This window comes from Pan troglodytes, chromosome 2 (genome assembly GCF_028858775.2).
Source record: "Pan troglodytes isolate AG18354 chromosome 2, NHGRI_mPanTro3-v2.0_pri, whole genome shotgun sequence".
Taxonomy (NCBI): Eukaryota; Metazoa; Chordata; class Mammalia; order Primates; family Hominidae; genus Pan; species Pan troglodytes.
Genome location: NC_086015.1, coordinates 182,524,929 through 182,669,107, shown reverse-complemented (window position 1 = coordinate 182,669,107; position 144,179 = coordinate 182,524,929). Strand labels below are relative to the sequence as shown.

General features: G+C 39.3%; 2 protein-coding genes and 2 pseudogenes across 9 annotated transcripts; 2 read left to right on the top strand and 2 right to left on the bottom strand.

The window, feature by feature from the left end:
* Positions 1-26,181: 26,181 nt before the first annotated feature.
* Positions 26,182-27,205, bottom strand: LOC471006 (bifunctional methylenetetrahydrofolate dehydrogenase/cyclohydrolase, mitochondrial-like; annotated as a pseudogene).
* A 3,156-nt stretch (positions 27,206-30,361) lies between these two features.
* Positions 30,362-30,578, top strand: LOC112208595 (translation machinery-associated protein 7-like; annotated as a pseudogene).
* Positions 30,579-39,759: 9,181 nt separating this feature from the next.
* GNB4 (G protein subunit beta 4) lies at positions 39,760-95,409 on the top strand. 2 transcript variants are annotated; one of them, XM_001168001.7, is made up of 10 exons: positions 39,760-40,194; positions 65,332-65,430; positions 70,582-70,620; positions 71,999-72,105; positions 74,945-75,008; positions 76,449-76,611; positions 77,716-77,782; positions 77,888-78,089; positions 86,099-86,315; positions 90,165-95,409. In XM_001168001.7, the coding sequence occupies exons 2-10, from the start codon at positions 65,374-65,376 to the stop codon at positions 90,269-90,271; spliced, it is 1,023 nt and encodes a 340-aa protein (XP_001168001.1). In that variant the 5' UTR covers positions 39,760-40,194; positions 65,332-65,373; the 3' UTR covers positions 90,272-95,409. The 2 variants fall into 2 exon arrangements, with proteins under 2 accessions (XP_001168001.1, XP_009445170.1); XM_009446895.5 differs by lacking the exon at positions 39,760-40,194 and adding an exon at positions 40,376-40,578 and having other exon boundaries at positions 90,165-91,504.
* Positions 72,988-143,175, bottom strand: MFN1 (mitofusin 1). Of its 7 annotated transcripts, none has more exons than XM_063807365.1 (19): positions 142,882-143,073; positions 141,729-141,847; positions 138,657-138,792; positions 131,640-131,802; positions 128,155-128,279; positions 126,713-126,821; positions 125,892-125,999; positions 123,500-123,653; positions 122,988-123,055; positions 115,814-115,935; positions 113,976-114,102; positions 113,696-113,800; positions 112,702-112,804; positions 112,332-112,561; positions 105,427-105,579; positions 104,520-104,716; positions 101,023-101,157; positions 99,057-99,180; positions 72,988-73,357 (listed from the first exon to the last, which is right to left on the bottom strand). In XM_063807365.1, exons 2-18 carry the CDS (start codon positions 141,838-141,840, stop codon positions 99,102-99,104), a joined length of 2,226 nt encoding a protein of 741 aa, XP_063663435.1. In that variant the 5' UTR covers positions 141,841-141,847; positions 142,882-143,073; the 3' UTR covers positions 72,988-73,357; positions 99,057-99,101. The 7 variants fall into 7 exon arrangements, with proteins under 7 accessions (XP_063663435.1, XP_063663434.1, XP_054537254.1 ...); XM_063807364.1 differs by lacking the exon at positions 72,988-73,357 and adding an exon at positions 96,545-97,280; XM_054681279.2 differs by lacking the exons at positions 72,988-73,357; positions 142,882-143,073 and adding exons at positions 96,545-97,280; positions 142,675-142,849 and having other exon boundaries at positions 141,729-141,844.
* Between the last annotated feature and the right edge of the window lie 1,004 nt (positions 143,176-144,179).

Here is a 144,179-nt window from a genome sequence, read left to right as displayed (position 1 = left end):
ATTAGATTGATACCTAGCTGTTTGAATAAACATGACATTTCACAATTTCTCTTAAAGTTAGGAATGGTGATGTAACCAATTTCTGCCCAATAATATGCCAGCAACTGCTTCAGAGAACCTTCCTTTACAAAAATAGCTTGGTAAAATCTTTGCCCCTTCCTGTCCCTTCCATCCTGCAGCTTGAAACATGTCTGGGATGGCTACAACTCCATTTTGGACCAGGAAGACAAGGGACCTAACTTAGAAATGGTGGAGGAGAAAGCTGCAGTCAGCTTGGGGTCCAGAGGATGGTATGGCCTCTATACCAGCTCCGGAATGCTTCCATATGGACTTTTACAAGAAAGAAAAATAACTGTCACTAATTTTTGTGTCTTTGTCATTCCTGGGACAACCTAATGCTAAATAATATATCTACCCTAAGCCTTCTCTACTCCCCTAGGTTTGACCATTTCCTCTTTGTGATCCTTCTGCTCTTTGTTCATGATTCTATCATAGCACCTTCCATAATGTATTGTCATAACTTATGCACCTCACATGTAGGCACATAATTTGACTGACTTTGTTGAAACCTGTGAATAGATTTCAGCCTGTTAATTTGAACCTCTATTCTCTTATGTATTATTGTAATTTAAAAATTTTTTATTCTTCTAATTAGATTGCAAGCTCTTTGAGCACAGGAACCTTTTCTTATTCATCTTTGTAAAATGTCCCTTTCGTTCTTCCTTATATTCTCTATTTCTATGCTGAGAATTTCCGTCTATTTGTTTCAAGAGTGTTTACCCTTGCTTCTTAGAGAATTTTTATAATAGCTGCTTTAAAAACTGTCAGATAATTCTAACGTATGTGTTATTCTGTTGTTGGCATCCATTGATCGTCTTTTTTCATACGAGTTGAGATTGTACTTATTCTTCCAATGCTGTTATTTTGGGTTGTGCCTGGACATTTTGAATATCATAAGGCTCTTAGCCTGTGATGGTTAATTTTAGGTGTCAGTTTAACTGGTTTAAGGAATACCTAGAGAAGTGATAAAGCATTATTTTTGAGTGTGTCTGTAAGGGTGTTTCCAAAGGAGATTGGCATGTGCATCTGAGTGGACTCAGTGGGGAAGATCCACCCTCAAAGTAGGTAGGCACCATGCAATTGGCCGGGGGCTTAGCTAGAACAAAAACAAAGGAAAGGCAGGTTGGTCTCTCTCTCCCTCTCCCTCGGAACTGGGATACACTCTTTTTCTCTTTGGACATCAGAAATTCAGTTTTTTTGGCCTTTGGACAACAGGACTTATACTAGTAGCCCTCCAGGTTCTCAAGATTTTAGATTTGTACTGAGTCATGCTACTGACATTCCAGGGTCTCCAGCTTGCAGACGGCCTGTCATGGAATTTCTTGGCCTCTATAATCACATAGGCCAACTCCCCTAATGAATCCCCTCTCATATATGTCTCTATCTATCGATCTACCTACTTACCTACCTATCTGTCTATTTTCTATCGCTTCTATCTCTCTGAAGAATCCTAACTACCACAGGGCCTTTTTGAAATCCTATGAAGGAAGCTGATATTTTTGTTTGAACAGACAATTGACCTGGCTGCATGTTTTGATTGTACTTCTGAGTTTGGCACTGTCTTGAGTTCAGGTTAGGGGATATTGGAGGGAAAAAATACGAAAGTCATTGCCAGTTTAAAGATACTTCAAATTCTAATCTTCTCCAGTACATCTGCTATCTTTATTTTTCAGAGTCTGAAAATAGCTGTTCCACGCATTCTGTCTAGGTTTTATACTTACATTCAGTGGGTGAAATATAATGAATTTTGCTTACTCCATCTTACCCAGAACTAAAACTTACTAAGTCATTTTTAAAAACATATGTCCTCAATTTCTGTAGAGGTTAAAAAGAAGAAATGGCCATACAAATAATGATTCTGAGTTTCTAGTACAGTCCTTAAGATGTATCTTGATACATTATAGGGTTTAAAGTGTTGTATGCAAAGCAGTTGGGAAATGTGGAAAGTGCATAAACCTTGGAATTAGACAGTCCTAGCTACATTTCATAGAAATAGAAAATAGATTAATATGATACACTCTGAGAGAATTAAATCATATCATGTATGACAATTCTCCAGCATACATAAGGTAGAAAATAAATGTTAATTTCACCTCCTTTTAGAATTTAGTATCAGGAAAAGATTGCCTGCAGAAATAGCATATTTCTTTTAATTTTTTTTAATTAAACATTTTTTTTAGAGATAGGGTCTCACTTTGTCACCCAGGCTAGAATAGAGTGGCAGAATCATACCTCACTGTAGCCTCAGACTCCTGCGCTCAAGTGATCCTTCCACTTCAGCCCCCTGAGCAGCTGAGACTATAGACATGTACAACCATGCCCAGCTAATTTTTTATTTTTATTTTTGTAGAGACGGGGTCTTGCTTTGTTGCCCAGGCTGGTCTTGAACTCCCCTGGCTTCAAACAATCCTCCTCCTCAGTCTCCCAAAATGCTGAGACCATTGCATTGATGTTATAGTAAGAATTATGCAACTTGTATTTCTTTGTGTGTGTTAGTTGACTGGAGGCTCAGAGATAAGCGTAATGAGAAACCAGTATGTGTTTCATTTGTGGAATTGATATATTTTATTCTATTCTACATAGCATTTTATTTTCCATTTTTTATTTTGATAAACAAATTGTATAACATGACATTTGTGGTAAAACTATGCCTTTTAATTGATATGGTATTTATAAAAGTTTTATGTTTCTGAACTGAAAATTCACAGTGATTTTCTGATAAAATAAATAATTTCAAATTAAAATAGAGGTAGTTATTTTATTACATATATATATATATATATATATATTTTTTTTTTTTTTTTGGATGCAGGATCTCACTGTGTCACCCAGGCTGGAGTGCAGTGATGCCATCTTGGCTTATTGCAGTCTCAACCTCCCAGATTCAAGCGATCCTCCTGCGTCAGTCGCCCAAGTAGCTGGGACTACAGACACGCACCACCATGCCTGGCAAATGTTTTGTATTTTTGGTTGAGATGGGGTTTCACCATATTGCCCAGGCTGGTCTCGAACTCCTGAGCTCAAGCGATCTGGCTCTCAGCCTCCCAAAGTGCTAAGATTACAGGCCTGAACCGCCATGCATGGCCAAGACAGGTATTTTAGAGTCACGAACACTTGGTCATAAAATAATCACCTCTTATAACTGAAACCTATACTTCATAGTTAGAGCATTTTCGATTTCAAATCTAGCATTGTTCCTATTGTCAACTTCAAAATCACACAGTGTATAAATTTTAAAAAGAGAGCTTTATATCTTAAGAAGGGGATCACAACCTATAGGCAGGAAGTGTAAGCCTCTGGTTGAAGCTGGAAGCAGGTACTTCCAAGGAGGAGGGATTGGAATAGGAACTTATGCTGAAAGAGTTGGCTAAGCAGACATATTCAACAGGTTACAGCAGGAGCTATGAATATTCATGAAGGGGGTCCTAAACATGCATACTGAAAAAACACACATGTTACTTGCATCCCATGTTCACTGTGGGGTGGAGGACTTAACATTTAAATGCATTACAGTTAGGTCCTGTATGTCAAAAGATGAAGCAGGGACTCAAAGGCTCACAAATGTGCAGCCTCTCTAAATTTATCAGAACCAGTCCATGGTCAGTAGTCTTATCAGGAGAAGGTTACGGAAATCACTCTTTTGTCCAATCAAAGCTGTAGTGATGGCTTTTGGAACAGGAGGATCAGTTCTTCAGTGTCTGTCAGTGGATGAGCTGCAAGTGAATTTTTTTTTTTTTTTTTTTTTGAGACAGAGTACTACTCTGTTGCCCAGGTTGGAGCACAGTGGTGTGATCTCTGCTCACTGCAACCTCTGCCTCCTGAGTTCAAGTGATTCTCCCACCTCAGCCTCCTGAGTAACTGGGACTACAGGCATGCACCACCACACCCAGCTAATTTTTGTATTTTTTGGTAGAGATGGGGTTTCACCATGTTGGGCAGGCTGGTCTCAAATCCTGACCTCAAGTGATCTGCCCGCCTTGGCCTCCCAAAGTGCTGGGATTACAGGTGTGAGCCAACGCACCTGGCCAAGCCGCAAGTGTTTTAATATTGCTGATCTTGAGGCCAGTGCTTGTTTAGCTGCTAGAGAAAAACAAACAAACAAACAAACAAAAAACCTTGTGGCAGTTAGAACATAGTTTATTTTTTAAGTATAGGAGTGCATGCTTAACCTTTGCTTGGCATGGTTTTAGGTCTTATTTATAATTTCATATCTTATTGCTACTGTTTTGTCAGTCTTATGATCTCTATTTTAACATTAATGTTGGTCAGTTGTTGGATCTAAACTGCAAAAGGGAGGGGGTCTGACCTGCCATGCTGCCATGGCTGGGAACTCAGTTTTTAAGGTTTCTCCGGGGTTCCCTTCGCCAAGAGGGAGTCTGTTTAGTCAGTTGAAGGACTTAGGATTTTATTTTTAGTTCTCACCATGTATGACCCACTTTAAAACATTCAATTTTGGGGGCTTATAACACTTGAAGAAGATTTCTCTAACAAAATAAGATGATATGATAAGACTATGATTGTATAATCTTTCTTCCTCCAAATTTTATTGGCATATTCATTGCAGTGAACAGTATGCCTTTCTTTGTTAAACACTGGTAGGAACTGGCTTATTAAATATTCTATATTTTGCTTTCCAAGTCTAAAGACATTCATAGTAAGCACATTTTGCACTAAATGACTCTTATTTAAAATGGACTTGGTTAGATTTTGAAATAATGAAATGTCCCATGCTTTGGATGAAAGCTTTCTCTGTCTGAAATTTTCCTTAGAAGAGGCATTTTTGAATAGAAGTGTTGTCTAATTACAGGCCCAATTTCTCCAGCTTGGTTTATGCCAATATGTTTTTGAGAGAAGTTTACGATTATTTTGTGAGGCCCGATGTTTAAACAGTTTTGGTTTTATTCTTCTAATTTGCAAGCACAGGCTCACCATTCACAGGGCAAGACAACTTTGTAATTATTGATTTAAAGCTGTTTCTTAAGCGTTAGGTTTTCCCTAGTAATGCAGCTCACAGCAGTGCAGCAATTTGTGTGTCTACTCAGCTTGCTGGAATTGGGGCAAAACTTTTGTTTTTAAAAATGGGCTGGCCAGTGTCAACCTCCTCAGATTCTCTCTTTGGGCTTCACTGTGCTTGCACTCTGTCACATCAGTGAAACAGGATCAAAACTTGTCCTATGTCACCAGGAGCTCCTCTTGAAATTCCTTTGGAATCATATGGTGGCTCATTGGTTTACTGTAAGAGTTGTCAGGGATATTCTTGTTTTCTTTTTGTATTTGCATATTCTTATTTAGCTGAAAGATAAATAAGACTGCAACTTTAGGCACAGGTGAATGAAAATAGCTAGAAATTGGAAAAGCTAGGTTAAGAGCTCCTGAAATAAATATCACAATAGTAAGCTGGAGAACAATGCAAAATTAGCAAAGAAATGTCCACATAATACGGGATTTATTAAGCAAATAAACTCATGATTATTTTTAAAATTTTAACAGAAGAATGACTTGAAGAATATTTACAATTACTGGAGGAAAGGCAAATTACAGAACATGCATCTTTTACTTTTTTTTTTTTTTTTTTTTGAGACAGAGTCTCACCCTCTCGCCCAAGCTGGAGTGCAGTGGCACTATCTCGGCTCACTGCAACCTCTGCCTCCCACGTCAAGCAATTCTCTGCCTCAGCCTCCCGAGTAGCTGGGGTTATAGGCACACGCCACCACAACTGTCTAATTTTTGTATTTTCAGTAGAGACAGGGTTTCACCATCTTGGCCAGGTTGGTCTTGAACTACTGACCTCGTGATCCACCTGCCTCGGCCTCCCAAAGTGCTGGGATACTGACTTTTTGTTGTTGTTTTGTTTTGTTTTGAGACAGAGTCTCACTGTCACTCAGGCTGGAGTGCAGTGGCACATTCTTGGCTCACTGCAACCTTCACCTCCTGGGTTCAAATGATTCTCCTGCCTCAGCCTCCTGAGTAGCTGCGACTACAGGGGCCTGCCACCATGCCTGGTTAATTTTGTATTTTTAGTAGAGATGGAGTTTCACCATGTTTGTCAGGCTGGTCTTGAACTCCTGAGCTCAAGTAAGCCACCCGCCTCGGCCTCCCAAAGTGCTGGGATTCCAGGCATGAGCTATCATGCCCAGCTGACACTGAGTTTTATGTATTGCAAGACAGTGCAATTCGGAGGTTAAGAGGAGAAAAATACACTCCACCTAGCACTGGTCAAAGTATTACCAGAGAAGTATATCCTGCTTTATGTTTCATAACTTAAGGCATTTACATGTCCAGGCATTTTACAAAGCTAATTAAATATTGCCAGATATATTACCCAAATGGAAATAAGCAAAATAAATACTGGGTTGACATACAGTACAGGGCTAGTCTTGACTTTCTATTTACAAGCTATTTCTTAATTCTGTAGGGGCAGAGACTAACTTATAGGTACAATTGAGTTCATTATTCATAGTAGTTATGTTCTATAAAGTTGCCATGGGCCGGGCGCAGTGGCTCACACCTATAATCCCAGCACTTTGGGAGGCCGAGGCGGGCGGATCACGAGGTCAGGAGATGGAGACCATCCTGGCTAACACGGTGAAACCTCGTCTCTACTAAAAATACAAAAAGAACTAGCCGGGTGTGGTGGCAGGTGCCTGTAGTCCCAGTGACTTGGGAGGCTGAGGCAGGAGAATGGCGTGATCCCGGGAGGCGGAGCTTGCAGTGAGCAGAGATTGTTCCACTGCACTCCAGCCTGGGCAACAGAGCGAGACTCCGTCTCAAAAAAAAACAACGAAAAAAAAGTTGCCATGAACACTGAATTAGCAAATACTGAATCATTTCTTCTATGGCAAATATAAGTCTCAAGATACAAAATTTTTGTCAACTGATCAACATATAACCTTGTTTCATGTGTGTTTCTGTTTGAAGACACACACACACACACACACACACACATATAGCTATATATATTAGATATAGTTGATATAGTTGATTGATTAACATTGAACTCATGACCAGCAGTACTATAACTAATGTCGGAAGAAAATTTATCTAACACACATGTTTTCTTTTGAATGCACATCACAGATTTCCTGCACTTAGGAACACTAAACAACCCTTCAGCACTATGCCTAAGGGCCATTTAAAAACAATGAAATCACCAACAAAAAGCACAAAAATGCAAAAAAAAAAAATGGCACTATACAGATGGGAAAGGGACATTTGGTTACAGTACGAGAGCTGAAACAGAAAGGTAGTGTCACCTCTTTGAAACTCAATTATGAATTGGCACATCAGGCAATTCAAATTTTTCGCTGCTGTGCGCATGGCTTCAAAGGAGCACGAAAGTGTCTTGAGTATTAATTTGGGGGTTACAAATAAACTGTAGTGAGTAAGCAAATTCACAGATATGGGATCTGTAAATAATAAGAATTGACTGCATTTGTCCAGTAGGGATACAAATAATTTTTATCTGGAGGAACAGAACCTGAAGGGTCATATATTTGGCCCTGCTAGAGGGTTAACCAATTCTAAATCTTAGGTCGAAATCAATTTGTTTGCCTATATAAGTCTAGTTTCTCAACTACTCTGAACTGGTTTTAACATCTCACAGATTCCCTCATTAATTGAGGAATACTATTGATATGTACTCATTTTATATTTTTCTGAGAGTCATGTTTTTCACAATTTGAAATGTGTACTTTATAAATTTTCAGAGATCAAGACGCTGAGACAACGTGCCCATAACTACTAAATGAGGAGGTTGAACTAAAAAAGTTCTAATGTCCTTTTTTGAGCTCTAGATTCTGCAATTGTAGGAGACTAAACAGCTTTGAGAGGGAATGGGTAGAGGATGATTCAAAATTATTTAAACTATATTGATTGTAATAAAATTTGTCAAATATTTTGACTTTAATTAATTAACATATTCTAGCCTCAATCTATCTAGCCTGATACTACTATTAGGAGAGTATCAGAAAAGAAAAAACTCTCTTAAAATCAAAATAGAAATAAGCCATCTAAATAATCTACAGAGAGTAAAACAAGATTATTTAAATCATTATCTGGTAAGAGATAAAAATTTTGTCCAGTCTTAACAGTGGTTATATTTAGAATCAAGAGAAACAACTGTCTTTTTGTCACAGATTTTTTTGCCTTTTGTGATTTCAATGATTGCTTCATCAAGTAAATCTACTATATAGTCCCCCACTGAATTGAAGGAGGGAAATGAAATTATGCTGATGGTTTCTTTCTTTTTTTCTTTTAAGCTTTTATTGCCAGGCAACTTAGAGTGAAATTTGAGGCTCAGCTATAATAACTATATTACACAGTTTTTCAAGACCTGTGCCTTTATGGGCCTTTCCCCTGTCCTGATCTTATTATTGATACTATTTATTTATAATATAAACTGAGTGATATAAATTTATTTATAAAATAGTATATATATAGCTTAATTATAAGTTCACTATGATTTTTAAATAATTTTCTCAGTCCTGGGTTTTAAATTCCTATTTCTATTTTACTCTTTTACTATACATGTCTTTTGTGGTCAGCTATGTAAGTCAAGCATTAGAAGGGAAAAAATATTCTACTCCTTTGTGGAAGGAGGCAGGGTATACACAGGAAAAACAGACAAATAAAGGAAATAAAGAAAAAAATAATTAAATTTTCCTTTAGATAGAAAGGAAATGAGCCATTGTTGTCCGGAAGGCAGAACAAAATGACTACGACTTCTTACATATGAGGCCATCATGGTTTTATTATCATAAATCAGAGTGACCTCAGACAACTGGCGCAATGGATTATTGCTAGAAGAAAGGCTTCAGGTCAACAATTTCTCATACCCATCATGATGAAGGAGAGAAATTGTAAAAGTTCCCACTACCTTTTATGGGGAGAAAAGTAAAACACCCTATTTCTCAGGGCTGACTTCATATTCTGAGACCAGAAAAGTCATACCAAAAAATTAAGACTTTTCCACCTGCCGTATGTGACCCATACCACCTCCCTCACCTCAAAAGAGAGAGTCATGAAAAGCCTTGGAATAATGCCAAAATTATTCAAAGCTATAAATTATTTTAATTTTGAACTGCAGTAGTGAAGATTAACTGCAGTGTGATGACAGGCAGTAGAGGTGGCTCTACCCTTCAAAACAGTGGGAATAATTAGCGTCTTAGTAGAGAGGAACTACAGCCTCAATGTCCCAAGGCATTAGTGGGGGCAGGGAATTATGAGATGGAAGGAAAGAGGGATTCTATCTTTTACAAAATAAATGTTTTATACAAAATGAAATCATGTTTTCATATTTCAAAAGCAGAATTGCTATTTTTTAGAAAATTTTGAAAAATTTAACAAAGTTCACAGATGAAAATAATAACCGCTTGCGTCATCACCACTCAAGAGAGAACCCACCCTAATATTTTACTCTAAGTACTTTATGAGCCTCTAGTCTTCTAATCTTCGCTGATGTATGCCTATCTTCCCTCTCTAAGGATCTATGGCATTGCAAAAAGGTCATTTAAATAGGGAACCATAATTTCACAGAAAACAATGAGTAAACATTTGATTGAAACTTGATTTTTAAAAGAAGCAGGCCAGGTGTGGTGGTTCACGCCTGCAATGCCAAGCACTTTGGCAAACTGAGGTGAAAGGATTGCTTGAGTTCAAGACCAGCCTGGACAACATGGCCAAACCCCGTCTCTACAAAAAACACAAAAATTAGCCAGGTGTGGTGGTGCACACCTGTTGTCCCAGCTACTGGGGAGGCTGAGCCGGGAGGATTGTTTGAGCCAGGGAGGTAGATGCTATATTGAGCTGTGATTGTGTCACTGCACTCCAGCCTAGGTGATAGAGCGAGACCCTGTCTCAGCAAAATGAAAAAAAATTAAATATAAATAAATAAAATAAGAAACTTACAAAAATAAATTTATTTCATGTTGTGTTGAGCAAAATTTAGGTTGTAGTTGAAACTATGCACTAAGTCTCAGAGTGAATCACGTCGACTTTGTTTTGGAGCAGTTGATTGAGCAAAATATATTTGACATTTAAACAGTGTGATAGAAAAGACAGTGCATCAATTTATTAATTAAATCATCCTTTTTAAAACTACCTATTATTTTATGATTTTCATCTAATTTCTTTTATTTAGTTTGGGGCTGAGCACAGTGGTTCACCCCTATAATCCTAGCACTTTGGGAGGCTGAGGCAGGAGGATCACTTGAGCTTAGGAATTCAAGACCCACCTGGGCAATATAGTGAGACCTTGTCTCTAAAACAATTAAAAAATTGAAACAAAAGTTTTTTAAAAAAGAAGCTTAGCTATGGGCATGGTGGCTCATGTCTGTAATCTCAACACTTTGGGAGGCTGAGGCAGAAGGATTGCTTGAGTCCAGGAGGTAGAGGCTGAAGTGAGCTCTGATCACAATGCTGCACTCTAGCCTGGGTGACAGTGACCCTGTCTCAAAAAGAAAAAAAGTTTAACTTTGCCAGGCGCTCATTAGCAATGACTTTGGCTGTCTTTGAAAAACTAGGAGGAAGATAAGATACTTTCTTTCTCAGGATTAATTTTATTTACATCCATGGAGCTCATGGAATTCTTGTGTCTTTCAGAAGATCTACAACTTTAGTTTGAAATCAGTTTGCATTGAGTCCTGATTATTTTAGCAAATGCTTACTGTGTCTGAAAATCAGGTAGAGACTGACTGACCAGGAGATAAATTCTATGGGCAAGAAAAGGCCAGTGTTAAATCTGTGGGAGTTTTGTAACAGTGAATTTTGCTTCTTTACACACTATCTTATCAATGTGGACATGGATAAGAAACAAAAACCCCTCTGTAGTTGATGACAGTATCAAGTAGTTGGTAGATGGGGTTGGGGGGGTGAAGTGCATCCTATGACATAAGAGCTGTGCAGGATCCTCCGAGAGGATCCTTATTTCCAGGATCCTCCTAGAAAAAGCCAGGACCTTGAGAATGATGGCAGCTAATTTATGATGGAGAGAAGGAGAAGTAAAGACTGAGCTAAAGAGAGACAGTATATGGAAAAGTGTTCAGAGCTATGCACTTGTAAGTTGTTATTGCCATTATTACAGGGGTCAGAATATCTGGACTAAGTCACCAGATGTATCTTATGCCTTTAAGAGTCATTTCCATTGGGAACACCATTGATTTGTAAAATAAAGAGTTGCTGTCTTTGTCTGTTTTCTGTTGCTATAGCAGAATACCACAGACTGGGTAATTTATAAAGAAAAGAAGCTTCACTCACAGTTCTGGATGCTGATAAGTCCAAGAGCATGGCACTGTCATCTGGCGAGGCCTTTCTTGCTGTGTTGTAACTGCAGAAAACATCACATAATGAGAGGGCAAGAGCAAAAGAGTCACAAATCTTGCTTTTTTAACAAAGCCACTCCTGCAGTAACAAACCTATTCTTGTGATAGTGACATCAATCCATTCATGAGAGTCGATCTCTCATTAATTCATTAATCCATTCACAAGGAAGAGCTGACATTAATCCATTCACGTGGGCAGAGGGATTCGTTTTCCAAAACATGAACTTTTGGGAAATACATTCAAACCATAGCAATTGGTATACACTTATGTTTTTAAAGTTCTGTAATTCTATGACCTGAGAATGTGCAATATTTCTAAGAGATGCTGGAGCACTTAAGAACATTTGAAAAATATAATTCTGATATTTGCTATTTAAGAAGAGTTTATAGCAATTTGAGTTTTTTTTAATAGATGCTCTTACACGTTTGCACTTACATGTTTCTTTTGCTTTTAGTTGAACTAACCAATTGGCTCACAGGACGACTTGAGTGAATTAGGAAAATGCTTCTCCATTCGCTTGGCAAAATGACTGTGTGTGTGTGTGTACATGTGTTTTCTCTTTGCAATTAAGGCATTGCTTCCATTGTATAGATAAAATCAAATTATTCTTGTTTGGGCTCTTGATCTGATAAGTGGAGGTGCTATAGTCAGTAATATTATTTGATTTTCTCCCAAATAGTTTTCAACTTCTACGTGAAGTGAACATAAAAATGTTAAATTGTTTAAATGGCTGTAAGAGATAAATACAAGTATGAAGAAAAGTAGATTTCAGGGGCAGACAGAAAGTTTGGTCAATTTCTGGGAAAACATGTTGGGAGAAGATTATTTCAACTATTTAAAATAAAATGGGCACCAAGGATTGTATAGAATCACTTGTTAGAGGTGTGTCTTGGTGTCTTATATATTCGACAATATCCTAGTACATACGCAACTTGATACTGATTTTAAAGATTTCTTGAATAAGATGACTAGTATAGGCAAGACAGTGACCCCATTTCTACAGAAAATAGAAAAGTTAGTTGGGTGTATTCGTCTATTCTCGCACTGCTATAAAGAAATACCTGAGACTGGGTAATTTATAAATAAAAGAGATTTAATTGGCTCATGGTTCTGCAGGCACTACAGGAAGCATAGTGGCTTTTGCTTCTAGGGAGGCCTCAGGAAACTTACAATCATGGCAGAAGGCAAAGGGGAAGCAGGCGTCTTCACATGGCTGGAGCTGGAAGAAGAGAGAGAGGTGGGAGGTGCTACACACTTCTAAACAACCAGATATCATGAGAACTCTATCATGAGAACATCACTAGGATGATGGTGCTAAACCATTCATGAGAACTCTGCCCCACGATCCAATCACCTCCCTCTAGGCCCCACCTACAACACTGGGGATTACAATTTGACATGAGACTTGGGTGGGGACACAGATCCAAACCATATCAGTGGGTGTGGTGGTGCACATCTGTAGTCCTAGCTACTCAGGAGGCTGAAGTTGGAGGACTGCTTGAGTTCAGGAGATTGAGGCTGTAAGTGAGCCATGATAATGCCACTGCACTCCAGCCTGGGTGACAGAGCGAGGCCCTAATTGCAACAACAACAACAAAAAAACCCAAAAAACAAAACAAAACAAACAAACAACAACAGCAAAACCTTAGTAAAATGGATAGGAATCTCAAAGGATGTGAGTTAACTATTTGTAATTGCCACAATAGGAATGTTTACTAATATTTCCTAACTGTTTCCTATGGATCAGGCAGATGAAATGTTTTGTAATAGGAAGTTTCTCAGGACTATACAGCTTATAAATGGCAGAATCACTGCTATGATTTGAATGTCTCCTCCAAAACTCATTTTGAAATTTAGTTGTCATTATGATGGTATTAAGAGGTGAGAGCATTAAGAGGTGATTAAGTCATGAGGGGTTATCCCTCATGAATAGTTTAATGTTGCCATCATGAGAGTTGGTTTGTTATCATGAAAGTGGATTGTTCTAGAAGTGAGTTTGGTCCTCTCTGTCTCTCACTCTCATCTTCGCTTGCCCTTCTGTCTTCTTCCAGAAAATATCACAGCATGAAGGCCCTCACAAGATGTGAGCCCCTTGATCTTGGACTCCCCAGCCCCCAGAACTATAAGAAATATATTTCTTTCCTTTATAAATTACCCTGTCTATGGTATTCTGTTACAGCAACACAAAACCGACTAAGAAGGAAAATTGGTACTGAGAGTGGGACTGTTGCTAAAACAAATACTTGAAACTATAGAAGAGACTTTGGAACTGGGTAATGGACAGAGCTTGGAAGAATTTAGAGGAGCAGGATAGAAAAAACCTAGAGTTTCATGAATGGAACAGTAAGAACAATTCTAGTGAGGGCTCAGAGGAAGACCCCAGAAATAGGGATAGCTTAAATCTTTTTTTTTTCATTTTTTACATTAAAAAAATAGAGATAGGGTCTCGCTTTATTGACCAGGCTGGTCTTGAACTCCTGGCCTTAAGTGACCCTCCCCTCTTGGCCTCCCAAAATGCTGGGATTACAGGCATGAGCCACAATGCCCAGTGTAATCTTCTTAAGTGGTTGTGATAAGAGAGTGGGTAGAAGTACAGATAGAAAGGTCATTCTGATAAGGTCTCACGTGAAAATGAGAAGCAAGATATTGGAAACTGGAGCAAAGGCCATTCTTATTAGACAGTTGCAAAGAAATTGGTGGAATTTCGTCCAACCTGAGGGCTTTATGGAAAACATAATTTAAGAACAATAACCTGTGATATCTGGTGGAAGAAATTCCTAAGCAAAATATTGAAGGAGCTGTGTGGCTACCCTTAACTGCATACAGTAAGATGCAAGAGGAAAGAAAAGACTAAAAGATGAGATTTATAATTAAAAGATAATCAGAACTAAAATATTTTTTTAAAACTTCAGGCTGACCTTGTAAAGAATTTAAAAAGTGTGTTCAGGAGAGTAAACCAAGGATTTGGCAAGTAACTGTTTGCTAAGGTGATTAGTACATACAGAAGGGATCATTAAGACAGTGAGAGAATGACTCCAAAGGCACTTCAGATATCTTTAAGGCTGCCCCTACCATCACAGGCTCAGAGCTCTAGGAGGGCAGACTGTCTTCAGGATATAGTTTCAGAGCACCTTCTATTGGCTTGCTGCCCAGAGCCACCTTGGGTCTCTACTCCCCACATTCTTCAAGAGGGAGTAGAAAAGACTTAAGGTGCAAGAGAAAAGAAAAGACTTAAAGACGAGATTTATAATTAAAAGAGAATCAGAACTAAAAGATTTTTTAGAAACTTCAGGTTGACCTTGTAAAGCTGCTCCACAGCTGCCCTGGCTGTAACTCAAGCAGGCCCAGGTGAGGTTCAATCCATGGCTACAAAAGGTACAAGCTGTAAACACTTTGGTGGTATTTACGTGGTGCTAATTCTGCAGGTGCACAGAATGCAACAGCTGTGGGGACATGGCTTTCTCCACCTATGTTTCAAAGCACATTGCAGACAACCTGGGAGGCCAGGCAGAGGCTTGTCACAAGGGTAGCACCATCTCAGAGAGCCCCTACTAGGGCAATACTGAATGAACAGAAATGTGGAGTTAGAGTTACAAGAGGGTTCCCCCTAGAGCAATTCCGAGTGGATCCATGGGAGCGGAGCCACTCCTGAGGCCCCAGAACTGTAGAGCTACCAGCTTGCGACACTAGCCTGGGAGAGCTGCAGGAACAAGACTCCAACGCTAGAGAGCTGTAGCACAGGCTGAGCCCAGCAAAGCCATGGGGTGGGGCTGCCCAAGACACTGGGAGGCCTAACCTCAACCCCGTTGTGCCCAGGTTGCAGGATATAGGGTCAAATAAAATTATTCTCCAGCTTTAAGACTTAATGTTGTTTTCACTGTTAAGTTTTAGATTTTCTGTGGACCAGTTACCCCTTTCTTGCCCATTTCCTCCTTTTGGAAAAGGAACGTCTATTCTATGCCTGTCCCAACATTGCATTTTGGAAGCATGTAACTTACTGATTTCATAGGCTCACAGATGGAGAGGAATTTGCATCAGGATGAATTGTGCTTTGATTGTCACCCATATCTGATTTTGATGAGACTCTGGATTTTGAACTTTTGAGCTGGTACTAGAACAAGTTAAAACCTTTTGGGGCTATTGGGATGGAGTGAAGGTATATTGTATGAGTTTTGGTGGACCAGAGGCAGTTTGGATGTCCTCTCCAAAATCATGTTGAAATGTAATTGCCACTGTGACAGTATTAAGAGGTGGGACAAGTAACAGTTGATTAGGCCATGAGGGCTCTGCCCTCATAAATGGGTTAATGTCATTATTGCAGGAGTGTGTTCATTATCACTTGTGCAGACTGTTAGAAAAGCGAGTTCAGGGCCAGGCATGGTGGCTCATGCCTGTAATCCCAGCAATTTGCGAGGCCGAGGCGGGCAGATCACGAGGTCAAGAGATTGAGACCATCCTGGCCAACATGGTGAAACCCTGTCTTTACTAAAAATACAAAAAATTAGCCGGGTGTGGTGGCATGCACCTGTAGTCCCAGCTACTCAGGAGGCTGAGGCAGGAGAATCGCTTGAACCCGAGAGGCAGAGATTGCAGTGAGCTGAGATCTCGCCATTGCATTCCAGCCTGGTGAGAGACTGAGACTCTGTCTCAAAAAAGTAAATAAACAAATAAAAAATAAATGAAATAAAATAAAATAAAATAAAAATAAAAATAAAAAAGCGAGTTTGGGCCAGGTGTGGTGGCTCATGCCTGTAATCCCAGCACTTTGGGAGGCCGAGGCGGGCAGATCACAAGGTCAGGAGATCAAGACTTTCCTGGCTAACATGGTGAAACCCGTCTGCAATTATAAAAATACAAAAAATTAGCCAGGCATGGTGGCACGCGCATGTAGTCCCAGCTACTTGGGAGGCTGAAGTGGGAGAACTGCTTGAACCCGGGAGGTGGAGGTTGCAGTGAGCCGAGATTGTGCCACTGCACTCAAGCCTGGGACAGAGCAAGACTCTGTCTCCAAAAAAATAAATAAATAATAAAAATAAAAATAAAATAAAGCGAGTTTGGCCCTCTCTGTCTCTGTCTCTTGCTCTCACCCTTGCTTGCCCTTCCACCTCCTGCCATTGGATGACACAGCTTGAAGGCCTTTGCCAAATTCAGGCCCCCTCGACCTTGAACTTCCCAGCATCCAGAATGATAAGGAATCGATTTTTTTTCTTTATACGGTACCCAGTCTTGAACCAAGTACAGTGGCTCATGCCTGTAATTCCAGCACTTTGGGAGGGCAAGGTGGAAGGATCACTTGAGCCTTGGAGTTTGCGGCTGCAGTGAGCTGTGATCACATCACTGCACTCCAGTGGGGATGACGTATTGAGAACCTGTCTAAAAAAAAAAAAAAAAAAAAAAAAAAAAGGACCCAGTCTGGGATTCTGTTACAGCAACACAAAACAGACTAAGACAGCTGTGGGCAACATGACTCCAGGTCACAGTACTCTAATGTGACACTTAACTGTAGACTCTTGCTACTTCAGTGCTGCAGTGCTTTCACTTTAGCAACTTAGCAAAAAATGTATTGTTTTCTCTATTTAAATCAGGTGTAAATCTCATCATCAAGAATTTGTGACTTGGCTGGGTGCAGTGGCTCTTGCCTGTAATCCCAGCACTTTGGGAGGCCAAGGCAGGCAGATCACTCAAGGGCAGGAGTTCAAGACCAGCCTGGCCAACATGGTAAAACCTCATCTCTACTAAAAATACAATAATTAGCCAGGCATGGTGGCGTGTGCCTGTAGTCGCAGCTACTGAGGAGGCTGAGGTAGGAGAATCGCTTGAACCCGGGAGGAGGAGGTTGCAGTGAGCTGAGACGTGCTACTGCACTCCAGCCTGGGAGACAGAGCAAGACTCCAACTAAAAAAAAAGAATATGTGACTTAATTGAATATTATTATTATTATTTATCTTTTAGAGACAAGGTCTCACTCTGTCGCCTAGGCTGGAGTACAGTAGCACAATCATAGCTCACTAAGCCTTGAATTCCTGGGCTTGAGTGATCCTCCCACCTTCACCTCCCAAAGTGTTGGGATTACAGGCATGAGCCAATGCAGACTGGCCAATTATTATTTTTTTAAGCCTCAGTGTTGCAAACTGACGAAGCCAAACAAATCAAAAAGGACAGGGAAGAAGTCTTAATTTATATCAACCAAAAATCATCTTTTCTACCCTCTTTCTTCTCATCCTTTATACCCTCCAAGCCAAAGACAGTAATTGCCAGTGCTGGGTAATTTCATATAATAGAGAAGTGTAGCACAATTGCACTCTTGAACCGAAACTACAACCAAGTGGTTACATTTACATATTGATATTGCAGGAGAACTTATATAACAGGCTGGAATTTCTTTTCAAACATCTGTGACTCAGGGTAAACTACGGGAAGTTAGAAAAAAGTTATTTCCGTGTTTTCAAAATAGAGAAACAGAACGGTCTGTTGGATTTGCCTTTAGAATTGACACCACTTCCCAGCACTAATCTCAACTATAAGAGAAAAAACAAATTGGCTAGACATGGTGGCTCATTCCTGTAATCCCAGCACTTTGGGAGGCTGAGGTGGGAAGTTTGCTTGAGCCCAGGAGGTCAAGCCTTCATTGAGCTATTATCATGAAACTGCACTCCAGCCTGGGTGACAAAGTGAGACCTTGTCTCTAAAAAAAATAAAAATAAAAATAAAATAAAATAAATGAAATAATTCATAATTAAAAGTTGCTTCAGGAGGAAATTGGGTGAAGGGTACAAAGGACCGCTCTGTATTATCTTTGCAACTTCCTGTGAATCTATAATTATTCCAAAATCAAAAGTTTTAAAAAAAATTCCTTCAGTAAGAGAAATGGGCTTTTGACCTTGGAAAGAATTACCATTGTATGCTAGAATTTACTAGAAGAATAAAGGAAGGGATGTCTGTAGTCAGACTTTTGTCATTTTCTTTTAGTTTTTTTTGAGACAGAGTCTCACTCTGTTGCCCAGGCTGGAGTGCAGTGGCAGGATCTCGGCTCACTGCAACCTCCACCTCCTGGGTTCAAGCGATTCTCCTGCCTCAGCCTCCCGAGTAGCTGGGACTACAGGCGCGTGCCACCATGGCTGGCTAACTTTTTGTATTTTTAGTAGAGAAGGGGTTTCACTGTGTTAGCCAGGATGGTCTCGATCTCCTAACCTCGTGATCTGCCCGCCTTGGCCTCCCAAAGTGCTGGGATTACAGGCGTGAGCCACCGCGCCCGGCCAACTTTTGTCATTTTCGAAGAGTGAATTTGGTGTCCTTGGAGGGTCACTTAAATCAGTGGCAGTGAGTAGGAAAAAAGTGTTAGAATGCTCCATCAAAAGCATGCTCCCTTTTCCAACTCAAGACATAAAATCAGAAGCAATAATCAAGGAGTACCAACTATATATTTTGGTGTTACTTAAACATTTTCTTTTAGTAATAGAAATAATACCTGTTCATGGCCTGGTGTGGTGACTGAAGCCTGTAATCCCAGTACTTTGGGAGGCTGGTGCAGGCAGATCCCTTGAGTCCAGGAGTTTGAGACCAGCCTTAGCAAAATGGCAGAACCCTGTCTCTACAAAAAACTTGCCAGGTATAGTGACACACACCTATAGTCCCAGGTGCTCAGGAGGCTGAGATGGGAGGATCATTTGAGCCTGGGAGGTTGAGGCTGCAGTGAGCAGAGATCACACCACTGCATTCCAGCCTGGGCAACAGAGCAAGACCTTGTCTCTTAAAAAAAAAAAAAAAAGAGAGAGAAAGAAAAGGAAAGGAAAGGAAAGAAAAAGAAAAAGAAATAATATGTGTTAATTATAAGAAAATTTGGTGAATATTGAAAATTATAAATTAATCCAATTTATCCATAATTTGAAACTGAGCAAAAACTAATGTTGATATTCTGGTATATTTTTTCAGTTATTATTGCTATATACATGTTTTTGTATAAAATTGGCATTAAAACTTTTTTCTTTACCTCTCTTTGAAAGGCACATACTTCATTTTCATTTTGTGAGTTTACCTTTATGTTTAGTGAGTTTTTCCCAAATAAAAAATAATATTTGTGACTGATTATGCCTCTATTATGTGGCTATATCATAATTTAATTAATCATATAATTATTGTATTTATAAATTTTCTCTTATATAAATAATTGGTACATACACAATTTTCATTCATTAATCGTTGTGTGCATCTTTAGGATCTAAGTCAAAGAGTTTTAATGCTCTAAGTACACATTGACAATTTGTCTTGCAGAAAGGGTGTACTAACCAAATATCTACTTTATTTAAAATTTAAAATTCTGCTACCTAAGTTCTCTCCATTTTGCCTCCTCAAAGTATATTTTTACATGCGCATCCCATAGCTCTCTTATATGAGAGGAATACTACTCACCTCAGAAAGTCAACTATGGGTGACTAGAAAATAACTTCTAATTACACTCATGCATTGCTTAACGATAGGGATACATTCTGAGAAATGCATCCTTAGATGATTTTGTCATTTTGCAAACATCATAGAATGTACTTACACAAACCTAGATGGAGTAGCTTAGTACAACCTAGGCTGTAAGGTATGGCCTATTGCTCCTAGGCTACAAGCCTATACTGCATGGCACTGTACTAAATACTGTAGGCAATTATAACATAATGGTAAGTACGTGTGTATCTAAACATAGAAAAAGTACAATAAAAATACAGTATAAAATATTTAAAAATGGTATACATGTATAAGGCACTTACCATGAATGGGGCTTGCGGGACTGAAAGTTGCTCTGCTCTGGGTGAGTCAGTGAGTGGTGAGTGAATGTGAAGGCCTAGGACATTACCGTGCACTACTACAGACTTATAATCACTATACACTTAGGCTACGCTAAATTTATAAAAGTATTTCTTATTTCAATAATAAATTAAGCTTAGCTTGCTGTAACTTTTTTTTTTTTTTTTTTGAGATGGAGTCTCGCTCTGTTGCCCAGGTTGGAGTGCAGTGGCGCGATCTCAACTCACTGCAAGCTCCGCCTCCTGGGTTCACTCCATTCTCCTGCCTCAGCCTGCTGAGTAGCTGGGACTACAGGTACCCACCACAACGCCCGGCTAATTTTATGTATTTTTGGTAGAGACGGGGTTTCACCATGTTAGCTAGGATGGTCTCAATCTCCTGACCTCGTGATCCGCCCTCCTCAGCCTCCCAAAGTGCTGGGATTACAGGCGTAAGCCACGGCGCCCGGCCTACTGTAACTTTTTTACTTTGTATACTTTTAAATTATTTTTAAACTTTTTGACTCTTTTGTAGTAACACTTAGCTTAAAATGCAGACACACTGTACAGCTATATAAAAATATTTTCTTGCGGGCACGGTGATCGAGACCATCCTGGCTAACACGATAAAACCCCATCTCTACTAAAACTACAAAAAATTAGCTGGAGCGGTGGCACGTGCCTGTAGTCCTAGCTACTTGGGAGGTTGAGGCAGGAGAATTGCTTGAACCCAGGAGGCAGAGGTTGCAGTGAGCAAAGATCGCGCCACTGCACTCCAGCCTAGGTGACAGAGAGAGGCTCCATTAAAAAATATATATATATTTTTTTTTCTTTAATATATATATTTTTTCTTTCTCTATATCTTCATTCTCAAAGCTTCTTTCAATTAATTTTTTTTTAACTTTGTAAATTTTTGTTAAAAACTGAGACACAAGCACAAACAATAGCCTAGGCCTACACAGGGTTGGGGTCATCAATATCACTGTCTCCCTCCTCCACATCTTGCCATCTATACTGGAAGGCTTCAGGGGCAATAACACACAAGGAGCTGTCACTTCCTATGATAACCATGCTTTCTTCTGGAATACCTCCTGAAAGACCTGGCTGGGCTGTTTTACAGTTAACTTTTTTCTTTTTATAAGTTGTAGGAGTATACTCTAAAATAACAATAAAAAGTATAGTGTAGCAAATATATAAACCAGCCACATAGTTGCTTATTATCATTGTCAAATATTGTATATTGCATGTACCTAATTGTATTGCTATACTTTTATACAACAGTGTTTGTTTACACCAGCATCACCACAAACACAGCACTTCATTGTTACCATGTCACTGGGTGATAGGAGTTTTCAGCTTCCTTGTAATCTATGGGATCACTGTGAAATATCTAGTTCATAGTTGATTGAAACATTGTTATGTGACACATGGCTGTGTAAGACTGAGTTCCTTGGCCTCAGTATAACGAAGGCAGAGAAGATGTCGTCACTTATAGAACTTTCTTGTAACCATATTAACATTAGTATGTTTTTGCATTTTCTAAAACTGTATTAGCCCAATACACTAGCACTGTATTACTGGGTGCTAGAGAAACTCAAATGAGTAACACTGTGGTGGAAAGAGAGAGGAAAGAATGGTTTCCTAAGGTTTAAGACCTTAGACTCCTCATGGAAAGGACCATATTCCTCAGTGTTTCTCAAGCTTTAATGTGCTTATAAATTACATAGGACCTTTTAATTTTTTTTACTATTGCTATTTTATGGTGTGATTAACATTTGTATACTGAACTTAGTCTGCATCTTATTTTTTCACTCAATAATGTGTCATGCAGAACTTGACACAACTATCTATTTCTGTACCAATACAATAATAATCTTAGAATATGTTTTCATAGTTTGTTGTGCAGGCCCCTCCTATTTTTGTTCAATTAAAAAAGTATTTGTTCTACTTGAGTTTTACTCTTTCATGTGTGGTTTATCTCATTTTTTCAGCTTTATTGCGGTATAATTGACAAATAAAATTGTATATATTTAAGGTATAACCCAAAAAGTAACTGAGACAAGTGTCAATCAGTTTAGAAGTTTATTTTGCAAAGGTTAAGGACATGGCCATGACATAGTCTAAAGAGATCCTGAGAACATCTGCCCAAGGTGGCCAGGCTACAGCTTGGTTTCATGCATTTTAGAAAGATATAGGACATCAGTCAATACGTGTTAGCTGCGCACTGGTTTGGGCCAGAAAGGATACAACTCCAAGCGAAGAGGAGCAGAGTGCCTTCCAGGTCATAGGTGGATTCAAAGATTTTCTGATTGGCAATTGGTTAAAGGGTTTATCTAAAAGACCTAGAATCCATAGAAGAAAGGGTCTGGGTTAAGATAAGGTGCCGTGGAAACCAAGATTCTTATTATGCAGATGAAGCCCCCAGGTAGCAGGCTTCAGAGAGAATAGATTGTAAATGTTTCCTATCAGACATCAAAAGGTTCCAGACTCTTAGTTATTAATAATTCTCTCCTGTATCAGGAAAAAGACCCAGAAAGAGAAAAGGATTCTTTATAGAATGTAAATTTTTTTCCCACGAGAGACAGCTTTGCAGGGCCATTTCAAAATATGTCAAAGAAAGATATTTTAGGACAAAATACTTTGAGATCTTTCAGAGCCTGCTATATGTCATGTTGGTATCTTACTGCTACAAAGAATCTGCTTTGTCCATCTTAAGGTTTCTGTTTTAATGTTAGTGCTGGTCAGTTGTGCCTGAATTCCAAAGGGTGGAGGCTATGATGCATGTCCGACTACCCACTCCCATCATGGCTTGAATTAGTGTTTCAGGCTACCTTTGTTTTTTGTTTTTTGTTTTTGTTTTTTTCTTGAGACAGAGTTTTGCTCTTCTTGCCTGGTCTGGAGTGCAATGGTATGATCTCGGCTTACCGCAACCTCTTCCTCCTGGGTTCAAGCGATTCTCCTGCCTCAGCCTCCCGAGCAGCTGGGATTACAGGCAAGCGCCACCACGCCTGGCTAATTTTGTATTTGTAGTAGAGACGGGGTTTCTCCATGTTAGTCAGGATGGTCTCGAACTCCTGACCTCAGGTGATCCACCCACCTCAGCCTCCCAAAGTGCTGGGATTACAGGCATGAGCCACTGCGCCAGGTCTTGTTTTTGTTTTTTAGAGACAAGGTCTTGCTCTGATGCCCAGGCTGGAGTGCAGTGGCATAATTATAGCTCCCTGCAGCCTCCAACTCCTGCACTCAAGGAATCCTCCCACCTCAGCCTCCCAGGTAGCTGGGACTGCAGGCATGTGCCACCACACCTGTTCAATATATATATATATATATATATATATATATATTTTTTTTTTAATCAACAAAATGATCCTTTAAATTATCACTGGTTTTTCATACTTGGAATCACATTTCATTATACATTTGGGTGGGTCCTTCCTGCAAATTTTCAATGTTTATTCCCAAAGTCAAACTCCCATTCACATGAACAATACAGGTTCGACAGAGGTAATATCACATTTTACATCATAACTTTGCAGTATTAATCAACCTACTACTTTAAATGAATGATTGAAAACTATTTGGGAAGATAAAAACCAGTTTCATGAAGCAAACCTATTCCTCATGAAACTTAAGATCAGTCATTTTACCTTCAATCCACATTCAGTGAACACCAACCATGTTTATTTAATGCCTACTATGTGCCTGACAGCCACAGTGCATCTGACACTTACTTTCTCCAAAACAACTATGACTTGAACCTTGAGTAAATCACTTTGGTTAGAGTTACTATATTTGCTCAAGATGAAAAATGCAGGTGCTTTCTTTTGTAAAGAAAAATGACACTAGATCATTAACACCTTGAGAACCAGGACAGGTAATTGCCTCTGTAATCCCCAGAGTCTAGTGTAGTGCCTGGTCCATAGAAAGCTCTCAGTAAGTGTTTGATTACATTTAATCTCAGAACTCCCTTCCAAGGTATACTTCCAAGAGGTAAAACTCTAAACCTCTATCTACTCCTACTGATAGCAGAATTTCTTAACTAATCCAGAAACATCTCCTATGCCTAAGTATAAATTCTTGCCAGGCACAGTGGCTCACACCTGTAATCCCGCTACTTGGGAGGCTGAAGTGGGGGGAATAATAGAGGTCAGGAGGTCAAGACCAGCCTGGGCAACATAGTGAGCCCATCTCTAAACAAATGTTTAAAAATTAGCCAGGCATGCTGGCACACACCTGTAGTCCCAGCCATTTCGGAGGCTGAGGCAGGAGGATAGTTTAAGCCCAGGAGTTCAAGGCTGCAGTGAGCTATGATCAGACCACTGCACTCCAGCCAGGGAGACAGCTGGAACCCATGTCTTATAAACAATAATACTTAATTTTTAAAAAAAGTATTTATCATCATCCACACCATTCCTGGGGGAGCTAAAAATCCACCCTTGACATTTCAGTTTTAAAACCTGGCTGATTAGGGATAGAACTTTGTCCAAATTAAATTGTAGAAATGCTATGGATTCAAGAGTAAACCTGCTTGATTAATCAAACAAGCTGGAAAACTACTCCGTTAATTTCTTTGTTGTAAATTGATCACTGTAATTTTACCTTACATGTCATTTATATTTTGTATATACACAAACATTTTAATTTCCATAGCTTTTAATAGGTTGACATAATACTTCTCCGTGCAGGAAGTCAGTCATTTTTTCCACTTACAACTGTAATTCAATAAAATTTTGGTCATCTTGGTCATCTTGCTCCATGTTTAATAATCTAGGTAAGTAAGCAGGCATGACTTATAGACATGAGCTATACCTCACTCACAAAAACATCTCCAGCAAACTCTCTAAATTTCTTTCAACTCCAGAGAACTATCAAAAGAACACCAGCTGGCAGAAGAACAAGGAGGGAGGTAGGTCAATTCAACTGTTCTTTCTCTTTCTGCCTCAAGCTGCCTAGAGCAGGAGCTACTTCTGCTTAGCCAAAAGCCAAAATAGACAAGGAACCTATCCCTGCCCCAAGTATTTTACAGATTAAGCTCCTAGCTTGGCACAACCTGTTGGGATATAAGACTGTAGGACTGGCCAGGTGCGGTGGCTCATGCCTGTAATCCTAGCATTTTGGGAGGCCGAGGCAGGTGGATCACTTGAGGTTAGGAGTTTGAGACCAGTCCGGCCAACTTGATGAAACCCCGTCTCTACTAAAAACACAAAAATCAGCCAGGCATGGTGGCATGCACCTGTAATCCCAGCTGCTCAGGAGGCTGAGGCACAAGAATTGTTTGAACCCCAGAGGCAGAGGTTGCAGTGACCCGAGATCATGCCACTGCACTCCAGCCTGGGCAACAGAGTGAGACTCAGTCTCAAAAAAAAAAAAAAAAAAAAAAAAAGACTAGAGGATGAGGCTGGTTTCTCCAATGCTCTTTAAACCTCTGTTTGGGCGTCGGTGGCCCATGCCTGTAATCCCAGCCCTCTGGGAGGCTGAGGCAAGAGGATTGATTGCTAGAGGCCAGGAGTTCAATACCAGCCCAGGCAACATAGCAAGACCCCCATCTCTACAAAAAAAAAAAAAAAAAAAAAAAAAGACGAAGAACAAGAAGAAGAAAAAAATTATCTATTTAAGGCTATAGAAGTAAGTGTTACTGAATATAGGAATATCTACATTGATTAAATAAGAAAAAAACTCAGGTTAGGTCACAACTAGGAGTCATAGGAAGACAGAATTTCAGAAATTCATATCACACCAGACAGATGTGTATAATTAAAAAATAAAAAAAGACCTTTAATCAGAAAGTCTGCTTAAATTCAATATTAACTCAAACTCTTAAAAAATTTCTGGAAAAAACAGAGCCCTTGGCTCTGCCTCCTGGGTTCATGTCATTCTCCTGCCTCAGCCTCCCAAGTAGCTGGGACTACAGGCACCTGCCACCACGCCCGGCTAATTTTTTTTTTTTGTATTTTTAGTAGAGACGGGGGTTTCACCATGTTAGCCAGGATGGTCTCCGTTTCCTGATCTCGTGATTCGCCCGCCTCGGCCTCCCAAAGTGCTGGGATTACAGGTGTGAGCCACCGCGCCCGGCCATAATGGTATTCTTCATTAGCATTGCCACTGTCATGGGGCCAACACCTCCAGGAACTGGAGTGATATAACCGGCTTTTTGTCTGACTCCTTCAAAATCCACATCTCCAACCAACTTCAGTTTGGCAGTTACAGGATCATGAACTCTATTTATTCCCATATCAGTGACTGCTGCTTCTTCCTTGATCATATCTGCTGTGATCAGATTTGGAATACCTGCAGCAGATATTACAATATCTGCAAGAATTGTATGTTTCTTCAACTGCTCTTTGGAAGTATATCGATAAGATATTGTAACAGTGGCATCACCTCCGGGACGTTCATGTGCCCCATCTGTGTGCAGTAACATTGCAATGGGCATTTCAACACTTTTTGACCTTCCAGCCACAACCACATTCTTCCCTAGGGTTGGAATGTCAGTTCGCTTAATTATTTCTCACACACCGCATGGGGTAGCCGGTAACATGGAATACTGGTCCAAACACATTCGCCCTGCATTAATTACATGAAAGCCATCAGCATCCTTGTCTGGAGAAACAGCATTGCAGATCCTTCTCTCATCAATATGTCTGGAAGAGGCAGCTGAACAAGGAGGCCATCTACATTATCATCATTATTCAGTTTGCTGATTAAATTCAACAATTCTTCCTCTGAAATTGAAGCTGGTTTCACAATTGTCTCACTGTTGATTCCCACATCTGCAGCTGCCCTGGTTTTGTTGAGGACGTAGGAGTGACTTGCAGAACTCTCGCCAACCAGGATCATGCTCAGGTGTGGCCGTTTGTCGCCTGAGGCCACCCACTCTTTTACCTCCTGCCGCACTTCCTGCTTGATCTGCTGGGCCAGTTTCCTTCCAGAAATTACAACAGCTTCATCTGGAACTGCCGCGAGGTGGAAGGGGCGAGGGCAGAGGGAGCAGCTGTGCACGGGCTGCAGCAGCCAGGCAGCCAACCTGGACATGAGGGAAGTCGCAGCCATAGCCTGTGCCGGTGACTGCGCCGGGACCTGTTTAATATTTTTAAGTTTTAGTAGAGATGGAGTCTCTCTATGTTGCCTAGGCAGCTCTTGATTCCCTGGCCTCAAGTGATCTTCCCTCGTCAGCCTCCTAAAACGTTGGGATTATAGATGTGAGCCACTGCACCCAGCCCCAGGTTAACTTTGGAATGCCCTTGGCCCAGAGGAGGGGTCCATTCCATTGGTTGGGGGGCTTAGAATTTTAGTTTTGGTTTACAAAGGTATACAATGTATTTGATATACATATATATGTGAAATGGTTACCACAATCAAGTGAAGTAACACATTGATTGTCTGTCATAGCTACCCACCCCCTTCTTTTTAGTGAGAATATTTAAGATCTATTCCTTTAGCAAATATTAAGTATATAATACAGTATTGGCCAGGGGCTTTGAGTCTGCCTTTCTGACAAGCTTTGTGGAGTACTCTGAGTAGCAGGGTTATTTGACTATTAGGAAAGACAAGTTGCAGGTAACAATAATTTAAGAGACTCTATGAAGGGCTGAAAGAGACCATGAAGGTAACTAGCATTTGCCCAGGAAGGGCTGCCTGATTCTCCAGCAATTTTGCTTATGGAAATCTGCATTTTCTTGGTCTGGATAGTCAGCTGCAGCTCCTCACTAGTTTATAATAGCATACTATCTTGCTAAGAGGGAATATGATGGAGTAAAAACATCACAAGTTTTAGGATCCAACACGTGGGTACAAATCTTAGTGCTCTTGGGCAAGATCTTTTAACTTCTTCAGTTTCTTCATCTGTGGGGTGAATAAAATAAAGTCTTCCACACAGGGCTACTGAGAAGATTACACAAGCACTTGGCAGAGTGCCTGGCTCATAATAAATACAAATACAAAGGTCTAGAGTTGTTATATTTACTATTATTAATATAGTAAATATAACATTAGTTATTTCCCTCTCTTGTGGAAACAATGGCAAATTTATTTCAGAAAGTTGTTCTTAAACAATATAAGAAATACCTTCTGTTTGGGGAGACAAGATAGTAAATTTCCCAACATATGCTGGATGGTCCTTTTTCTTTTCAATGTCTTGTTTCTAAAAGACATAGTAGGGGAGGGGCAGACTCAGAGAGAAGTGTGTTGACTTATTGACTCAGGAGCTTTGTTTCGAGTGACTACAGACATTGCTTCCTGACCCAGTGAATGTAGAGACCATTGATACAACTCCTTCCAGTAATTGAACCCCAAACAAACAATACTATTCTTCCACTTTCTTTTCTCAGCTAAACACCTCTGACATATACTGGTCATTTTTCTTTAAACCTTCCTAGACTTTCAGTTCAATCTTTCTTTTTTTCCTTCATTAGCTCTTGTTTACTCCCTTCTGTCTTTGTTGCTTTTTGCTATTCACAAATGAGGTTGGGTTGGGTGGTAAGAATCTTTTTACTTAAAATGATTTTATGATAACTCCAAATATGAGAGAACAGGAAAGTGAACCAATAATTTTTTTTTTTTGGGACGGAGTTTCACTCTGTTACCCAGGCTAGAATGCAATGGTGTGATCTTGGCTCACTGCAACCTTGCCTCCTGGGTTCAAGTGATTCTCCTGTCTCAGCCTCCCGAGTAGCTGGGATTACAGGGGTGCGCCACCACACCCAGCTAATTTTGTATTTTTAGTAGAGACGGGATTTCACCATGTTGGCCAGGCTGGTCTCCAACTTCTGACCTCAAGTGATTTGCCCGCCTCGGCCTCCCAAAGTGCTAGGATTACAGGTGTAAGCCACCATGCCCGGCCAACCAATTATTTTTAATAGATTTAAAAAAAGAAGTTCAGAAAAGTATGCTACTTATCTGAAGTCACACAGCTCATAAGTGACAGAGGCAAGATATGAACTTAAGTTTTTCTAACCTCATAGCTCATGTTCTTTCAAGTATGCCATGCTTATTGTCAAATCTGGGAGATAAAACAAGCACACAGACTATTATAATTCAAGCTAAAGTGTGTTATAGTGACTTAAGTACACAAGAGTAGTTTAGACCAAGTACTGCAAAGATCAGAAACAAGAAGGGATGTGTTCTGTGGGCAAACCAGACATGGCTTTGTGGACTTGATTTGAGATTGGTCTCTGTATGAGACACTGCAGTTCATGAGAATAGCACACACACACACACACGTGCACACACACAGACATACACAAAGGAAAATCCCAGCACCTCTTCTCAGAATTAGGAAGAGCCAAGTTTCAGTGGAAAATACCATAGAGATAAAGCTAGAAAGGACAGGTTGGGGCCAGATTATAGAAGGCTATGCCAGGTGAGCAGGAACATATAATTCAGTAAACAACTAGAAACTGTTGTAAGTGCTTAGCCAACAAGTAACTTAATCAGAGCTAAATTTTGGGAAAATGAATTCAACAATAGTATATCGGATGGATTAGGGCAGGGAAAAGCAGAAAGCTCTATTTGGTGCCATGAAGGATATACAGATGCATCACCCTTGTGTTCTATGTTTAAGATTCTCATTACACAGTAACTTTTTACACACAAAGAAAACTTCAATGAAAGGTAGAATTTAATAAATGTCATTGAAATATACAAAATGTCATAGTAGTTGAAGGTTGAGGTGGCAAAAAAAATTTGTTTTTAGTTAGTGTAGAAGGATAGATTTATTAGACAATCATTGTCAATGTGAAAATTTTGAAAAGCTAGGTCTGATTTCATGGACATTTAAACTTCCTTGAAATTTATATTTCAGCTCATATGTAGACCCAAACAATTAGCTCACCATCTCTCCAACCTAGGAATTCCTTCCAAATACTAATGCCTAAAATCTTTTTTTTTTTTTTTTTTTTGAGACGGAGTCTCGCTCTGTCGCCCAGGCTGGAGTGCAGTGGCACAATCTCGGCTCACTGCAAGCTCTGCCTCCCGGGTTCATGCCATTCTCCTGCCTCAGCCTCCTGAGTAGCTGGGACTACAAGTGCCCGCCACCACGCCCGGCTAATTTTTTGTATTTTTAGTAGAGACGGGGTTTCACTGTGTTAGCCAGGATGGTCTCGATCTCCTGACCTCATGATCCGCCCGCCTCTACCTCCCAAAGTAAAATCATTTTTAAAAATTATATATTAGGATTTCCAGTGGCAGGGTCTGGGGAAGGGGCGGCAGTTGCCATGTCCAGTCGCTAAGGTGGCAAGAAGCCCTTGAAACAGCCCAAGACGCAGGCCAAGGAGATGGACGAGGAAGATGAGGCTTTTAAGCAGAAACAAAAAGAGGAGCAGAAGGAACTCGAGGAGCTGAAAGTGAAGGCCAGAAAGAAGGGGCCCCTGGACACAGGTGGAATTAAGAAATCTGGCAAAAAGTAAGCTGTTCCTTGTGCCTGAGTCGATGGTGACCATTGATTTCATTCGTATTTAAACATCTGTATTCCCTGCCATAATGTCTTTTGCCACCTACAGCTGGAATGAAGTGTTGTCTTGGAGCCTGTTGTACATTTAAGAATAAGCTTTTGTAAAAATAAAAAATAAAAGATAAAAAATTATATATTACTATAGAAGAGCTTGGTGGCCATACCTGTAGTCCCAGCTACTTGGGAGGCTGAGGTAGGAGGATCGCTTGAGTCCAGGAATTTGAGTCCAGTGTGAGCAACATAGTGAGACTCTATCTTTAAAAATAATAATAAAAAAAAGGATGATTTAGGTATGCAAAAAGGCAAAGTTAAGAGTAAGAGTTTGGTTTTTAAAATAAAAGAAAAAAGAGCAAATCTATAGTAAGTTTTATTTTTAGAGCTGCTGCTTTATCAACTAAACCAAGATGAAACACTTATTCATAAGATGACAAAAATTTTTTTCTTCTTAAATTCATTTCTGAGTTAATACATATCTGACTCATTGTCACCAAAGAGGAACCTTCTTGCAGAGATTTGTGCAGCTGCCCTAGGGTCAGTCTCTACAGAAAATACACTTACCTTCATGCAATGCTAATAATGTAAATGTTAGTTGAAATCTGATTTTGATTATAAATAAGATTTTATAAAAATTGACAAGTGGACTAGAATTTTCTTTGCCAAAGTGAGATTTTTAACAATGAGGTTTCCAGTTTCTTGAGAAAATACAAACTCCCTAACACAGACTCATTTGCAATGAGAACGTCCATGAAACTCAGAAAGTAAGATGGAGCAGTGCAAATATCTGTAACAAGAAATAAGGCCACAATGCAGAAAAAGCAGGATTAATGTCATTCTGATTCAAAGCTTTTAAGCTTGGAAATCCATCTGACAGAAAGGATAAGAACTCAAGTTTATTTCAGTTGAAGCAAAATAGGAAGAACAATAAGTAGCTAATCCTGATAATGGGAAAAGAGGGGAAAAGATTAGCTGAGCAATTGATGTTTCCAGATTGAATGAATTGGTGAAGTCTCTGGGATTTGGGTTAAATGTTGGGGCAAATTGGGTGAGGATGGGATGGTTAAATTCACCTACCTGATTTTTGTTTATGAGATCCAACTGGTGAGACAGAGAAACTTCTGAGGCATTCATTTACTGGAGACTCTGCTCTGATTTATTTAGCAGGAAATAAAATATTCGTAATGAAACCTAAATGAAAGCAGTTGTGGAGCTGTTGGAAGGTAGGCTTCTTTTTTTTTTCTTGCTTTTTTTTTTTTCTTTTTTTTGGTGAGATGGAGATTTACTCTTGTTGCCCAGGCTGGAGTTCAATGGCACGATCTCGGCTCACCGCATCCTCTGCCTCCCAAGTTCAAGCGATTCTCCTGCCTCAGCCTCCCGAGTAGCTGGGATTACAGGCATGTGTCACCAAGCCCGGCTAATTTTGTATTTTTAGTGCAGACAGGGTTTCACTGTGTTGCCCAGGCTGATCTCGAACTCCTGACCTCAGATAATCTGCCCACCTTGGCCTCCCAAAGTGCTGGGATTACAGGCGTGAGCCACTGCGCCCGGCCGGAAGGTAGGCTTCTAAGAGCAGGAATAGGAACACACCCAAGCATCAGGTCAGAAAGTTCTGGCTCCATATGTCTGTGCCACCATTTACCAGCTGTTTGATTGAATATAGGAGAGTCGCAGGGGCTGCAGTGTTGCTGAAGCATTCTGGAGTTTCATTTGCACAGCGAGCACACTCTTTCCTTAGGTTGTCTAGCTACTGTGGTAGCTTGGAGGACTTGAAGATGGGGGATTGGGAAGAGTAAGGAGGACCTGACCTCCCCACGCCTACCCCTGGCACTGCCTCAAGACCTTGAGCAAGATGCTCAATTCTCTGAGCCTAAATCTCCCCTTTGCACAACGGGAATAATAATATTCCCTTACAAATCTGTTGTATGTAGTAAATGAGGTTAATTAATGTGAAGTGCTGTCTCCTAAATGCTCCATAAATGTATGTTAAATGTAAAAGATATCAAAGGGGAAATACTAAAGTAGGAAATTTGTTTAAAAGCAGATTGTTTCTGTTAAAAAATTCTCAATTCTGCACTGTTCCTAGATGAGTTCTGATATCTATTTTCAGATATAGTTAGCCTTCCATATCTTCTGCATCCTTAGATTCAATCAACCTCGGGGCAAAAATATTTGAAAAAAATTAAAAATAATAATAGAACAATAAAAAGAATATAAAAATTTAAAAACACAGCCTAGCAACTATTTACACAGCATTTATATTGTATCACAGGTATTATAAGTAATTTAGAGATGATTTAAAGTATACAGGAGGATATGTGTAGGATATGCAAATACCATGCCATTTTATATCAGGTACATGAGCATCCTCAGATTTTGGTATCCGCGGGGGTCCTGGAACCAATATGCCAAGGATACAGAGGGACGAATATATTTAGCCCTAATAGTTAATAATAGTTTTTTGGTTTTGCTTTTGCCAAAGACATTTTAAAGAAGAGAAAAGCAGTTCTTGTTTAAATCATCATTACCCTGCCAATACTGTGGCTCCAATTCAAAGGGCTGTGTTTTCCCAAAGAACACTTAAAAACTGCGGACTTTATCACACTATGAGAGCAGAAGCTGGTTTCTCTCACTCCTGGTCCCTGAGGAGAGTGAATTGCTCCAGAAGCCCTTATTTGCTGCTGTCATTTGGATGGTGAAGTGGTAGAGCAACTCCCCTGCCCCTCCCCACATCACATTAAGAACTAAAATGGGCTGGGCGCGGTGGCTCACGCCTGTAATCCCAGCACTTTGGGAGGCCGAGGCAGGTGGATCATGAGATCAGGAGTTCAAGACTAGCCTGGTCAATATGGTGAAACCCCGTCTGTACTGAAAATACAAAAATTACCTGAGCGTGGTGGCAGGCACCTGTAATTCCAGCTACTCAGGAGGCTGAGGCAGGAGAATTGCTTGAACCTGGGAGGCGGAGGTTGCAGTGAGCCGAGATTGCGCCACTGCACTCCAGCCTGGGGGACAGAGCAAGACTCTGTCTTAAAAAAAAAAAAAAAAAGAACTAAAATGACAGCACAAGGAAACATGAAGCTGTAAAGGTAGCTCAGTGCTCAAATGTTACTACCTCGAAGTGAAAGGAAAATTGTAAAAACCGTCCCAAGTCTTGGAACTCATGTCCCACTTCCATCCCACGTTGACTATCTCACCTGCCAGGAAAAGATTCCACTCCTAGAAGCATTAATGTTGAACCAAGCATTTTGTTAGCCTGACTCTATTTGTTCTTAAATAGATACGAAGATACCTTTTTATCTGAGAGCGCAGTAACTACTTACAGAAGAATGAATGAATGCAGCTCCCAGAGACTGTCCCTTAGAGTTCTGCATTCATTTGCTCCCTCATTAATTGAAGAAAATTGGTGGGTGCATGTGCTGTGCTAAGACTGTGGCTAGAATGTGATAAGAAATGAGTGAGACCCCGGAGACAGAGTCTGGCATAAAATAGTCATCCAATTATAAACCTCCGAATCATACAAAGTACTGTATTACATTCTAGGCACTACAAAATGAGCATAATTATACAAAGGGGAAAACCAGTGGAATGTAGCTTTAATACATCACACACTCTACCTGAACTGAATTTGCTATCATTAACAATTTCACTTAGAATTTAAATGGGCTTTTGAAAACATGAGTTGGATATCCTGGTCCATTTAGAGAAAATGGCTAAAGGAAGTCTGAATTCATGAATCCTTTTTCTCTTAAATATTCCTTGGGGTAAGAAGAGGCATTCAAAATTATTCTCTTGATCTTAGAGTTTTGTTCTAAAGAGCAGGTTCTTTAATTTTTTGTTTGTTTGTTTATGATACTGAGATGGGCATTTCTACCAACAAATAAACATGTTTGGAGTAAGAGTTGGTCTGCAGGGCTCCTTTTCATCTTTTCTTACCTCCTAAGTAGAGTCTGAAGTCTGGTCTATGTGGCTTGGTATCAGTTCAAAGCAATCGTTTCCATCAGAAAACTATTTGCCAAATGGATAAACCAGCTGTGGTACTTCCATACCATGGAACGCTGCGCAGCAATAAGAAAGAACCAAAGTGTTATGCTAAGTGAGAAAAGACAGTCTTGAAAGGTCACATACTGTATGGTTCCACTTATATGATAATCTCAAAAAGACAGAACTCTAGGGTCAGAGGACAAATCAACGATTGCCAAGAGTCATGGTAGGGAAGAGAGGTGACTATAATTAAGGCTATAAACGGATAGTATGAGGGAGATTTGGGGAGTGATGGAACTGTTCTGATTATAATGATAATTACATGAATCTGTACATGTGTTCAAAATCACAGTACTGCACACTAAAAGAAAAAAAGGTCAATTTTACAGTATAAGTTTTAAAATCAAAGCAAAGCCAAAACAAATTTGTAAGGAAAACAAGATGTTTTCCATTGTTTGAAATATCTAACAGAACATATTAGCGTAAATGAAATCAATGCTCTATGGGAGGAAGGAATGGAAAGACAGAATCTTAGATTGTTGGATTCTCATAGATTATTAATCCAGGGTTAGCAAATGTGCTTGTGGCAGCTTATATTTCTGAAGTTAGCTGCAATGATATGTGGTATTCAACATGTTCCTCTAGATAAGTCTATCCAGCCTGGGGAACATGGTGAAACCCCGTCTCTACAAAAATACAAAAAAATTAGCTGTATGTGGTGGCACATGCCTATAATCCCACCTACTCAGGAGGCTCGAGAATCACCTGAAGTTGCAATGAGCTGAGATTGCGCCACTGCACTCCACCCTCAGTGACGGAGCGAGATCTTGTCTAAAAAAAAAAAAAAAAAAAAAGTCTATGTCCCTATTACATGAATTTGTGACTGCCTAGACCAAGTGAGGATAGTGGAAGCAACACTATGTGATTGCTGAGGCTAAGTCTAAAAATGCTATGCATTTCCTCCTTGTTCTCTTGGAACACTTGCTCTTAGAACCCAGCCACTCTAATGCAAGGAATTCCAAGTAGCCCGTGGAAAGCCCTACGTGAAAAGGAACTGAAGTTTCTGCCCACACACCTGGCTGATCTTCCAGCTAGCAGCCAGCACCAACTTGCCAGCCATGTGAGAGTGCCATCTTAATAAGAGTCAAACTATCTGAGCCAGCATGGAACAGAGAACACGTCTGCCAAGCCCTGCCCATGTTGGAAATTCATGAACCAATTAAATAATTGTTGTTGTCCTAATCCACTAAGTTTGGTGACTTGAATAGAGCAATAGATAACTAATATGTCATCTCATTTTTAAACTCATGTTTTTACTCACTTAACAGAAACAGATCAGAGTTCCTTTTGAAAATGTGGTGTTCAGAAGAGTTCTTGGGATGAAATGAAGCTTACAGGGCAAGAGTCCACGATTGATTAGTGAAGTCATCCCCGGACATAGTCTGAGAGATGGCACCAGTGTTGTCTATTTGTCAATCGTATTAGAATTCAGCACCTTCATTTTATATAATTAAGACAGAATGCAGGCAGGGTAAGATCTGCTTAAGATCACACAGACATTTAATACCAGAGCCAAAGCTCTAAATCAAGTCTTCTGATGTGCAGTTTAGTGTTTTTTCACTTTGACATGTCCCTTTCCCGGGACCTGAATTCCCTGATTTCCCTGAATTCCCTGATTCCAGGGACCTGAATGACAGGACATAGAGCAGCAGATATATGCCTGCATGCTTCTAGTTCCCTCTCCCATGCCTGTGACAGATATCATTGACACTCTCTTAAGGTCACTGGGATGCACTTGGATGACAGATTCCAAATTCCCATGGTTTACGAGAACCTGAGTGGAAATAAACAAAAGCTATAACTGATTTGTATCACCAGTGTCAGAGGAGTACAGCAAAGGTGACTCAAAGTACAAACTGTACTTTGATATGGACAATGCATTGTGTGTGAGCAAGAGGGAAGGCTTTAGGCATGACTACTCTGTATCAAGGATGTCTGTCTGAAACCACACATAGACTGACTTCTTACAGAATCTACTAGGGAATTGCTTCTCATGTCCTTGGGAAACTGTGCTGTAGATCCTGTTAGATAATTTCCATTTAATATTTTATAACTTATTTTGTTGTGGGTGAAATAAAATCTGTTACGGTAGTTACGATGTTGTATGTATATAATTTGGCCTCATTTCAAACACAATAGAATTGGAATGCATACAACACATACAGGGCGGTACTGAAATATTGTACACTTTAATAGCTGTGTTCTTCACGGTGTGCTTGGCATCGTCTGAGAGCAAGGTAGGCTCAGAAAAAAATATAGACCATTTCTAGGGTAAAACGTAAAAGCAGGATATACAAACCTATGGCACTATGGATTACAGGGTAGCTTACTGAGTACAGCATTCAGATTCATCCAATGTAGGACCAAGAGCAGAGCTTCTCTGAACTTGATCATAGTGAAGCAAAACACCCTGCAAAAGAAACTGTAACTAAACTCCTAGAAAAGCAATGACCACTTTCTCCTCTCCTATGATTCTGACTAGCGTGTGGGATGGGGTGAGGTGTGCAGGTTATTTGCATAAAACAAGCAGCCAAGTGCATTCACTCATTTATTTGTTCGTGGAGTACCTAGCAAATGCAAGGTGCTCTGTTAAACACTATGGCAGACACAAAGATGAAACGGACAAGGATTTTGTCTTCAAAGGTTCTCTAGTAGGGACCCCACCATGCTCTCTTAATAGAGTAGGATTTGAGAACATGGGCCTAATGAGTTAGAAATCTAATTATCAGCCAGTGGCACCCAAACAAAAGATCATGGGGCTTAATCCTCAGAAGTAGGATACATCTCTACAATTGTCTACACAAACCAGCAGGCATCAGAAATGTTAATAGCATGCCCCTTCACCTTTCTCTCTGCCTCCCTTCCCAGTCTCTCTCTTTTGTTCTTCGTGGATTTCATTATCATTGGAAGAATCATGAATTGCTGGATCACTGAGACGCATTACTGTGCTCTTATGAAATTATTCCTGATGATAAAATTCTTTTAATCAGCTCTACTTTCAGATTTTCAGTATAGGCTTGTCCTTTAACAAGTAAGTTTTTTTTTTTTTCCAGAACAATATGCAGCAGGTATGGCAAAACAGAAATACAATATTCTTGGAAGTAGATTCGTTTGGATAATAATTAAACTTTCCTTTTTCTGTACTTGGACTTTATTCTTCTAGTAATTTCTTTGTCTACATTAAATTTTCAGGAAGGTTGACGATATCATTCTTTTAAACTCTTTAAAAGACAGTCAAATTCTTGTTACATCTTTTCAGGTTTTGTATTTTACGTTTAGGAGCTGTTCATTTATATTTCCCCTCATCTTTTCTGGAATAGACTATCTCATTGCTTCCCACTGTGTTTTCCTAAACACCAGCAACTTGTTTTTCAACAAATAATCTTAACCCAACAACCAGCTCTCAAAGCTTTATAACATCTGGTAAATGCTAGTGCACAGGAACAAGGCAGAAAAGAATCTAAAGAAAGAATATGAGGCCGGGATCGGTGGCTCACGCCTGTTAATTCCAGCACTTTGGGAGGCCGAGGTGGGCGGATCACTTGAGGTCAGCAGATTGAGACCAGCCTGGTCAACACGGTGAAACCCCGTCTCTACTAAAAATACAAAAAAACAGCTGGGCGTGGTGGCTTGTGCCTGTAATCCCAGACTTGGGAGGCTGAGACACGAGAATCGCTTGAATCCTGGAGGTGGAGGTTGCAGTGAGCTGACATCACATCACCGCACAGTGACTCCGTCTCAAAACAAAAAAACAAAAAAACAAATAAAAAAAAGAAAGAATGTGGGCTTTGGAGTTGATCCAATCTGATGTCATGCAGGGCTCTACCAATACCTTCGTGACTCTCATAAATTAATCTTACCAGGGCATCAGTTTGCTTATCTGTAAAATGGGGATAAAATTCACACTTCAAGGTAATTATGAGGATTAAGTACAGTATAAGAAAGCAGAGAGCATGGTCCGTAATAGGCACTCTTTAACAATTTCCCTTTGCTTCCTCCTAAAAACGACAATGATAAAACTCAGGATTTAATCATTAAAACATAAATAGTTACAGATGCAAAACACTCATGTCCCAACGAGCTCTTCTGACACTTTGATATGCAGAATATTTGGCATTTCTTTCTTCTTAATGGAAAAATGCTCCTAATATTAGTAAAAATGAAAATTTTGGGGGAAAAATTATCCACAGTTTATCTGTGGATAAAGAAAATAGAAACAGCTGCTTCTATTTTTGTCATGGCCTGGCTTTTATACAAAACGGTCACATTTTCCCCACAGTCACAAACAGGGTGTGTTTATCATGGCATCACCTCTTTCAAGGGACTAATAGATTTATTCCAGGTGATAGTGGGAAGCAGCTACAGAAGGAGGATTGGAAGGCTGAGGGGGTGTTAAAGTTATCTGATGATATTGTTCGAACCTTTCTCCGGCACAGAAACTCCACAAAGAACTCCTCTGCAGTTTTCGCTACCCAGGGCTGTTTCTTTAAATTGTTTGACGTCAGAGAAGGAATGCTATAGCAACAGTCTGTCAAACTGGAATTAACTCAGAAGAAAAATGGGGGTGGGGAGAGGAAAAATGCTCCCAGGCGGTACTGACTTCAGAGGAAGCAAACTGGATAGATGCATTTATTTTATGACATTTTAAACATAAAACACCCAGATACATGTGGAAAAAAAAAAAAACTCGATTGAGATGCATGTGGTGTTTAACTCATGCGGAGAAGAGCGACTTGGCAGGGATATCTGGAAGGCCTTCCAGTTTTATCAATGACAATAGGAACAATAACTTCCAAGTATTGGCCATTTATTTGGAGGCAGGCTTCGTGCAAACATCACTTCATTTAATATGCTTAGCACCTTTATGAGGCAGGTATCAGTATCTTTATTTTGGCGATGACGAAACTTAGGCCCGAGACGGTACACGGTCCTATAACTAGTGATGGAAGAGCGGGGACTGCAACGCAAGGTTGTGCAACTCTGGGCTTCAGTTTACTTTCTGACATTTAGAATTCCGGAATGGGAAACCTAAATGGGACCTTTGGGGTCTTCTAGCTCTGCCCTTCGATCCTGCTAACAAGCAAACTGGCGCCTGTCACCGCCGGAAAGGAAACTGGCCACGCCACTTAGACGGGCGCTACTTAGCAGCGTGCCCCGGCGCCACACCAACAAGAAAACGAAACCGCCCGGGAATGAATGTTTTTCTTCTCCTTCTGGCAGGAAACGAGAGAGAAAATAGGAAGCAGAAGCTGCGCGCGGCGCCCGCTCCCTTCGCCCCCCGCCCGGGCTGCGCGCGCTCCGAGGGTCTGCGCGTCCCCGGCACGTCCCCGCCGGGCCCGCGCGCCTCATGCCTCGCGCCTCGCGCCTCCAGCCACGTACCCGCCCCGGCTCCGGCGCGCCGCGGAGTTGGCTGCTGGGAGGTGCGGGACTGGGTGTGGCCGGCGGCTCTGGTCTCGGTGGTGCGCTGTGCTCTCCACGCCGGCTTCGCGCTCCAGGGGCTGCTGAGCGTCCAGCGGACCCCGGCAGCGCGCGGTCGACGCGGGCCTGAGCTCCCTCCAGGTAGGCGGCGAGCTCGCGAGCGGCGGCTCGTCGGTGCGCCCCGCAAAGCGATCCCGGGCTTCTCGCAGGGACGTGGGGCGCCGCGAGCCACCCCTGAGGAACGGGGCCCGGGTGACGGCGCGGGGCGGGGCGGGTCTCCCCTGGCTCCGAGACTGAGGGCTCGGGCGGCCGACGCTGCCCGGGAGGGACGGGGAGGGCGCGCCTGTGTCGCGCCCCGCTGCCGCGCGGGAACTGGCCCCACGACCGCCGGCGCAGGCACTTCCCGGGCGGTCCAGACCGCTCGCCCCGGGCAGCGAGGAACGGTCGGCGGTCCAAGTCCTGCAGACCCCCCGGGTTTCTCGTCACTCCCCGAGGCCTCCTTCCAGGAACTCAGAGCACGAACCCGTGCGTGCCCCCAAAATAGCGGGTATTCGGGACTGCCCAGCAGGGCTGTTGGGTGGAGAGTACTGGGAAGACTCATAAAAGTTCTACGCTGAGTCCAAAATTAGTCCAGTGGTTTTGTTTCCGATTTATTTTGGAAATGATATAATGTCCAGAGTTTGAGGATGGGAGGGGATTGATGAATTTTGAATACTTGTGAGTTCAGTACAATAAAAAGTGTTTTCCTTTTCTCTCCACCTTTTTCTGCTTCAGAACACGGATGATTGCCATATACTTTGATATGTATTGCTATTCGCTAAGGGAACATTGAATTTTCAAAAGTTTGAAACCAGGCTTTCATTTGTTTATACAAGCAATACTTTGTTATTTTGCGTCTCCTTGTGTTCCCTTTTCTCCCACTCCTTCCCTTTCTCTTTCCATAAAGGATAAGGATGCATCTTTCTCCCTCTCAGCCACCGACAAAGTAGCTTGGCGTGTGGATTAGCGGGAAGTTTTCTTAAAACGTTCAAAATTTAATTGTTGATTAGAACTTTTATTATGAGTCCGTCTCAGTGTTGCAAACAGAGTTTATGACCATTAAGTACATCTTCTAGGACAGAGACAGAACACACGCTACTTAATTTAAGATGGGAGGGAAGTTATTTCTAGTCGGAGAGGAGGACGGCTGATTAGGTGCATTCAACATTGTGTGCTTCGAGTCTCTGCCATTGTTCATTTTAATACTCTTCAGTGTGGGGCTTTTGGTTTACTACTGATCCTAGGCTCTGAAAATTTACTGTATATTTCATTATGTGGCTTAAAGACATTTTAAGATTTTCCATGTTGCATTTTGGTTTGTAGATGAATTTGAAACTGAAATAGAAACTTTTAAAATATCATCTTATTGAACGTTGTCAACCCTCTGTATATACATTTATAAAACTGATTGATACAGCTTGTGATATTTTAGGTTGGTTCAACTCTTTGTGGGCCCATAAACATTATTTAGGAAGTTATTCCGAGTCTTTGGCCTTTGTTAACCTGTAGAATTGTTTCTTTTAAACAATTGGCATGTAAGTATGTCAGCACATACTTTTACACTTTAAAAATAGACTCTGGGGCAATTTGAAAATTAAGAATTGGAACTAAGTGTTGGACATTCTTCTGCCCTTACCAAATACTGCCTGAGATGGTGTGATTTCTCTTAGGCATGTTATTGAAGTCAGCTGGCTGTATCATCAGTTTCTTTACCTTGCTGACTATTTTAATCTGCGTCTGTTATGGACTTATTTATTAAAATATCTCTTCTGGGCTGGGGCAGTGCTGTAAGTTATTCTACTTATATCTCACAGTAACACCATTATCTACTTCCACAGGTAAGGAAATTGTCTGTGAGGTTTTAAGTAACTTGGCAGTGGTCATGTAGGCGTTAGGTAACTCAACTGGGATTCAAAGCAAGACCCCTCTGTTTCCAAAGTCCATGTTCTTTCCCCTGAGCCATATTAACTTAGTTCGAGGGCATGAGGAGTGACCCTCAATTACTCATTAGCATGTGTGTAAAATATCCAAGACATGCCAGAAGCATGTTTGTTTTTCCAGCATGATCATTATTGTCTGTCCCATGTTTTTATACAGCTTCTCAGATCAGCCATTCTCTTCTCACCACTCTACTCCTAGTTAAATGTCTTGTTCCAAGTTCAAAACCTCCCTTTTGCCAGGGCACAGTGTATCCTATTGATATTAATAGGTAGTGATGGCTTAATTATCTTGATAAAACAATAACTCCATTTTAATGTGGGTTCTCTAGAGATAGAGTTATAACTAATTTGGAAGGTTACAAACAGGATTGCCGTCAATTTTGGGATATGAGAACCCTTTGATATCCCTCAAATTAAACTAGAGGATATTTTGATGGATATTTCCCTCTGCAATTTATCATACTCTCTCCTGCACCTTCAGTTTGTCAGTTACTACAGAATCATTTACATTATTGTACAGTCTACCATTTTAAAATAAAATGGTTTCTTGATCCAGTGTTCTGCTTCAGTGACTGCCTCATTTCTTTTTATTTATTTATTTTTATAAATAGAAGCGGGATCTCACTGTGTTGCCCAGGCTGGTCTTGAACTCTGGGGCTCAAGCAATCCACCCACCTCAGCCTCCCAAAGTGTTAGGATTACAGGCGTGAGCCACGGCGTCTGGCCCTGCCTCATTTCTCTACCTCACCTTGAGGAAGCGTAGTTTTTTGACAGAACAAAAAATAAATACAGGAGTGAGAACCAGAAACTAATTAGTTACCTACAGGCACCGGGCAGGAACTGAGTAAATGGGAACAACAGAAGGAATGGCCTTGTTCTGAATGTACTTTTTTGCATAGTTTTGAGTTTTGGAAACTGTTAGTCTTTTTTATGTTCAAAAATAAAATTAACAAGATGTGGAGAGTGGGACTCCAAAACAATACAAACAGCAACAACAAACCGTGTATTTATGTGAATAATATAAACTCCCAGAAGAAAAAAAAAAAAAAACCAAGTAAGTTTTGAGCACAGGATTAAAGATTAAAGAACTGAAAAAATAATCTTGAACTCTGTGTAGTAGGGTATTATTTGTATGGTAGAGGTGTAGCAATTCTGAAACTATTTTGTGTGCATTATAGGATTGAGCAAATGAGTAAATTCATTGATATTTTGGGAACTGGGGTTTTCAATGTGGAAGAAGAGAAATAAAAATATGAAACAGGCCAGGCGCGGTGGCTCACACCTGTAATCCCAGCACTGGGAGAAATGAAAAATTAAAAATAAAACTTCAAACAATAACAATGCAGCTTTGCTTCAAAAAGAAAATCTTTGAAAGACTCCATGTAGGCTGTCTCTACTCTTTATCTGCCATCTTCTTCTGAACCCGCTTCAGAGACACATTATCCCTCCTACTCCATGAAACAATTCTTCTCCAGGTCACCAGGGATGTCAGTCTTGCCAAACTGGATCTTCAGCCACATTTGACACAGGCAACAGATAACTCCTTCCTTATCAAAATGTCGTTGCCCCTTGGCTTCTGGGACACTGCTCTTTCTGATTTTCATCCTGCCTCATTGGCTACAGTTTCTCATTCTTCTCCATCTCAGTCAATGGTACCACCATCCACCAGTTGCTGAGGCTAAAAATTCTAATTCCCCTATTTCACTCATTCTAAATCTATTCCTTCAACAGCAAGTATTATGGGCTCTACCTTCAAAATCACTGCAGATTGGACCATCTTTTTAAAAAAGTTAATTTGACCATTCCTATCACCTGCACTGCCACCACCACCGCCCTGGTGTCAAACTGTATTCTTCCCTGGCCTGGATGACTGCAGGAGCCCCCCAACTGGTTTGTCAGCTTCCACTCTCTGTCTCCCACCAGCCAGCATGAACTTTAAAAGAGGTAAATCAAAGCAGGTTATATCTCAGTCGTCAGAACCCATTATTGTTAGATAAAATAAAAACGTTTTAGCCAGGCATGGTGGTGCATATCTGTGGTCTCAGCTACATGGGAGTCTGAGGCGGGAGGATTGCTTGAGTCCAGGAGGTCAAAGTTGCAGTGAGCCATGTTTGTGCCTGGGCAATAGAGTGAGACCCCATCTGAAAAAAAATCAGGATTTTTTTTTTTTTTTTTTTAACCATGATCAAGAGACGGTGACTGGGCTCTGGCACACCCTTCTAGTCTCAACTGCTGCTCTCTGCCCTGCTCACTCTCTTCCAGCCTCGCCATCGTCACTGCTGTAGGTCCAGCATGTCAGGTTAGTTTCTGCCTGGGCCTTTGCTTGCTGTTCTGCCTGTAATGCTTTCTCCCAATGAAGACATAGCTCATCCTCTCATTTCATTCAGTCCTTACTTAATTTATTTGAAAATAGCCTTCCTTGTCACCCTCTAACCTCTTGAAGTTCTTGCAGTTTTTTTCTTGCATACGACTTATCTGTACTTAAAATTATGTTATTGATGTGCTGTATTATTTATCTCCTAGACAGATACAGAACAAAGCACTGTGGCAATGGGAAGTTTTGTTTTGTTTACTACCGAATCTCTAGAGCCTAGAATATGTTTGGCACATGGTCGGGACTCAGATATTTGTTGAATGAAGGAATGAATGCATGAATTAATATTTGTTGTATCTTAGCTAATGCCGTTTCAAATGGAGAAGACAGTTTCCAGAGAATCTTACAGCGTTAGTGCTACGTAAGGTGTTTGGTGATGCTGCTACAGCTTCTCTGAAAGCTAACAAGTTACCAACTTTGAGTGTTTTCACGTTATCACCTTTGTTTTGTATGCCCTCTGGTGGAGTGATGATAATAAGCGGCAAGTGAGTAGAATAGGTCAAGAAGAAACTAAAATACAAGAACCTAGATCACAAACTGGATAATTAACTTAAAAAAATAGATTTGAAAATTTTAACTTTAGTTAAGCCTCCTGAATAATTATAATAAGATTAGAAAGAATGAAAAGAAAATGAGCCACAGATTTGAAGAGAGATCTGGCTTAGGATGAAAAAATAACCTATTGAGCACACCCAAAATGTTTGGATCTCTTAAAAGAATTCCTGCTTAAATATACTTCTGTCCCTTGAAGTATTTTAATATTTTTCCATCTTTAGTTCAAAGACCTCTTTCTCTCAACTGTAGTAATAATTTCAGTGAACCTTTATTGACTCCATGTGTCGGTTAACGTACACAAGTGGTGAAGCCAGTGTTCAAACTCCAGCAGTGGAGGACCAAAGTCAGTGCCCTAAATCTTCATGCTTCACTACCACCTTTGTGCCAAGGTCCTGTGGATGGTACAGGGACCGGAGAATTTCCTTTGGAACAATAGTTATGGACAGAAAAATGCTTGGTAAGTTCACAGTGTGTGTTCCTCAGTTCCATTTTCCAGTATGTTTATAGAGAGCCTTTTCTTCCAGAATTGCTGAAAGATGTGTTATTTTATCTTTTTTGAAATAGAAATCACATGAAATGTTTCTACACTCAGATGCTACTGACTTGCTGAAATAATATAAAGTTTCTCTTAGTGTCTATATTTCATATTTATGGCAGTAACAGCTTAATTGTTCCTCCACTTTTGGCTTTAGCAGGGTTTGTTCATATACTGTGTAGTTATTATAAAGGAAATGTAGTATACCTTACTGGGTAAGGACAAACTCCCACTGAGATGCTTATCTTACTTGCAGTAGGAACACTCTAAAAAAGAATTCGCTCAGAAGATATCATTATTCTTAGTATCTCTGCAAGTCAGAGCGCTGTCTTAATAGCTGCATAATATTTCACTGTATGAATGCATCATAACTACTCTCCTATTTATATTTTTAATTTGTTGTCATATATACAATTGGTTAATGAATATCCTTAAACATTAATTCTTACCTATTATTCAAAAGTGTTGGCCAGTTGCAGTGGCTCATGCCTGTAATCCCAGTACTTTGGGAGGCTGAGGCAGGCAGATTGCTTGAGCCTAGGAGTTTAAGACCAGCCTGGGCAACATGGTGAAACCCCATCTCTACAAAAAAATACAAAAATTAGCCAAGCGTGGTGGTGTACGCCTGTAGTTCCAGCTACTCGGAAGGCTAGGGTAGGAAGATTGATTGAGGGCAAGAGGCAGAGGTTGCAGTGAACTGTGATCATGCCACTGCACTCCAGCCTGGGTGACAGAGGAGACCCTGTCTTAAAAAAAGAAAGAAAGGAAAAAAAAGTATAAAGTACTCTTTTTAGAGGCCTTACTGTTTCTACTCTCTTACTTTTAGCTTGTCGTGAATTTTCAGCTGTGGAGAAATTAATGAAATCTACTTTCTCTATGGAACAGATTCTATCAATTTCTCTATAGCTGAAGAAAGAGAGAATACTACTTTGGGAGGGACAAGATGAGGACAATGGCCCCTATGCTCAAAGAACTAATAAATTGCTAGGCTCTTATATAGGATTTTTAATTTTTTTTTTAATGGCAACACTTAGCAATGGCTTGACTCAGTTTTTTTCTCCTTATTTTTATATTCCGTTTTTCAACTAAACACCTTTACCCAGAGATTGTTTAAAATATGAAAATTTGTCATTAACTACTTGGTAATGTGAAATTAAAAACCCAGTAGGGCAGCTTAAGCTGAATGAGGTTTTATGTCTAATTGGCATGTGACGTAAATTATATACATTATGTTTAGGATAGTTAAAAAGGCTTACGGTGGCTAGTTTTTATAAGGAAATAATTTAAGACATTCTAGAATTCTGCAAATTAAATTATATATGTATGCATGTATATACTTTTTGAGACAGAGTCTCTCTCTGTCACCCAGACTGGAGTGCAGTGGTACGATCATGGCTTACTACAGCCTTGACTTCCCAGGCTCAAGCAATCCTCACAATCCTCTCAGCCTCTTAAGTATCTGGGACTATAGGTGCATGCCACCGTGCCGGTGAAATTGTGTATTTAAATGGAACATGGTAGGCCGTTAATTACTTGAGGAAATTGAAATTTGTCAACAAGGGATCTTAGTTATCTGCATTATGTATTAAATGGGCTCTAGGGAAGCTGTTGAGAGGTTAAAAAAAAAAAACCACCCTGAAAAATGTGATCTCCTTGCCGTGTGGTCTAAAAAACAAAAAACTTAGTAATTAAAAATTTTAAACTTAGATATTAGTTTTCATGGTTTATGTTAACCTTACTATGGGAATTAAAATTTATGAACAGGAGATTTCATTTGGTTCATTAATTATTGAATATATCACCAGGGAAACTCTTTGGGGGAAAAAAGGAGAAAACCACAGGCTCCTCCTTGCTGTAAGACATAAAGAAGATAGAGATAGGTTAGTATGTAAATTTCATTCATGTTTATGTGTTGACTCACCTTTTAACGCAAAAAATCTTTGCAGAGGTTTTAGAAATGATGAGACAGATTATGAGAGGATGCTGAAGAAATGGGGGGATTGTGTGTTCCCTTAAGGCATTGAAGAGCAGTCTTGGTATATGTGATAGAGAGTGTTGTAGGATAAAAACATGAATAGGAAAATCAGCAGTAGAACAAAACTAAATGGGACTAAATGTAACTAAAAATGAATATTCAAACTTCATGGTAGAGATAAGACCCTTTGAATGATAGATTCTGAGAACATTAGTGGTGGGGTAGAGAATTGAGGATGGGATAGAATCCCAAATAACTTCAGTTATTAATTAGCTGCTAATCTAAACCTGAGACAGTAATTGTATAATATTTTGGTAAATGAAGTGTCATCCTGAGGTAGCAGAGATGGATATCTGCTCATCTCAGAACAGTATCACCGTAAGTACACTTGGTTGTTAACTAAAACCTCTAAAATTTTATCTTATAGGTAGGCATTATGGCTTTGTTAAGAAAAATGAAATCTACAGTGAAAGACACTGGATGCTGTATTCTATTTCTACTTATTGGTAACTTTAAGATATTTTACCTGTTTTTTCGAGACGTCTCACTCAGTCACCCAGGCTGGAGTACAGTGGTGAGATCTCGGCTCACTGCAACCTCTTTCTCCCAGGCTCAAAAGATTCTCATGCCTCAGCCTCGCAAGTAGCTGGCATTACAGGCGTGCACCACCACACCTGGCTAATTTTTGTATTTTTAGTAGAGATGGGGTTTCACCATGTTGGCCAGGCTGGTCTCGAACTCCTGACCTCAGGTGATCCAACTGCCTCAGCCTCTCAGAGTGCTGGGATTACAGGCATGAGCCACCGTGCCCAGCCATAAGATATTTTACTTTTATTAAAGCTGTGAACATAAGAAATTGTAGCTACCTTTCCGTGACTATGGTAATTGCACATGTTAACATTTTGTCCTATGAAGCGGAGTTAGCAAATAAGCTAGACGGTAATGCTTGTGAGGCACTCATAAACATTTGTTGGATGAAATTCTGATATCCCCAGTTGTCATATTCTAACCCTTTAATGGTGGGATTGATTTTTAAAATTTTTGTATGTAACCAAAAATAATATATAACCAAGTCTGGTAAATTTAAAGGGTTGTTTCTGGTAAAACAAAAGCAAGTTATGTGACTTTAAGTGATACAAAACTGCTGGGTATGGTGGATCACACCTTTCATCCCAGCTACTCAGGAGGCTGAGGTGGGAAGACAGCCTGAGCTCAGGATGTCAAGACAGGCCTAGGCAACATAGTAAGGACCCCATCTCTAAACTTTTTTTTTTTTAATTAGCTTGGCATGGTGGTGCATACCTGTAGTTCCAGCAACTTGGTAGACTGAGGTCGGAGATCGTTTGAGCCACTGGGTTCAAGGCTGCAGTGGTGAGCAAGGATGGCAGTGCCACTGTGCTTTAACCTGGGCGACAGAACAAGACCCAATCTCTTAAAAAAAAAAGTGACATAGGACTGTGTGGCTTGGTAACACAGAGGTAACTACATGTGGTCGTATAAAAAAAAATCCAAGAGATAATAATGCTTGAGTGGGCCATGTAAGAAAAGACAGGCTAAGTGTATGATTTTACATTTACATAATCATAATTTATGTTTCTAATGTTTAGTTCACAAAATCTTAGAGTACTAAAACCAAGAGGCTCCTCTTAGAGAAGGTAGTTTTAGGACTAAGTAAAAGGAAATGCCCTGCTATTTTACAGAGCTGACGTAAATTGACAGAACTTGTTACTTTTAAGAAGTAGTACAGGTGAAAATATAAGCATACTAAAAATGGGTTCAATGAATTCATGGACAATAGTTTCAAAATGTATTGTGTAAAATTTAAGAGAAATCCTTAGTATGTTGAGTTCAGCCACATTCTCATAAACATTTGGTTTCAATGACGTAATACTTTAAATACAAGTTCAGTCATAGCATTTACACTGTAATATGATGATAGTGATGAGCCCCATAGCGATGTTTCAGTCGGCCGGGCTTGGTGGCTCACGCCTGTAATCCCAGCACTTTGGGAGGCCGAGACAGGTGGATCACCTGAGGTCAGGAGTTCGAGATCAGCCTGACCAACATGGTGAAACCCTGTCTTTACTAAAATACAAAAATTAGCCAGGCGTGGTGGCGGGCACCTGTAATCTCAGCTACTCGGAAGGCTGAGGCAGGAGAATTGCTTGAACCCAGGAGGCGGAGTTTGCAGTGAGCTGAGATCGTGTGCCACTGCACTCCAGCCTGGGCAACAAGAGTGAAACTCCGTCTCAAAAAAATGATGTTTCAGTCAGTGAGTGGACTGTATATAGGGTGATGGTCCCAATTTTTTTTTTTTTTTGAGATGGAGTCTCACTCTATCACCCAGTCTGGAGTGCAGTAGTGTGATTTTGGCTCACTGCAACCTCTGCCTCCCGGGTTCAAACGATTCTCCTGCCTCAGTCTCCCAAGTAGCTGGGATTACAGGCGCCGGCCACCCAGCCTGGCTAATTTTTGTTTGTTTGTTTGTTTTTGTATTTTTAGTAAACACAGGGTTTCACCATGTTGGCCAGGCTGGTCTTGAACTCCTGACCTCAGGTGGTCCACCTGCCTTGGCCTCCCAAAGTGCTAGAATTACAGGCATGAGCCACCATGCCTGGCTTTACCATGTTTTTACTGTCTTTTCTATATTTAGATATGTTTAGATACACAAATATTTACCATGGTGTTAAAATTGCCTGTAGTGTTGAGTATGCAGTGCGGGTTAGTAGCCCAGGAGCAATAGGCTATATGCTGTAGAGCCTAGGTGTATAGTAGGCAGTACCATCTAGGTGTGTGTAAGGACACCCTATGATGTTTGCACAGTGATGAAATTGCCTAAGGACGTGTTTCTCAGAGCATATTCCCATCGTTAAGTGATGCATGGCTGTATTGTTACTTACCTGTTTTTCCAATGGATGAATGTTTCTGATGGGGTGGGTTTCTGTGCCTAGCACAGGGTAGGTGTCAAATACGTGTTTGTTGAGTGGAAGAAGGAATCACATGATGATTTAGATTGACAGTAGGTCAAAATAATACTCATTTCTTATGTACTTTTAGGAGTATAGGTGAAAATAATAGGAACAATGCAGAAGAAAATCCTTTTGAAAACTTTCCCAAAATGTTGACTGGAAAAGAGTTTAAACTTAGTCATTTCAAGCTGCTATTGTATCTCTCTCTCTCTCTCTCTCTCTCTCTCTCTCTCTCTATATATATATATATAATATATAGGAATTTTTTAAAAATACACCGAAAGAATAGAAACATATCAACACTATACTTAAGACATGTACTCTGCATTAGGTTTTAATTCCATGAATTCCTATTCATTTTTTATTTTTATGCATGAAAGTTTACTGGGTAATGGAATTTACCATCCCTGTTTAGATTCTGCATTGATGACATATCCTGTTCAATGTCATAACCCCTAATTATTAACCGTGTTCACCCCAAATGGATCCATTTATGATACATGGAGAAATAACTTGTTTTTCTTCTTGGTCAGTTTGTGCCTATATCAACTGATGACATTGTGCCTTGTTCAGAAAACGTAATCACAAGTTCTTGAAAAAAATAATAAAACATGTAAAAGTCAGCTGGCATTTCAGAATCTAAGTCCCTTTTTAATTCCCAAAATACATGAAACACTATTTTCTTGGTATTTTCTCATGTACTTTGCTACTTTAACAAAGATTAATTCATTTAAGTCTTAATTTTTAAAAAAATGTCTCAAGTGTCTCTTTTTTCAGGTAGCATGAATATTTCAAGATAAAAGAAGACAGCTTGGTTCCTAACTAAGCCTGTCCTTCCTGACCTGGGTATTTATTTCATTCTTATATTTCTTCAAGAGTAAAGTAAGACCAAAGGAGGTATAGCTGCCCCCCAAAAATCATAGTTCTGTTTGAGGAATTGTTTCCCTCAAGGAAAGAGAAGATAACACCTGAAATATGTCAAGGAATTAATTGTTAATGATTTCTGTGTACAAATATTTTAAGTTGGGAGTGTTGAGAAAATTGCAATTTATATAGGAACTTCTTTGCCCTTTCTGAAGCCATTCTTTAGAAAAAAATTCAAAATCTTATCACAATTCACATATGGGAAGTTATTTTGCTTTAAAATGAATTAAGAACAAGAATGATGTTTTAAAATCTATATTCCTTTTAATGTGTAAATCAAAGAAAGTATCTGAGGCAAGTCTCAATTATTTCGTGAGGTTTATTTGCCAAAGTTAAGGATGTGTGCCTGGGAGGCAGGTCTATGCCTTTCTCTGAAGATGATTTTGAGGGCTTCAGTATTTAAAGGAGAAAGGGCAGGATATTGGGAAATACACAATTTTCATATGAGAAATCGGTAGGGGAAAACAGTCATTCATGCCTTTGTCTGAATCAGCGAATCTGTATTTTTACATAAGACAACATAGACAAATACAGCAGAAGAAGCAGTGAGATATACATTTGTCTCAGGTGAGTGGAGGGATGATTTTGAGTCCTGTCCTATGTCCCCACGCCTGTGAAGATAAGCTATCAATTCACATTGCCTTGGTGACCTTCAACAGAACTGCTTTAGGCTAGAAATCTCGGGGCCCACAAGGATTTCTTCAGGGGCCAAGTGTGAGGGAGGTGTGTAGCTTTTCATCTTTGTAGCCATCTTATCTAGGAACCATAATGGGAGGCAGGTTTGCATGACCCAGCTTGACTTTTCCTTTAGGCTTAGTGAGTCTGGGGTTCCAAGATTTATTTTCCTTTCACAGATGTCTTTATGTGTAAGGATTTAGATGTTTTATCTGATCAGGAAGATTATAAAAGTGCCAGTTTAGTGATTTTTAGGAAGTGATTACTGCATGAACACACGTTCTTGAACTTTCCTCCAATCACACGATCTTAAACTGCTTGTGTAAATAAGAGCTTAGACCAGTGGATCTCAAACTCTGGAGAGCTTCAGACTCACCGTGAAGACTTGCTAAAACACAGATTGCTGGGCTGTACCCTCAAGGTTTCCGAGTCTGTAGTCCTGGGAAGGGATTTATAAATTTGCATTTCTAACAGGTTTCTACGTGATGCTGATGCTGCTGGTCCCCACACTCTGAGAACCACAGATTGAAACTGTTTGGTTAAATTAGTGGTTATCAACCCTGGTTCCGCCCTTACACACTTGAAGAGTCAAGGCCTTAGGGTGGGGGATGGGCCACAGAGTCAGGTGCTGCTAATGCGGTGGGGCAAGTATTTAAATCTTCAGGATGTGAATGTAGTTTGAGAAAGCCCTTCAAATAACTGGTTGTTTTCTTCTATTCTCTCTCCCCCTTTGAAACCACTCTCCTCTACCCCTCAATAGGAGAGTCCTGGTGCAAATGAAACAGTGCTCATGGATTGTTTTAGTCCTCTCCCAGAAAATAAAACACAGCCTTTACCAACAGTTGCCCCAATGCTTCTTAAGGAGTTCAGTAGAGGAAGAAGTAGTTAAATTGCAGCATAAGGCCAAGAAAGGCCTTCCTTCTGGTCATTTCTTTTTCCATTTTTGTTTAGAGCACTATACTATTAGATCTGTCAATTAATCACTGTAGATATTAGCCTGAGTAGTGTTCATGGCTATAGCTTCTTCATATATTTCCCTTGCTGGGCCAAATTGACTTAAATTTCCCAAGACATTAAAAAATGTGTATTATTTAATTCCCAAAACAATCCCATAGGGGTAGAGATCCCCACTGCACAGATGAAGGAATGGAGACTTAGAGTAGTTAAAGAATTTCCGGGGTCACACTGTAAGTAGTCATCTCTGGCTCCATTAGGTTGTGTGAACTTGGCTAAGGTCCATAACCTCCATGTGTAAAGTTTCCTCGTCTATGGAATGAGAATGATACTGGTGCCTACCTTCTGAGGTTGTTTTGAGAACTAAATAGAGAGTTACTACACAGAGTTGTGTACATACACGTAATAAATGCTCAGTAAATGTTATCTCTTGGCTAACTCCTAGTTAGTAGTTTTTAAGTTCGGGGTAATCCTGCCTTTTCTTTTTCTTTTTTTTTGAGATGAGGTCTCACTCTGTCGCCCAGGCTAGAGTGCAGTGGCACAATCGTAGCTCACTGCAGCCTCGACCTCCAGGGCTCGAGTGATCTTCCTGCCTCGACCTCCCAAAGCACTGGGATTGCAGGCAAATGCCACCACACCTGGGTAATTTTTAAATTTTTTTTTGTAGAGATGGATACCTGCCATGTAGCCCAGGCTGGTCTTGAACTCCTGGCCTCAAGTGATCTGCCCACCTCAGCCTCCCGAAGTGCTGGGATTATGGGCATGAGCCACTGCGCTTGGCCTATCCTGCCTTTGTGCCAGGCAGTCCTCCTCATGTGTATTACAGGTCAGTCTCTTAACAATTTAGAAATACCAAATACTCTTGAAAACTACAGGTTTTTTTTTCCTTTTCATAAATAATTTAGTGGCAAAACCTTATATGACCTGAACTCATTTGGTGGCACAGTGTGACCTGAACTATAACAACATGAAGCTATTGCTTAGTCTGTTTTTGTTTTTTTTTGAGACAGACTTGCTCTGTTGCCAATCAGGAGTGCAGTTGTGCAATTTTCCGCTCACTGCAACCTCCGCCTCCCAGGTTCAAGCGATTCTTATGCCTCAGCTTCCCAAGTAGCTGGGACTACAGGCTCACACCACCATGCCCGGCTGATTTTTGTATTTTTAGTAGAGATGGGGTTTCACCATGTTGGCCAGGCTGGTCTTGAACTCCTGGCCTCAAGTGATCCGCCTGCCTCGGCCTCCCAAACTGCTGGGGTTATAGGTTCTTAGTCTCTTTTTTTCCTACCTCATATGAACATGCTTTACATTTTGCTTCAGAAATTTTAATTCTTGACTCTGTGGGTGCTGCTCTGGGGTCTGGTTGTGGTGTTATGCCAATACAATGAACGCACCTTTCTAAAACCTGGAAACTTCCAAATTCTGAAATACATCTGGCCCTAGGGTTTAGGGTAATGGATTATGGGCCTGTGTGTGTGTATTTTTATGTCTGTCTTCCCTTTTAGACTGTAAACTCCTTGAGACCTGGGCCTAAGTTTTATTCATATGTAACCCCAGTTCCTGGCACATTCAGTAAATATTTGGTGAGAGAATAAACCCTACCAGGACATAACAGTTAGGTGAAGGGAAATAGACTGGAGAGCAGTGCCTTATTTATTTCCTGGAACACAAAACAGCCTACCTTCAGTTCACAAGGGGTTGAATTGTTTTACTTTAAGGGTACTGAAAAATGCTCAATATAATGAATAACTTGGTAGCAAAACAAAAAACAAGATAAAAAACCAAAAGTTAATGCCGTTTGCTACAATTTCAGCATCTGCAACTTCTGTTTTCCTCTCTTATCCACTTGCCCCATGCAGCTGTACGGTTTTGACTAACTTCCTGAGAAAGAAAGCCACGTGGATATGTCTTTGTATGGAACACTTGGGGTGGGTGGGCATGTGTGTTTTAAAATTTCTTAGTTAAAAAAAATCATAAAAGCTTTAAATATTATACCTGATTCATTATGGTTTTTAAAAATTATGAAGTGTAAGAAATATAAATTTGTATTGCAAAAAGAAAAGTAGAATACTAGAAAATTTACAACAAATTAAAAATTTGAATAGACTTTTAGAGAAGCAAAAGTAGTTTATACTTACATTTTTATTTTATTTTATTTTATTTTATTTCATTTTATTTTATTTTGAGATGGAGTTTCACTCTCATTGCCCAGGCTGGAGTGCAATGGCATGATCTCGGCTCACCGCAACCTCTGCCTCCTGGATTCAAGCGATTCTCCTGCCTCAGCCTCTGGAGTAGCTGGGATTATAGGCATGCGCCTGGCTAATTTTATATTTTTAATAGAGACAGGGTTTCTCCATGTTGGTCAGGCTGGTCTTGAACTCCCTGCCTCAGGTGATCCACCTGCCTTGGCCTCCCAAAGTGCTGGGATTACTGGTGTGAGCCACTGCATCCGGCCTATCCTTACATTTTTAAAGTGCAATTTAAAATAACATTTTTTATGGCTTATATGAGTTTCATGATTGGTATGAAACTTAGTAGCTAAGAAATACTTGTATTTTTTTGTCTTGCACAGATTAAAATGTGTTCGCTAACACAGCAGTATAATTGTACAGCCTGCATAATGCCTTGCTTCAGTAAAAGTTATGTGGACATTCTAAGACATGGAGTGAGAAGGCCATTCGAATTGTGCAAGTGTATTTTTTTCCATTTTATTTAACAAATTGGCTTGGATACAATGGCTCATTAGTATCTTTTGATATTTGTAACTGGTACAGCTGAACTCTTAAAAGATAACTGATATGCTGCTTTCTGCTCAACAATGCTTTCACTATGTGATGGTTATTTAAAATGTGTTAAATGAACCAAATATTCATGTTGAAACAGTGCTTAGTCAAGAAGTTACGGTAACAAATAAGAGCACTGTGTTTATGAAACAATTTCTATTTAATTATTAGTTTAAAATTGCCTTAGCGATGTTAATGCCACTTTGAAGATTGTGATAGGCAGCTCCAATGTGATCTTGAGCAAAAATCACTATTGGTTGAAATTCCTTGGCGATTACATTGTCCCCTTCTGATTTTTTTTTTTTTTTTTTTGTAAAAGAAAGGGATGGTGTGTGTATCTCATATTCCTCTTTAGCTTTGCTTCCTCCCAAGAGGGCAGTTTCTTAACTAGCTTGATGAAGATAGAACCCTGGGACACATAAATCAATATTTAAATGAATGGAGGAGAAGGACCCACAAAGGTAAAAAGAAGGAATAATTAAGTACAAGGATAATCAGAGAAGTATGGGTTCATGAAAGCCTTAGGAATGAAGTTTCAATAAGAAGGGAGGATCATTAGATTGAGCAAAGAGGTCTTAAGATGCCCTTTGGAAAGAGGCCGTATGGCAGAGTGGTAAACAGCCTGGGTTTCAGAGTCATATGCCTGGATTCAAATCTGAACTCTACCTCTATTCTTAAGCAAGTTATTTAACCTGCCTAAGCTTCATTTTCTTTTTTCTTTATTTTTATTTTATTCCATTTCATTTATTTTATTGTTCCCAGTGGACTTCAGGTACAAGAGTTGGATAAATTATAAATATACTCACCTTTGATTCCTGTAGCACTCACTTTTATATATTTATGTTTGCTTGCTTATTTTATTTATTTATTTTTAAGAGACAGGGTCTCATTCTGCTGCCCAGGCTGGAGTACAGTGGTGCAGGCATAGCTCACTGCAGCCTTGAACTCCTGGGTTCAAGCGATCCTCTTTCCTCGGCCGTTGGAGTTGCTGGGACTATAGGCGTCCACCACTCCACTGCATCCAGCTTGTGTGCATTCTTTTTTTCTTCTTTCTTTCTTTTTTTTTTTTTTAATGAGACAGAGTTTTGCTCTGTTGCCCAGGCTGGAGTGGAGTGGTGTGATCTCAGCTCACTGCAACCTCTGCCTCCGAAGTTCAAGCAGTTCTCATGCCTCAGCCTCCTGAGTATCTGGTACTACAGGCACACACCACCACATCTGGCTCATTTTTGTATTTTTAGTAGAGTCAGGGTTTCCCCACATTGGCCAGGTTGGTCTCAAACTCCTGGCCTCAAGTGATCTTCCCACCTCGGCCTCTCAAAGCTCTGAGATTACAGGTGTGAGCCACTGCGCCTGGCCCATTGTGTGCATTGTTAAGCAATGTATCATTTAGTTGTAGTTGTTTTTTGAGTTTTATAAAAGGGATATGATGCCAATGTGTGTCTCCTGGAATTTGCTTTTTTTTCCTCCCAATACTATTTTAAAGATTTATCTATGTTGCATGTAACTAGTTCATTTGTTTTCACTGCTGTATGATAATTCACTGTGAAAACACTACAGTGATCAGTTCTCCTGTCAGTGGGCATTGGTGTTGCAGTTTATTGTTATTATAAGTAGTGCTGTATGAACACTGTTCAATCCTGTGCACATGTACTATAGATTCCTTAGGGCTTATATATCCAGAAGCAGAATTGAATTGTCAGGTTGAAAGATATGTGTCATCACCTTTGTTAGATGTTGCCAAATTGCTTCCCCAAGAGTTGTCCCATTGAATATGTCCCATTTCTACAACTTTGCTAACCATTGGTTGAGAAAAAATGTTATTAATCTAATAGGCATGACATTCTATCTTATTTTAATTTGCATTTCCCTGTGCATTTGTATGTGGTCCTCTGAAGCTTTTCCTGCTGTGGTTTGCCAGTTCATATCTTTGCACATTTTCCTGTTGGATTGTTAGTTTTTTTAATGATTCATTTGAAGTAATTACTTTAAAAATTCTAGATGCTAATTCATTATTTGAATTTTAGCTTACAACTATCTTTTCTCAGTCTGTGACTTGTTTTTTTTTTTTTTGGTGTTTTGTTCTTTTGAGGTATCTATGTTCTCATCATAGATACCTTGTGTTTACCCAACTGAAGCTGCTTGCTTTTTTTTTTTTTTTCCACCGTTAGAGACAGGGTCTCTTTCTAAAATGTTTCCCGGGTTTGAGTGCAGTGGTGTGATTGTAGCTCACTGCAGCTTCAAATTCCTGTGCTTAAGTGATCCCCCCACTCAGCCTCCTGAGTGGCTGAGACTAGAAGCGTGGACCACCATGCCCAGCTGGAAGCTGCTAGCTCTTATAGTTGATCTTTTCTCATCTCCCCAGTTTTCTCATATATAGGAATAATTATAAAAATTGTCAGCAGTGGATGTGTCTGTGTGGTGGGGGTGGAGGGTACAGCTGGTCATTGAACTGTTGGTAAGCCTTTGGGGAGATTCTGCTCCCCTATGTTGAAAGTTTTTGGGTTTTGTTTTTTTTTAAATAGCATGCTTGATGCCTGTTTGTCTTCATCTTTGGGGTTCATTTATCAGATCTGTGTTATTGGGAGAAGTCCCACTCAATTTTCTGTTTTGCCTATAACTAGTGTAGATGGAAAACTTTCTGTCTGTAATCACTTCGTGTTTTTATCATTATTTCAGGAAAAGTCTGATCAGTGAGAAATGATTTTTTTGGTTTACTGCCTTCTCAGATTGGGCTCTTGATTATTTTAAACTTTAAGGAACACTGAATTAATTGATGCTGCAGTTAGTCCGCCTGGCTAAGACCCAATGGAGGATTTCTTCAGTAGTGGGTGACTGTCTTGCCAATTTCCACCCCCCCTCCACTTTCCATATTTTTCTTTTCCTCACATCACAAAGCTTCAGACATCCTTTTGCCACTTCCCTGATTTCTGTTTCTTATTAAACTATGGATGTAAAGGAACTGCAGGAGGGCAAGTGGTTAGATGACTTTCTCTTCTGCTGTCAAAATGTGTCCTTAAAAACCTGCCCTTCCCTGAATTTACGCATGCTTCTGATAAACAGCCTGAGGGAGCTACTTACTAAACTATACCTGATGTAATAGTATTGTTTCCAAGAATTAAAAATTTTTATAGTCATATTATGTACACACATGTCAATACAGTTTGGCCACTTTGGATCCTTACCTTCAAAACATATTTACTAGGACTTGCCATATTAGGCTTCACCTGGGGCATCCTATGGCCTTGTTTACCCTAGTCAGCCTTTAGGTTTGTCTGAGAGTAGTTTATAATCTATTGGTCTGTGCTAGATTCATGCTTTATTGGTATTCTCAGGAATCCAACAGTTGTTGGCTGAGAAGAAAAGATCACCAAAAAATCTGTGTAATCAGAATGTTCTCTCTCCCAAGTGACAAAATGAATCAGTTGTGTTTTTTTTTTAAAGAGTGAAAAGTTAGTTCCTCTTTTTAGCAGCAAAAAGGAAAGGGGAAAAAAGGGCAGCTTTGACATTTCTTTTTAGACATCCAAAGAAAGGTTGCGGTTGTCTGGCACAGGCATCACAAGGGTTCTGATTTTGCAGCTTAGCAACATTTCTCAGCCCCTTGCCTTATAACTACGCTCCCTTTCCATCATGCCTGCCCAAACATAGCCGGAGCCTGCTGGACATGAGGTTTGAGAACTCAGAATTTCATGTGAGAAAGTGGGGTCATGCGTAGGTAGTTCTCTTTAAAAGTCCTTGGTGAAGGGAAGAAAAAGGACTGTAAGTGATGGTGCAATGTGGAGTCAAGGAATTTTTTCTTTTTTCTTTTTCTTTTTAAGGGAGGGACTTGGGCCTATTTAGCTGCTGGTGGAAAAGACCCACTTGAAACTGAAAGGTTCTCCACAGATTGTTTGCTGGATGAGAGTGAGGGATTATAACTCCATAGTGGACAAATTAAGCTGTTAACAGCTGAACACAATGAGGAATCTTAGCTTCACTGATAGTAGCACAAAGAAACATTAAGTTCATCCTGATGTGCTACAGTATGAAGTCCACAGCATCACCTGGAAGGATTCTTGCCAAATATATTGAACCTGAATATAATCTAGCCGGTAGATCTAACTTCCTTCCAGTTTACAAGCAATCAGTATAGAAGATAAACAAGTTAAACAGTACCATAAGAAGTAAACAGATTGGGGTACATTGTGTAGGACAAGTGATTTAGTTTTTTTTTTTTTTAGACAAAGTCTCACTCTTCACCCAGGCTGGAGTGCAGTGGCGCAATCTCAGCTCACTGCAGCCTCTGCATCCTGGGTTCAAGTGATTCTCCTGCCTCAATTTCCCGAGAAGCTGAGATTACAGGCGTTTGCCAAGATGCCTGGCTAATTTTTTTGTATTTTTAGTAGAGATGGGGTTTCGCCATATTGGTCAGGCTGGTCTCGAACTCCTGGCCTCAAGTGATCCACCCGCCTCGGCCTCTCAAAGTGCTGGGATTACAGGTATGAGCAACTGCACCTGGCTGATGATTTAGTTTCTCTAATAAGTCAATGTCAGGAAGTGCAAAAGAGCAGGCAGGAGATGGATACTTCTAGATGGTGGGACAAGAGACATAACTAAATGTATTATATAGTTCTTAATTGGATCTGGATTTGCACAAATCAGATGTAAAAAGACATTGGTGGAAGAGTTGGGTAAATTTGAAAATCTACTGGGTTTTAGATATTAAATAATTTCTGTTAATTTTGGTAGTTATGATAATAGTATTGTGGTTTGGTAGATATTGAAGTATTTAGGGCTGAAATGTCTTGATGTCTGTAACTGACTTTAAAATACTTCAGCAAAAACAAAAGATAAAGCAAATACAGCAAAAAAAATACTTTGTGAAGCTATGATGAATATTAGGGTTGTTCAGTCTTTCTCTGTGTTAGAAAATTTTATAAATAAAAAGACTAAAAATAGAGAAAAGTGTAAGAGATTGAATATACTGGAAGTATAAGATTACTTAAAAGGTGAGAGTTTAAATCACTGGTGGAGGGGCTGGGCATGGTGGCTCATGCCTGTAATTTTAGCACTTTGGGAGGCCAAAGTGGGAGGACCAGTTGAGGCCAGGAGGTCAAGACAAGCCTGGGCAACATAGCAAGACACTATTTCTCAAAAAAAAAAAAAAATTAGCCAGGCATGATAATGCATGCCTGTAGTCCCAGCTACTGGGGGAGGCTGAGGTGGAAGAATTGGGTGAGCTCAGGAGTTTGAGGTTACAGTGAGCTGTGATTGTGCTGCTGCACTCCAGCCTGGTTGACAGAGTGACACCCTGTCTCAGAATGAATGAATGAATGAATCACCAGTGGAGGAATTGGCCCAAACAGGAAAGAAGTCAGCTATTCTATTATAATAGAAAGGAAGGGCCAGGTACAGTGACTTATGCTTATAATCCCAGCACTTTGAAAAGCTCAGGTGGGGGGGATCGCTTGAGCCCAGGAGTTTGAGACAAGCCTGGGCAACATGGCGACCCTGTCTCTACCAAAAAAGAAAAAAGAAAATTAGCTTGGCGTGGTAGTGCCCACCTGTGGGCTCAGCTACTTGGGAGGCTGAGGCTGGAGGATTGCTTGAGCCTGGGAGGTTGAGGCTGCAGTTAACCACCACTGCACTCCAGCCTGGGCAACAGAGTGAGGCCCTGTCTGTCTGTCTGTCTCTCTCTCTCATTCACACACACACAAGGAAGATGAGGAATATGAGTCAGTTATGTATGTATAGCTTTGTATATCTAGTAGTGGAAGATTGAAAAAGTTCATGTTTGATGGCTTCTACTTTATGATATAGATGGCAAGGTCATCTGCTGCAAGAGGGCTTGTGAGAAGGTCAAAATTTTGAAAAGATTGCAAAGGAATTTAAATATTTGATAGCAAAAGCAGAAGCAGTGCATACAAAGCTGTGCAGGGTTGCCAGGTAGTTTTGAGGGCCCAGTTGAGATTGATGATGTGAATTTGTAGTAGAACTGATATGCCCCATTGTTTGACTTTCTCAATCAATGTTTGGCCACTTGAGTGCTGGCTGAAAGAAAGTAGGTAGCTGATTTCATCCAGGGTTTTGCTTTTGCTGTTGAGTGTGACAAGATGGAAGGGCAGGCAGGCTAGGGTACTGTGAAAAGGCTTGAAGTGCTGGACCTAGAATGCCTGATGAAGTACTGGACGAAGCCTGGTTAAGAAGGGATGAGCCACAAACTCACTATTTTCCACATTGGACCCCTCATCTTTTTTCTTCTGAACCCTATATCCATGACTGTAAAGGACCTGGGATCTTTACCTACTTACAAGCGAATAAATGAGTCTGTTACTGTTTGATGAAACTCCTTGGTCAGAGACAAAAGATTTTATTACTCACGGTGAGTAGCTTGGTGTGATGATGCTTTGTGTTGATTCCCGGTGTTCCCCAGTGCCCACAGGGTGACACAGGTAGGCCCAGATGGATGCTGCACGTGCACTGGATTTCATCACAGCCTAGAGACACTGAGCTTGTGGGTTTTACCCCTTTTACAGTAAATAGAAGCCATTCTGCTCTTCATCTCATGAGGAGACGTTGTCTTATTCCTTGAGGTTGCATGTTGCACAACAACCCTGAGAGATGGCCCAAGTAACAGCCACTAGGGACTTGTGTTCTTGGCATTCCCAGCCAGAATATGCAGGAAGGGCCCGGGTCTGTGACACATTGCCTCACCCGTCATCCCATCGGTGCCCCATCCACGGAGTGATGGTGGTGAGGGAACTGCTTTTTCTTTGTTTCCCATTTCTATTCGTGGTACCTCCATCCTTAGGGGCACTCAGCCTGGAAATTCTCATTCATTTGGTACAGATCATAGTTTATCCCAAGTAACTCTTATTACAGGTAACTCCTGCTTTAGAAGGTCACTGGTATGTGTGTGTGGCTTTGGGGGAAGGACAGCAGTAGGATGGGTAACAGGTAATTTTTAATAAGCTTAAAAGTTCTGAGACCCAGGCTGGGCTCAGCGACTCATGCCTTTGGTCCTAGTGCTTTGGGAGGCTGGGGTAGGAGGGTCGCTTGAACCCAGGAGTTCAGGACCAGCCTGGGCAATATAGCTAGAACCCCATCTCTACAAATAATAACCATAATAGTAATAATAATAACAACTGCAAATTTTTAAAAAGTCCCGAGGCCCTTTAGGGTCCCTCGATAGTTCTTTCTAGTATTTTAGTTAGTAGGAGGGATGTAAACTAGTTGTGCTTACCCAAAATTTTTTGGGACCCTAAAAATAAAGAGGTATCAAAATAATCAGAGTTTCTAGGACTTTGGGGCCAGGGATATCTCAGGAATGGTCAGCAAGGGCAGCTAAGGTTGTGAGTTTAAAGAGCCCGCATGCTGCTTGTCTTCACTTCAGCGGAATGGGATTCCAGACCGGCTGCAATCTGTCCAGTCTGGCCCTCTCTGAGATGCATACTAAATTGTTAAACAATCAGACTTTATCAGGGAATGGTTAAGGCTCATAAATAAAAGATGGAAAATTTGGATAAACAGAGAAATATGCCACAATATTAAATTGGAAATGGAATATTAGAATGATTTTAGTTCTTCTGGAACTGTTTTATATACCTTAATGCCATTCCAGTCAATCCCAATACATTTATTTTTTAATTGGACAAAATAAATACAAAGTGAATTCTGAAAGAATAAATAGATACTGGTTTTTCTTTTTCTTTTCTTTTTGTCTGAACATAATAAACAGATATTTGTACCATAGTTGATGTGATTGTAGGATAGACATCAAAACCAAATTCTCTCTCATGAGGGGAATCAATCTTTTATAGGAATTTGGACTTAGGACAGTCATTTCGGGCTACAATCTTGACCTAAAAAGTTATAGGCTTGGGTTTTGTACTTAGGGGAGCAGAAAAAGTCATTCTGTAGAAAGAAAAAAACCAAGGAAGATAAGAAGAGAAAAGAGACCAGGACAGGTAGAGAAAGAATACTCCTAGTTTCTAGCCTCTAGTGTCTTTTTGAGGTAGTAATATTCCTGTCTTTTGGTTCTGTGATTCATCCTAAATCCTTAGAATGAATATTCCTTTATTTGTTAAGCTATTTCAGGTTGCTTTATTTACTGGAGACCAAAGTATCTTAAGTGATGGGGATACAACAAAGAATAAAGCAAACAGAGACCCTACCTGAAGGAACTTTACACCTTTTTTTTTTTTTTTTTTTTTAAAGCCAGAGTCTCACTCTGTCACCCAGGCTGGAGTGCAGTGGTGTGATCTCGGCTCACTGCAGCCTCCTCCTCCCAGATTCAAGCAATTCTTTTGCCTCAGCTTCCCAAGTAGCTGGGATTACAGTCATGTGCCACCACACCCAGCTAATTTTTGTAATTTTGGTAGAGATGAGGTTTCGCCATGTTGCCCAGGCTGGTCTTGAACTCCTGGCCTCAAGCGACGCACCCACCTCAGCCTCCCAAAGTGATGGGATTACAGGCGTGAGCCACCACACCCGGCCCTTTACATCTTATCAGAAGGAAAGAGATCACAAGTAAGTAAATACATGCTGATGGTGTTGAGTCTCATAGTGAAAAACAAGACAGGGTAAGAGGAGCATGTTTGGGTGCACATGTGCTATCAGCAAAGGTCCCACTGAGAAGATCACATTTGGGCAGATTTAGTAAGGGAGCAAGGGATTATAAAATCAGGGACAGGAGCTATCCAAGCAGAGGCAGGAGCAAATGCGAAGACACTGAGACTGGGGCCTGCTTAGCATGCTCAGGGAACATCATAGAAGTCTTTGAACAACTGGAACAGAGTGAGTGTGAGAGTGATACATGAGGTCAGAGGGGTGTGTGTGTGTGTAATGATACAGGGTCTGTGGGTCAAAATAGAGTTTAGTGGAGTGGAAAACCATTGGAGGATTTAAAGTGACTTGTATTTTAAAAGGATCTCTAGTTGCTCTAATTAGACCAGAGAGTGGTCGAGGGCAGTAGAAAGGAGACCAGGTGAGAGATGGTCATGGTGGTGTGGACCCAGACAGTAGAAGTGGAGGAAATCAGAATTAGAACCTGGATAATTATTTTTTAAGGAATAACTGACATGATTTGCAAATGGATTCGATGGGGAGGCTATGATTAAAACAGGACTGCTCCCAGATTTTTAGCTTAAACAATTGTAAGTAAGGATGGACTTGCCGTTTCCTGAGATGGGGAAGGCTTGGGGGTGGGGTGGGGTTCAGTTTTGAGGTACTGTGTTAGGTGCCAATCCAGACATCCAAGTGGGGAAGTCTCTTGGTGTCCTCTGAACTATTGTAAAATATTTCTCACCAGACTCCATTCTGGTACTAATTCCCCATAATTCAGCCTCGAATACTACAACTTGGAATTTCTCCTCCATCCTCTGATCATGTTCTTGTATAAAACCCTTCAGTAAATAACCTCATTCTATATTTACTAAGCATCTTTAAATTCCTTTAATAATTGACTACCTCCGTTGAATTTCAGTAGGTCCAAAAAGAAGTTATATGTCAGTATTGTAAAACCAGATTAAGATGTAAATAGAGAACTGAATCTTTCTCTTGCTCTCTGTTTTTTAACAGCCGTTTTCACTCATCAGCTCCTGAGGTAAACAAATTGAAAAAATGAGCGAACTGGAACAGTTGAGGCAAGAAGCAGAACAACTGCGGAATCAGATTCAGGTAAAACCTTTTCATTTCAAAATGTTAGCACTTATTTAGTACCAGGAATCTACAAAATTTGCCTATTAGTTTATCAGTCTATATTAAATGATTTCTAAGGCTAGAAATGGTCTTTTTTTCTCTCACATGGTGAAGTAAGAACTGAGGTCTATTTGTGTTTATCATGTCTCGAAAGAACTCTTCAAAATTCATTGCGAACAAGTACCTATGTAGAAGAATGGCCTCTATGAAAGACAGACATAATTCTCTTTTTATTTACATGCCTAGAATCATAGATTTTTGGTACAAAACAATAATGTAGATAGTGTCACAATATAATGTCACACTAGGGAAATATTAATCTATACATTAATTAGATTGCAGAAAATCATTAGGGTGGGCACAGTGGCTCATGCCTGTAATCCCAGCACTTTGGGAGGCTGAGGCAGGTGGATCACCTGAGGTCAGGAGTTCAAGACCAGCCTGGCCAACATGGTGAAACTCTGTCTCTACTAAAAATAGAAAAATTAGCCAGGCGTGGTGGCGTGCATCTGTAATCCCAGCTACTTGGGAGGCTGAGGCAGGAGAATGGCTTGATCCCTGGAGACGGAGGTTGCAACGAGCTGAGCTCATGCCACTGCACTCCAGCCTGGGTGACAGAGCGAGACTCTGTCTCAGAAAAACAAAACAAAACTATCAGTGGTGGAATCAAAACATGTCTGACACCTTTTACTCTTGGAATCAACTCAAAACAGTAAGGATAAGAAACAACTACAAACTCCATCTTTAACAAAATTAACAGACACTAGAACTTCAAAGCGTAATGGATGGAGAGGAGTTGCCAAATGCAGTGAAGCAGCAGCACGTGGGGAGGCTCTGAGAGGAGGCGTCTGCGTGGGGAGCACTCTCTAAGAGACAGCACCACGGTCCCTTCTTTGGAACAATGGGAACAGATGCTTCCTTGGACTTCATTAGCACTGAGAAATATCAAGGAAGGCAGAGCTAAAAATGAAAGGATATAGACATGCCATCTTGTAGGAAGCCTGGCGGTAAGCAGGGTGGAGGAAAGAGGCTTTGAGTTGTGAGTAGCCTGGCAGCTGCCTACTTCTTTTCCCAGAGAAAAGTAAAGGCTAAAGCAACGTACAAGGGTAAGCAGGGAGAATCTCATAACTTGGAACACAGCTGCTGCTTTTCCCAGTTTGAACCTCTCACAATAGCTGTTTCTGAAGAATTTGTCTAATTTAAAAGTGAAGAGTAGGCTGGGTGCAGTGGCTCACGCCTGTAATCCCAGCACTTTGGAAGGCTGAGGCGGGAGGATTGCTTGAGACAGGAATTCAAGACCAGCCTGGGCAACATAGGGAGATCCGTCTCTACAAAAACAAACAAAAAAACGTTAGCCGGGTGTGGTGGCTTGTGCCTGTAGTCCCAGCTACTCGGGAGGCTGAGGCGGGAGGATTGCTTGAGTCCAGGAGTTCGAGGCTGCAGTGAACCATGATCACACCACTGCATTCTAACTGGACAAAAGAGCAAGACCCTGTCTCCAAAAATAAGATCTCTACAAAGATGATACAAGAAAAGAGAAGCAAAGATTAGGAAAAACAGGGATGGATGAAGAACCTTCACCAGAAAAGTGTTGATTCTGAGTGAAGTCATAACCAGACAGACTTATTGCCAGGAATTGAAGGAAGTTAACTATTTAGATGTGAATAAGAATTATGAGTTGAAATCTTAGGTATCTCAACAAAGCTTTCAGAACAAAGGAGAGATGTATTTTGCCTGGGATAATCACAGAAGGCTTCGCAGACTCATCTCTGAATTCGATGTTACTGCACCCACTAGAAGGAATTTCTGCCCTCTCTACTTTGTGTCACTTACTCCAGATGCTGAGCAGGAGCAGCTGATTGGCTAAACCTTGTGGCCACATGCCCATCTCATTTAATCCTCACACCGACTCTGTGAAGTCGATGATGTTACTTCATTTAATAGTTCAGGAAGCTGAGGCTCAGTGAGATTAAATAAGTTGCCAAGGTAACAGATCCAGGATTCAGACCAGGTGTGTTCTGCTATAACTTAAAGTTGGTTCTCCCAACCTTAGTTACTAATGTCCTTTCCTGCGACTTGTGCTGTAGCCATACTAGTCTGGTTCCCTGAACACGCATTACTCTTTCTCATCTGTTACCTTTTATCAAATTGTTACCTTGGCCTGGAATTATACGACCTCTGAGCCAATTTTGCTCTTTGGAAATCCTATCTGTTGAGTCCTAATCCTTCAAGAGCCCTCCACTTGGATTTATCTTTTTTTTTTTTTTTAAATCAGAGTGAGACAGAGTCTCAGTCGCCCAGGCTGGAGTGCAGTGGTGCGATCTCTTCTCACTGCAACCTCTGCCTCCCAGGTTCAAGTGATTCTCCTGCCTCAGCGTCCTGAGAAGCTGGGTCTATAGGCACGCACCACCACGCCCAGCTAATTTTGTATTTTTAGTAGAGACGGGGTTTCACCATGTTGGCCAGGGTGGTCTTGATCGCTTGACCTCATGATCCACCTGCCTCAGCCTCCCAAAGTGCTGGGATTACAGGCGTAAGCCACCACGCCCAGCCAAGTTTCTTAACTTCATTGATGATCAGTATCTTTGCTGTGAAGCAAGAGTACCAGTACCCCACTTTATATGTTTCTGCAGAGGATTAAGTGAAATAACACATGGAGGACTTAGTCTGCTGCCAGCAAGTGGCAGATTTTTACTTGTACAGCATGTTGGACTTCTGTTATAGAGCTGATCACGGTCTGCCTTGTGTTGTAGTTCCTTGTGCATATTTGCCCCTACTGTTTGTACCTAGATGGATAATTTTGTGTCTTAATCATCTCCGTATCTCACTAGCATCCCAAGCACAATGTCGTGGGCGCAGGTGCTCACCAAATCATCTCCTCCCATGATTTCAAGTAACCACATATATGTAAAATACTATGTACTTTTCTTAGTTTAATTGTCACACTATATTTAAAAATCTTTCTGGCTGGGCACGGTGGCTCACACCTGTAATCCCAGCACTTTGGGAGGCTGAGGCGGGTGGATCACGAGGTCAGGAGATCGAAACCATCCTGGCTAACACGGTGAAACCCCATCTCTACTAAAAATACAAAAAAAAGCTGGGCGTGGTGGCGGGCACCTGTAGTCCCAGCTACTCGGGAGGCTGAGGCAGGAGAATGGCATGAACCTGAGAGGCAGAGCTTGCGGTGAGCCGAGATGGCGCCACTGCACTCCAGCCTGGGCGACAGAGCGAGACTCCGTCTCAAAAAAAATCTTTCCTTCCTTCCTCCTCCCATCTGGAAATATAATCTAACTATATTTTTACCTTACTATAGTGTAAATACATGATATAATAGAAATGTATGCTATGTATTATAATAGATGATTTGTTTTAAATTTTAAAAAATGCAAATAGAGAAAACAGATTTTGTTTTCTTGTGTAATTGTTATGTCTTTGATTTGCAAAAAAGTATGTATCATCTTTCTTTTGCACAAAGATCTTACCAGATTTTGTATTTCTTGTGGTGCTGGACAGTATGGAATTCAGCCTTTAATTGGGAATATTTTTTATATTCTGTTTCTTTTTTGTTTTGTTTTGCTTTTTTTTTTTTTTCCAGAGACAGGGTCTCACTGTTTTGCCCAGGCTTATCTAAAACTCCTGGGCTCGAGCAATCCTTCCTCCTCGGCCTCCCAAAGTGCTGGGATTATAGGCATGAGCCATCACGCCTGGCCTTATATTCTGTTTTAGAATGGATAATAGTGTTCATAAGAGAGAGTTCTCAGTGTAAATAGAATCTTTGCATAATGTAATTTTGCACATAACTGCTGCTAACATATTTGTAGAATTCTTGTATTCCAACATAATATTTTAATTTTTGTTACCAATTTTCACTGCAGTTCAATAATTTCCATTTGCAATTTTTAAATTGTGTTACTAATATTAATGTAAGCTCAATGAGGGCAGAGATTTTTGATGCCTGTTGGTGCCTAGAATAGTGCCTGACACATAGTGTTCAACCCAGTTTTTTAACAACTAACTAAATTAAAAAAGATAGTCTAAACAATGATAGTTCATTTTCATAAAGCTTGAAGTCAAAGAACCTTTTTTAAGAATTTGGTCTTTAACTCTACCATTTTTGGAACATGGTTCAGGCCCATCACTGTCATTTCTGGAAACTCTTCATTATAGGAAAGTGGGCTACATTATTCCTTACCAGATGAGGTCTTTAAACCCACAATTTGGCTAAGAATGAAATAATCAAATCACATGTTTAGTGCAACTACTTGTGAACACCCTTACTTAGAAATATTCTAAGTGGTTATAAATAGGTTGAAAGGGCAGCCAGAAAGATCATGTCTGCCATCCAGTGTTTGCTGGGAGCTGAAGCAGGCATTTTTCCCTTGGCTGACTGGAACAAGTTGTCCATTTGGGACATTTATTCAGCAAACATCTTGTGCGTTCTCCTTGCCCAGGAGTACGCAAGTACTTCAACACTGTATAGAGAAAACAAAATTGAAGAGGATACTACTATAACCTTTGTGGAAAAAAGTTTAAGCCTAGCAGGAAGGATTTAATTTCATTTCTTATTTTTCTATGTATATAAATCCTCTAAATTTGTTAACTGATAAATTTGAAAAAAACTGATGTTTGGTGTAAAACTTTTTTTATTAAATATGTTCTTTGCAGTCTTTAATTTTTTGTTAATTTCTGCTTCACCGTCTTCCTTTTGATAATCCTTTTCAGTTTGTATAAAAATTTGAGGTCTCTCAAATTTTTATTGACATCTCTCACATTTTGTTCAGAAGAGGCAAATCCATAGAGAAAGAAAGTAAATTAGTGACTGTTAAGGGCTGTGAGAGAAAAAGGAATTAGGAGATATGGGGTTTCTTTTTTGGGGTGATGTAAATGTTCTGTAATTAGTGGTGATGGTTACACAACATTGTGATACTAAAAACCACTGGATTACATGCCTTAAAATGGTTAAAATGGTTTGATTTAGGTTATGTGATTTTTATATCAATTAAAAAAATTTTTTAAAGATGTGTTACAGTGAGAAGTAAATTCACAAATCTACGTTTTCAATGAAAGTATCACTTTAGTCATTCCACAGGTTTCTAAATGCATTATAATCATATTTTTTTACTTCAGGATGCTCGGAAAGCATGTAATGATGCAACGCTTGTTCAGGTAAAGTTTTGTTTTTCTTTATTTCATTTTCGTAACTCATAAAATAATTTGACATAGAGGCAAATGACATTCAGATTCTTGTATTAGTGCTTAATTGAAAAAAGTTAAATGAAATCTGTATAAAAGCACTTTGTAATTTGTCAAATGCTATACAGTGCGAGTGCTTTTTAAAATATATTGTTAAAATAGACATCTATGGAAAAATAAATGCTATAAAAATATACCAGCTATACCAACATGGTAAAACCTCATCTCTACTAAAAATAAAAAAAATTAGCTGGGCATAATCCAGCTAGTCGGGAGGTTGAGGCAGGAGAATTACTTGAACCCAGGAGGCAGAGGTTGCAGTGAGCTGAGATCGCACCATTGTACTCCAGCCTGGGCGAGAAGAGTGAGACGCTGTGTCAAAAAAAAAAAAAAGAAAAAAAAAATATATATATATTTTTCCAAGGCCAAGCATGGTGGCTCATGCCTGTAATCCCAGTACTTTGGGAGGCCGAGGTGGGAGGATCACTTGAGGTCAAGAGTTTGAGGCCAGCCTGGCCAACATGGTGAAACCCTGTCTCTACTAGAAAAAAAACAACAACACGAAAGTTAGCTGGTCATGGTGGTGCCTGCCTGTAATCCCAGCTACTTGGTAGGCTGAGGCAGGATAATCGCTTGAACCTGGGAGGCAGATATTGCAATGAGCCGAGATCCCTACTGCATTCCAGCCCAGGAGACAAAGTGAGACTCTGTCTCAAAAAAAAAAAAATTATATATATTTATGTATGTATATATATGTATGTATAGATTCATATAGTTTATGCTTCTTTTTAAATAGTTTCTGATTCTTTTTGGTATACCCTGATTAAGTGTTTTTTTCCTTATGAAAACTCTTAGGTTGGGAATGAGATAGTAAGAGGGGTCAAGAAGACTAATATTTTTAAAAAATCTTGGGAAGACTTCATGTTTAATTAATATTGATCATTATTATTAAGGAAGTATTTTATGTGCTCTACAAATATAAAATTGGCTTTCTTACAGTTAAAATTATAAATGTTTACTGTGATCATTTGCCACTAGATTTTTATTTGTGGCTGTTTTTTTACTAAAGCATAGAGGTATATCTATTCTTTTTAGTTAATAGTCGCAGAAGGCATTCTTATACATTTATATATATTATTTATAATAGCACATAGGATTATTTTAAACTAATCATAATTTTCAGGAACATATTGATCCCATAACGGCTCTGTGGAATTATATACATTAAATTACCTTCAGTTACTATAAATGTACTTTATGTTTGCTTTTTTAACTCCTCACCGTTTCTAGTTCAAGTTATCTCATGAACTGTGATTAAGGTAAAGAATAACATTTTTGTTGCTTTCAAAAGATTACATCAAATATGGACTCCGTGGGTCGAATACAAATGCGAACAAGACGTACACTGAGGGGCCACCTAGCTAAAATCTATGCTATGCATTGGGGATACGATTCCAGGTTTGTACCTGTCATTACCTGTCATTTTTAAACTGTTGCAGAATTATTTTCATTAAGAACCATCATTTGCATTTTCTTTGTTTAAAAACAGAATATATTCATGAAGCGTTTGCAGAAAATGCATCTCAGATGAACATGTTGCTTTCAATAAGAATATTAATTGACTCTTTAAAAGTGTAAACATTTTTAATATGGAATCCAGGACAACTGTTCAGAAGAGGATTCCTTTTCTTTGCAGTGGAACATTGCAGACATTCTTTGTTTTTTAAATAGGCACAAAGCGTTTTTACTGTATATGAAGCTTGAAATTTCAGTTCATAAGCAAATACGTATTGAACACCTATGTTAAAGTTTTTGGATATTGCTATAGTTTGTTATTACATAAATTCACAAATAATGGAAATTACATGAAACAAAGGTGTTTGTACTGAATACATCTTTTACTCCCTCGACTGCATCACAGAAAGGTGTATGCTTGAATGTGCAAGCTGACCATCTGCAGGTGCACAGGCACACGCACAGCTGCCACGTGGCCTACAGTTAGATCGATTGCATATCACTGTCATTCACTATGTGTATAAGGCTACAGCACAGCCTATGTTTTTCCATTGTCTGGCAATAGCAGATGTGTCTGCTACCACAGTGGTTTACTTGTTCCTTTGATTTGGTTAATCTTAATGGGAAATGCCTAAACCAAGAAACTTCTATGTTTTAATAGAAGTTGCACATTTATTCTCTTCTCCAAGGAGACACTAAAATTATAAAGTAGAAGAAGCCTCAATTGTTGCTCTAATTGGGATACTTGACCACAATAATATAGAACATGTGCCTCTTAGGGATACATAAAATTATATAATTGGCAACTGACATAATGTCTTAATCTTTTTCTTTTTCCTTTTTTTTTTTTTTTTTTTTTTTTTGAGACAGAGTTTCACTCTTGTTGCCCAGGCTGGAGTACAATGGTGTGGTATCGGCTCACTGCAACCTCTGCCTCCCAGGTTCAAGGGATTCTCCTGCCTCAGCCTCCCAAGTAGCTGGAATTACAGACATCCACAACCACGCCTGACTAATTTTTGTATTTTTAGTAGACGGGGTTTCACCATGTTAGCCAGCCTGGTCTTGAACTCCTGACCTCAGGTGATCCAACCGCCTCAGCCTCCCAAAGTGCTGGGATTAATCAGGTGTGAGCCACCGCGCCTGGCCGAATGTCTTATTCTTTTTCTTAAAGGAGTTGAAGATAAAAATAATTTACCTGTTGATAAAGCAAAATTTTAACTTAAAATATAGTAACTTGAAACAATGTTTATGGTTCTTGCTTTCCTTAAATGTTTTCTCAAGACTGTTAATCTTCATAGAAAAATGAAACCATCATCCAGGAACCTATCTCACATAGTCTTCCCACCCATCCGTGTTATCAGTCCATTACTTAATGTTCTCCTCAACTCTTATGCTGATGATGCCAATTGATTTCTAAAGAATTTTCTTTAGATTCCATCCTATACCCCACTATCAGATAGACCTTCCCTTTTGTAAAACCTTGTAGTGATTGCTACCCAAGAATCTGATAATGTTATTTACCTCTAGGGAGAGGAACTGGGTGGCTGATGATAGGCCCAGGAAGGTGCTTTTTAAATTTTCTTCTGTATATCCTTTTTTATTTTTTGAATTTTACACCATGGTGAAAAATAAAAATTCCAAACAAGGCTGGGCATGGTGGCTCATGCCTGTAATCCCAGAACTTTGGGAGGCCAAGCGAGTGGATCACTTGAGGTCAAGAGTTCCAGACAGCCTGACCAACATGTTGAGATCCCATCTTACCAGTTGTGGTGGTGCGCACCTGTTATGCCAGCTATTCGGGAGGCTGAGGCAGGAGAATCACTTGAACCTGAGAGGTGGAGGTTGCAGTGAGCTGAGATCGTGCCATTGCACTCTAACCTGGGTGTCACAGTGAGTGTCTGTCTCAAAAAAAAAAAAAAAAAAATCCAAACAAAACAAAAAATTTAGTGGCTAAAATTACTTAGGAGTTCATACTCTTTAGTTTAACAAAGCTTTCTGCAGTTTAAGCCCAGTCTGCTTTTCTCAACTTATTTTTCTGTTTTCTCACAAACTGTACTACTGGAAGACTCACAATTCCTGAAACAACACTCAGTGTATTTTCTACCTGTCATTGATCTTACATAGCTTTCTCCTAAAATACAGCCTTTTCTGTATCTTTAGCTCTCAACATTTTCTTTCAAGACTCATTCTCTTGTGATTAACTCATCTAGCCATTGTTCCTCCTTTACTCTCCTGTGGCATTTATTTTATAACCCTCTTCTGACAGTTTTTACTTATTTGATTTAATATAAATATGAATAAATGTCTTATCTTCACCAGATGGTAGAGGCCTCAAGAGCAGGAGATGTATCTATCCTGCGTTGTACCTCTAGTATTGTCATATTCTCAGGCTCTCAATTGGTGTTTTTCGATTGAATGAAATATGGTTGTTAGGCTTCTATGTACATTCTTGTCATGAAACTTAAGTAAGTCAGTAAGTACTAAACCAGTCAGCTAATATCCACCCAAATCTTGTATAACTAAAATGTTGTTACCACAAAAATGTTTAATCATAGCCAGACATTTTTAGTCAGTTGCTAAATTTTATTTTATGAAATATGTTCAAAATTTTTGGCATGCAGCATAAATTTTTTAAAAGTTGGAAGAACATTTTTTGGTATCAAGTTTTTAGTTAGAAAAATTGTATTTTTTTCTGAATTATTCTACATTAATGCAATGCATAACCAGTTTAAGCTATTTTTTCCCTCTAAGTGTCAAATTATTTTTGTGTTTGTTCCTCTAGGCTGCTAGTCAGTGCTTCTCAAGATGGAAAATTAATTATTTGGGATAGCTATACAACAAATAAGGTAGAATTTCTTCATAATTCTTTTAAATAACCTTATATTTGTTTGGCTATTCAGTTCTTTCCTTTATTCTTTTACCTCAAACTTAAATTGCTTTCTGAGATAAATTTATTGTTTATTTTAATCTAGTTCTTCTCTTTTGTCTTAGTGTTTACTTTTAATGTTTAACCCTTTTTCATTTCCAAAGATGACTCTGTGTTTTACTAGAGGGCTCATATTTAATATATGAATATTAGAAGAGTACCATTTTACATATACTAATAAATGATTTTTAAAAATTCCCATTTCCTAATATGACAAAGACCTTGAGATTTTTATTTCTAGTTTTGGATAAGTTAGATGGCTAGTGGGAAGCTCTTCTTTGGCCCGCTCCAGGCACTGATTTGTGCTTCTGGACTTTTTAGAAGATACAGTAGATTGGAGGTAAATGACAACTTACGTAGATCTCTTGGTGGTAAAAGACTGTGGATGGTCCTAATACATCCACTGGAAGGAATCCCCAGTTTAAAATTGTTGAGTGGTAGTGAAAAAGCCTCAGGAATACTTTGATAAGCTAATACCTTTATACTCTGTGCATACATATTAGTATTTTTATTAAACATTTGAAAATACCATTTTGTGAAATAATAATTTCAACCTGATTGAGATTTTAAAGCTAGCTAAGACAATTTTGTAATATAATAGTTTTTCTTTATTAATCATTAAGCACATTATCTTTCAACTATATTTTCATAAAACAAAAAAATGTATTTTAAGCGTATTATTTTAGGTTAAGTGAGAGCATAGTAGTAATCCTGCCACGTGTTGATTCCCTGTATGGACTGTTTAGCCGTGGTATTCTCATACACCTTACTTTTTTCCATCTGACCTTCAAATGATTGGTGTTAGGGTAACAAGGCAGCAGACAGTGTTGTTTCTAGAGCAATAAAAAACTATCACCATTGTTTGAATGAGATCCCAGAATAAGGGCCTATTAATAGAGGGATGCCAGTGTCGTCTTTTCATGGAAGACTCATGTAATCGACTCTGATACTTGCTAATTATCTCCCTAGTTCTTGTTCAGAGTTATGTTGGAGGAAATTTCTGAGCACTATTACAAAAGTGAAAATTCTATTAAAACCTCTAACATTTTACACTTAATTTTTCAAATGGCAATATATTAACCTTGGAACATGTTTATGTTCATTATTTTATTAAGAGAATTATTTCCAAAAAGAGCACTTTTTGACTCAAATGATTTGATAATACAAAACAATAGGCATTTTAATATGCGTTAGCGTTGTATTTTTCATGGTTCACTTTCTCAAGCCATTACATTATTTTATTTGACTTATCTTTCTTAGATGTGTTTAATTTTTAATAATATTTACTTCATTGTAAATGGGTTTATGCAATAGATGACTGTTTTTGTAATCTGAGTGATGTGTGGTGTGTGCCCTACAGATGCATGCTATTCCTTTGAGGTCCTCCTGGGTGATGACCTGTGCTTATGCTCCGTCTGGTAATTATGTTGCCTGTGGAGGCTTGGACAACATCTGCTCTATATATAACTTAAAGACCAGAGAGGGAAATGTGAGAGTAAGCCGAGAGTTGCCAGGTCACACAGGTGAGCTTCCCTAAATATTCTTTCCCACCACACGATTCCTTGTGTGGAACGTGCTGATCAAGGACAAATGACAGATTGTGCTCGGCTGGCTAAAGGATGAGGATTAATCGGGCGGGAATGAAATTATTATGAACAAAGGAAACATTAACTTTTTATAGTCATACAAACGTTGATCATAATTTTATTTTTCAAAAATAGCTGTATTGTTTTTGTAAAAAATGATAAGTTTACTGCACAAAATTCAAACTCATGAAAAATAAAGCAAATAAAATGTTCTCCATTTTCTGATGCCATATAACAATTATGGGATTGTGGCATCTGTACTCAATTACATAATTGAAAGTATGCATTAAGGTACATTAGTGAAGTGCTTTTCACCATGATAGTGTATTGCTTTGTTTGCCAGTGTGCCCATCATAGTTCAATAGTGTAGTATTGGGTTAGTGGTGTTAATCAGGAATTTATTGCCACTTATCTGGTATCTATCCATCTGAATTTTTAGCCATACTATTTGACCATGCTTTTACAAAATCTCTAGAATGGTGTTTTTCTGACATTTCCATATTTTGAAACACTGATGAATGCTAAGCATTCAAATGCCACATCTTTCATAAAGTCTTCACTGTTGTTCTTCTGATTTCTTACAATATTTTATTTTTTTTAATATTTTTTATTTGAAAAAAAAATTTTTTTAACTGCTTCTTGCAGAGAAGGGCTAACTCATAGGCGGTGCACCCAGAGGCATCCTCTCACAGTATTTTAAAACTATTTCTCCAGGGTGCTTAACACAGTCGGCCATAGATTATAGTTCTTCCCAAGGTAATTGTCTTAGGTGGCAGGGGCTGTGTCTTATTCAATTTGGTAACTTTCAGAGTACCCAGCACAATGTTATTAACATAGTTAATGCCTAAGAATGGTTTGTTGATAAAATTTGGTTTATAGACAATGTAGGCTTTGAAGTAACTAAAAGTAGAACTATAGACTATATTGACAAACACTTGTTGCCCAAGTATTCTATTTTTAAAAATATATATTGCTATTTCATGTGGTAACTGAGTTATTCAATCAGTGATAACCTAAAATTTGCTACTCTTTATGCTGTAGGGTACTTGTCCTGCTGTCGTTTTTTAGATGACAGCCAAATTGTTACAAGTTCAGGAGATACAACTTGGTAAGTTTATTCCAGAAGCACACTGATTATGGGTTTGAGGGTGGTAGCAGGAACTGACATAAGAAGAAGTAATTGTCATGAAATGTATTTTGTTTTTAATTACAGTGCTTTATGGGACATCGAAACTGCCCAGCAGACCACCACATTCACTGGGCATTCTGGAGATGTGATGAGTCTTTCTTTGAGTCCTGACATGAGGACTTTTGTTTCTGGTGCTTGTGATGCTTCTTCCAAATTATGGGATATTCGAGATGGAATGTGTAGACAGTCTTTCACGGGACATGTCTCAGATATTAATGCTGTCAGTGTAAGTGAATAGCATTTCCAGAGAAAATTTATTATGCATTTAAAGTGTTGAGCTCTATGGCATGATTTTAACAACAAATTGCCTTCAAGGATTCTTACAAGTAATGTGCTCTTATAACTTTGAATCTCCAAGTCATAAGTGTTTTTGATTTTTTAAAAAAGAAAGCTTCAATTCATAGTCCTAGATCTTTTTTGTTATTGTTGGATTTTTGTTGTTGTTATTTTTTTGTTTTTTTGAGACAGTCTTGCTCTGTCGTCCAGGCTGGAGTGCAGCGGTGCAGTCACGGCTCACTGCAGCCTCGACCTCCTGGGCTCAAGCGATCCTCCCACCTCAGTCTCCTGGTAGCTAGGATTACAGGTACACACCACCATGCACGGCCAATTTTGTATTTTTTATAGAGATGGGGTTTTGCCATGTTGTCCAGGCTGGTCTCGAACTCCTGAGCTGAAGCAATCCTCCTGCCTCAGCCTCCCAAAGTGTTGGGATTACAGGCATGAGCCACTGTTCCTGGCAACCTAGGTTTTTAATTGCTGGTGAATATCACTTTTTTTTTTTTCCAAAGTGGAGGGATTATCATGAGTAAACAAGCAGATCGTGGATGTTCTACCAGTGAATTCAGATGAGAAAAAAGTCTCATCTTTCTGGGACCAAAGTGAACAACCCAAAGAGAGAACAATAAGGATGAAAAAAGCAGCTGATTAGTGTGGAGTATAGCTTTTGAAGTCAGTGCAACCCGGGACCTAATCTTAGTTCTGCTGCCATTAAGCACCTGTGTGAAACTAGTCATGCTGCTTCATCTTCGTGAACCTCAGATTCTTCAGTTTTTAAAATAGGGGTAATACCACCTACATCAGAGAATGGTGTGGAGACTAAATGAAACTAGGTATTAGATGCTCAGTAAATGGTATAAATTATTATTATTATTATTTAGAGACAGAGTCTCATTCCGTTGCCCAGGCTGGAGTACAGTGGCATGATCATAGCTCACAGCAGCCTTGAACTCCTGGGCTCAAGTGATCTTCCTGCCTCAGCCTCAGGAGTACTGTGACTACAGGCATACACCACCACACTTGGCTAGTGTTTGTTTGTTTGTTTTTTTTAATCTTTGGTAGAGGCAGAGTCTCACTATGTTGCCCAGGCTGCTCTTGAACTCCTGGGCTCAGCGATCCTCCCACCTCAGTCTCCCAAAGTGCTGGGATTACAAGGAGTGAGCTACCATGCCTTGCTGTATCAGTTATTTATAAGCTACTTCATATTTTAAAAAACTACCTAAACAGAAAACCATAAATAGATTAAGCCAGGTAAAAAGTACTCAGTATATAGGAGGATAAGCTAGTCATAGATATCTGTAAATTAGGGTAAAGTGAAAATAACATTTTGAATGACAATCAAAATGATTATCAAATGGTCAGAATTGAGGGGGAGGGGTGTTAAAAGAAGGTAGGATACTGCTTGAGTTAGGTTACCTAAGCAGATCAGATGCCAAACAGTACAGATATGACTAGAATGTCCAAAAGTACCATAATTGCCAAGGATTTTAATGTATGAGAAACATTCTAATTTTATAACAAGACATTTTCGGGGAAAAATTAGTAAGCTTTTCTTTATCATACACTTATTGAAAGTCACTTTTTTTACATGATTTTATAGAAAACATCAGAGAAAGTAAATGCTGTGCTAACCCCATCCCCACCTCTTTGCCATAGGCCAACCTGGTTAGAATAATAGAGTTTTAGAGCAGGCAAAGTTAACCCTCTCTCTCTCTCAGCCCATTACTTTTATCAAGTTGAGATGTTCTCTCATAATTTGCTAAAGTCTTTATCAGGAATGAGTGTTGAATTTTCGTCAAATACTTTTTGTCCGTCTGTTGAGATGTTCGTGTGGTTTTTTTTCAGCCACTTAAAATGGTGTGTTTACATTGATTTTCACCTGTTTTTTTTTTTTTTTGTCAAAACATTAGTACCATCTTTTACAAATATAAGTAAATATAGAGGCTTCCTTTTGGAATAAAATGATTCAAACAAAGATACTGTATATATAACAGTTTTCCTTTTTTCAGATGAAATTATGACCAACTTCATTATATTTTTATAATATTTTGAAATTCAGTGATGATTTTAACAGTGACATTTCTCACACTGTTTAGAATGTTAGGCTTAGAAATGAAACTATAATAGTTTCATTTGTGGCTGAGCCCCATATATTCACTGAGTGAGTTGCTGAAATTTTCCATTTGGCTCTATATTTGTGGGGCCTCTAGGTGTCTCTCAGCAGTAAAGACACTTAATAATTGTAAACTGTGATTATTAATTTCATTAACTCAGTGCCAGATTCAGTTATTTCTATCAGATCAAGGCTTTTTTCCTCCCCAGCCCCTACTTTATTAAGGTATAATTGACAAATTGTATATATTTACAGTGTATAATGTGATGTATTAGATATGGGGCTATTTAGGTTATCCATTTCTTTTTGAGTGAACTTTCAAAGATTTTATCTATATCATCTACATTGTCATATTTATTGGCTTACAGCTATTTATTATACTCTCAATTTTTTTGATATCTATAGAGTTTACAGGATATCCTGCTCTCATTTATGATGTTGGTAATTTCTGTTTTACTTTTTTCCTGATAGTCTGGGACTGTGGGTTGAATTGTGCCCATCTAAAATTTATATGTTGAAGTCTTAAAGCCCAGGACCTCAGACCGTGACCTTATTTGAAAATAAGGTTGGTCCAGATATAATTGGTTAAAATGAGGTCATAATGGATTGGGTGACACTAATCCAGCGTGACTGTTGTCCTTATAAAAGGGGGAAATTTGGAGACAGGCAAGCATAGAGGGAAGATGATGTGAAGAGACACAGGAGAAGACAGTCATCTACAGGACAGTGAGAAGATTACACATCTTTCTGTCACAGTCCTCAGATATCTTGGTTTCAAGTTTCTAGCCTCCAGAACTGTGAGACAATACATTCCTTTTGTTTAAGCCACCCAGCTTGTGGTGCTTTGTTATGGCAGCCTTAGCAATGAACATATCTGGCTAGAGGTGTTTTTATTTTATCTATCTATCTATCTATCAATCAATACATAAATCAACTATCTGCTCAGAGAACCAGCTTTTGTTCTGAGTGATACTCTGTTGTTTTTCTGTTTCATTGATCTTTCACTCTCATCTTTATTATTTCTTTTCTACTGCTTACTTGGTGTATTAGTTCATTCTCACACTGCTATGAAGAAATACCTGATACTGGGTAATTTCTAAAGAGAAGAGGTTTAATAGACTCACAGTTCTGCATGGCTGGGGAGGCCTCAGGAAACTTACAATCATGGTGGAAGGCACCTCTCCATAGGGCAGCAGGAGAGAGAATGAGTGCCGAGTGAAGGGGGAAGCCCCTTATAAACCATCAGATCTCGTGAGAACTCACTCACTGTCACAAGAACAGCCTGCAGGGAGACCACTCCCATGATTCAGTTACCTTCCACCGGCTCCCTCACAACACGTGGGGATCTGGGGATTACAATGCAAGATGAGATTTGGGTGGGGAAACAAAGCCAAACTGATCACTCGGATTCATTTGCTTTTCTTTTTCTAGTTTTTTTTTTTTTTTTTTTTTTTTTTTTTGAGACAGAGTCTTGCTCTGTTGCGAGGCTGGAGTGTAGTGGTGCGATCTCGGCTCACTGCAACCTCTGCCTCCCAGGTTCAAGCAATTCTCCTGCCTCAGCCTTCCAAGTAACTGGGACTACAGGCGCACACCACCACGCCCAGCTAATTTTTGAATTTTTAGTAGAGACGGGGTTTCACCATGTTGGCCAGGATGGTCTCGATCTCTTGACCTCGTGATCTGCCCGCCTCGGCCTCCCAAAGTGCTGGGATTACAGGCGTGAGTCACAGCCCCTGGCCTTTTTTTTTTTGTTTTTGAGACGGAGTTTCACCCTTGTTGCCCAGGCTGGAGTGCAATGGCGTGATGTTGGCTCACCACAACCTCTGCCTCCCAGGTTCAAGTGATTCTCCTGCTTCAGCCTCCCGAGTACCTGGGATTACAGGCATGAGCCAACACACCCGGCTGATTTCTTTGTATTTTTAGTGGAGACGAGGTTTCTCCATGTGGTCAGGCTGGTCTTGAACTCCTGACCTCAGGTGATCCACCCACCTCGGCCTCCCAAAGTGCTGGGATTACAGGCATGAGCCACCGTGCACAGCCTTTTTTCTAGTTTTTTTAAGATAGAAGCTGATGTCATTGATTTGGAACTTTTAAAAATTTCTAATACTGGAACTTAAAGCCATAATTTTTTTTTTTTTTAAGACTGGGTTTCACTATCACCCAGGCTGGAGTGCAGTGGTGCAGTCATGGCTCACTGCAGCCTCGACTTCCCTGGGCCCAAGTAGCTGGGTACACAGGTGCGTGCCACCATGCCTGGCTATTTTGTGTGCGTGTGTGTATTTTTTGCAGAGAGAGGGTCTTGCCATGTTGCCCAGGCTGGTCTCGAACTCCTGGGCTGAAGTGATCTTTTGTCTTAGCCTCCCAGAGTGCTCGGATTTCAGGAGTGAGCCACCATGCCTGGCCCTTCTTCATGTTTCTTGTGTTTGGATCTATGAGTTTCTTTCTTTCTTTTTTTTGAGTTTCTTTTTCCTTTTTTTGATACTGACTCTCGCTCTGTCACCCAGGCTGGAGTGCAGTTGCATGATCTCGGCTCACTGCAACCTCCACCTCCCGGGTTCAAGCAATTCTCTTGCCTCAGCCTCCTGAGTAGCTGGGACTACAGGTGCACACTACCATGCCCGGCTAATTTTTTGTATTTTTAGTAGAGGTGGGGTTTTATTACGTTGGCCAGGCTGGTCTTGAACTCCTGACCTCAGGTGATCTGTCTGTCTCGGCCTCCCAAAATGCTGGGATTAAAGGCGTGACCACCGCACCGAGCCCCTAATCAGATTTTTTTTTTCTGTCTCCTCTCTTCCTTCCTTTGGAGACTTTAAGTTACATAGACATTAAACCACTTGAAGTTTTCCCAGAGCTCACTCATGTTCTGTTCATTTTATTGTTCAGGATATTTTTCTTTCTGTATTTTACTTTGGATGGGTCCTATTGCTTTGCCTTCATACGTCTTTTCTGTTGTGTCTAATCGGCCATGAACCCATCCAGTGCACTTTTCATCCCAGACGTTGTCCTTGTGTGTTAATTTTATCTTCTGTGACTTTTTCTGTTTTTTTCAACTGATTAATTTTTCTCCTAATTATAGGTCATATTTTCTTGCTTTTTTGCATGTCTGGTGAATTTTTATTAGATACCAGACATTGTGAATTTTACCTTGTTGGATGCTAGATAATTTTATATTCATAAAAATATTATTTAGATTTGCTCTGGGGCATAGCTGAAATCAGACTGGCCAAGTTAAGTTACTTGGAAACGATTTGATCATTATAGGGTTTGCATGTAAGTTTTGTTAGATGGGACCAGAGTCACACTGTGTGTGCTTAATTTTGCCCCACTGGTGAGGCAAAAGACTTAAAACCCCTCTTTTCAAGAAATTACGAGGTTTTTCCTGTGCATTATGAGGTTTTCCCTCTGGCTGGAGGGGATAGGCATTATTTTTGTCCTATGTACGCACCAGGGTTTGTTTCCTGTAATCTTTTTGGGTGTTTCTTTTGCAGCTTGATTAGTTTTCTCACACGGCTCTGCTGATCGGTACTCAGTTGACTACCTAAAGGATGTCCTCAGCGTGCCTCTGGAGTTTTCTCTTTGCCAAGCATTGTCCTCTCTGACACTCTCTGTGAACTCCAGCTGCTGTGGACTTCTTGGATTCCCAGTGCTGTCTCCTCAACTCAGGGAGGCCAGTGGGCTCCAGCTGCGTTTCTCTTCCCTTCACCATGACCTTTATAAACTTTCATAGTAAGATGGTAGTAAGGTAGTAAGATGGAGCAGCTGTAGGAATGATCTTATTTATTTATTTACTTACTTATTTTGAGACAGTCTCATTCTGTCACCCAGGCTGGAGTGCAGTGGCATGATCTCGGCTCACTGCAACCTCCGCCTTCTGGGTTCAAGTGATTCTCCTGCCTCAGCCTCCCAGGTAGCTGGGACTACAGGCACCCGCCAACACGCTGTGCTAATTTTTGTATTTTTGGTAGAGACGGGGTTTCACTATGTTGGGCAGGCTGGTCTTGAACTCCTGACCTCAGGTGATCTGCCCACCTCAGCCTCCCAAAGTGCTCGATTATAGGTGTGAGCCACCGTGCCTGGCCTGTTTTATTTATTGTTTCTCAGAGGCACACTCCTTCGTTGACTGATATCCAATGTTTTTAGAACCATGTTTTATATATTTTTGTCCAGTTGTTTTTAGTTTTTTAAGGCGTGGAGCAAATCCAATCACTGTTGCTCCATTTTGGCTGGAAGCAGAAGGATAGCCAAGAAGTAAATTTTTAAAAAATATCTTAGTTGAAGAAAAACACTGAGTAGAAGGTCCAAGGGTCTTATGAAGTACTTTTTAAAAAGTAATTAAAAAAAGGGGCCAGGCGCTGTGGCTTATGCCCGTAATCTCAGTACTTTGGGAGGCTGAGGCAGGCAGATCACTTGAGGCCAGGAGTTTGAGACCACCCTGGCCAACATAATGAAAGCCCGTCTCTACTAAAAATGCAAAAAAATTAGCCAGGCGTTGTGGTGCATGCCTGTAATCCCAGCTACTGAGGAGACTGAGGCAGGAGAAGCACTTGAACCCAGGAGGCAGAAGTTGTAGTGAGCTGAGATTGTACCACTGCACTCCAGCCTGGGTGACAGAGCAAGACTCTGTCTCAAAAATAACAAAAAAAAGTAATTAAGAGAAACCAACACATCCTGTTGAATTTAAGAGTATCAAAAGATGGGAGAAAATTCAGGATGAAAACACAGATTACCTAGATATAAAAGATTAAAAACCAAGCTAACCTCACACTTTTTCACAATAGACACTGCTGGAAGGCTCCTGAACAGTATCTGCCAAGTGTTAAGGGAGAAATACTGTGACCCAATAATTTTAAGTATCAGAGATCGTAGTCATGATGTGGGGAGGAAATACACTAAATATAATATAGGATAAGAGATTAAGACCAAGAATAATCACTTAAGGCATTACACGTAAATGATTACTGCTATTAAAAGATACAGAATAAACTGAACTATAATGTTGTATGCAAGAAACACACCTAAAACAAAATGACCCAGGAAGGCTAAATGTAACAGTAAGAGAGTGGGTAAGTCATAAACTGGAAGGAAATCTGTAGTAATATTACTATATTACTATTAACCGAAGTAGAATTGGAGCAAAAACTATAAGATGAGAGAAGTTTTATCTTAATGAAAGGGACAGTAGTGATGCTATAACATTGAAATTCATAAAAAGCCATTAAAAATTCAAGGACCCAAAACACCATTGTGTAGGAGACTTTAGTAGACAACTTGGAAATACTGATATCCTAAGAAGGCACGAAATAAGATACTGAGGATTTGAATAGTGTTATTTAATAATGTTGACTTGAGAGTATATTGTAAATTGCACCATATTTGGGTTTTACCAAGTACACAGTATATTACCTTTCTAAAATCTGAAAAATTCTGAATTCTGAAAAAGAACTGTCCCGAGGGGTCCTTAATAACCCTATAAGGATTGTGGACCTTTTATCTCCTTGCCATTCATTCTACAACAGCCACACACACACACGTATATTCTATAAATATTAGTACTTGCTTTAAATGTTTCAACATGACATATGGAGAACCAGAGCCAGTATTTGTTGAATACTTGCTGTGTTCTGAACAATGGGCTATGTACTTTGCATATGTTATTTAATTCAGTCCTAATCACCACTTTGAAATGGAATCTAAGGCTCAAAATATTTAAGAATCTTTAGTGCCCAACATCGCTCACCTGGTAGGTAACCAAGTTGGAATATTAATCTAGATTTGTCTATTATTACACTGCCTCCTATGATTTTGCATACATCTGTAGAATAAATGTTTGTTACTTTCCTGTCTAGTTTTTCCCAAATGGATATGCCTTCGCCACTGGCTCTGATGATGCCACTTGCCGGCTCTTTGACCTTCGTGCAGATCAAGAGTTATTATTGTATTCTCATGACAATATCATCTGTGGAATCACTTCTGTAGCCTTCTCAAAAAGTGGGCGTCTCTTGTTGGCTGGTTACGATGACTTTAATTGTAACGTATGGGACACGCTAAAAGGAGATCGTGCAGGTTAGTAAATAAGTCCACATTAGGTTCTGATTTTCAGGAAGCGTGAAGAGGTTCCCATCAGTTGTGTTCTAGGCCTCCATGGACATCTTGGAGTTGTGGAAAGTGGTAACCCGATGGTTCTCATCATGTTCTTTGTTGTTACCTTTTGTTTGTGGTTATAATCCATAAGCCATATTTACACTTTTGCTTTCTGAAGAATCACACTGAGGTCTGTAATATTTTCTTATTTGGTAGACTTCAGAATTAAAGATGGATAGTGAATGTGATTCAGTGTGGTCTTTTAGAAATCACACTTTTCTTATCACCTGACAGGAAACATTGTAACTGCTGGTTTTCTTCCTTCTGAAGCAGATCTTGTATGGGACAGGACATAGACCTGTCGCTTCCCTTAGCCCCATACCCTGAGTCCTCCTCTGCAGCTTCTACAAGATGACAATACACATTAAGCCATACTGGGGACTGTCATTAATAACAAGTCATACAGAGTAATTTTTAACTATTTTTAAAAATCAAAATTATACTTAAAGGAATCCAGTTGTCCTGTATAGCTTGTTACCAAAACACAGCAGTTGCTTCATTCCCAACCCATAGTTTCTGCTCCCCAAAGTAACTACATTTAGTCATTTACCTACCCCTCCTCTCTCCCCGCCCCCTTTGTTTTGTTTTGTTGGGACAGGGTCTCTATGTTGCTAAGGTTGGTTTCTTCCCGCCTCAGCCTCTGGAGTAGCTGGGATTACAGGCTTGAATCACCTCACCTGGCTTACTTACATATCTCTAAATAACATGCCTGTATTGCTGTTACTTGTTTAAAAAAATAAAAATTCAGGTGTTATCTGTTGTTGACCTATTATCATGGATGATAAGGGTTGGGTTTTAAGCTGCTCCTGCCGTAGCCATGTTCTTCCCAACCAGTTTTTCCCATATGATAGATTTTGTTTAGAACCACATTCACTGTTTACATAATTCCGACTTTTTAAAAAGTCATTTGCTGCTGAGCCATGAGATGGGTTGACTTCTTTTGCCATGCAGCTTTTTTGTATTTTCTAGAGTTAATTTTTTGGTTTATATTCTTAGTTTCTATGTGCTTCTCACTAATGAATCTTCACACTTTATGCCAGTTTTGATGTGTCTTGGAGCGGATCCATTTTCGTTCATTGTGCTGGGTATTTAGTGAGCTTTTTTGATCCGGAAACTCATTACCCTATAGAACAGGGACATTTGGGGGTGGGGGCTTGCTGAATTTTATTTCTTCTCTATTATCATCATTCCCTTTTTCTAGATCTCCCATTATGTTGAAAATGGGCTTCCTGGACTGATCCTTTTGACTTTTTTTGTTTTTTAAGAATTTTTATTTTGCTTTATTTTATTTTATTTTTTTGAGACGGAGTCTTGCTCTGTTGCCCAGGCTGGAGTGCAGTGGCGTGATCTTGGCTCACTGCAGCCTCTGCCTCCCAGGTTCCAGCGATTCTCCTGCCTCAGCCTCCCGAGGAGACTAGCTGGGATTACAAGCGCCCACCACCACGCCCAGCTAATTTTTGTATTTTTAGTAGAGATGGAGTTTCACCATGTTGGTCAGGCTGGTCTCGAACTCCTGACCTCAGGTGATCTGCCCACCTCAGCCTCCCAAAGTGCTGCGATTACAGGTGTGAGCCACTGCGCCCGGCCTGACTTTTTAATTATATTTTTTATTTTCCATCTTTTTTGCTTTATCTTCTGGGAGGAAACCTCACCTCAGGTTTCCACCCTTCTGTTAAGTTTTGGTTTTCATTTTCGCTACCATCTTTTTAACTTAAGAGCTATTATTAGTGAAAGAATTTTTTTTTTAAGTTTCTTCTTCAAGCATCATCTTTTGTGTTTCCAAGTTTTTTTTTTTTCTTCATTTTTGGGGTTTCCTGTCTTTATTTTTAGAATATTTCCTTAAAAGTGTTAGTTCTTATTCATACTTAAGAGCGAGGCACTAAAACCATTTGAAGCTCTGGGCACATGGCTGGTGTGCTGACTCTAGGCCTCCATTTACTCTAGGCCGGCCATTCACTGAGGAAGCTTTGCTGTGTCTGCCTTTCTGCCTTTTTCCATCTTCCACTTTCCTCCATGAAGTGTATAAACTGGCTGCCAGTTTGAGGGCTGATTTCAAGAGAAAACCTGAGGGACCACAACATTTAGCTAGTAAACTTTATTCCCCATTTCAGCACAGTTTTATCATTGCATCTGTGCCTGTTTTCTTCCAGTCAGGAGACCCTGTTTTACCCTTTCCTCTGAGTGAGTCTCTGGTCTTACGCCACAGCGCAGGATGATCCGTCACCTGACTGCAGAGTGGAGGAAGGGGACACCTGGGGGCTCTTACTGATTGATGAACACTTTCCAGCACAATCTTATTTTACTCTGCCTTTGCCCCTACCTGTTCCAGAGATACCTGGTTCTACCTAGTAGGGACGCTTTTGGAGAATCTGCAGTGTAATTTTGTTACTTGGCTTACTATTCATTTTGAACTCAGTATTTTGGGGTTCATTAACACAGTTGCCACCATCCAGCTTACAAAAGTTCGTTGCCATTGCCTGCTCTCATCTCACTGTCCTTGTGGATTTATGTCCTTACCCTTTTAACCCCCGCTATGCAGTTGTTGGGGTTCCTGAGGGAGCAGAGGCAGTGTAAGTTTTTTCCAGGAATAATTTTCTACAACCTCTTTTAAGAGACTGCATGGCTTGCAGTTTTACACTTTGCAAGTAGATTCCTGGAAGTATTCCGTTGCTTAAGGCCAATTACCTTTTAAAGATATTTGGTGTTTTGCCTGGATTGAAACCATTAGTATCCATAACAAAATAAAAATGTGCTTGTTGTCCACACTTATATGCTTGAGATTTAGTTTTGCTTTGCTTACAAGCTGGTTTCAAGTTGGCTCAACTGGAACTTTGAACTTAAAATTGGATCCTGACTTGTGAATTGCTAATTCATTTCCCTCTCCAGTGTGACTTAAAGTATTTAGCCACAGTGTTCATTTTTTTTTGTTATTTCAACTCATAATGGTAAATTTTCCCATTGCCAAACATGGCCATACTGGAGATACTATAGAGAATATTAAGAGTTACAAGATGAACTTCTGTTCCTGATTGATCGAAAATGATATGCTTAAGAATAGAGAGAGAGAATGCAAATTCAAACACTGTATTTAAAAATTTTGAGCATTTGATGTATTCTAATTTTTCTTATTAATCTTACTGTATTTCTTGTTTTCTTCCAAAATATTGGAAATACATCAAGTGAGTTTAATGTGTGAAAGAAATGAAAACTAGATGAGTTTCATGGTTTCAGAAAGTTATAACCAATAACATTCCAGAGTTTGGTGATTAGCATAAGAAAGTAAATGAATTATGTTGGTATTCTTGGAAGCAGTGATGTGAGGCAGCTTTGTTCTTACGTTTTTGTCGTTCCTGTGGTGAAGGGCTCCTTCAGTGAACTTCATTGAAAATCTTGTTTTTGTTGAGAATAGCATACGTAGCTCAGTAGCAAAATTTGGAATATCGTGAACTTATTAGAGATGTGGAATAATTGTCTGCATATGTTTTCCTAGATATAAGTTGAATTATAAAATGATTTTTCAAAAATTAAAACCACAAATTGATGCATGTCAAAATTCAAATAATCCAAATTTATAAATACATCCAGCTTACTCCTAACTTGTCTTCTTACTCAGAGAAATTTGTTTTCTTTTAAATTATTATTATTTTTTAACTGATGAACTTTCAAGAAAACTGGACTGATAGTTTATAAGTACCCTTTTAAATCTCTGCATATACTTGTTTAATTCTAAAACCCTACAATTGCTAATTTTTTACTGAATTTTTTTTTCAGGTGTCCTTGCTGGTCATGACAACCGTGTGAGCTGCTTAGGTGTAACTGATGATGGCATGGCTGTGGCAACAGGCTCTTGGGACAGTTTTCTTAGAATCTGGAATTAACAGTGTCATACATATTTGTTCTCCATTGATATATCTGGAGAAATGAATGCTACAGCCTATAGCTGTGAAAAAATTCTACCTTATATTTGCAGGTGAAGATTTTTCTATTAGATTATATACAAAAACAAGCTTTCAGTAAACTACCAAAAAAAAGTGGGGGTGGGGGAAAAAAGGCAAAGGCGCCTTCTGAGATCAAAAGGACCAGTGTATTAATTTGAGGGGTTGGGTTAATTTAACCTTGATGAATTGTTGTGTGTACTCAGTCTATTTTCTTTGTGTAGAACAGAATGTACACATTATAGCAGCTCGCCATTGTGTTTGCATTTTTTAAGAAGTACATTTTTAACTTTGTATACACAAGAAATGTCATATTTTTGAGTTTTGTAATGGAAGAACCAGGCACAGAAACAGAAATGATACTGTATGTGTGTGTATTTATGTCTGAAGAAAGTCCCCTTGAATTTTGATATCTCTTTGAATCTAAGAGATCCTGATGGCTTCATGTTTAAGAGCATTGACAGGTGGGGCACCTCTGAGGGGAGTTCATTGTTTCTCATGCATCATTTGCCGTATACTATTAATCAAAGTGCTTGTTTTCAGTCCTTTGAGGGGACAGATAATCTGAAGGCCGGAGATTAGAGATTTCACTGATATTTTGGACATACATAAGAAACATCATTATAATTAATAAAAAGTAGGTAATAGCATATAAATGGTTCTTGACATTTTAAAAGCCTGGTTATGATCAGTTGACACTTTGAGTACCCCCCTAAATAGCTGGACTTTCCTTTTCATTTCATATTTGGAACTGAGTTTGTAGCGTATACTCATCTTTCAGAAGTTTGGTAATTCTGACATTGGGGACATTGGGATTGTCCCTGCATCTGAACATCTTTCCCAGTGCTATCAGTATACATCTAGAGAGGAAATGCAATGTGACAGTGTTACATTTGGAGAGAAGTGTGAAATCTAACCAATCGCTAGCACATATTTGTTGTAATACGGTGGTTTATTTCATGTTTGCATACTATAAAATCTGAATTGATGTGAAATATCTGTGCCTTTAAATATCTTAAAATGAAACCTTTAAGCTTTTTGTTCTGTTTTGCAATATTTTGTAGTATTTCTTCCCTTCCTTAGCACAAAATACTGGTTTCTAAGTGGTTTTGCTTCAAAGGATGTCTAAGATGTAAGTGATTCCACTTAAAGCCAAAATAAAAATTTCTAAAGCAGTTCTTAAAGGAGTTAGAGAGCTATATTAAACAGTTTTTCTGTGGTATAATAATGTGTCTCTTACTAGAAGTCCCCCACGACCAAGTTAAAGATACTTTTCCTGTTGGATTCTCTTTTACAAATAAGTCTAAATGATTGATAATAGAAGATTGTTAGTCTTGCTTGATGGTAAAGTCTTGGATTATTCTGATATATAGACGTGCATTGTTTTGTAACTTAGTTACTTTTCAGATAGGTCTGTGTTAACTTTTGAACATGTGTAACCTTAACCTAAATACTCCCAAACTTCACCTCTAAATTTGTGTTTTTATGTTGTGAATGTGCTAATATGTGCATCAACTGTAAAGATGTATCAGTTTTATTAAAATCAGTTGACAATTAGAATAATAAAATGGATAAAGGCAAATTAAGATATAGGACCAAAACAGAATATTGTAGATGGCAGTTATGAATGTATATTTATATTTTGATTAAGATTTCTATTAACTTTTTGGCTGGGCAGAGTGGCTTACACCTATAATCCCAGCAATTTGGGAGGCCAAGGTGGGCAGATCACTTGAGGTCAGGAGTTCGCGACCAGCCTACCCAACATGGTGAAACCCCATCTCTTCTAAAAATACAAACATTAGCCGGGTGTGGTGGCACATTCCTGTAATCCCAGCTACTCGGGAGGCTGAGGCAGGAGATTCGCCTGAACCCGGGAGGCAGAGGTTGCAGTGAGCCGAGATTGTGCCACTGCACTCCAGCCTAGGCGACAGAGTGAGACTCCATCTCAAATTGGAAAAAAAAAAAAATTATATGAACTTTTGCTATTAATGTTTATTTGTAGGCTATTTATATCACTTCATAAAGAACAGCTCTTTGAGAAAAGAATAAAGGAATGTATTCATTTCCAGAAAAAGAGGGTTGGGGAAAGTTTGCCATGTAGGTTAGTCAGAAGAAAGCAATTCTGTTATGCATAAAAATAACCTTAAATATGTAAGAGAGTATCTCCTCTACTTAAAAGTTATTATAGTAGTCACAGGCATACATACCACAGGAATTCTATGGTCTTAACATATTTTAAAATTCCATTTATTTTAATGTTCTTAAAGTTTATGAAGAGGAGTTTAAAGCAATTCCCATAATTAAATATTTACTCGGCAACTAAAAACTATTTAACACTTGTGGTTAATTATACACATAAACAAATGGCGACAGAGTAGCCTCACTACCACAATTACCTTCATGGTTACACCTTTGCTTTCTAATAATAGGGGCTCCAGTTGCTAAATATATTTGTTTACTTATAGTTTAAGTTGAGCTGATTGTTGAATTCTGTTATTGTTCCTGAATTCAATGAGTATATAATTTGTAGAGATGTTGAATAGTTTGGATCTTAGTTTTTAAGGCTGAAAAATCTGGCTGGATTTAGTTTTTAAAAATTTGCATCATCAAGAATATTGCAGTTAATGTTCCTTTTTTTTTTTTTTTTTAAAGACAGAGTCTCACTCTGTCACCCAGGCTGGAGTGTACAGTGGTGTGATCTTGGCTCATTGCAACCTCAACCTCTGCCTCCTGGGTTCAAGCAATTCTTGTGCCTCAGCCTCCCAAGTAGCTGGGACTATAGGCATGTGCCACCATGCCCGGCTAATTTTTGTATTTTTAGTAGAGATGGGGTTTCACCATCTTGGCCAGTCTGATCTCGTACTCCTGGCCTCAAGTGATCCACCAGCCTCAGCCTCCCAAAGTGCTGGGATTACAGACGTGAGCCACCGTGCCCAGCCAGGTTTCCTTCTTTACCTTCTAAGAAACATTTAAACATAATGTGCCTGAGAAGGTTAATTTGTCGACTCTGTAGCATGTCAAGAAGAGTAGTTTTTTGAGATCTGGCAAGAATATTTTAGAGATACATATTCTTTTCTAAGTATGTTATCACCCTGTGGTGTTGAGCATATCGTCCCAAAAACCTGCTTCAGCAAGCAGTTCTTGGCCAGGCATGGTGGCTCACACCTGTAATCCCAGCACTTTGGGAGGCCGAGGCAGGTGGGTCACGAGGTCAGGAGTTCAAGACCAGCCTGGCCAAGATGGTGAAACCCCGTCTCTACTAAAAATACAAAAATTAGCCAGGCGTGGAGGCGGGCGCCTGTCAGCTACTCGTGAGGCTGAGGCAGAGAATTACTTGAACTCAGGAGGTGGAGGTTGTGGTGAGCTGAGATGGCGCCACTGCACTCCAATCCGAGCGACAGAGCAAGATTCCGTCTCAAAAAGAAAAAGCAGTTTTTGCCATCAGCAAGGATATCTCCTCCACTTTAATGGACAGGCCTCATTTTTGGCAGCTATGCTGTTTGAGATGTAGACTGAATATCCAAGGTTCCTCCCTAGCTCAAGTTTTTACTTGTGATTACACACACCACATTGAATTCCGTCTTCAGAGGCAAAGATTTGGGCTTCATATCTCAACAGCAAAAGGGCCTGTTCAGCAATTCCCTTCATTTTAGACTCATATGACCTCAGCGATTGCATGATAGTAGTAAACTAGTCTCCTGGAAATAATGGATGTAGGTGCTTCTAGAATATGTTACAGAATTTCAGACTTAACCTATTAATAGATAAATGGATCTTGACCTAAGGTGACAAAATGAAACTTTTATTATTGCTTAAAAATGCTGTGCCAATATTGTATAACTAGCTCCTCTAATACTTTTGGTATTTTGGATTTAATAAGACCTTAAGCATTTTAAATGTGAACATGTTCAGGGAAGTATGCTTTGATGTAAATGTCTCAGATCTAAGTTGTAACACAATTGAATACTTGTGGCTTATTCTTGGTTTAACTTAGGAAAACTGGTTAAACAATCCCCCATTTGGGCCTGTCATCATTTTAATAGTGACGATGTTCTTTCTAAAATCTTCAGGGTCGGAGTCAGGCTGAATTTTTTTAAAAATTAAATATTATGTTCAAATTCTTTCCTTTTTGCCATTGTGAAAAAGCAAAATTTTAAATGATTTCTCCTGTTAGAATTTTTAAAAATACCCACAGGTTGGACCATCTTTCTTATGGGTTGCACAATGAATTTATATTTTAAATTAGATTAAGTAGAATGTGAAGTACATTTCAGATTTACTAGTTTTCTTTCCATTGTTCATTTTGGGTTGCCTCACATTCGGTGTATATTTTAAAATATTGGTTACATAATAGGTACTCAATGAAATGGTTTATAGTAGAATATCTAAGCTAGCACTTTATTTTAAAAAGTAACTTATTAATCACACATTGATGGTACACCTTGTATTTAGCAAATGTTTGCATGTTGATAAAATCTCCTATGTCTTCTTTCTTAAATCCAGTTGCTGATTTTGTAAAATACAGTTGTGATAAAGCAGCATTACAGGGGGGGAAAAAGCTATATTCCAACTGGTGTTAAATGTATTCAACAAAATCTTACATCATACAGTATTTATTTCTTAATTAATAGAACTTCAGTGACATACTTGGTAGATATCGCAAGCCTTTTGTCTTTTACACAATGGTGCTCTATCCTATTGTTTTCTTTTCAGAGAAGCATCTGAACACTTGCATTTCTATTTTCCTATCCAAAGGCATCCACATCTAAGTGTGTTTTTAAAGTTGATTAAAATTATTTTTCTGTTAAAGCATTCTGAAAGTGTTTGTCTTTACCTAGAATGATTTGTACACACTCGTGGTCAACTGAACATGAATGTCAGTAGTAGTCTAATTATGGGAAGGGTAAACATGTTAGATTAAGGCTCTTAAAGCTCGAAACCATATAAACTATGGACTTGTATCATGATTTAACTGTTCTTAGATCTTTCTTACACAGTGATTCATTCCTGTATTTGTACAGTGACTTTATGAAATGTTGTGAATTGATACTGTAATCAATAAAGTGCTTTTAACCAGATTTCATTGTATTTTTTTTTATGCCACAATTTTTTTTTTTTTTTGAGAGTGTTACTCTCTTGCCCAGGCTGGAGTACAGTGGTGTCATCATGGTTTACTGCAACCTCAGCCTCCCGTGCTCAAGTGATCATCCCACCTCAGCCTCTGGAGTAGATGGAACTATGGGTACGTACATGCCACTATGCCCAGTTAATTTTTATATTTTTTGTAGAGACAGGGTCTATGTTGCCCAGGCTGGTCTTGAACTCCTGGGCTCAAGAGATCTGCCTGCCCCAGCCTCCTAAAGTGCTGGGATTATAGGCGTGAACTACCATGCCCAGCCAATTTTTTTATAAAAAGTTTTTATTGAGACAGGGGTCTTGCTTTGTTGCCCAGGCATGTCTCGAACTCCTGGCTTTAAGGGACCATCCCACCCTGATCTCCCAAACTGCTGGGATTGCAGGCTTGAGCCAACAAGCCTGGCCTCTGTAATTTTTAAATAAGCGATGCTGCCTATGGTGTTGATTAATTAATTATCTTTACTAGTTTCTTTCACCACCACACCCTTGGGGGAGGGGGAGGGTGGAAATTAAGATAAAAAGATGTTATATAATATTAATTATATACAGATTATCTTAAATTTACTTCAAAATGTGGGAGATGATAAAACACCTTTAGCCATGAGTTGGTAATTCTTGAAGCTGGGCAATGGAGTAATGAAGGTTTATTATGCTTTCCTGGTTATCTCTGTCCTTGTTTAATATTATTCTATAATAAAATGTTTCTTTCCCTTAAACTTACGAGTCCGTGCAGAGGCACATAGCACTACAGGTTGAAGCAGAGGGCAAGAATAAACTCCCCTTTGACACTAAATTAGTTCTATTGTCCAGTGAAGAGTACTAAGTACCTGTAAATTGTTATGTTTAAGGTAGAAAACTTCTTGAAATGTGCTCCTCTGATGGTATTGTATGACATCTTATACTAATGACTGGTGTATGTAACTTTGACTTACCCTTTTAATGCTTGCCCAGAAGAACTAAACAGTAATGCAGTCAAAAGAGGTCTACTTAAGATAACTTACATATCTACCATAAAAGTAATTAAGAATGAAAGATAAAAACTCACTAAATACTAGTATAAATGCTACATTTGTCAACTATCAGGCAAACAGGTTTTATTTTCATCTTGCAAGCTTGCATACTGAAAAAAAATTTTTGTAAAAATTATACAAAGTTTAATCCTGCAAACATACAAAGTAAACAAGTGTATGTGCAATAACTTTGAAGTACATCACTCATAATTACATAATTCCTGTATAATTCATGGGCTTGGTCATAGGTGCACATATTTCTAGGCATAAGAGTTGGCTTTCATTATTTTACTGTTCCATTTCCAACATCCATTATGTTTTCACAATTGAGCAGACAACTACATAAAACAAGTGATGAAAAAGTTGCCATACCAAACCTAATACCAGTGGTACCCCAACTTCACTGTGCATCAGAAACACCTGGATGGCTTGTTAAACCATAGATTGCTGGGCCTCAAACCTACTGTCTGACTCCATAGGTCTGGGTTCAGACCCAAGAATCCACACTTTTTATAAATTTGAAGGTTGATTGATTATAGCTGTGTGTGGTGGCTTACACCTGTTATCCCAACAGTTTGGGAGGCTGAGGTAAAAGGATCACTTGAGCCTGTGAGTTCAAGACCAGCCTGCACAACATGGGGAAACCTCGTCTTTACAAAAACTAGCCAGGCATGGTGGCGTGTGCCTGTAGTCCCAGCCACCCAGGAGGTTGATGTGGGAGGATCACCTGAACCCGAGAGGTTGAGGCTGCAGTGAGCCATGATCACGCCACTGCACTCCATCCTGGGTGACAGACTGAGACCCTGTCTCAGAAAGAAAAAGAAGTAATGTCGATGACCCAGGACCAAACTTTGAGAACCACTGTACTATACTAATGAGGTGATACCAAACCATTATGAACTTTCAAGCTTAAGTACTTTGATATAAAGGTTACAGCCTTGAGTTTTGTAACCTAAATTAGCAGTACGTGATCTTCGACACTGTTTTTCCATGTTGTAGTTGTTACCTAATCCCACTTACTGTGGTCTGTACCATTTCTTGGGTTATAAATGAGTAATAAAAGCTAAACACCAAAATTAATTTGCATGAGTATACTGCACTCGTGTCAATTTGCATAAAAATATATTTTTGAAAGGCTTCAATGGCCTAGTGTTATCTTCTAAGATACCTTGAAAAATAAGAGTTGCACCTGCTGTAAAAAGGCTGAATAGCATCTAGAAGCCTTAAAAGGCATAGAAAAGGAAGGACTGTATTCAAAGAAAAAAAAAAGCTTTAAATTTTATCCCTCCCATGAAAAGGAAACATAAACTACATGTGGCCAAATGTACTGCGTTCCCCGGGATTGTGCATTTCTAACAAGTGTCTAGGAGATACTGATCTGGTAGTCCTACGTTTTGTCTAGCAAATTCCTAGAATGGTGTCATTTTTGTACATTTCCATTCCATCTGAGTTTCAATCAATTTTTTTTAACATCAGTTAAAGATTTTATTTGATTCATTAAAGAGGAAACTGGTGAGGCAATTCCACCAGCTCAAGGAAGAATTTTGTAAATGTTACATTTATGGATCAGAAATAACTGAAATGAATGTGCAAATGGAGGCAAAACTGGCCTCTTCCACAGTGGGGAAGAAAGTCAACAGAACCTCCACTAGGCATAATTTACATATGTACAGACTCAATCAGCTTTTAATATAGAAAGATATTTGAACCCAAAATCTTTCATTAAGGTAAAAAATACAATAATAATTTTTAATGAAATCCTGGAAAATTCATACAAATAAAATTAAAAGCCTCCAATGGGGTATAATCCAGCAATATCCTAGGCAAATACCTCCTGAAGAACAGCTTTTTTAAAACATCACTGTTTATCATTCAAAATTCAGACGTCTCCTATCTTTGGCTATTTTTATCTCTTCAAACTTTACTCCTAAAATTGCACTAGGAAAGCGTTCCTTATTGGAATCATAATGGGAGCAAAGCTGAAAATGTTTCTTTAGAAACATCTAAGGAAATTACTTAGACCCAGATACTTATAAGTGACTATAACAAGCCTTTATCCTGTTTTACATCAGTTTTAATGGGAATAAAAAGTAAAAACACATTTATTAGTGTTTCACATAGCTGCCATGATGGCAAAGTGACTGTGACTTGCATAAATAATACACTCAAGGACATTCCACACTCCTTGGTGGTTCCAGCAATGCGATTTACTAAATAAAAAAGTGACTATTCCCATGAAAGAAAGCATCAAAAACTAGTTTTGAGAAAGAAGATGAAAGGCTCAATCTCTAACTCCTGGATGCCAGGAAGCAGAGTTTTTCAGAATCAAAAACAAATTAAGAGCTCACAGCCCCACCCCTCAGGGGTCACATAAGTTGGTACTGTTGCTTGTAACTAATTCATGATTTTAGCCTTTTCTTTACTCAAAATTAAAACTAAGGACATAACACTCTTCAAAAATACACATACCCTGAGACAGATCATTACCAGAATCTACACAGGGCTTTGCTATTTAGGTACAGTTAGTACAATTCATATTTAAAGTAATTTCATAAAAATAACAACTGTTCCAATCTTACAAGTTTCGTTTCCTCCTATCATGGTCACCAAAGCAATCTCTATTGTTAGGATTCTTCATTGCTTGAAGGTAGAAACTGCTTAGTAAAATTCTCCAGCTCATTTTCAAGTTGAACAGCTTTATTTCTAATTAAAAAAATAAAACACCAATCTAATTACCATAAAGGTCAAGGAGAAAAATGCATTCCATCCATTATTAAAAGACAAAAACTTTAATAATAAACAAGAGCATAACAGACAGTGGAATCATATCTTACACGGGATATCCTAAGTTACCTAGAGTCATGATTATGCTTGCAAATTCCCTTTAAATAATGCACAAAGTACACAGTGTTTCTTATGGACATACAAGGAAAGTAGCAGATGTTACAGCGGCAATGGCATACCAAAAATATTTCCTTTAAACACTAGATTCATCCTTGATGCAGCCAAATGCCCACAAGAGAGGAAAACTGGAACTAAAACTGACAGAAAAACAGATTTGTTTCCCACTCTCACACTATGCCAGGGCACATATTCATTGAGTGGGCTCTCTCTCTCCATTATGGAGGGGGAAGGGTCTTGTTTTACTTTATTCCTGCGTGCATATGCTTCAGGTCATACAAGTGAAGTATACATCAGCTCTGAACTCTACTGTATATATTTCTTGAGGTAGCTCTCCTGCAGCGTTAGCACATTAAATTCTATCCAAATGGCTGAGCCTAATCTAGTAAAAAATGGAAATTCCAAATATGATGGTATTTGTTTTTTTTAACTTTTTTCTATTAGAAAAATGATTAGCAGACCAAAAATATTCATACTTATTCAAGCCAGTCTTGCCCAAATCAGAAAGCTACATGACTAATGCCAATAATCTATTTTATCATTTATTATAACAAAATGAAATACTATTTAAAAACTTACCTGGTATTCCTCTTTCAAAAGCTGAATAAATCAAAACCAAAAAACCACAAAAACTTACCTAGGTTAAGACAAAAAACCAATTTCTACTGCACAGTTTCACCACATTTGAAAGGTATATATGGGATGAGCTGACTTAAAATAAGAGCAATCTAATACATACAATTCACATGGGTGGGTGAGGCTGGAAATATCTAAGTGATAGGCAGTCATCTTTTCCAGAGATTTTGAAACTAAGGTACAATGAACACGTGTGTTGGTCCGATGAAGACACTATGGATGGATAATCACTACTATGGATGTTTTAAATACATGCCCCAAAATCCAGGTCACAAAGACAGTCCCTCCAATTTGTAAACATTGACTACTAAGCTGTTCTTACACAGGCAATTTTGTGTAGCATGTGTCCTAGAAGTAACAGCAGGGACTAAATGAGGTTTAATGGTTCTTCCAAGACATTCTGACAAGCCAGCTAATGGGTAAGCAAAAGTAAGAAAGCTGAAAGTTAAGTTCTTAGCACTGAGTAAGAATTTCCAACTACAGACCGAATGGTGACACTTTCAGTCTTGTCCCCAAAAGCAAATTTTATTAGACCCTAAATAATATATAATGAATCATATCAAACCAGAAATCCACATTTTATCAGGACATCTTACTTTTATGATTTAAGTATACATAATCAATAGTCCCCCATGAAAACAGAAGTTATGGGTCTTGGACATACACAACTAAAAATTCACTTTTAATTATACAACTTCTGTTCTGAAAAGGGAATAATATAGCCTAATGAAGAGTAAATTTCGATCTATAAAGTCCCTTTCAATTCAGATTTGTTTTCTTGTTGGAATTAGCCTTCAGTGAAACTGCAAACCACATGGAATTAAATATGGAAGATTTTCGTTTAAACCTTCGGTGAAACTGCAAACCACATGGAATTAAATATGGAAGATTTTCATTTAAACCAACACAAAAAGCTATTAGGTATGAATACAAATTCATTAATAATTTTACATATTTTGTAATGAGACCAGTAAATGTTCAAATTATTGAGAAGAAAGGTTTAAATACCTTAAGAGCTTTGAATTGTTTTGTATTTTCTCCAACTGATCTATTTCTTTGGGTAATCTAGCAATTTCTTCTTCCAGCTGTTTTTGAGTAATATCAACTTGTTGGCACAGGCGAGCAAAAGTGGTAGCTATTTGTCTTAAAATAAAAATTTAGAAGCAGTCATAAATGTCTTCAAAAATGAATAAGCTTTAATTTAAAGCTCACATAAAAAGAAGAACACAAGTTTTAAAAAACTTCTAAACTATAGGGAATCAGAACACTAAGAATGGTAAGAGGGAAGATATGGCACTAGTGGGCTGCATTTTATCCTGGCTCAAGAGACAATATTACCTCTGCTATATGGCTGTGAACATGAATAAGCTACATAAAGATGGGCGTGTTTCTTCAGAAGCACAATAAACTTTACTCATGCTTGGGGCCCTGCGCAAAGTAAGAAATTATCAAGAACAGAAAAAAAATTCCATGCACTTTTGTGACATAGGCAAAAATACTTTATAGCAAAATTTAACAACATTTCTAGAATCAAAGGGTTATATTTGAGGGCTAATTCATATATTAACTTTGGCAAACATTATATTTTTAAATGGGAGCATACCTCTTCCCATTCCACCAAATCTCAGTATTAGACAGATGAAGCATGTGTCATTCTTTTAATATTTTGTTAAATATTAAATATTTACTTAGTTTATTTTAACTGAGAAATTATTTGAGGTTGCCTCCATTAATGTGCAAAGTCTTCTAAGAAAGAGGATCAAGTCGAGTTTTTATTTCCCATAACCCCTAGCATGAACTGCTGCATGGGAGGCAATTAATAAATGTTTGATAATCAATGCAGGGAAAGCTACATTAACTTTTTGTTTATATGAATTTCAGCTGATTCTTTGGATGTCTAAGTATCTTAATTAGATGAAAACTCATCCTTAATATAAATCAAAACTATCAGATAAAATAGAGGCTCAAAAAATTTGGTCAATGAATGAATGAATAAATGAACAAATTCCTCAAATTTGCAGTCTCCTGGTAACCATTCTCTACAATTATTAACTGTTAGTTCAGACTTTGATTTTGTATCTGAAACAGTTTACCGTTCCTGCAATTCCTGTCTCTTGAGTCTAAACAATTTCAAATACTACTGCAAAGTTATCTGTTCTAGAGCTAAGTGTTGACATCACTCTCGGAATTCCTAATTATCCAAACCCCAATCTACACATACAGACAAGGCCACATCCTGCTATGAAGTCTACACCTGAATGTATGTACACAGCTTAGATACACATGTGCCACACTGAATATTTCTCTTCATGTCCTTGAATGCAGTCTTTTCCCCTTACCTTCTTGTTTTTGATTTGGGTTGTCGTCTCCATCTGATCTTCCGATACAGCATGTTCAAATCTCATATGCTACACATCTCCCCTAGGAAACCTTTATTGATCTACTATCCTTCATGATTTAAGTAACTTGTACAGCCTTGCCTTATGATAATAGTTTCTCTTTCTCTTATATTTCTTATCACTCTCACTTTGTATTATAATTATGTAAATGTTAGTTTCTTCCATTAAACTGAAGTTATCTTGAGCTCAAAGAATTTTTAAATTCTGCTCTCAGAGGCATCCAAATACAGAATATTGTACCCTGACTTGACTGGAGTTCTATATATTTTTACCACATGAATGAAACAAATATTTAAGTTGCATAAAAGCAGAAACCGGGTGGACTTAGGTATATGTTATAATAAAATTCTCCTGAGATCTAAAAATAAAATAGCATTTAACGTATAAATTTGAACTGCGAGAGCAAATATACATTACATTCACCATGAAATCAGGAGTCTACCTACCATTAAGTTCATTTGTTAAATGCTAAGAATTCATTCAGCTTTCTTAGACTGCTTGGCCAGGCTACCTCTATTCATTCAGTTTTCTTTATTAAGAAACCACAAAGATCTGGCTGGGCGCGGTGGCTCACGCCTGTGATCCCAACACTTTGGGAGGCCAAGGCAGGTGGATCACTTGAGGTCAGGAGTTCAAGATCAGCCTGGCCAACATGGTGAAACCCTGGCTCTACTAAAAGAAAAAAAAATACAAAAAAAAATTAGCTGGGCAAGGGGCTGGGCATGGAGGCTCACACCTGTAATCCCAGCACTTTGGGAGGCCGAGGCGAGTGGATCATGAGGTCAGGAGATTGAGACCATCCTGGCCAACATGGTGAAAACCCCATCTCTACTAAAAATACAAAAAAAAATTAGCCAGGTGTAATGGCATGCACCTGTAGTCCCAGCTACTTGGGAGGCTGAAGCAGGAGAATTGCTTGAACCTGGGAGGTTGCGGTGAGCCGAGATCGTGCTACTGCACTCCAGCCTGGGTGACAGAGTGAGACTCCATCTCAAAAAAAAAAAAAAAAAAAAAAATTAGCTGGGTGTGGTGGCACACGCCAGCTACTCGCTTGAATGAGGAAGGTGGAGGTTGCAGTGAGCCGAGATTGTGCCATTGCACTCCAGCCTGGGCAACTGAGACTCCATCTCAGAAAAAAAAAAAAAAAAAAAAAGAAACCACAAATATCTTAAGGGCAATTATTTATTTTTGAGACATAGTCTCTCACTCTGTCACCCAGGCTGGAGTTCAGTGATGTGATCTCGGCTCACTACAACCTCTGCCTTCCAGGGTCAAGCGACTCTTGTGTCTCAGCCTCCCAACTAGCTGAGATTACAGGCATGTGCTACCATGCCCAGCTAATTTTTATGTTTTTAGTAGAGATGGGGTTTCACCATGTTGGCCAGGCTGTTCTCGAACTCCCGACCTCAAGTGATCCGCCTGCCTCAGCCTCTCAATGTGCTGGGATTATAGGCGTGAGCCACCTTGCCCAGCCAGGTACATAAATTTAGAATAGGTCTGCTGAAGATCTTTTGAGTTGGGCATGGTGGCTCGTGCCTATAATCCCAGCTACTCAGGAGGCTTGAGGAGGGAGGATTACTTGAGCCCAGGTGGTCAAGACCAACCCGGGCAACATATTGAGTCCCTGTCTCAAAGAAAAAAAAAAATTAAAAAATTATCCTGGTGTGGTGGCACACACCTGTGGTCCCAGCTACACGGGAGGCTGAGGCAGTAAGATCACTTGAGCCCAAGATTCGAGGCTGCAGTGAGCCAGATTGTGCCACTGCCCTCCAGCCTGGGCGACAGAGACCCTATCTCTGAAAAAAAAGAAAAAAAATTAAGAACTATCTTTTTAAACCCCTCCAGAGTTCTTGAGAGTTCCTATGACCAATTTTCTAATGTTCAAACCTAATCTATCAGGAGAATGGAAAGAAGAATAGTGATTAGGAGGGAGAAAGGGCAGCAGTGAGGTTTAGTATTGTTCTATTTTTTCTCATTTATGGCCATCACGAAACATGTTCATTTTGTGATAATTCTTTGAGCAATACACTTATTTTGTGCTTTTTCTGCATGTATGTCATATTTCAGTAACTTTTTTTTAAAGGAAAGATGCACCTTTCAACTTACTGTTTTACTTGGTGACTGCAGTTTGCACTCGTGGAGCTAACAATCATCCTCAGTTTTTCAGTTGCATAGTTTACAAACTGCTGTTTAAAGGCTCGCTCTTTGGCATGGGTAGTCCAGCTCAGTCTTTCATAAAGATACAAAGCTCCATACATAGTTAATGAAACAGATAGGAGTTTCCAGCCTATAGTTTTCCAAATCTGTAAGATAAAGTCATAGCTTAGTCTGAGAAGGAAAAACACCACTTTGGAGAGTACATTTAAAAGCATTTTAGTTCCCTATGGATCTTTGAGTTAGATACATTTTCTAAAAATGTATATTCCTTCTCCATGAGAAAACCTGAAGTTACCAGAAATCAATCAGGCTTAAAAGGGATCAGCACACAAATGAGGGAGAGCTTTATAAGCTGCCAGATTTGATAAACTGATTCAATGTATCTCAAAAATAAAACAATGTTAAATATTGTAGGTCAGACCTTTCAAAAACCAAAACAAGCATATCCATGCTGTTAATGATATACATTTTTTTAAGAAACAAGAACTACTACTAAAAATAACATTTAATACTTAAGACAGATCCCCTTGATATTCAGAGAAGGCTAGATAGGGCACCTGGGGTTTTCTTATTACCCCAATGTACAAATATTTCTTTGTGTGCTGTGATGTGAAAATGCTTAGGAAGTATTAAAGACCAGCTAGGTGGTGATAGTTCATTCCTAAAGATGTATGTTTTTAAAAAATTTAAGATGAAACTTGTGATATTTAATTCACTACTTTTAACCTGCAAATTTTCATACTATTTTACAGATCCTATAAATAGAAGTAAATACTGTATACCTTTTCTTTTGTGAGCTAACAGGCAGCCTTGCAAACATTTCAATTTTAATTATACTAAAAGTAATGTTTCTTACCACTCCTCCAACAATAATGATGCCCATAGAAGTTCTAGATGTAAGGGACGCCAATCCTGTTACTAATGTAATCATGAGTTCTTCCTGTGATGCATTATCTGGCGTTGCTGGAGTGGTAGGAGCAGTGGGAGTAGAAGCTAAAGATCTAGGGAGCTGCCAAAAAAAAAAAAAAAGAGAGAAAAAGGAAAAAAGATTACACTTAAACAACTATAAAGTTATCTTTATAAAACTCTAAAATTATAGTAGCACATCTATGAGGGAAAAATTACCCTAAATGATGAGTACACCACAAATATATGTAGAAAATAAAAATAATTTGGAAATTCTTATCTACAATATGGACCAATGATATCATGAACAATAAATTTTCATAATATACAATGGGGTCTAAATGTAACAGTAGGCCCTCAACTCTCAAGAGGAACAAAGTGTGTTTTTAAAAAAACTAACAACAAAAGCACAACCCTTGAAACAAACAACAACAAAAAATGATAAACTAAAAAAAAAAAAAGGACTTCGGCCGGGTGCGGTGGCTCACGCCTGTAATCCCAGCACTTTGGGAGGCTGAGGTGGATGGATCTCGAGGTCAGGAGATCGAGACCATCCTGGCTAACACAGTGAAACCCTGTCTCTAATAAAAATACATTAAAAAAAAAAAAATTAGCCCAGCGAGGTGGTGGATGCCTGTAGTCCCAGCTACTTGGGAGGCTGAGGCAGGAGAATGGTGTGAACTCAGGAGGCAGAGCTTGCAGTGAGCTGAGACTGCACCACTGCACTCCAGTCTGGACGACAGAGTGAAACTCAGTCTCAAAAAAAAAAAAAAAAGGACTTCAAAATAAAAACCTCTTAAACTTCAAAACACACAGCCACAGGCAAGAGAAATATATTTGGGGCTGGGTGCAGTGACTTATGCCTGTAGTCCCAGCACTCTGGGAGGCCATGGCAGGAGGATAGCTTGAGACCAGGAGTTTGAAACCAGCCTGCACAGCACAGTGAGACCTTGTGTCTACAAAAAATTTTTTTAAATTAGCTAGGTGTGGTGGCACATGCCTGTGGTCCCAGCTCCTTGGAAGCAGAGGTGGCAGTGAACTGTGATCACACCACCATACTCCAGCTTGGGCATAGCAAGTCCTTGTCTCAAAAAATAAAAAAACATATTTGGAAATCATATATGTGAGAAAGGATTTGATCCAGAATATGCAAAGAAATCCTGCAACTCTATAGGACCCAAATAATTTAAAAATAGGTAAAAGCTTTGAATAGACATTTCACAAAAGAAGATACACAAATGGCTAGTGAGCACACAAAAAAGATGTTTAAAATCATTGGTCATTAGGGAAATGCAAATCAAACCTACAACGAAATACTACTCTATACCCATTAGAACCTACGTATATACTCAAGAGAAATGAAAATGCACGTCCACATAAAAAACATGTACATGAATATTTATAGCAGTATTCATAATAGCCAAAAACTACAAACTACCCTAATGTCCATCAACTGGTGAATGGATAGTGTTGTATCTATAATGGAATATTCCTCAGCCGTAATAAGAAATGAAGTACTGATACATCCTACAACACTGATACCATGATGATAAACCTTGAAAACATTATACTAAGTGAAAGAAACCAGTCACATAAGGCCACATTTTATATGATTGCATTTATAGGAAACCTCCAGAAAGGGCAAATCCATAAACAGAAGGCAGATTAGTGGTGAGGCTGGAGGTGGAAATCATAATTGACTACAAATGAGTAAAACAGCTTTGAGGTGACAAAAACTAAAACTAAATTGTGGTGATGGTTTTACAATTTCACAAATTTCCTAAAAAATTACTGAACTGATAAATTTTTTAAAGTTTTTCTTTTAAAATGCTTGTATTCTCTTTTATTTCGATGAGCAGTGGTTTGTAGTTCTCCTTGAAGAGGTCCTTCACATCCTTTGTAAGTTGGATTCCTAGGTATTTTACTCTCTTCGAAGCAATTGTGAATGGGCGAAATGGAAGAACATTCCATGCTCATGGATAGGAGGAATCAATATCATGAAAATGGCCATACTGCCCAAGGTAATTTATAGATTCAATGCCATCCCCATCAAGCTACCAATGACTTTCTTCACAGAATTGGAAAAAAACTACTTTAAAGTTCATATGGAACCAAAAAAGAGCCCACATTGCCAAGTCAATCCTAAGCCAAAAGAACAAAGCTGGAGGCATCACGCTACCTGACTTCAGACTATACTACACTACCAAACACTAACCAAAACAGCATGGTGCTGGTACCAAAACAGAGATATAGACCAATGGAACAGAACAGAGCCCTCAGAAATAATACCACACATCTACAACTATCTGATCTTTGACAAACCTGACAAAAACAAGAAATGGGGAAAGGATTCCCTATTTAACAAATGGTGCTGGGAAAACTGGCTAGCTATATGTAGAAAGCTGAAACTGGATCCCTTCCTTACACCTTATACAAAAATTAATTCAAGATGCATTAAAGACTTAAATGTTAGACCTAAAACCATAAAAACCCTAGAAGAAAACCTAGGCAATACCATTCAGGACATAGGCATGGGCAAGGACTTCATGTCTAAAACACCAAAGGCAATGGCAACAAAAGCCAAAATTGACAAATGGGATCTCATTAAACTAAAGAGCTTCTGCACAGCAAAAGAAACTACCATCAGAGTGAACAGGCAACCTACAGAATGGGAGAAAATTTTTGCAATCTACTCATCTGACAAAGGGGTAATATCGAGAATCTACAGAGAACTCAAACAAATTTACAAGAAAAAAACAACCCCATCAAAAAGTGGGCAAATGATATGAACAGACACTTCTCAAAAGAAGACATTTATGCAGCCAATAGACACGTGAAAAAATGCTCATCATCACTGGCCATCAGAGAAATGCAAATCAAAACCACAATGAGATATCATCTCACACCAGTTAGAATGGCAATCATTACAAAGTCAGGAAACAACAGGTGCTGGAGAGGATGTGGAGAAATACGAACACTTTTACACTGTTGGTGGGACTGTAAACTAGTTCAACCATTGTGGAAGACAGTGTGGTGATTCCTCAGGGATCTAGAACTAGAAATACCATCTGACCCAGCCATCCTATTACTGGGTATATACCCAAAGGAATATAAATCATGGTGCTATAAAGACACATGCACACGTATGTTTGCAGCAGCACTACTCATAATAGCAAAGACTTGGAACCAACCCAAATGTCCAACAATGATAGACTGGATTAAGAAAATGTGGCACATATACACCATGGAATACTATGCAGCCATAAAAAATGATGAGTTCATGTCCTTTGTAGGGACATCGATGAAGCTGGAAACCATCATTCTCAGCAAACTATCGCAAGGACAAAAAACCAAACACTGCATGTTCTCACTCACAGGTGGGAATTGAACAATGAGAACACTTGGACACAGGAAGGGGAACATCACACCCCGGGGCCTGTTGTGGGATGGGAGGAAGGAGGAGGGATAGCATTAGGAGATATACCTAATGTAAATGATGAGTTAATGGGTGCAGCACACCAACATGGCACATGTATACATATGTAACAAACCTGCACGTTGTGTACATGTACCCTAGAACTTAAAAGTATAATAAAAAAATTTTTTTAAATGCTTGTATTTATTCTAGTTCATTTGAAATGTGAAAACCAAATCTTTTAAGAAAACAGAAATGTTTCAAAAATGAATGTAGCACCACCTGCAACAGTATTGGACGAAAGCTTTAGGATAAGCTTTCCCTTAAGCATACTACAGGTTGAGTGTCCCTTATCCAAAATGCTTGGGACCAGAAGTGTTTCAGATTTCAGATTTTTTAGGATTTTTGAATATTTCATAGATATAATGAGCTATCTTGAGGATGGGACCCAAGTCCAAACACAAAATTCATTTATGCTTCATATACCTTATATGCATAGCCTGAAGGTAATTTTATCCAATATTTAAATAATTTTGTGCATGTAAGTTGTGTACACTGACTTATCAGAAAACACAGGTGTTGCTATGTCAGCCACCCATGTGAACACTCTATGGTTGTTTGGCATCACCATCATTCTTGATTGAATTTACATACTACTGACAAGCAATCATTTTCTTACACGGATTCACACAAAGGAACTTAATAGTAAAAATATAAGACACACCATTAATAACAGTGAAAAATAACGTATTCAAACTAAGCAGCACAGTGGCATCACCAGAACACCTGTATCAGCTGTTAAACAGCAACAATGGCAGGCTTTCAGTCTCTACCTACAATGCTATGTTTTGATTAAAAAGTTCCTGTACACAGTACTTTGTTAGCTGAGAAGAAACATCAGAAGCAGTTGAGGGACCAAGAAGTGGGTCCTCTCGGCATAATAAGACATCGTGCTGAATGGCCTTTTAAAATGTTTCCTGCAGTACCACCTACTTGCCTCTTTAACAATGGTTTTTGTTGAAGTCTCTCCTTGATTTTATAAACCTATTTCTTGTTCTGTTATGAATACATGCTGCTCTAGTGCTTCAATAAGCCCATCACCATGCTGCCTACAGGCAGTTGTTCTGCGAGGTCAATGAAATCATCTTCATTATCACCATTATCATAATCACCTTGATTTAGAAGCATTTTAGCTATTTTGCGATCAGTTAATGAATGAACAACTGAAACCTCATTATCAATGTTAAACACTTCTTTGATATATCCTTCTTCCAGCTTACGGGTGGACTCTGAAGATATTATTTTTTGCATAAGGAGCTCACTTGACATACTTCAAAGTCACCAATTTGCTCCTCATCATCAATAAATGTAGTGACAGGCAGAGGCTGCAGGCATACACAACTGAGTCACTGTCTTCCAAGTGCTGGCATATATGGCATCCTTCATCCTAAACTCCTTGTGCTGGCAAAAGCATCTATGGCATCTTTCATTCTAAACTCCTTCTGAAAACCTTCCACACCCAGGCCTCAGTTCACTGCTGCTAGCATGCTGCCCAAAAAAGGTTTTTGTATTTACTCCTCATTGATCTTAGAATACCCTGGTCACAAGGTTGAAATAATGAAACACTTTTTTTAATAAGAATTTCAGCTAGACGATGAGCAGAATAGTTGTCAAGGAATAACAAAATCTTGCAGTCATCATCCGGCCTAGCTTCCCTGCAAGTGCACACAAGCTGCTGGTATAAAATGTTTGTGAAACCAATCAGAAAAGATGTCCCTAGGGATCCATGCCTTTTTGTTAGTACAATAATGGACTAGTAAAAAAATTCATTCCTTGAAAACAGTGAGGATGCAAGCTTTTGCCTATCACAGTAAGTTCACATTTATGCCTGCTGCATTAGCACATCCCAGCACAGTTATTCTGTTCTTTGCATCCTTTATTCTTGTAGGGGCTGTCTCCTCAGCTGTAGTCAGTGTCTTTCTGGGTCAATAATGGCAAAACAGTGATGTTTCATCAGCATTATAGACTTGTTCTGGAGTCAGATTTTCATCAGAGACAACCTTGGCAAATTCATCAGTGAATTTCTCTGCTGTTTTGTGATCAAGATGCTTTAACATCACAAACCTTTAGAAAAGTTAATGCTATCTTACCTTAAATTTCTCTAACCAGCCTATTGAATACTCACAGTTCCCTTTGATTTTCAGTTCATTTTAATAGATGTTTATTTCATGATCAGCATGTCCTTAAGTGGCACGTGTTCACTGCAATGCTGATGGATCCACTCTTTCAATGCATGATCAAGATCTTCGTTTTTAACTTTCTGCAGTGTTTTTGTTTTTTTCATTAACTTCTGTCATCATTTTTAGCATGGAATTTCAACAGTTTAGTCCTAAAGAACAACTTTAGGAAAGTTGTTCTTTCTTTTAGGTCATATGTGGTGTTCATTCCAACATCATTCTTCTGTAAGAAGTTTCTCACTTACATTATTGTCCAGTTTTTCCAACAGCTTAAATTTATGTGCTATAAATAAAAATAAATGCCTCTTCTTTTTCTTATCAATGTCACCCACAAGGGTATCTGTAGGCCTTTTAAACATTTTAAACAGCCTGGGTGCTGTGGCTCACGCCTGTAATCCCAACACTTTGGGAGGCTGAGGCAGGTGGATCACTTGAGGTCAGGAGTTCGAGACCAGTCTGGCCAACATGGTGAAACCCCATGTCTACTAAAAATACAAAAATTAGCTGGGTGTGGTGGTGGGTGCCTATAATCCCAGCTGCTCGGGAGGCTGAGGCAGGAGAATCGCATGAACTCGGGAGGTGGAGGTTGCAGTGAGCCAAGATTGCACCACTGCACTCCAGCCTGAGCCACAGAGCAGGTCGCTGTCTCAAACGCATCCCCACTCAAAAAAAAAATTTTTTTAAACAGTATCTTTACACCAGAGAAAAGAGAGTAAGTAAAGAAGCCCATACTGGGTAATGCACAAAGGCCTTGGCCCCTTGTGGGGCATCATGGGGAAACTGCTGTTGGTGCACTGGACCTGCACATGTGCCATTTTAGTACCCTTCATAGGTGTGCTTGTGTGGGGGAATTTGGGCATATGTGGAAAAGATATATTGCAGCTAGAAGAGGCTGAGTCTTTTTTCCCTTGAGGACACTGAATAAACTGTGTGTTGTGTGCCTGCGTTTTTACTATGACCTCATTGAGGTCTTGTGTGGAATTTTCCACCTGTGGTGTCACCGTACTCAAAAAGTTTTTCATTTTGGACCTTTAAGGATTTTCAGATTGGGGATGCTCAAACTAAATATCCTCAGAAACGGCTCTAAGAGATAGATACTAGCTTTTAAATGTGCAGATTTTGTAAAGCTAGTTTTATTATAGAAAAACCACATAAACAAAATAATAAAGGAGAGTCTTAATTGGTAGATTCAAAGATACATACCTGAAAGATAGGCTCTGATAATCCTAGGAGCACCCTTTGAGCATTTCTAGGGCCCAAAAATCGATGTACAAGGGAAGACCAGCCCAGGGAAAAACGAAATACAATATCCTCTTGAAAATCTGAACATAACTTGTGGTAATTTAGATTATAACTGAGATCAAATTTCTTGCAAGGGATCAGTGTATGTAGTTTATCCTGTATACCAGCTGGAAGTAATGGCTTCAAATTTTCTAGAAAGAACAAAATTACAACACTTAAGAAAGAATGGTAAATGTTTTACCTTCAATGGAATGCCTAAAGGAAAATAAGCTCTTCACCAGTCATGAATGAAAAAACAAACCAGACATGACCTTGTAGACATAAATATTACCCATAATTTCTTGCTGGGTCTGAAGCACTAAGGCGTTTACTTCATCGGTGCATCGATCAGCCAAATTTCTTCCCATACCATCCTCTATGTGCTTATTTAATTCCTGTTAACAATGGTAAATATCCATATTATTTTTTCTCCAGAAAGTATGTAGTTTTTATAAAGACATAAAATATTCAGTAAATGCCAAAATGGTCTTTTTAATTTGACTTTTTTTTTTTTTTTTTTGAGACAGGGTCTTGCTTTGTTGCCTAGGCTGGAGTGCTTTGATCTTGACTCACTGTAGCCTTGACCTCCTAGGCTCACACGATCCTCCTGCCTCAGACTCTTGAGTAACTGGGACTATAGGAGCGTGTCGCCATGCTTGGCTTTTTTTTTTTTTTTTGAGATAGAGTTTTGCTCTTGTTGCCCAGGTTGGAGTGCAGTGGTGTGATCTTGGCTTACTGCCACTTCTGCCTTCCGGTTTCAAGTGATTCTCCCGCCTCAGCCTCCCGAGTAGCTGGTATTACAGGCGCCTGCCACCGGCTAATTTTTTTTTTGTATTTTTAGTAGACAGGGTTTCACCATGTTGGTCAGGCTGGTCTCGAACTCCTGACCTCGTGATCCATCCGCCTCAGCCTCCCAAAGTGCTGGGATTATAGGCCGGAGCCACCGCAACCAGCCTAACTGTTTTTTGTAGATTAGAGTTCTCACTATGTTGCCCAGGCTAGTCTCGAACTCTGGGGCCCAACTGATCCTCCCACCTCGGCCTCCCAAAGTGTTGAGATTACAGGCATGAGCCACTGTGCCTCGTCCTAAAATGATCTTTATCTCATTCTAAGTATAAATTTTCTATTTACTTTTTATACAAGACAGTTTACATTTATTACAAGAGGGCACAAGAGATCTAACAGTTTCATTTTGTACTGATACACTGAAATGCCAAACCATGAAATAAATGAGGGTATAGAATAAGAAACTGTCTCTGAATAATTTTATCTATACTTTAACTTACACTTTTATATATTTTTAATACATCTGGATTAGGATGAAACTCTGAACAAAATTCATCAACCAAAACAGACAGTCGACAAATTTCATCTGTCATTGCACATGAAACCTGAAAATATGAAAATTTTGGAGTTAAAATAATTAAACAAGATTATCAATTATTCAAAAAAATTAAATTGAAAAATCTGAAAACATTCTTTTAAAGTAACAGGAATAACATTTTTAGCATTATCAAAAATAATTTCCATCCAGGTTATTTTAATCATGAAGCTACTGTTACCCACTTTGTTTGCCACCTCCTCGGTAACCTCCTTGATTTTTTTCTTAACATCCAGTGTTAAAAGGTTCATCTGGTTTCGAATAAAGTCCAGTCTATCAATTTGGTCTTCCCTCTCTTCCACTGAATAATGCCTATTTCAGTATAAAGAGTAATCAACGTTCAGGGTAGTCTGAAGTCCTAAAGCATTTCAGCAAGGGACTTATTCATGTATTGAACCATCTATTAGCATGACTCAAGGAAAAAAAAAACTTGTAACATCTCAAAGGATTCAAGTAATATTTCACTTATAAAGTATTTTATATAGATGATTTGATAGAAACCACGTTTCTCTGCCCATGTGGCACCTGAATCCCAGAAAGGATGAATAAGAATTCTAAGTCTTCAAACACTTCATAGATATGAACAGGCAAAACAGAATGCAATACTGACTTTAGTTAATAAGCAGGGGTCAGCATATAGCACCTTACAAGCCAAATCTAGCCAGCTGCCAGCTTTTGTTAAAGTTTTCTTGAAACACAGCCACACCCATTCATTTACCTATTATCTATCTATGGCTGCTTTTGCTCTAAAACTGTAGAAATGAGTAGCTCCAAGAGACTTTACGGCCCATAAAGCCTAGAATATTTACTATCTGGCTCTTTTTTTAAACAAAAGTTTGTTCACTTCTGGCTGATACAGGAAAATAAAGACCTGAGATCCATTTAAGAAGATCTTTTACTTAAGAAGTTCCCAGGACATTATGATTATACAATCTTCAAATCACATCTTCTTTGTGCTATACTTTGTTCAACATCCTATATCTTTAAAAATTATTACTAATTAAATCACTTACAGACCAAAATTTGGGTACTACATCAAAGCAACTGAGCTAGAAGGAACTGCTATAGCAGCACAATCTAATTAAACAGAGGCGACACGGAGGCTGTACACAGGGGCTGAGTTCAAACTCAGGGTTCTGATCCTTGCGTTTTATATGCTGGCAATTCTTTGCATTTGAACTTAATTCATTCCTAAGAAAGTACCATTAGAAAGCAACAGACAGGGACATGAAGGGGTCTTTGTTCCCTGAAAGAGCAAATGCATTTAAAATTCCAATGTTATGTCATCTTGGACTTAAGCTTTGATGCGTTTATGTTTCCTTCAACTGGCTTAAGTCCACTGAAGGTCCTATTGAGGCTTAACATCATTACTTTTGTCACATCTAATAACATCCCAATCTGTGTTTTAAGCATACCAAGTTTGTGAAAATTATACTTTGTATCGATAATGCTGGTATTTTCATGTATTCATTGCCACCTTTACAAGGTAACAAATAGTATAAAATAATGCCGTACAGTATAACATAAAGGGTACTGCTTACCAAATCAACTTTCTGGTTGGCAGGTAGCATCGCCTTGTTTGTTCATCAGGCAATAAACAAACACAACTAGTATAAAATAGTGATTTCAAAATACCGATGTATGACTATATTAAAAAATGGGTCGTGGGTTGAATGCAAAAAAGAGGATCACCTGTTTTGGACTTCTTCATAAAAATCTGCTTGAAGAAATGGTTCTTCCACTGCTTCAAAGATATTTTAAAGCCACAAAACATTTTAAAAATCACAATTCATACACAGGAATAGTGAGGTCCAGGGAATATAAATGATGTGTGCGAGGTTGCAGAATAAATATCGACACTTTCAAATACGCACTTAAAAATATAGAAGTAGGCATCAGTTAAACCCACAAGGTTGATTTCAGTGTAAAAAGTATTTATAGTACAACAATTTAAAACCTCATCTTAACAAAAAGTCTGACAAAAAAACTAACATTTTTATGTTGCAACAAAATGAACTCATACCTTTTCTCTTCAGCTGCCAGGTTTACTGAATCCATTATGTTTTTCACAGTAGCTAGTATCTGTTTAGCTCTGATAGTGTGCTGTTCAAACTTTGTTTTCACTGCTGACTGCGAGATACACTCCTGCGAGGGGCCCAAGCCATAACACATTACTGTAATTCCATCGCAACATTTTCAGGAATTTAAACACAAAAACTTGCTGTTTGTAACTTTAACCCAAACAGAAATAAAGATAGAAAACAAATGAGTGATAAAAGCACAACTTAAAATTACAAAGGTGAAAAAAATACAAAGATTCAAAAGTAAAAAGGGCTTTAGCAGCAAGTTACCATCTTTGTGTATTTTTACACAGTAATGTGCAATGGTTTGACTCTAACATTAAAAAAAATAAACAGGGTACTATTTTCAATGTTAAAAAATTTCCTCATTAGAATTACTATTTTTATCTGGATCACCTTTAATCCAATTCTAGTCCTTCTATCTAGATTCTTCTCATACTTGCAAAAGATATAACCTAGTAAAGTTCTTAATTAAGATGTGAATTAGAACAATTCCTTATTTAATAGCTGAATGATACAATGATTCCTGTAAGTTTGCTAAAAAGGACTTCATTGAGTTAAAATGTGAAGAATTTGAAAGCTAACATTTAACAATGTAACATCTAAAATTGTTTATAGAAAAAATATCTGCAGCTGTATAGAAGATAATTGTAATTACTTTCATTAGAATATAGTGTGTACACAAAAACCTGAATCATGCCCTATCTCATTTATCTTCAAGCTAACAACCCATTTAAAATAGTTGTTATCAGTGTTTTATAACCAGTGTTTATTTAAATAAAAAATACGTAACAATGCATCACATTTATCAATGGATACATTTCACAACATTTGTTTCAATTTTCAATATATAGAATACTTATCTTATATATATATTACATATATATGTTATATATGTAATATATATATATATACATTTTTTTTTTTTTTGACAGTCTTGCACTGTCACCAAGGCTGGAGTGCAATGGCATGATCTCGACTCACTGCAACCTCCACTGCCTAGGTTCAAGTGATTCTCCTACTTTAGCCTCCCAAGTAGCTGTAATTACAGGCATGCACCACTATGCCTGGCTAATTTTTACATTTTTAGTAGAGTTAGGGTTTTGCAGTGTTGGCCAGGCTGGTCTTCAACTCCTGACCTCAAGTCATCTGCCTGTCTCAGTCTCACAAAGTGCTAGGATTACAAGAGTGAGCCACCACGCCCATCCTATAAATATATATTTACTATGATTTATCATTTAAAATTTATAAAATTGGGCCGGGCATGGTGGCTCACTCCTGTAATCCCAGCACTTTGAGAGGCCGAGGCGGGCGGATCACGAGGTCAGGAGATTGAGACCATCCAGGCTAACATGGTGAAACCCCATCTCTACTAAAAATACAAAAAATTAGCTGGGCATGGTGGCACGTGCTTGTAGTCCCAGCTACTCGGGAGGCTGAGGCAGGAGAATGGCGAGAACCTGGAAGGTGGAGCTTGCAGTGAGCTGAGATAGCGCCACTGCACTCCAGCCTGGGCGACAGAGCGAGACTCTGTCTCAAAAAATAAATAAATAAAAATTTATAAAATTTTTATATTACAATTTGTCTTATTTCATTTTTACTTCATAGAAAGTCAAATTCTGCACTGAAATATAGCACAGTAACTACTATAGATGTTTTATAAGAGACATGTTTATTTTCTATGATAAATTTTTTTAAAATTAGGGATATATTAATTCTCTGATACTCCAATGAATTCATCTTCTCGAACCTCTATATATTTAGCTAATACAAATTGTGGTAATTGCTTCCTGAAGTTCATTACTATCCTTCCTTTAATAAATGGCTTTTAGGCTTCAAAAGGCATTTACTTAATACTCTAGTGCTACATTTGTTATCCTGAAATCATCAGGATGCTACACGTGCATTCAATACCCTATTTACGACCTATGCTTAGCCTTCATGTCTCTGAAATTATTTGAGCACTCAGAAAGACTATAATCTCTTCTGCCATTTTAGCTCCCCTCTTCAGCATTTCGTTTGAGGTAGAGAAAACAAAACAGATTATTTAGCTATAGAGCACATGAGGGTAATTAATTTAGTCAATATTTAACTCTGAAGCCATTACTTTCTTGCATTGCCTAGCTTCATTTTTTCCCATGGTGAAGCTCATTTATGCATCACTTATTTTCACTGATTTTGAAAAAATTAATGTAGGAAGTTATAGTATTCCTGTTCTGTACACACCTAAAGATAAAACATACCTGGATGTTTTCTTCTTTAAAATCACCAATAATTACATAATAGTGAACATTTGTAAACTACTTATTTTTTAATAACTAAAATAATGCATTGATTTTATTTTAAATAAATGCCTCATAAATGCGTCAAATTAACTTCTGCAAAATTATAAAAACAAAAATATTTTTAAAAGGAAAAAGATTAAAATAAAGTCTATATTCCTCGATGAAGCAGATCTAGATATCAGCAATGAAGATCCAAATTTGTAGATAACAGCACAGTGTTAGAGCTAGACGAGACAGAAAAGATCTCCAAAAGTTATTAGGCAATATAAGTTACTGTCTGATTCAAAAATATATAATGATGAGTAAGTATAGAGAAGAAAATAATCAATTAAAAAGTAATCCCACATTGGTGTTCCCACTGATCTGTAGGATATTTAAGAGGTATCTTGAAAAAAGAACATTTTACTCCAAATAAGTATGGGAAGTGTTAATTTAAATAAAGTTCCCCTTCTAAGTTATTTCTCAGCATCCTTACTACACTAATATGCTAATTAATCTCTATGGGGAACATATATAATATGCAGCAGTTCCCAGATTTATTTTATCAGGAACTCTAATCATACATTAATAATATTAATTTATATATGTAATTAAAACATAAAACCAACAAACTTGTCAATTTCCCTTGAAAACAGACCCTACAAACACCTAACAACATGCTACTCATCACTGCCAACTTATTTTGATACACTTTCAATAGAAAGTGCAAGAAATAGACCTTTCATCTAGATATATCAAATATTAACATTCAGCCCCTTTTGTTTACTTCTCCCCTCCCTCCATACTCATGCTCGATACTCTCTCTCCTGTGTGAGGGCATATATATATAATGTTTATACATAACATATTATATATAATATTTATATAATATATGTATTATATAATATATAATATATAATAAATATATATGATACATGTCTTGCAATGAATATATAAAATGTATGAACCCCATATATATAAAGAGAGGCATATATTTTTATATATACTTATGTATTATTTTCCTTCCTGAACATTTTGACAGGTCATTACTACATCACAAGCTTATTACCTAACACATCAATACTTGTCTTCTAAGAAAGAAAACATTTATTTGCACAATCACAAAACAATTGTATTCAGAATATTTACCATTGAGACAATACTATTATCTAACAAACAGTTCATGTTCAAATTTCACCTATCATCCAGGAATGTCCATTACAAAAAAATCCACTGACATTTTAAATAAGTTATTTTTATACGTCTATCTCCCATCATACAACCAAAACTAGTAAGAATTAATGGTGAAATAACTGTGCAAAAGATATTTGGATTTCTAACTTGCCTTTAGAACAATGCAGTCCAAATGCATTTTGAAACTTTCCAAATACAGTTTTAAAACAATAAGAAAATGTATTAACAGACTAACATTGATTTTCCTTTCTTCCTTTTTTTTGAAAGAAAAGAGAGTCTCACTCTGTCACACAGGTTGGAGCACAGTGGTACCTCCATAGCTCACCATCACCACAGCCTCAAACTTCTTGGCCTTCTACCTCAGCCTCTGGGGTAGCTGTGACTATAGTCATGAGCTATCATATCTGGATTTTTTTTTTTTTTTTCTGCTAGAGATGGGATTTAGTCTTTTCATGTTTTTGCCCAACCTGATCTCAATCTCCTAAGCTCAAGAGATCTTCCTGCTTTGGCATCCCAAAGTACTGGCATTACTGGCATGAGCCACCAATGCCCAGGCTAATATTGATTTTTTTGATTGCTTTTACTCCATTTAATTTTCAAGCCTTGCTTAAATTAGTATTCTAAATGTTTAAAATACTTAGATCCATTTGAATCAAATGAATCTAAAGAAGTTCACGGCAAAGGTCAAATTGATAAAGGTGATGAACTTGATACAGTTTTTCTTTTCACAAAAAATCTTGCACGACTACAAAGAAAAGTAAGCAAATCCCCAAAACAGAGAAAATGTGTGTAAAAGCCACATGATGTGACCACAACACAAAGAAACCAAGAAATTAGTAACCAAAAATTGGATAAAATGAATCAAAACACTTGAATTTTAAAAAGTCTTATATTGATAAGGAAATGCCAAAAGGATAATTAGAAACAAAAACAACAAAAACTAAACTAGTACTGAAAACCTTGGGATACGCCTAAAGCTGCAGTCACAAATTCACAATCCTGAATCTTTTCTTTAAGAATAAGCAAAAACCAATGCATCTTCAACGTAAACAATGTTAAAGACGAACACAGGCCAGGCACGGTGGCTCACGCCTGTAGTCCCAGCACTCTGGGAGGCCGAGGCGGGTGGATCATGAGTTCAGGAGATCGAGACCATCCTGGCCAACACTGTGTAACCCCGTCTCTACTAAAAATACAAAAATTAGCCGGGTGTAGTGGTGTGCCCCTGTAGTCCCAGCTACTAGGGAAGCTGAGGCAGAAGAGTCCCTTGAACCCAGGAGCCGGAGGTTGTAGTGAGCTGACATCGCGCCGCTGCACTCACTCCCTCACTCCAGCCTGGCGACAGAGCGAGACTCTGTCTCAAAAAAAAAAGAACTTAGTGAATGAAACCCCAAAAATGATATTTATTAAGTGATAAATTACATAAGAGCTGGGGCTGTGTCTTTGGATGATAAATCATTGGCAAACCCATTAAGGGTCTGTGTGTGTATGTATATGTAGATATATATTTATATTTAAATATAGAAGTGAGAAACAAGAGATTCAGAACAAACAGTTTTATGCTACTAAATTATAAATGTTCAGAAATACACCAATTTCTAAGAAATCAGAAATTACCAAAACTGACTTAAGAAGTAACAAATACCAGTTTTGGAATAAAGCTGACTAAAACTTTCAATGTAATTAATTACCAAAAAATGTTTTGTCTCTTTTTAATACATTCAGACATAATATTTTTTGCCCAGCTGAGGGTTTGGATAAATTCAAATAATTTTTAACTGATTCTCATTTTAGATATTTCAGACTTAAAATTTTCAAACTCTAAAGCTGGACATTCCATGACTTTAAGTAAAAACAAAAAGCTACTGCTCATAAGCAATTTTTTCCATACATAAATTTTAGAATCCCAAATGGACCATTAGAATAAAACATAAACTGCCAAGTTTCCTCTAAAAACATTTAAAAAGAATAGTTCCTAAGTCTGTCTGATTATTGCAATCACTTGGGGAACTTTGAATATATATGTATATAGATTCCTAGACCAACCCCAACCCCCTGGATCTGGGGTTGGGGATAGGATAGGTCAGGAGCCTGTGGTTCTCTAAAGCACGTCATGTGATTCTGATGATCAGCTAGGCTTATGAACCAATTCCCTGCAGCATATCTTATTCTTCTCATTCCCACCTCCTCAACGAGATATTCTTGGGAAGCACAAGCTATACCATGAACCAATATGGAAGCAGTATAAATGTGTAACAGAACATTACACAATTATACATTATATAAATGTATAATTTAGAAGAAATCAATGATAAACATACATAAAACACATATATACAAAGGTCAGTAAATAAAGACAAGGAAGTAGAATAGATCCTCTCCCTACATATTTTCCCCATGGATGAAATAACTGATAACAGTGAGGAGAGGAGGCTGAGGTGGGAGGATCATTTGAGCCCAGGAGTTCGAGGCTGCAATGAGCTATGATTGCCCAACTGCACTCCAGCCTGGATAACAGTGGGAGATCCCATTTCTTTAAGAGAAAAAAGAGGTGAGGAGAGCATCAACCCTTTGGTGAAAGCACAAGGAAAAGAAAAAAAAACAAACAATAGTCTTTGAGTAACTGGGACTTCACGTATCCTATAGCTTGGCTTGAGAGGACATCTACTGATAATCCAGTAGCCTCTGAACAATTAGATCTTATCGAGATAGCTGGCAGTGGATTTGCTTTCTTCCAGTTTGTCTTCATCTGTCTACTAACCTTTTTTCTCTCACCAAATTAAAGATGAGAGATAGTAAGCAAATTTTTTATTTTAAAAATCCTGCCAAGTATTCTCAACATTCATGTCCCCCCATTAAAGCAGTTACTACTTATAAGAATAATTACAGACTGAGGTTTCTTCAATGCTGAAGTCACTGTGTTCATTCCTAAGTGGGAAGGTGATATGAATTATATAGGGCAAAATAGGAGTTCAGAAGGTTAATATCTAAAGAACTATTCAGTCAAATGTAGGGTGAGTTTTAATGTCTCTGAATAAAAACACTTACAATGCAACATAAGAAACTAGCCTCCCTCCCCATCTACCACTCAGGCACTTCAATAGTTTCCTAGAAGTTTCTGAAAACGCTGAAGCTCTTTTCTACTCAATTATTCATTTAGAATGTTTGGCACAAAATATGGAGAATGGACATGTGGCAACACAGTATATAAATATAATAAAATTTTGTCAAATGGCATTAATCATGTTTTGTATACTTCTATTAGTCATGCGGCACAAAGTAAAAAAGGATAATGCTTACTTTGCTCTATTATCCATTCCAACAGCAATTACACTTGTTTACTCTTGTTCCAAATTATTGAATACAGGGAATTTCATTCATTGCACAACACAGCAATATTGAAACACAGTTTCTTATTTATATAAAATACATAAAAATAAGAATAAGGAATAAATTACAATCTTTAATTCTCAATTCTTACAAATCATTTTGCAGGGGCTCCTTTTCTTCACTTTCCACATTTTACTGGCTGTGTCAGTAACTAAACTAAATAATAGCAAAAGTTATTGACAAAGACAAATGATAAAAATAGAAGATTATGCTTTCTCCAACCAAAGAAAGAGTTTTGTATTAGGCAATACAATCACAAAATTCCTACCTCAAAGATTTGTTCAAAATTCTGAAATTCCTGTAATCTTGCCTGAAATCCTTCAGCAAGTGCCACACCTGTAACGTACAGGCAAAGATTTAAAAACCTAGTATATAGCAAGATATATTTTCTGGTAGGCTACTGATTTTATAATTTTAAATATATATATATATATATACTTTTTCCCCCCGAGACAGAGTCTTGCTCTGTTGCCCAGAGCTGGAGTGCAATGGCGCAATCTTGGCTTGCTGCAACCTCCGCCTCCTGGGTTCAAGCAATTTTCTGGCCTCAGCCCCCCAAGAAGCTGGGATTACAGGTGTGCACCACCATGCCCAGCTAATTTTTGTATTTTTAGTAGAGATGGGGTTTCACCATGTTGGCCAGGCTGGTCTCGAACTTCTGACCTCATGATCCGCCCGCCTCAGCCTTCCAAAGTGCTGGGATTACAGGCGTGAGCCACCGCACCTGGCCAATTTTAAATATTTTTATATTTAAAAAGGAAATCTATAGGTAATGCATACCACTTTCTGGCATCCCCTGTGCTTTTTGCTTTCTAGCACTAAGAACTTCCTTTGCTGAAACAAAGAAGATACGATTCTGTGCTTCTAAAGCATTTACAACTTTGAGCTCGTCCACCAAGAAATGTAGGCATCTTTCCATGTGCTGTCTGCGTACCTACAGAGAAAACGGTATTAAAAGAATTCTAATAATTTAAACAAATATAATAACCAACGACTATAGACCAATACTTACTTTATTCACAGTGATATAATAAAAGTTACCATATAACTAATGAATTTAAGAAATTCTAATAAATGAAGTTTGATACTTGATGACAGGAAATCTTTCTCTTAACGATTCTGTCTTTTGAACATCTATTTAAAATTCTGGTGGGCACAGTGGCTCACGCCTGTAATCCCAGCACTTTGGGAGGCCAAGGCGGGCAGATCACGAGGTCAGGAGTTTGAGAACAGCCTGGACAACATGGTGAAACCTCGTCTCTACTAAAAACACAAAAATTAGCTGTGTGTGGTGGCAGGCGCCGGTAATCCCAGCTACTGGGCAGGCTGAGGCAGGAGAGTCGCTTGAGCCCAGGAGGTGGAGGCTGCAGTGAGCCAAGATCGTGCCCCTGTACTCCAGCCTGGGTGACAGAGCAAGACTCCATCTCAAAAAACAAAGTTAAGGTTGGGGAGTTAAGGTTGGGTAGAATGCATTAACCAGGCATTAGAATTGCAACGTTGGGTTCAAGATTACCACTTGGGCACTGAAGTGAAGATTAAGGGTTAGAAGTTAGGATTTAGTACTAGTCTTTAGCATTATGGCTATGATGAGAGATCTCTATATTAAGACTTGCAAAAATAAATCTAAATAGGAATGCTGAAATATTTGAGGAAAAATAATTTATGAGTGATGCTTCCTAATTCTGAGACCCCAATTTGAAAGAGCAAGACTGTAAGACAACAGTTAATGACAGGAGGATATAAAACATGATGTTACGCAAAATTCCAATTGGGAAAAAATGAAAGCAAATAATTTTATCATGTGAACAGTGATGGGATAGTTTATTTTTATCTTGTCCTCTACATATAATAATCTCGTACTACTATTAAAATCAGAAATAGTCTCAAGCAAATTAAATAAATATTATTTATAGTTCAAATTCCAGATACTTCAATCTTTTTAAGTTTCTACAATTGGTGTGACTAAAATGCCAAAAAAAAAAAAGTTGAGGATGCAAATCTTATGAAACTCAATCTGCTGGCAGGAGTATAAATCGACACCAAGCACTCTGGAGAACTCTGGTGCTATATATTTACTAAAATCGAACATATTCTTAACTTGTAATCTAGCAATTTTACATCTAAGTACATATACCCATGGTTTACTGACCTCTGCATTACTGACGTTTTGGATTGGCCAGCGTTTGCTTGGGGGCCTGTTCTGTGTCAGAGCATGTGTAATGGCATCTCTAACCTCTACTCATTAGATGCCAGTAGCACAAAACCCCAATTGTGACAAAAAAAAAGTATCTTCAGATGCTGCCAAATATCCCATTGAGGTCAAAACTGTCCATCCTCCACACTGAGAACTACCTAACAAAAATGCATACATATGCATACCAGAAGGACATATACAAGCATATGCACACCAGAAGGACATATACAAGCATATGCACAGTAGCATTCATAACTGAATACAGTAAATTAACCCAAATGCCCATCACTGTGAATAAATCAATTGTAGTATAGTCACAGATGGAATACTATACAGCAATGGGAATGCAATACAACTATGCTACGCACAATAATATGGACACATATGACAAACACGTTAAATAAAAACAAAAACAGATGCAAGAGCAGGTATTATATAATTCTGTTATATAAAGTTGAACAACCAGAAAGATTAATTTAGGGGGTCAGAAGTCATGATAAATGGATAATTTCTCCTTGGGAAGTAGGACAGAAGGGAAGTGAGAAGGAGGTAGGTAAGAGGAAGGTTCTGGGGTGTTCAGAATGGTCTGCTTTTTGATCTGGATTTTGAAACAGGTGTGTTAAATTTGTAAAATTTGGCCAGGCATGGTGGCTCAGGCCTGTCATCCCAGCACTTTAGGAAGCCAAACTGGAAGGATAACTTACGATTTATGTACTTTTCTGTTATGTACATTTCAATAACAACTTAAACAAAAAAGAAGTTTCAAGCTTTGAAATAAGTAGATAGTATAACACAATTTTCCCTCAAAGTAACTTCAGACTTTGGTCTTTATCACATACCTACTTCAGGTTTTCTCTAACTATCTTCTTTTCATGGAATAGCTCTTATAATTTTCTATTCTATAAGCAGTATTGTTTTCTCAAATAACAATGTATGTGACTGTATTTCAAAACCTACCAAAAAAAAAAAATAACTTACGTCTTCCATATATTCTGGCTCTGATGCAGAGGCATCCCAACGATTATTGAGAATGAAAATATTAGGCTTGGAAAGCCGCTCATTCACCTTGTGAAAAAAGTGTTTTTCCTGAAAAACAAAAAAAAACCCCACAGTACATTCACTATAATTTACATTTATAATTGAAATTTTATTTTAAGGAGAAAGTCTGAACCATTTAAACAGTAATTAACACCACTGACAAAGGATCCCAAAGCACTCTATGAGCATTAAACTTTCAAAGATGAAAAAAACTGATAACTTTAAAAAATCATGTTATAATTTTGAATATTAGATTACCTAAACTCTGGAAAGTTTATTTCAGATGAGTCTGGCTCCAGACATCTGGCTAAATAATCTTCTAAGTCTGACAGCAGCTTAAAGTGTACACAGTTAAGCTGAAACCTAGAGTATATTCTGGTGAAGCTGGAAATAGCTGACAATACTGAAAATATAAAAAGCCTTGCCTGATAGATGGCAGAAGGAAGGAGTGGTTTATACTTTAATCAAGAGACTTAAATAAGCATCCTAAAATTTCTGGCACTCATTTTCCCTGAGACTGACAAATAACCAGAAGCTAGAACCATCAAGCCCTATACTGCTAGAGAAATCCAGGGAACTACACACTATAGAAAGACTAGAAACAGCCCTTCTGGTTCTATGAAAACACAAACCCCTTCATTCATGCCTGTTTTTAGAAGTTCTTTCTAATCCATGATTTGGATTTCCCTTGCTTTTCAGAATTAAAACAGATACCATTTCATTTCCTACCATCGAAACACAATAATATGATTAAATCCTACCGTATTCATTAGTGTTGATTCAGAGTTTGCGACCAAAACGAAGACATCAGCATCTAGGCAAAACTTATCAATCCAGCTATCCAGCTCTGTAGTGACATCTGTGCCTGGACTAATGAGAGTGAAATAAAAATTGTATTATATTTCTTAAAAAGAAAATTTGGGTTACAGAATTTTTTCAGCTTTTATATATAATTTGAAGTTTAAAAACCAGGATTTCCAGCTGTCATCTGTAAGAAGCCTAGGAAATTTTAACTTAGTGATCTTTGACAAAGCAAATAACATGCTCAATATTTCAATCTTTTTAATGTTTATGCTTTAGATGGCTGAAATATAAAACTAGGCTAATAGATACTAAACAATGAGGGTTCAAGCAGCTATATCCAGTATGGCTCAGAGAAGATTTAAGCACTTATAAACACAAATAAAAAAATATAAATTTAATATACCAACTATACTAGGAGCTGCAGTGAAGAATTTGCCAACAATAAATATTTGTAAAAAGTTAAAAAACTTATTCATTTTAAATTTTTGTGGGTACATATTAATTAAGTATACATATTTATGAGGTATATGAAGTATTTTGATACAAGCATACAATGTGTAATAATCACATCAGGGGCTGAGTGCAGTGGCATATTCCTATAATCCTAGCATTTTGGGATGCCAAGGCGGGAGTTTGAGTCCAGGACTTTGAGACCAGCCTGAGCAACATGACAAAACCCTGACTCCACACACACACACAAAAATTAGCTAGGCTTGGTGGCATGCCCCTGTAGCCCCAGCTACTCTGGAGGCTGAGGTGGAAGGGCTGCTTAAGCCTGGGAAGTGGAGGTTGCAATAAGCCATGATCCCACCACTGCACTCCAGACTGGGCAACACAGCAAGACCCTGCCTCCAAAAAAAAAAAAAATCACGTGGTAAACAAGGTATCTATCACCTCAAGCATTTATTCTTTGTATTACAAACAATACAATTATATTCTTTTAGTTATTTTTAAATGTACAATTAAATTGTTATTCAGCCAGGTACTTGAAACACTCATTTCCATTTAAAAGGAAAATCCATTATCAAAAACAAAATGGAGCCAGGTGAGGTGGCTGGTGTGTGTCTGTAATCCCAGCTACCCAGGAGACTGAGGTGGGAGAATCACTTGTACCCAGCAGGCGAAGGTTGCAGTGAGCCAAGATCGTGGCACTGCGGCACTGCACTCTGGCCAAAAAAAGTGGCCATCCTTAAAATTTCTTGAAATGGAATCAGACTGATGAATTGGTGCTTTTATGTAACTTATAAAATAAAACCAATACCATATCTCTTCCTTAATCTAGCTAATGAGAACAAAGTGGCAACTGAATGTTTTAATTTTTTATACCATATGCTAAAGTAAGCAGTATTATACTATTAAATAAACTTCCAGAGAAAATGCAATCCACATGTAATTTTACCTGTCTACTAACACCAGGTCATCTCTCAAGAGGGCACATTTTGCTTTTGGCCAAAATACACGTACAAGACAGCCAGCTTTCAAATCTTTGTCCATGTGAAGGGCATGGGCCAGTTGATTAACTGTCTAAAGCAGGAGGAAAAGAAAAAAATAAACTCCACTTGTAATAAAATTCAATAAAAATTAAAAAAATTGTGGTACATTTATTTTAGCAAAACAGGTATATAAAAGGTAAAACTCTGAAATAAAACCTTCTGAGCAATCTTGAGAACCTGAATTTTTAAATTTCCAAGTAGAAAAAAAATGGTTCCCTCAAAAAGAACTCCAGCAACAGAATTCTAAGCAACTCCTGATACTGATTTTGTGAAGTATATAAGTTCTGGAGTCTCTGTTCTTTTTGCCTATTTGTATTTTCTGATTCTACTGAAATAAATGTGTATCACTTAGTCATATGGAAGAAATGTCATTAGAAGAAATGTCATTATTAAAACAGGTTAAAATTACATAGCTTTTAACACCCCATAGAAAGGAATGAAATCAAGTCTTTTGCAGGAACATGGATGGAGCTGCAGGCCATTATCCTAAGTCAATTAATGCAGAAACAGAAAACCAAATACTGCATCTTTTCGCTTAAAAGTGAGAGCTAGGCCGGGGGCGGTGGCTCATGCCAGTAATTCCAGCACTTTGGGAGGCCGAGGCGGGTGGATCAACTGAGGTCAGGAGTTTTGAGACCAGCCTGGACAACATCATGAAACCCTGTCTCTACAAAAAATACAAAAATTAGCTGGGCATGGTGGCACGTGCCTCTAATTTCAGCTACTCGGGAGGCGGAGACAGGAGAATTGCTTGAACCCAGGAGGTGAAGGTTGCAGTGAGCCGAGATCACGCCACTGCACCCCAGCCTGGGCAACAGAGCAAGACTCTGTCTCCAAAAAAAAAAAAAAAAAAAAAAAAGTGAGAGATAAACATTTGGGTACACACAGAAATAAAGATGGGAACAATAAACACTGGGAGCTACTACAGGGGTAAAGGTGGAAGGTGACAAGAGCTGAAAAACTACTGAATGCTACATTCACTATTTGGGTGACGGGCTCAGTTGAAGCCCAGACCTATCCATCACACAATGTATCCATGTGATAAACCTGTACATGTAACCAACCCCTGAATCTAAAATAAGGAGGAGGAAAAGAGTGTGAAGAGGACTGGAAGAGCATGGATCAGGAAAATGAGAGATGATTTCTTTAAAATAACAGCATACTTTGAGACTCTGAAGTCACGAGAAGTTTGAATTTTGATTTGCTAAAAATCTTAATCACAAAACAATAGTGATTCCTTCATTTATATGAATTAAAAGCTTGATTAGTATTTTCTTTTCTTTTCGAGACAGTGTCTTGCTCCATTTCCCAGGCTGAGTGATCACGGCTCACTGAAGCCTCAACCTCCCAGATTCAACCAATCCTCCCACCTCAGCCACTCAGGTAGCTGGGACTACAGGTATGCGCCACTATGCTTGGCTAATTTTTGTATTTTTTGTAGAGATGGGGTCTCACTATATTGCTCAGGCTGGTCTCAAGCAATCCGACCACCTCAAGTGCTAGGATTGCAAGCGTGAGCCACTGTGCCTGGCCTTGAATAGTATTTTCATAAACATCATCTCATTTTTCTAATAACTAATCTGAAGGGTATGCTTATTCTAAAACTTACAGATTGAGTCACCTGATTTACATCAAAGAGCAAATTCACAAAGCAAGAACCACCCATGACTTTACCAAGAAATAAAATAGCATGGATCTTCAAGCACTGAACTTTTGTGTTTGTGGAAGAGATCTTTAGACTCAAGAGAAAGTAACCACAATGAGAAACAGTGCCTTAACTAACTGCTTTCAGTCCAGAGTCAACATTTTGCATCCTAATTTGTTTTTCCTTTTATTTTTTTTTTTGGCTGAAGGAGTGGCACTGAATTGAGAAATTTATGAAAGGTAGGGAATTGCCACTGGCCCTCATCTGATAAAGTTAAAATATTTATTCATAAATATACTTACTACATAATCCTGAGGTAAGACAATTTCTAAAAACACAGATACATATCAAAAATAGATTCCAGGGCCCAATTTCTTAAGCAATTCTGTTTCAAAAAGACAAATCGGAGGCCAGGCATGGTGGCACAAGCCTGTAACCACAGCACTTTGGGAGGCCAAGGTGGGACAAATTTGAGATTAAACAGCAATGATACACGATTAAACAGCAATGATACACTTCAATAATGTTAGTCTCGGCCGGGCGTGGTGGTTCACGCCTGTAATCTCAGCACTTTGGGAGGCCAAGGCAGGTGGATCACCTGAGGTCAGGAGTTCAAGATCAGGCTGGGCAATATGGTGAAACCCAGTCTCTACTAAAAATACAAAAATTAGGCAGGTGTGGTGGTGCATGCCTGTAATCCCAGCTACTCGGGAGGCTGAGGGAGGAGAATCACTTGAGCCCAGGAGGTGGAGGTTGCTAGCCGATATCGTGCCATTGCACTCCAGCCTGGGCAACAGAGCAAGATTCCATCTAAAAACAAATAAATAACTAAAATAATGTTAGTCTCACTGGAAGGGTAGATTTAAAAAACTTGTTAATTCTAATATACCTTTAAATTAAGGACAAGTTTTATTTTTTTCACTAATTTAGTTATGAAGTGAAAAAAAAATTTAGAGTACTCAAAATATTTAGTGATGGCTTTCAAAGTTAGAAATATTAACAGTTCTTTTTGGCCAGGTGTGGTGACGCATGCCCATAATCCTAGCACTTTGGGAGGCTGAGGCGGGTGGATCACCTGAGGTCAAGAGTTCAAGACCAGCCTGGCCAACATGGTGAAACCCTGTCTCTACTAAAAAAAAAAAAAAAAAAGTATGAAAATTAGCTGGGCATGATGGCACGCACCTGTAATCCCAGCTACTCAGGAGGCTGAGGCAGGAGAATCATTTGAACCCGAGAGGCAGAGGTTGCAGCGAGCCAAGATCACGCCACTGTACTCTAGCCCGGGTGACAGAGTGAGACTCAGTGTCAAAAAAAAAAAAAAAAAAAAAAAAGGCCGGGTGCAGTGGCTCACGCCTATAATCCCAGCACTTTGGGAGGCCGAGGTAGGCAGATCATGAGGTCAGGAGTTTGAGACCAGCCTGGCCAAGATGGTGAAACCCCCATCTCTACTAAAAATACAAAAATTAGCCGGGTGTGGTGGCGCACGCCTGTAGTCCCAGCTACTTGGGAGGCTGAGGCAGGAGAATCGCTTGAACCCGGGAGGCAGAGGTTGCGGTGAGCTGAGATTGTGCCATTGCACTCCAGCCTGGGCGACAAGAGCGAAATTCCGTCTAAAAAAAAAAGAAGAATATTAACAGTTCTTTTTATAAGATGTCAGCGATGCAGACATCTATAAAAATGTTATTAAAGAATAAGTTCAGGACATTGTTTCAGGTATATTATTCTGCTAAAGGTTAAAGATCATACCTTCACACTCTTTTTTTCATCTGATCCTTCTGTCATAAGATAGGCTTTATCTCCATCAGTTCCTTCAACACTTAGGAAGCAATTGGTTATATGGCCAATCCCACTAGGGAGAACTTTATCCCACAACATTGCATTGATAACAGAGCTCTTCCCACTGCTTGTCCTAAAGAATATACAAAATCATGAAAAACAAAACGTAACAGTAAAAAAAGTAGTTCTTTCACTGGGTCTAATATCAACTTTTTTAAAATCCAAATTTTGTTAAGATTTCTTAAGACTGCATTTTTATGAAAAGATTAACCACTTGGCTTACACAAATACTAGCAATGTACATTTCAGAAAAAATAAAGTGCAAGAAGACAAATCCCACCTTTCTCATAGTAGTATCCTCAACTTTTCTTTCTTGCTTTTTGTGGCAATTCGAAATCACAGGTCAAAATTCTGCAACACTACTCCTATCACAAGATGGGGTCTAATATCCCATCTCCTTAAATCTGGGCTGGTTTGTGACTGCTTCAACAAATAATGCACATCAGAAGTGACAGTGGGTGGCCAGGTGCAGTGGCTCACGCCTGTAATCCCAGCACTTTGGGAAGCCAAGGTGGGTGGATCACTTGAGGTCAGGAGTTCGGGACCAGCCTGACCAACATGGTGAAACCCCATCTCTACTAAAAATACAAAAAATTAGCCAGGTGTGGTGGGGGGGCCCTGTAATCCCAGCTACTCAGGAGACTGAGGCAGAAGAATCGCTTGCACCCAGGAGGTGGAGGTTGCAGTGAGCCAAGATCGCGCCACTGCACTCCAGCCTGGGCGACAGAGCCAGACTGAGTCTCAAAAAAAAACAAAAAAAAAAAACAAAATGAGTGACACTGGGTGACTTCCAAGACTAGGTCATAAAAGATAATGCAGGTTCTTCTATCTTGTTCCCTGGAATATATGCACTTGGAGCCTTGCCATGTAAAGTCCACTTACCCCGAGTCTGCTGTGCTGCAAGGAAGTCAAGCTAAATGGAGAGCTCTGAGTAGTGCTCTACTCAACAGTCCTAGTCTTTGAATCATTCCAGCCCAGGTCCCAGACATGTGAGTGAAGATTTAAGATCATTTCAACCCTCAGTTGTTGAGCCACCCCAATCTTCACATCTTCTCAGTTAAGCCTCCAGAGTCCATGGAGCAAAGACAAGACATCCCCGTTGTGCCCTATCTGTATTCTTGACTCACAGAATCAGTGAACATAATAAAATGGCTGTTAAGTTGCTAAGTTTTGGGTAATCTGTTATGCAGTCATAGGAAAAAGGACACTTTTGATGGCTCTGAAATGCAAAGAACTCATACTCACTTCAGGGACTTGCTTTCCATTAAGTCAACCCAAGTCCCAGATATCACTGGGAGCCTTTTGGTTCACTGCAAAAGCATCCTATCTTTTCGGCATATGTTTTACCTCTTTCCTTTAGCATAAGAGGGAAAGAACTTTTCTTTATGTTATAGATATCATTCCCAACTCCCTTCCCAGGGAACCTTCTTGCTTTCATTAGCTCAACATTGGCTTCTATTGCCAATATACCACATCCTGCAAGGATGCCTAGGATCTCTCTTAAGATTTATCTTTCTGGACATTTCATGAAGCCTTGCAGTGATCCTCAAGAGTAGTTCTGAAACCATCCCCATGGGGTTAACAAGAATTACATGCCGGGGTCTGGACAGAAATATGGCTGTAGCTCATTAATAATCAGGCTGCACTTTGGCCCACTTCCTTGTTGCTAAATGTCATGTAACACCAGATACTGACCATTTGCACCCCCATTCTTCCTATAGACAGGAGCTCTGACATTAGAATCGTAACACTTTTAAGGATAGCTTAAGATGTTTTTTGGGCCCCCAAATCCAGCAACCAGTTTGAAGACCCCCCACAGAGGAATGGGATGGATCAGCATGCGAATACAGCCTAGCCTTATTATCTCCCTGTCCCATGACTTCACTCTGCAAGTTCCAACCAATCAACGACCTCTACACTTTGGGTACTCCAAAAACCTTAAAAACCCTAACCTCAAATTCCTTGGGGGGATGGATTGAGGTTCCCCCCCATCTCCTCATTTGGTGACCCTACGATTAAACCTCTTCTCTGCTGCAACCTGGTGTCTCAGCATATCAACTTGCTGCATACATTGGGTGATGGACCTACTATAGTTACAGTTTGGGTCCCTCCACCCCATGTAAGAATCATCTGGGGAGCCCATTAATGATGCAGATTCCTCAAGTGAACTGTGAACCTAAAGAATCAAGACTCTGGGGATGCTCTTGGGATGATTCTTATGCATACTAAAGTGAGACACACTGTCACCCTGCCTTCCCAAAACGAACAAAAAAAACAACTGTGGAAATAGAAACTTTTTCTCCTCTACTATCAAAATCAACACAGAACACTTCATAACTAGATATGTGGGGATTTTTCCACATGCATGAAGCAGTTCTCCAGCAAACACCAACTGGGTGTCCTATCATTCATTTCTACCTCCTCCCACCTTGGTTCAATGTCAGAATAGCTCACAGAACTCAGGGAAGCACTATACTTACATTTACTGGTTTATTATAAAGGATATTGTAAGTGACACAGATGAGATGCCTGAGCATTCATGCCCTCTCAGCATGCCACTCTCCCAGCATAACCATGAGTTTAGTTACCTGGAAGTCCAATCATGTTCAAGAGTTTTCATAAAGCCTAATTTTCAGCCTGTCCTCCCCCACCCTTCCTGGAAATGGGTGGGTGGGAAGGAAAGTTCCAGTCCTCTAATCCCCTGATCACTTAACCTTTCAGGTGACTGGTCACCCTCTGAGGTTATCTAGGTGCCCCACCCTAAACCACTCATTAGCATAAATTCAGTTGTCATCAAAAAGGGCTCATTATGAAAACAAGAAACTCCAATCACTCAGGGAATTCCTGTGGTTTTAGAAGCTCTGTGACAAGAATGGGACAAAGATCAAATATATTTCTTTTTATACCATACCAATGCTTTCTAATTTTCCTTTTACCTGGCGGGCATTTTTTTTTTCTTGTTTGAGATGGAGTCTCCTTCTGTGGCCCAGGCTGGAGTGCAGTGGTGCGATGTCAGCTCACTGCAAACTCCACCTCCTGGGTTCAAGTGATTCTCCTGCCAAGGCCTCCCAAGTAGCTGGGATTACAGGAGTGCACCACCGCACCCAGTTAATTTTTCTATTTTTGGTAGAGACAGGGATTCACCATGTTGGCCAGCCTGGTCTCAAACTCCTGACCTCAGGTGATCCACCTGCCTCGGCCTCCCAAAGTGCTGGGATTATAGGCGTGAGCCACCACGCCTGGCCCCTGGCTGGCATTTCCATGGATAGTCCCTCTTCCTCTCCCCAGTGCTGTCATTGTTTTTCATTACACACTCTCCCTGGATCATCTCATCAACTCCTGTGATCTCAATCACCAATATAAGCCAATAATTCCTAAATTTCCTAGAATTCTCCCTAGTCCAAGTCTCATATTTTCAACTGCCTTTTTGGTAACTATACTTGAATATATATAGTTGTATTAAACACACACAATTTCCTGCCTATACTACTGTCAGAGGTGTTTGAAGCAGAGCAACTCCATCTTGAACAGGGGCTGGTTAAAATGAGGATGAGACCTACTGGGCTGCATTCCCAGGAGATTAGGCATTTTAAGTCACAGAATGAGATAGGAGGTTGGCACAATATACAGCTCACAAAGACCTTGCTGATAAAAGAAGTGGCCAAATCCCACCAAAACCAAGATGGCGATGAAAGTGATCTCTGGTCGTCCTCACTGCTCATTGTAATATATATATTATATGTATATAATATATACAGTTTAGATGCCATGGCAACATCCAGAATGGATGGATATATGGGCTAAAAAGGGGAGGTACCAGCTGGGCACGGTGGCTCACACCTGTAATCCCAGCACTTTGGGAGGCCGAGGTGGGTGGATGGCCAGAGGTCAGGAGTTTGAGACCAGGCTGGCCAACACGGTGAAATCCCATCTCTACAAATAATACAAAAATTAGCTGGGTGTGGTGGTGCACTCCTGTAATCCCAGCTACTATAGGGAGGCTGAGGCAGGAGAATTGCTTGAAGCTGGGAGGCAGAGGTTGCAGTGAGCCAAGATCACGCCACTGCGCTCCAGCCTGGGTGACAAGAGTGAAATTCTGTCTCCCAAAAAAAGAAAAAGTTGGGGACAGGTACCAACCCTCAGTTCTGGGAATTGCCTACCCCTTACGTGGAAAACTCATGAATAATCCACCCTTTGTTTGGCATACAATCAAGAAATAACCATAAAAATAGCAAAGCAGCAGTTCTCGGGACTGATCTGCCTATGCAGCAGCCATTCTTTATTCCTTTATTTTCTTAATAAACTTGCTTTCACTTTATGGATCCATCCGGAATTCCTTCTTGAGCAAGGTCCAAGAACCCTCTCTTGGGGTTAGGATCGGGGCCCCTTTCCGGTAACATTATCACAACTGCCTCCTACCCCTGTTCTCATTCAATTCATTCTCCCCATTATATCGAAGGTTATAATTGTAACATCCAATCCTCTCATGACTATTTTCCAAAATAAAAGAATGCAGAACGCCTTACCATGATATATTAATACAAGGTCTTTTACAATCTGACTTTTGCTTACAAAGTCTCTTCTTTTGCTATTGTTTCGTAACACCTTAAATTCAACTACTTGAGTTCTCCAAACACACTGTGGTCTCCCTACCTCTTTCTATTTATGGCTTTCTGCAAGAAATGAGCTTTTGGACCTTTTTCACATCCAAAGCTATACCTATTTCTCATTCTCAGTAGGACAGTTGAGTCATCACCTTCCCAGGAGGCTCTTCCTTCCTACTCCACCCTAATCTGAAGTAGGATCTTTTTAAATGGAGCTGTCTCATGCCAGACTCTGTGTAAGGCCCTGAGAATATGGTCAAATGGGAGAAGCAGAAAATAAAAACATAAAATAAGAGCTTTGTGAAAAGTGTTGAAAGACATTAACAGGATGCTTTAACAGAAAATAACTGAGAAGGAATAATTTAGATAGGGTGGTCAGAGAAGGTGTCCAAGGTAGTAACATTTAGGATGAAATATGAAGAATGAGAAGGCACTAGACGTAGCTAGGACAAGGAAAGGTGAGTTGTAGGCAAAGGGAATTGCAAGGGCAAAAGCCCTACGATGGGAAATAGCTTAGAAGGCCTACGAAGTTAGTTTAGTAAATAAATGCCTCTGTTGGTACACAGCACATGATAGCTGAATAACCAGTTATGGAGCTAGTCATTTGTCTTTGCATATAAGCTGTGGCAGAGATCACCCTATCACTCTGGATTGTTACACCAATGTACGCCTCCTACTCTCCCTCTAGGAATGATGGAGTTGAAAATTTTGGAAGACGTACCTGATCACTGCCCTTTTCTCCCTGCCATAATCCTTACAACCTGTGAACCAGATAATTGTCAACCTTAAGAAAGACACTAAAGAAAATCACCTCTAAATTAGCCAGGCACAGTGGCTCACGCCTGTAATCCCAGCACTTTGGGAGGCCGAGGTGAGTGGTTCACTTGAGGTCAGGAGTTCGAGACCAGCCTGGCCAACATGGTGAAACCCTATCTCTAATAAAAATATAAAAATTAGGCCGGGGCCAGGCGTGGTGGCTCATGCCTGTAATCCCAGCACTTTGGGAGGTCGAGGTGGGCAGATTGCCTGGGCTCAGTAGTTCGAGACCAGCCTGGGCAACATGGTGAAACCCCATCTCTACTAAAATACAAAAAAAAAAAAAAAAAATTAGCCAGGTGTGGCAGCACACGCCTGTAGTCCCAGCTACTAGGGAGGCTGAGGCAGGAGAATTGCTTGAACCCGGGAGGCGGAGGTTGCAGTGAGCCGAGATGGTGCCACTGCACTCCAACCTGGCAGCGGACTGAGACTCTGTCTCAAAAAAAAAAAAAAAAAAAAAAATTAGGCTGGATGCAGTGGCTCACGCCTGTAATTCCAACACTTTGGGAGGCCAAGGCGGGTGGATCAGGAGTTCAAGGTCCTGAGGTCCTGAGGTCAGGAGTTCAAGACTAGCCTGGCCAATATGGTGAAACCCCATCTCTACTAAAAATACAAAAATTAGCCACGTATGGTGGCACACGCCTATAATTCCAGCTACTAGGGAGGCTGAGGCAGGAGAATCACTTGAACCCGGGATGTGGAGGTTGCAGCGAGCCGAGATTGTGCCACTGCACTCCAGTGTGGGCGACAGAGTGAGACTCCCTCTCAGGGGAAAAAAAAAAAAAAAATGCTGAGTTTACTTGGGAATCAAAAATAAAGATTATAATCTGGAATGCATGGAATGGCATACCAGTGCATTCAGTGAGGGTAAGAGGAGTTTCTATTAGCAAAGAGATTTACATAAGCTGCCTAGAAACAAGAGTTATTTGGTTCCAGAGGTTCAACGCCAGTTATTGTCAGTTCATTGGTGGAGATGCCATTACTGGGCAAGAACTCTCCTGAAAACATTTTATCTGAATTAAGGCAGTCCTAAAGTATGTTTATTGATAAGTCTTATCAAAGCAGGAGATTTGAAAGAATTTCTAGAAAGTCCTTGGAAATAGTTATCTCAGACAAGAGCCTCTTTCCTTCTAGGCCTGTCTAGGTATGACAAAGTGATTTCATCCTAGCTTCTGAAACTTTCACATAATCAAGTAAACTTAAAAGAGTAAAACACAAAGTATGCTTATCATTTATCTATATTTCCATTCTTAAAACTGTCTATGAGCCAATTCTTAGAGATGAGAATCATTAAAAGGTAAAAATATGATTGACTTTCATAAAGCTTCATTTTATACCAGGAGGTAAAATGCACAAATTCTTTCACATGCTAACTAACAGCTTTAACATTCAACACAGGCAGAAACTTGCGGGGCTGGGGAAGGATGGGAGAAATATTACTTGTTGAAACATCAGACACAAAGCTGATTCCTGGAAACTAATCTTAGAAGTAATAATAAATAATTACCTGCCAAAAAATGCCACCTTCATGTGTCTCCGAGATAGCACCTCACCAATGATGGAAAGCTTGTCTTTATATCCTTGCATTTCTACCAGATCATCCTCAGTGGCTATTCGATCAAGTTCCGGATTCTTATATGTTGCTGCAAAATTGAAATGGCATTAGAAAAGTGATATAAATGAATATTAAGTTAGTTATATGATGGAATACCTAAGATTGTATGTATTTTTGCTTTATGTTAACATGCCACCCACAGCATCTCAATGTTTGGTAAAAGGTGCATACTCCGTGGCAATGGGTCACAAGAATCCCGCCCAAAAGAATTTCAAGAATATTAAAAGTTGCAAGGGCACAGTCAAAAGTGGACTTCTAGGTCTCAAACATACAAGCTACCCTTGAGACAAGAATACGTTTCTAAAGAGAGAAACTAGAACCTAACACTGACCTATTATTGTTCCAACCTGACTGAATGGATCTTCAGATCTTGAGCTCAGAAGGGGGAGCCACATACTGAGAGAAAAAAGTGAGGTTTGAATAGGAGCCCCTCAGAAATTAAGATACGGTGCAAGGTCTCCAAGCTAGGAAAGACCTTGCTACTTTACCATGTTCTATCTGCTTCCCCCAGGGATGAGGTGAAACAGCTCACTTAACACAAAGACAGAGAAGAAAGAGAATTACAGGTTGTATCCCGTCTACAGCCATACCACCCTGAATGCACTTGATCTCATCAGATTGTATCCCACTCTCACTCTCATTAGGTTTAGGGTTTAACCACACATCCCAGCCCTCACCTCTCCTCCATGGCTGGAGGTAGTTGAAAAAGCCTGGGTTTAAAAAATAGAAAAATCTTTCAGTTTTGTTTATAACTCAGGAATAGGAGATAACCTGATGTTTACATTCTTATCACCTCTTTTTGAAGGTAAAGACATGAAGATTCATGTGGGCATGGGGGCTCACGCCTATAATCCTAGCACTTTGGGAGGCCAAAGTGGGCAGATCCCTTGAGGTCAGGAGTTCATGACCAGCCTGAACAATATGGTAAAACACCATCTCTACTAAAAATACAAAAATTAGCTGGAAATCACTTGAATCCGGAGGCAGAGTTTGCAGTGAGCCGAGATGGTGCCACTGCACTCCAACCTGGGCCACAGAGTGAGACATCGTCTCAAAAAAACAAAAACAAAAACAAAGATTCATCTGGCTATCTGAATGACCCTAATTAGAGACAAACACTGCCACTTAAAACTTCTCCAGTGCACATCCAATTAAGCTTCTCATATCTCACCATACTTTTCTAATGCATTAATAAAATATGTGCAATTTGGTGAATAATGGACAGACTGGTTTAAGTATCATTACATTTATTTTTGCTTTTCATTTTATTTTTGCTCTTGTATGTTTCTCTCGATTTATTTGCTTTGTCTCCTTTTTGCAACATTTTTACTGAGGTTCTAAAACCTGTACAACTGAATTTAGATTCTAAAGCTGCCATTTCACTAGTGCCTAGCATGATGCATGATCTATAACACGCACAATACACATTTAACTTCATTTTCACTTCCTATTATTTTTAGAAAAAAAAATTTTTTTAAAGTCAACTGTGCCAGCTCAAATTATTTCCTAATTGGAAACAAAGATTCTATACTACTATTTTTTTTTTCTCATTCAGCATTGAATTGTGTCAAGTCTGGTGCTAGGAATACAATGAATCCCAGGCTCCTGCCCTAAAGGAGCTCAAAATATGGTAAGAGAGGGTTGGGAGAGACATGAAAAAAAAAGTTTGATTTCCAATCTACCAAAGGTTTCCCCACTGTCGCTGGAAAAATTTACAGAATCCCTCCCTTTCCATTGTATAGTTGAGAGGTGCATAATCTTTTCTTTTTTTGAGATGGAGTCTCACTCTGTCACCCAGGCTGGAGTGCAGTGGGCGACTTCGGTTCACTGCAACCTCTGCCTCCCGGGTTCAAGCGATTCTCCCTCCCCGAGCCTCCTGAGTAGCTAGGATTACAGGCGTCCGCCACCAGGCCCAGCTAATTTTTGTATTTTTAGTACAGACAGGGTTTCACCATGTTGATCAGGCTGGTCTTGAACTCCTAACCTCAGGTAATCTGCCGATCTTGGACTCCCAAAGTGCTGGAATTACAGGTGTGAGTCAGGGCGCCTGGCCGAGAGGTACATAATCTTAAGAACCAGAAAAAAATTTCAACAGTTATCTCCAAAGAAGGATTCCCGGCCGGGTGTGGTGGCTCACACCTGTAATCCCAGCACTTTGGGAGGCCAAGAGAGGTGATCATGGGGTCAGGAGTTCGAGACCAGCCTGGCCAATATGGTGAAACCCTGTCTCTACTAAAAATACAAAAATTAGTCAGGCATGGTGGCACGTGCACTGTAGTCCCATTTACTTGGGAGGCTGAGGCAGAAGAATCGCTTGAACCCAGGAAGTGGAGGCTGCAGTGAGCCGAGAACATGCCACTGCACTCCAGCCTGGGCAACAAGACAAGACTCTGTCTCAAAAAAAAAAAAAAAAAAAAGAAGTATTCCCTAGTAAGACATGACATTCCTCATCACCTTTAACAGTTATGAAACTCCTTTTTCCCCCTTTCCACTGCAATTCAGCCTCATTTGAGAGAATGAGATATGTCTGAGGTCTTGGCTTAACTGCTAAATTGGGGAGGAGACAAGTATAATGGTTAAATGTGGACTGCCTGATTTTTTGTCTGGGCACTTATTAGCTGTGTGATCTTGGGCAAACTGTTTAACTTTTCTTTGACTTGGTCTCTTCATCTTTAAAATGACAGATGGTGGTGATGAAAATTAAATGAACTATTAACATAGCTATTTCTCATCACCTAGTGGTGATGAAAATTAAATGAGCTATTAATATACTAAAGTTCTTAGTTGTTATTAATACCATTTAATTTTCCCCTTCTGGAGGTTAGAAAGGGGTTTTATTCATTATAGTACTTCTCATAGTATACAGTATAATGCCCTATACATGTGTTCAATAACACGTTGAAAGAATAAGCACTTTTATATATTTTCAACAGTAATTACTTTAAAAACTTAAGAAGAACTAACCTTCAACAAAATGTGATCCTTCAGTAACAAACTCCAGTAACTGGTCAAAGATTGCAGTAATCGCCTTCTTAGCCAGCACAAAGTGCTTCAGTGGAGAAACAGGTTCTGCCATTATGCTACTAGAGGGAGATAAAGTTAGAAAAGCACCAACTAAAGTGGATGATAGACATGCAAACTGATGACACACCAGTGACATTCATCAACTCCCCAATGAAATAAATTATGCTGGCAAAATGTTTTTAGGTAATTCTTTTTTGGGAGTGTTCTAGTCAGACAATTAGAGACGACTTTTGAATGATATTTCACTAAAATAAGTGAAATCTATTAGCCAAAATCTTGGTTGCAATTTCTACTCAATTTCCCTTCGGTGAAGACGAAACTAATTGTGACTAAGTTTGTCACTGCATGTGACTCTAAAGTACATCAGGGAACAGGGTTAGTGAGACGAAGCCAAATTCACAAACAATAACGAAGTTACTAAGTTTCTCAACCTGAAGCTCTAGGTGAGTAGGAGTGGATATGCAGAGTGAGGAAATAAAATTCTAAGATCACAATGTGAGGCTGACATTTAGAAAGGTAAGGCTTCAAGAGGGCATTAACGCTTCCAGCCAAAGTACCAGAAACTTCAAGGACTATAAGTTTAAGAAAGCATAGGTGGTTTCTCAAGAAAAAGACACCAAAGACAAACAATCACGGTCTAATCCTGGTGTGTACATGGAAAGGAACAGTGGCCATAAAGAAGGCGGATTCTTCCAGAGAGTCAAGAAATGACCGCGCGAAGGAGCTGCGTGGGAAAAGCCGGGTGGGGGTAACGCCCCGGTCCGGCCGGTGTGAACACCTGCCTTAGAAAAGGCCTCCCACCTTCCCACACCGGGCGCAGGAGTCAGGGCCAGAGCCCACCCCCGCCCCGCGCACGACCGTCCAGGTCCGGATCCCCCAATCCCACCCCCGAGCACGGCCTCGTGGGCTCCGTGGGCTCGACTCGGCCGCCAGCCCCGTTCGCCCGACAGTTGGCTCTCTCCTTTCCCACAGGACCGCGGCGGGCGGCACCTCGTCACACAACGCTGCATGCACGACTCCCGCCCCCAGTCCCCAGTCGCTCGAAGGTCACTCCGAGCGTCGTTAACGTTCTGTCGAGGCAGCCGGCACTCACAGTCTCCGCTCCAACTATCACCCGGCAACAGCAACTCGGCCACAGATGCCAAAGTGCCTCATCTTCCCGAGAAGTTAAAGGCGGAGAGGAGGCAGGGGGAGTGGCAAAGGGCGGTCACTTCCGGCCTCTTGCCTCCTCTGTTCTGTTTGGCTCCGTGGCCGGAAGCGCATCTATGCCAGGCGCCATTTTCCTTAAGGGCAGAAGGCAAGGTTTGTTGTGGGCAGAGACTGCTACCAGGAGAGTGGTTTTCCGTTCCCCCTTCCAACTTCTTCCCCTCCCTTCTCCCCTCAAAGTGTCCAAGTCTCTGCCCAGCCTAGGCTTAGCTAGCTTCCAATGATGGTGGTGGCTGACGCCTATAATCCCAGCACTTTGGGAGACCGAAGGGGCGGGATATCTCTTAAGCTCAGGAGTTCGAGACTAGGCTGGGCAACATAGGGAGGCGCCCCCCTCGGCCCCCGACCCGCTTCCTCCTCCCCGTCTCTACAAAATTAAAAAATGAAAAATTAAAAAAAAATTAAAAACTTAGCGAGGCGTGGTGGCACACACCTGTGGTCCCAGCTACTTCGGAGACTGAGGCGGGGGGATTGTTTGGGCCCGGGGCTGCAGCGAACTGTGATTTATCGTGCCACTGCACTCCAGCCTGGGCAAGAGAGCGAGACATTTTTTCAAATAAATAAATAAATAAATGACAAAAGAAAAGAAATCCAGATCGTATTACTTTCCGAACTTAAAAAGCTTTCCAGGCCGGGCGGGGTGGCTCACGCCTGTAATCCCAGCACTTTGGGAGGCCGAGGCGGGCGGATCAAAAGGTCAGGAGATCGGGAGCATCCTGGCTAACACGGCGAACGCCCGTCTCTACTAAAAATACAAGAAGTAGCCGGGCGTGGTGGTGGCGGGCGCCTGTAGTTCCAGCTACTCAGGAGCCTGAGGCAGAGAATTGCTTGAACCCGGGAGGCGGAGGTTACAGTGAGCCGAGATCGCGCCACTGCACTCCAGCCTGGGCGACAGAGCCAGACTCCATCTCAAAAACAAAAAAAAAAAAAAAAAAGCTTTCCAACAGCTTGCCATTATACTTAAAATTAAAGCTTCGGATGGTAACCGCCCAAGGAAAGCCTTCACCTTGCCCGCTGACTAGCCAGAACTGATACAAGACAGGGGAATTGCAAATAAAGACTTAGTCACGCAAAGCCGGCTGTATGGGAGACTGGAGTTTTATTATTACTGAAATCAGTCTCCCCGAGCAGCACTGGGGAGCAGAATTTTTAAGGACAATTTGGTGGGTTGGGGGAGGCAACTGA

Bases quoted from the DNA above. Each gene is read 5' to 3' on its own strand.
- GNB4 (XM_001168001.7), top strand. From the start codon at position 65,374: ATGAGCGAACTGGAACAGTTGAGGCAAGAAGCAGAACAACTGCGGAAT. The intron at 72,106-74,944 runs GTTTGTACCTGT...TTGTTCCTCTAG, and splicing joins CATTGGGGATACGATTCCAG to GCTGCTAGTCAGTGCTTCTC. The intron at 75,009-76,448 runs GTAGAATTTCTT...TGTGCCCTACAG, and splicing joins ATAGCTATACAACAAATAAG to ATGCATGCTATTCCTTTGAG.
- MFN1 (XM_024355824.3), bottom strand. From the start codon at position 141,840: ATGGCAGAACCTGTTTCTCCACTGAAGCACTTTGTGCTGGCTAAGAAG. The intron at 138,793-141,728 runs GTTAGTTCTTCT...TCAATTTTGCAG, and splicing joins AGGATCACATTTTGTTGAAG to CAACATATAAGAATCCGGAA. The intron at 126,822-128,154 runs GTAAAATTACAT...CACTCTCATTAG, and splicing joins GACCTGGTGTTAGTAGACAG to TCCAGGCACAGATGTCACTA.